General features: G+C 32.0%; 16 protein-coding genes and 1 pseudogene across 27 annotated transcripts; 11 read left to right on the top strand and 6 right to left on the bottom strand.

Annotated features, from left to right (window-relative positions):
- The first annotated feature begins 18,233 nt into the window (after positions 1–18,233).
- On the top strand, positions 18,234–20,593 carry LOC103494552 (uncharacterized). 2 transcript variants are annotated; one of them, XR_538674.3, is made up of 4 exons: positions 18,234–18,804; positions 19,523–19,800; positions 19,978–20,060; positions 20,154–20,593. XR_538674.3 is itself a non-coding variant. In XM_008455776.3 (2 exons), exons 1-2 carry the CDS (start codon positions 18,330–18,332, stop codon positions 19,600–19,602), a joined length of 555 nt encoding a protein of 184 aa, XP_008453998.1. In that variant the 5' UTR covers positions 18,234–18,329; the 3' UTR covers positions 19,603–19,924. The 2 variants fall into 2 exon arrangements, 1 of the variants encoding a protein (XP_008453998.1); XM_008455776.3 differs by lacking the exons at positions 19,978–20,060; positions 20,154–20,593 and having other exon boundaries at positions 19,523–19,924.
- A 2,675-nt stretch (positions 20,594–23,268) lies between these two features.
- LOC103494551 (pentatricopeptide repeat-containing protein At5g65560-like) lies at positions 23,269–27,113 on the top strand. Of its 5 annotated transcripts, none has more exons than XR_007822256.1 (4): positions 23,269–25,134; positions 25,724–25,814; positions 25,918–26,137; positions 26,583–27,113. XR_007822256.1 is itself a non-coding variant. In XM_051087322.1 (2 exons), exon 1 carries the CDS (start codon positions 23,363–23,365, stop codon positions 25,100–25,102), a length of 1,740 nt encoding a protein of 579 aa, XP_050943279.1. In that variant the 5' UTR covers positions 23,269–23,362; the 3' UTR covers positions 25,103–25,134; positions 25,918–26,337. The 5 variants fall into 5 exon arrangements, 2 of the variants coding, with proteins under 2 accessions (XP_050943279.1, XP_050943280.1); XR_007822258.1 differs by having other exon boundaries at positions 23,306–23,569; XR_007822257.1 differs by lacking the exon at positions 25,724–25,814.
- Positions 27,114–28,377: 1,264 nt separating this feature from the next.
- Positions 28,378–31,282, bottom strand: LOC103494550 (probable phospholipid hydroperoxide glutathione peroxidase). Its single transcript, XM_008455771.3, has 6 exons — positions 31,007–31,282; positions 30,506–30,582; positions 29,877–29,938; positions 29,675–29,793; positions 29,024–29,197; positions 28,378–28,593 (listed from the first exon to the last, which is right to left on the bottom strand). Exons 1-6 carry the CDS (start codon positions 31,154–31,156, stop codon positions 28,561–28,563), a joined length of 615 nt encoding a protein of 204 aa, XP_008453993.1. The 5' UTR covers positions 31,157–31,282; the 3' UTR covers positions 28,378–28,560.
- Positions 31,283–34,411: 3,129 nt separating this feature from the next.
- Positions 34,412–51,733, top strand: LOC103494549 (isoleucine--tRNA ligase, cytoplasmic). Of its 3 annotated transcripts, none has more exons than XM_051087321.1 (28): positions 34,412–34,710; positions 34,973–35,519; positions 36,204–36,269; positions 38,083–38,226; positions 39,320–39,540; positions 39,738–39,903; positions 41,191–41,304; positions 41,824–41,921; positions 42,385–42,463; positions 43,094–43,252; positions 43,623–43,712; positions 44,446–44,579; positions 45,117–45,276; positions 45,667–45,750; positions 45,915–46,127; positions 46,398–46,523; positions 46,826–46,963; positions 47,794–47,897; positions 47,981–48,044; positions 48,321–48,409; positions 48,483–48,624; positions 49,216–49,279; positions 49,357–49,424; positions 49,596–49,718; positions 49,799–49,864; positions 50,264–50,375; positions 50,452–50,543; positions 51,381–51,733. In XM_051087321.1, exons 2-28 carry the CDS (start codon positions 34,986–34,988, stop codon positions 51,483–51,485), a joined length of 3,555 nt encoding a protein of 1,184 aa, XP_050943278.1. In that variant the 5' UTR covers positions 34,412–34,710; positions 34,973–34,985; the 3' UTR covers positions 51,486–51,733. The 3 variants fall into 3 exon arrangements, with proteins under 3 accessions (XP_050943278.1, XP_008453992.3, XP_050943277.1); XM_008455770.3 differs by having other exon boundaries at positions 34,890–35,519; XM_051087320.1 differs by having other exon boundaries at positions 34,412–34,801; positions 34,890–35,519.
- A 2,945-nt stretch (positions 51,734–54,678) lies between these two features.
- Positions 54,679–56,448, top strand: LOC103494882 (GDSL esterase/lipase At5g03980-like). The gene is made up of 5 exons (XM_008456263.2): positions 54,679–55,018; positions 55,147–55,359; positions 55,464–55,615; positions 55,703–55,976; positions 56,064–56,448. Exons 1-5 carry the CDS (start codon positions 54,736–54,738, stop codon positions 56,282–56,284), a joined length of 1,143 nt encoding a protein of 380 aa, XP_008454485.1. The 5' UTR covers positions 54,679–54,735; the 3' UTR covers positions 56,285–56,448.
- A 908-nt stretch (positions 56,449–57,356) lies between these two features.
- LOC103494881 (probable aldo-keto reductase 2) lies at positions 57,357–62,076 on the top strand (annotated as a pseudogene).
- A 2,834-nt stretch (positions 62,077–64,910) lies between these two features.
- Positions 64,911–66,813, top strand: LOC127143800 (probable aldo-keto reductase 2). The gene is made up of 4 exons (XM_051087319.1): positions 64,911–65,382; positions 65,504–65,676; positions 66,029–66,131; positions 66,280–66,813. Exons 1-4 carry the CDS (start codon positions 64,969–64,971, stop codon positions 66,613–66,615), a joined length of 1,026 nt encoding a protein of 341 aa, XP_050943276.1. The 5' UTR covers positions 64,911–64,968; the 3' UTR covers positions 66,616–66,813.
- A 509-nt stretch (positions 66,814–67,322) lies between these two features.
- LOC107991266 (uncharacterized) lies at positions 67,323–68,684 on the bottom strand. The gene has a single exon (XM_017045982.2). It carries the CDS (start codon positions 68,410–68,412, stop codon positions 67,624–67,626), a length of 789 nt encoding a protein of 262 aa, XP_016901471.1. The 5' UTR covers positions 68,413–68,684; the 3' UTR covers positions 67,323–67,623.
- Positions 68,685–70,094: 1,410 nt separating this feature from the next.
- Positions 70,095–76,903, top strand: LOC103494545 (uncharacterized). Of its 5 annotated transcripts, none has more exons than XM_008455768.3 (9): positions 70,155–70,353; positions 71,010–71,077; positions 73,378–73,537; positions 73,722–73,784; positions 74,027–74,093; positions 74,200–74,300; positions 74,673–74,717; positions 75,868–76,338; positions 76,427–76,903. In XM_008455768.3, exons 3-9 carry the CDS (start codon positions 73,403–73,405, stop codon positions 76,595–76,597), a joined length of 1,053 nt encoding a protein of 350 aa, XP_008453990.1. In that variant the 5' UTR covers positions 70,155–70,353; positions 71,010–71,077; positions 73,378–73,402; the 3' UTR covers positions 76,598–76,903. The 5 variants fall into 5 exon arrangements, with proteins under 5 accessions (XP_050943274.1, XP_008453987.1, XP_008453990.1 ...); XM_008455767.3 differs by having other exon boundaries at positions 71,010–71,081; XM_008455766.3 differs by having other exon boundaries at positions 70,976–71,081.
- Positions 76,904–77,534: 631 nt separating this feature from the next.
- On the top strand, positions 77,535–83,104 carry LOC103494544 (endonuclease III homolog 1, chloroplastic-like). The gene is made up of 11 exons (XM_008455764.3): positions 77,535–77,869; positions 77,972–78,102; positions 78,451–78,514; positions 78,637–78,720; positions 78,912–79,030; positions 79,624–79,690; positions 80,642–80,733; positions 80,912–81,049; positions 81,142–81,246; positions 81,515–81,598; positions 82,667–83,104. The coding sequence occupies exons 1-11, from the start codon at positions 77,737–77,739 to the stop codon at positions 82,808–82,810; spliced, it is 1,161 nt and encodes a 386-aa protein (XP_008453986.1). The 5' UTR covers positions 77,535–77,736; the 3' UTR covers positions 82,811–83,104.
- Positions 83,105–83,849: 745 nt separating this feature from the next.
- On the bottom strand, positions 83,850–88,471 carry LOC103494543 (protein farnesyltransferase/geranylgeranyltransferase type-1 subunit alpha). Its single transcript, XM_008455763.3, has 5 exons — positions 87,981–88,471; positions 86,609–86,718; positions 85,548–85,668; positions 85,345–85,440; positions 83,850–84,562 (listed from the first exon to the last, which is right to left on the bottom strand). Exons 1-5 carry the CDS (start codon positions 88,203–88,205, stop codon positions 84,137–84,139), a joined length of 978 nt encoding a protein of 325 aa, XP_008453985.1. The 5' UTR covers positions 88,206–88,471; the 3' UTR covers positions 83,850–84,136.
- Positions 88,472–89,231: 760 nt separating this feature from the next.
- LOC103494880 (uncharacterized) lies at positions 89,232–90,225 on the top strand. The gene is made up of 2 exons (XM_008456262.1): positions 89,232–89,884; positions 89,979–90,225. Exons 1-2 carry the CDS (start codon positions 89,232–89,234, stop codon positions 90,223–90,225), a joined length of 900 nt encoding a protein of 299 aa, XP_008454484.1.
- A 1,601-nt stretch (positions 90,226–91,826) lies between these two features.
- LOC103494879 (ervatamin-B-like) lies at positions 91,827–93,299 on the bottom strand. The gene is made up of 4 exons (XM_008456261.2): positions 92,836–93,299; positions 92,518–92,750; positions 92,283–92,423; positions 91,827–92,190 (listed from the first exon to the last, which is right to left on the bottom strand). Exons 1-4 carry the CDS (start codon positions 93,284–93,286, stop codon positions 91,969–91,971), a joined length of 1,047 nt encoding a protein of 348 aa, XP_008454483.1. The 5' UTR covers positions 93,287–93,299; the 3' UTR covers positions 91,827–91,968.
- Positions 93,300–96,823: 3,524 nt separating this feature from the next.
- On the bottom strand, positions 96,824–98,134 carry LOC103494878 (ervatamin-B-like). Its single transcript, XM_051088133.1, has 4 exons — positions 97,687–98,134; positions 97,365–97,601; positions 97,133–97,257; positions 96,824–97,045 (listed from the first exon to the last, which is right to left on the bottom strand). Exons 1-4 carry the CDS (start codon positions 98,132–98,134, stop codon positions 96,824–96,826), a joined length of 1,032 nt encoding a protein of 343 aa, XP_050944090.1.
- Positions 98,135–99,966: 1,832 nt separating this feature from the next.
- Positions 99,967–103,334, top strand: LOC103494542 (ribonuclease H2 subunit A). Its single transcript, XM_008455760.3, has 8 exons — positions 99,967–100,178; positions 100,290–100,361; positions 100,445–100,568; positions 101,098–101,185; positions 101,658–101,795; positions 101,872–101,959; positions 102,059–102,179; positions 102,985–103,334. The coding sequence occupies exons 1-8, from the start codon at positions 100,094–100,096 to the stop codon at positions 103,160–103,162; spliced, it is 894 nt and encodes a 297-aa protein (XP_008453982.1). The 5' UTR covers positions 99,967–100,093; the 3' UTR covers positions 103,163–103,334.
- A 1,074-nt stretch (positions 103,335–104,408) lies between these two features.
- Positions 104,409–110,807, top strand: LOC103494541 (uncharacterized). The gene is made up of 12 exons (XM_008455759.3): positions 104,409–104,633; positions 104,954–105,030; positions 106,496–106,571; positions 106,668–106,740; positions 106,858–106,909; positions 107,264–107,325; positions 107,771–107,834; positions 108,374–108,431; positions 108,521–108,607; positions 108,813–108,906; positions 110,073–110,181; positions 110,398–110,807. Exons 1-11 carry the CDS (start codon positions 104,554–104,556, stop codon positions 110,163–110,165), a joined length of 816 nt encoding a protein of 271 aa, XP_008453981.1. The 5' UTR covers positions 104,409–104,553; the 3' UTR covers positions 110,166–110,181; positions 110,398–110,807.
- A 523-nt stretch (positions 110,808–111,330) lies between these two features.
- On the bottom strand, positions 111,331–115,305 carry LOC103494540 (serine/threonine-protein kinase-like protein ACR4). The gene has a single exon (XM_008455758.3). It carries the CDS (start codon positions 114,381–114,383, stop codon positions 111,618–111,620), a length of 2,766 nt encoding a protein of 921 aa, XP_008453980.3. The 5' UTR covers positions 114,384–115,305; the 3' UTR covers positions 111,331–111,617.
- Positions 115,306–117,070: the final 1,765 nt, after the last annotated feature.

The following is a 117,070-nucleotide window of genomic DNA, read 5'->3' as shown; positions in this document are numbered from 1 at the left end:
TACATAAAGATTTATATTATGTGTGCTTTTCTTTATTCAAATTTTGTCACAAGTAGTTGATACCGTCTATGGAAAAGAAAATGTGTCTGCTCAAACATTGTACATCAAAATTTTCAAGGATGAACATACGAGTTGTGACAAACATTAACATGGGAAATAGATGACTCTAACTAAGCTTATATATATGGTCACTTTGGAGAACACAGGACAACAAAACTCTCTAATCAAGGAACAACAAGAACAAAAAAAAAATATTAATTATTATTGATACAAAGTAAGCAAACACATAATAATTATTATTGGTACAAAGGAAACTTATTGAGGATAAGAGAGAAACAATACCGAACATAAAAGCAAACACATAATAATTAATATTGATACAAAGTAAGCAAAGAGCTTAGAAGGCACTTTTCTTCATATCCACCATGATCACCAATGGCTTGCATAAAGTTTTAATTTGCACATCTCCATGGCCAAAGTAGTCTTTAGGGTAAATGGTTTATGGTTAAAAAATGATCAAAGGTCTCTCAAATAATCAATAATCCTTCTCCTTCAATTGATCTACATAATGAAACCTCATTGGAAACAACATATATATCACATGATCATCACCAATTTGGTCACAAAAAAACCTAATGGAGGCTCTTAACAATAACCTCTCCCTTTTACATTTTCTCCCATGAAACCAAACCACAAAATTACCACTCAATTAAACTCGAATAAAGACATGCACCGACCGATCAACTTTGTAAGTACTTAAAAAAATATTCTTAAATGAAAAAAATATTTTAAGCGCTTGAAAAGTTAATCTTAACAAACCTATAATTATGTGTGTGAAAGTCCTTATTTAATAATTTTTTTAAGGTAAAGAAACTTGGACAAATTACGATAAAAGTCAACCCCATGATGATAGTTGCTATTAAATGCTCAAACTTTCATTTGTAAAGTTTTAGTTTGTAAAATTTAGATCCCAACCAAAGCAAAAAAAATTGACTCCTCAAACTGTAGCTCATGCGTTACATTTATGAAAGTTTGAGTTTACGATTGAAAGTTTGATAGTATAATTGCAACTGTCGGGGTTTCTAAAACTTTGCCAACAAAAAAAAAATCAATAAAAAATATAAGATAAAGTCTTGGGAATTAAAAAAGAAAAAAGAGGGGTTTTTGTTTGTTTGGTGGTTGTGGTTTAGTCATGATCTCCATGAATATAAGAACAAAGCAACATGGTTGCACAGCGGCGGAGGAGGTAAATTCTGCCTCTTTGTTGCTTTATCAAAGCAGCACACTTCGAACTAAGCTTATGCTTATGGCTATGGCTGATCTTCATCATCTTTTTCTCAGCCATGGCTCAAATAATTAGGGCTAACGTACCCCAAACTTTTATTTTTCAAAAAGCTAAGGGTAGGGGAAGGGAAAAGACCAATCCCCTTTTACAGAAAGCCAGCTGCTTTAAGCTCTTTCGGTTTGGGATGAAAATGGTGGTGGTGTTTAGGGTTTGAGAGTGTTTATATTATACCATTAGAAAAAGGGGGGGGGGGGGGGGGGGGGGGAGATAAATGAGTTTGGAAGGGAAGAGAATGAACTTGGTCTAGTTTGATTTTTTTCATTTCTTGGGGAAGTGAAATTAGATTGTTTTCTTTGTTTTCAAGTTATAGATTGAACATGGTCATGTTTTCATTGTTGGAGAAACTTAATTTCTTCAAGGGTTTAACTTGATTGATTTTCAAATGTATGAAGTGAATTGAGAAGGAAATGGGAAAGAAATTAGCGGTGAACAAGTACCAACTTTTAACATTAGTTTGATACAAATCTCAAATCTATATATCAATCACTTTAAATGTAATTTGTTTGTTATTTTATGTAAAATAATTATACTTTTGTTGTGTGAGATTTGAGTTTGGTAGTATTTTGATTAGAGATACAAAACAAAAATCTAAAAAATCAAGTTGAGTTGTTGAGATTGGGAGAATGAGATGTTGGAGATTTTCGATCCATAGGGGAATTAGAGATCCCTTTGGGATCAATACTTTGAAAAATGTGTATGAAGAATATATATATATATATATATATATATGAATGTGATTCTCCAAATCTATCTCAAAAATGGTAATAAATGATGGAGAAGCTTTTTAGGAAAAAAAAAGTCAATATATTGATATACCCACAGCTATATTTGTATTTTGCCAACTATCGAGATAGCTAACAAGAGTTCGGATCAATCAATCGATGTGTTTATGTGTGCTAAAGATCTAGAGATTCGTAGTTCAAATTTTTCACCTTCATTTTTCTTTTTTTAGCACAAGTTGATGTAGAAAATTTGAACGTGAAATCTCTTTATCCGTACGTACAGTTGTAAGTTAAGCTAAGCTTTTGTTGACTCTTCACCTCTACTCTTTACTTGATTTAATATTATTATTTTCTCGAAAAAGTTAGTAAATGGCTAACTTTTGAAAAATTCCTTAAATGCAAAAACATATAATCGAATAATTTTATTAAGATTCCACAATTTTTCCATTTTGTAATTTTCTATTATTTGGAGTGTCCATGACTTTAGGAATTCTCGTATTTTCCAATGCATTTGTTTATTTTTTTTCTATTTCTTTTCTTTTCCATTTTTTTCTTTAAGAAACTTTTCTAATACAAGTTTACATCATCTCCTAATCTTATTTTCATTTATAGCAAATTTTTGGAATATTATTTAAAGCGCAAATTGCAAAAAAATATTTGTAAATACAACAAAATACTATAGTATATCAGCTATAGTTACTAATAGATATTGATTAACGTCTAGTGTCTATCAGCAAAATTTATTATATTTATAAATATTTTTGTCTAGTTTGTGTTATATTTGAAAACAATTTCAATTTTTTTTATAATAGCATGTGCACTTTATTTTATTAAAAAAAATACACATATTAACCCTTTGAAAGTTTAATATGTGTTTGTTTTCACATCAAATTTCATCCTTCCTAAATAAATATGTTATATTTGTAAATATTTTCAGCAGTTTTGTCATTTAAAATAATTTTTTATTTTTTAAAAATACTTTTTTTCTTAATACAACAATTGTGGGGACGTGAGATCCAACCTCTCACCTCTAAGGTAGAAAACGGTCATCTCAATTTACCACTGAGTTAAGTTTGGTAAACCTTTTTTTTTCTCTAGTCAATCCAAACAAATTCTAAATCAATATAGTAATTACTAACCAGCAAAGGATAGAAAATGGACATTGGACTTTAAGGAATGATATATACATATCTAGTGCTAATACAATGTAGCCCAAAATTATACGTATCCCTGGCTATTTTAAAAAATACAACAATTAGAGGTAAAGATTCGAACCACGAACTTCATAATCTACACCTGAATGGTAGTTGAACCGGGTTCTTATTAGCTTTAGTTTTCCCAATTCATGTGTTAGGATCTATGGAATCTTTCAATAAACTGTGACACCAAGTCATCCATAGACGATGTAGTTCCCATTTCCCAATACCAAAGTCTCACAACATTGGGCTCCAAAACCCCAATAGGCCCTTTAGTTTCTCATTCAATTGAGTTTAAAGCTTAAGTTCAATTACTTAATTGGGCTTTCAAAGTCATATTTGACCCACTTTTCAATAATTTTATTAATAAATCTAACTTAGGTTTTAACATACAAATTAAACATTTTAATTATTTTAACTGGGGTCTATTTTATATCTAAATGAAACCTTTTAAAAGACAACATAATAAATTGAAATATAGCAAAATTTCATATTCTTTCAATGATAAATTTTGATAGACATAGATAGATTTCTATCGATATTTATTAGTGCATTGATCTTGCTACTCGTGTTCGAAGATTTCATTATTCTAATGTGTAATTTGAAGAACCTTTATTATTGAACTCTATCGTTACTTTTACTTTTGTTTAATCCTTTGTTTTTTTTTTAAATTTTTTTCCATATGTCGTCTTTAAAAAAATGTAATTAAACCTTGAGTATTTATAGATCAAAACTAATATAAGTCGACGTTTAGTATGTTGAACTCGAAGGACATCTCACATTCCTTTTATCGTTAATTAATTTTGAAACGAGATTGAAAAACTATTAAAATTTCAAAAAAGAAAAGATATTTACAAATTTATAATAAAATCATTAGGTCGGCAGTTTGGAAAAGTGTTTTATATATATGAAAGAAGAGATAATGATAATATAATAAGATGCATTCATATTTATAGAATCAATTAATGAGAAAGTGAAGAAAAGTCAAAAGAAAAACCATATCTCTACTACTGCTCTGCTCAGCTCTCCACTCCAAATACATATCAACAACAGTTGTACACATTTGAAGTTTGAACAAATAATAATGCAATTGTAGTATAATTCATAACTTCCACTAGTACTACACCTCCCTTCTTCTCATTCAATTCAATCTCCTTTTCTTACATTAAATTAACCAAATCATTGTAATTTATCTATTATCACATTTCTATTTTGTAAACTCTAACGACTTTCTAATCAATCAATGCTACTTCGTCTCATTTTAATTAATGTTTATATTTCGTTATCCATTTTCCATCGATATTTTGAGAAAGAAAGAAAAACATAAAACTGTAAACAAAATATTTGTCATATGTGCTTTAACTCTATTTACTAGATTTAAAATCATGAGAGGAGTGGGAAATGCCCGTTTGGACTTGATAGACTCTTGATATTACGAGGTTATATCTCAAAACCAATTAACAATGACAGAAGTGACATGTTTACCTTACTCGGAGTTTGAGTTTTCCTTGGTTTTTTCACTGTGTGATTCTTAACATTTCAACCGACCTAAACTTTTAATTTCACATATGAGTTACGTTATTAATTTTTCAAATTTGTGAAATAGGTAAATGATTTTATTAGAATCACAAACTAGTGTCGTAGTTATATCGATTTTACACATTTGTGTAAGACTTTAACCGTAGAAATTAAATCCCAAAACTTTTGAATCGAAAGTGAATCAATTTAGACATTTTAATAGAATTTCCTTTGAGAATTGTACATGAATTAATCAATGCTAATTTTTCTCTTTTGTAAAACAAAAACTCGAAGAAGTCTACCAACATGCGACATAATTTTCAAATATGCAAAGAGTGGTCTAAATTAATTCACAAACATAAACAAGAATACAAGTCACTATATATCCTTATTAAAAAAAAAAATTAAATTTCAAATCGATACAAATCCTAAAACACAAAAATATAAATATCAATACTAATCTCAATTTCAAAGTTTCAATTTTACCAATATATTAACAAATATTTCAATAAGTCACAAAAATTTCTATAATTAAATTAAATATACAAGAACGATAAATTTCAAATTATATCACCATCTAAATAATATAAACTAACGATAAATCTCAAATACATACAAGTGTCTATCGACGCAAAAAGGTTGATTTTCGTATTATTAAAATAAAAAGAAAAAAAAAAGGTGAAAGGAATGGGCCAGAAAGTGGTAGGTCCCTTATAATATTGTTCACCAAAAAATGTGGCAACTCATAAGTAATGTGTGTGTATATATATATATATATTATATGGTCCGGAAGAGGAAATTTAATGACCGATAACGACAGGGCACGTGGGTTGTTGGGCTCTAATTTGTCGTAATCGATTCCTGCCTCCACCCCCCAATATGATTACGTGGCTGTGTCGTGAGTCACTCATATGGATACATATGGAATGTATGATGATGTGGATCATGATGCACATGACATGGCATAAATGTGTTAAATTCAATTTTGGGGGAAAAGGGGGTTGGAAAAGTAGTATTCGGCTTAGGGACCCATTCTTTTTAAATTAAACCAATGCCCTTTCACAACACATCAATTTCATTTTTCAAACTCATTGTGAGAAAGGAAAGGAAATCCCTCTATTCTTCTTCTCTTCTTCTTCTTCTTCTTCTTCTTCTTCTTTCATATGTATTTATTTATAATGACACCTCATGTAGCTTCTATGTAGCCTTTATTATTGGTCCAATGTATAAATGTGGCAATCATTTTATGGATTTCACAAACAAATTTAAAAAAGAAAAAAAAAACAAATTATAGAAAGGATTTCTAAGTATAAAAAATGAAATTAATTTACTAAATATAACAAAGTATCAAAGATAACTTTTAATAGACTAATGTTTGGGTCTATCATAACATGGATAGTCATCCCTTCCATTTTGATCTGTCATTGGAAGAAAAAGTAAGGTTTTGTTATATGTGTACATACTTTGGTTCATCTTGTTACATTTAAAAGCAACTCTTAAACTTAGATTCAAAGATATTTTTATTGTTACTGTGTGAATATGGACTGTTATACATACTTAACAAATATCTTTGAACTTTGAAAGTTGCATTGATAAGTACTATAAACGTGATAAATTGAATTAACACTAGCTTTACAAATAATTTAATTCTCCATAGAAGGTGGAAAACGATAGTTTGTTGTGTTGTTAGAATTAAGAATGAAATTAAAATTAAGAAGATTAAATTGAATTTAACATGTTCTTCCTTATTTCTCTAATTCCACTTCGTGCTACTAATTCTTGTTCATACCTCAGTTGTATACCTGTCTCCACTAAATTAACAAAACCAGTCAAACTTTGTAACTCATCCAGAGATCTAACGAGAAGATTAGGTAACGTAAAAAAAACACAACCCTCCAAATAGTCTAACAGAGATATTAGTCAAAGAATAAATGATTTCGATACTCAACCTCATTATAACTAATAACACAAACCGTAGAGACACTACATAAACCGACAACTCCGTCCAACGCAACAAATCAAACGTCTAAAAATACTACCACAAACTCAAAAGAGAGCTGAGATTATACTCTTATCAAATTAAACCATATAGAACAAGAGCAACCATTCCTAATGGGGAATTAAACCAATGATTCAAACTATTCCAAACAAGAACATAAAAGACAGTAGTAGTAGTAGTAGTAGGCCTAGAAACTTCGAGTACTCTATGAAATAATATGAATGAATAGTAGTTGATATATAATTAATGATGTAACTTTTTCTTTTTCATACAAAGTTCTGTTATGCCTTATTTCAAATTGAATTCTATGGCCATCAAAATTTGTCAATTTTTCAATTTCTAAGGTCACTATTTTATCACATGGCCTGCAAATCAGATGATATAATATTTATTAATCATGCTAATTAGTTACTATTAATTACTTAATTAATCTAATTGGTTGTGATATAATATTTATTAATATTAATTTCATAATATTTATTAAAGTTAATTTAAGCTTGTTTTGATTTGTACGTAGAGAACACATCGCTACAAACACTAGATTGTTACAAAACTAGAAATATATAAAGCTTACATACCAATACATACAAAATTTAGAGTTCAAAAGCTACGTTAGTTATTTCAAATTGAGGGATTAAAAGTGTTTTTAACGTAATTAACCGTTTCTTTGCCTGTTTAAAAATTTTGACCATACGATTATACTTTAGATATTATTTAAAAAATCAGTTAAATTATAACTTTAGTCTTTGAACTTTGAGGGTTGTGTTTGATAAATTTATAAACTTTTAATTTTTGTATCTAATAGGTTATTTTAATTTTGTGTCTAATAAATCTTTGTTATAAATTGAGGATATCAAATTTAGATTTTATATGTCTAATGAAATCCAAAATTAAGAAGAATGTTTGTGTAATGCCCTCGGTCTAGTATTCAATACTTTGAAATGGTCTCGACATTCTGTTGCAATGCCTTTGACCTAACAGTAACAACATGCTTTTGTTCTCACTCACGTGATTACTAAAATATATATAGATTTGCTCAAAACTAAGCATGTTTTACTTTGAAATAATTCCGACAACAAGAAACTAAAAATACTTTAAAGCACTTCTTCAACAATACTTTCATATCCTAAAAATCACTCTTATTGAAAAATACGAACTGAGTTTATTAGTGAGAGTTACATTTTTTCACATTTCATAGATAAATTTGTAATCTTAAAAATTTAGGACCAAATCGATATTAAATTTGTAATTTAATCATCGTAATATTAGGTCCAAATTACACTACCCTAATAATCTCTTACATATTAAATTAAGCTAAGCAGCTGAATTATGTACGTATGTGAATTACTTTAGGTAAATCTAAACAATCAGGAGGGTTGAACTTTCTACATTTTTTTTATATTAGAAAAGTGTATAAAAGCTATCAAATTGATAGTTTAATTTAAGATTTTTCTATTCAAAAATTGACTAAAGTTTCCAGTCAAATTGCTTCCAAATTAAGTTTGGTTAAAATTATAATATAAAGTGCATGGTGTCATTATTTTTTTATACATTTAATTTAAAATAAATAATTAACTTTACCATAAAGTTCGAGATTTTGTATGAAACTATATTATATATGTGAGTGTGTATATATTAACCAGATTTGGACACAAAGATTTATTTAATCTATTGTTGAATAATATAGTATGCATATAATACGAATTGTAGTTTTCAAGAAATAATAATGAATTAAATATCATTTAATTTTTCTTATTATCAATATCAAAGAATAAAATATAACACCCAATGAGAGTAATACCACTTAATATATATATATATATATATATATATATATATATATATATATATATATATATATATATATTATTAATCAGTATTTGAATTTAATTAAATAAGTTTGAATTAATATTAATTTGTGTATATATAGTTTAGTAGATAAAACACTTGTAAATTATTGGTTCAAATTGATGCGTGTAAACGTAATTATTCATCCATATTTCGAATTTCATATATAATTAGAATAGGAATAATAATTTTGTTTCACTTTTTTGAATTGTAAAGGTAACTATTGAATCTGATCGATAAAAGGAAGAAGAACGTCGTGAAGTGGAGTACTTTTTTGCTGTTTAGAAGGAATTTAGATGTTGTCTTGCTCATTTGATGATATCTCTCCTTTATCGACGCCAATAGATATTTCAATTGTCAAGAAAGCTATAATAAATAACCTGTCTGGATGTGGGTCGACATCTGATTTTCCTTCCCGATTCGATTCCTCCATATGATTGATGAAGCTAGAAACTTCTTTTTATCGAAAACAATTGAGAAAATTATAAACATCTTAAATTAATCTTACTATAGGTCGAAAATCCTCAATAAAGAGTTTATTATATATACTCAACCATACATACATATAAAAAAAAAAAAGAAATATCTTTCCAATGTTTTTGGTAGATCAAGTGATCTCTAGCTATGGCATTCCATGAATTAGTTCAAATTCAAATTCTTCATTTATTATTTATTATGGTGGAAGGGATTAAAGTAATCATTTTATTTTAGAAAGTGGTAATCAAACTCACAAACACAACCAAATCAATAAAAAAACATGAATAATTCTAATATAATCGAGACAAGGATATAGTTTCGACGTAAAAGAATGATATAACGCATTATGTATTAACTATGATTCACTCAACTAGTAATTATAATAAAGTTCGACATACACACAGTTTAGACATCGATAAAATGAAATACATTTTTCAAAAATAATAATTTAACTCATGACAATTTATTATTATGATATTTAAGTAATTACCCGTAAAGATAATTATTATATTATATTAAAAATAAATCAAAATATACCCATCGTTTTTATTACACATAAATCATGATGATAGGTCGATGGACTTTTCATTTTACAAATCAAACCTAAAGATAAAATAAATGTTAATTTATGATTTTATTCAAAGTCAATCAATTGATAACTTTTCATTCATGACTTTTGTGAAAGAAAAAGTTGAATCTCTGCTTTTTATTTTAGATATATTTGCTACCTACTCATTAAAACTTCCAATGTATAAGATACACATTTAAGTCTAATTTGATATATTTAGATATTTGTAGTTCAACTAACCATTCCTTTTGAAAATATCAAAAGTAAAAAATTAAGGTTTCAATTTTATAACTATTTTATCTTTTTTCCAAAAATTGAGAACTAAACTATTTTCTATGTAATAATTGAATTCTCAATCAAATTTTAGAAGACGAAAAAAAAAATTTAAAACCTTTTTTTTTTTCAAGATTGACTTAGTTTTTTAAATTGTTGATAAAAGTAGATTAAAAATAAAGAAAGTGGTGGAAATAATATTTAGAGGATCGTTCAAGAATAATAAAGAATTACAAACTATTTACGCTCTATTCAGAAAATATTTTTCAATAATACTTTTTTTCTTTTAAACACTTTCTTTAAAGAGATTTTAAAATTTAAATACGTACATATTTAGTTAGATCTTTTTATGAGTATTTATATACATAATTGTGTTTAAAAACCCATTTTCTCAAATTTTGATTTTTAGTATTTCTCTCTTTGAAATTAATTATTTTTCAATCTCGTTTTTTAAAAATACACTTTAAAAAATTACCAAACGCTCCAAATTTGAACACGTCCAAAGATAATCCAAACATACTCAAAACTTCGTTACACATAAATAAAAATAATTAGTTTGTATATTTTGTCTTATGATTCTTTTTATATTTATAGACTTAAAAAATAAATAAAAATATTTAATGATTTTGTGTATTTTGAAGAGGGAGGATCTGATCCTACATTTGAGGAATATCCTATGGGAAGAAGATATTTTTATGTTTTTGTTAGAAAAAGACAGAAATCCAAAAAAAAAAATGTAAAATTTTAGTAATATTAATAATATTTTAATTTTATTGTATAAAAGAAAAAAGAAAATAATAATTAGAGTATAAAATAAGAAATGGGATATGAGAAACGTGAAGTGGGCATAAATCAAATTAAGCAGGTAAGGTTAGTGGCAGATTTTATGGGCAAGTGGGACATTTTATTTCTTCACTATTAATATTAGATAATGATTGATTTGGTTATATACAAAAACTATATAAACAAATAAAGATTCTTACAATATTTTGTTTATATTTCTTTCAATACATACATATATATATATATATATAGAGAGAGAGAGAGAGGATATGATTGGAGTATCATAGACACATAGATTGGCTTAGCTAAGAGCCACAACAAAATTATATGGTCTTCATCAACCATATGCTAAACTTACTCTTTCAACCATTTATACCTTATTTTCTAAAATGCCCCCCTCTTCTTATATTAAAAAAATAATTTTGGTTCTAACATTTACTCTTTTTTAACTTTTATATGTTTTTTTTTAATTTATAATTTAGTGTTTATATTTTATAAATAGATTCAAAAGCTTATGGAATCATATGGATTAAATGTTTAGATAGGATCAATATTATAAGAATTTAATTATTATTTATTAGGAGTTAAAAAGACTTAATCGAGAGTATTTTTAAATTTTTTGAATTTATATTTTATTTTTATTCTAAGTTTTAAGTTGCTGTATTTTTTTAAAAAAAACGTTTCATTTTAGTTTCGTCACTGTCAACTCATATCTTGTTCTTGTATTTTTAAAAAACGTAAGCTTATAATTAAAGGTTCTTGTTGTATTTTTTTTACAAGATATTAGAAAGTACAATTTTTTTTTTCATGTAGTTCAAATTTCTTTTGTATTACGAGAGAAAGACGAATGTGCTGACAGTCAAAAGTTTTGAGAGAGAGTGCTATTTTTATAGGGGTCATGGGAGAATTATTTCGTGTGATTGTAATAATTTTTAACGTTGTGAATTTCTTTTTTGTCCGTTTTTTTTTCGAGTGGAAGTTTTATAATTAAATTCTTATGTCATGGTTTGTATACTGTACTCTTTTTAATTTCTTAATTTTTCATGTGGTAGAAGTGTGAGATTTTTTCAATATTTCGATTCATTTTTTTACCATTTTCCGACGATTGGTGCATCGGAGAATTTGTGTTTTTTTGAAGTATTATTACGTATTCGATATACAATAATTTGGTTTTTAGAGTTAATTTGATGTGACATAAGAAATGTGCAACAATTTGTTCCACGTTTGGAGATGAATTTATCATAGAAATTTGTGGAGGATATCAATTTTTATTTCATTATTAGCGTAGGATGATATTAATTAAATCGATTGACATTAATGTCGTTGATAATAACAACAAAAGAGATTAAAAAAAAAAAAAGATAACACTCTATAATTGGACACAGAAATTTTATAGCATCGTTAAGAGGGATTAAAATTGCTTTTGACATTGTTCAAGTATGAATTTTTCTTTATTAAATAAAAGTATTGTTTTTTGAAATAATATATATAATTAATACTACACACTAATTACTATTAACGTTTTTCATATTGACAAATAATATTATATACTTTGAAAAAGAATAAAGATTAAGACGAAACTAAGGTAATTAGTTTCTATCCTTTTTATTTTCATAAAATAAATGTTTCAATAGAAAAAGTTGTATATATATTATTCTTATATTTACGGTATTACTAAACAGTAAATTTGTTTGAAGAATAGCAGAATGTGACTTGTAAAAAGAAAATATGTGTTTCTATGCTTCAACCACACATATTCCAATGTTTAAATCCGAGAAAAAAAATGTGAAAACTGAGAATTTGAGTTCCGTAAAATTCAAGTTAACTCACACGAACTATAATTATTGATGCATTTGTAAAAAAAAGAAATTACATGGAGTTTACCTTTTTCTCTTATAATTAGGATGAGATGATTTTTTGTTTATCCTATTATATTGATGGCAAAATAAAGACGCAGGAAGACATGCATGCTTGATAGTCACATGTTTTCAAAATACTGAATTTATAATTTCTGGGAAAGAAGACAACCTACAGGACTAGAAAAGAAAACATCATTGCCTACCGTATTAACCTCACCCCAATATGGTTAAGTCAATGTTTGGCAAGAGGTGAAAGCAGGCTAGAGGAAAAGTATGTGTCTATGATCCCTTGTTTACGGTGGGGTGGACTTAGGGTTTCCAAACCTAAAATAAATTAGAAGAGGTCAAGCCATCCATGGAGGCTAAGGATCATAACCCACGGAAAGTGGGCCTTCAAAGGTTGAGTAGAGCACCCTCGAGCTTGACTTCCAAGGTTGAGGTGCGTGAGTTGGGCCATTCAGCTCGACCACTTTTATTTACAGTGGTCCTTTCCTCCCTTAGCTCATTAGCACGTTTCTTGCATTTCTCTATTTTATAAGTAGCAATCCTTTTCCTAGCTCTACCTTCGATAGTCCATTCTTATGAACTTATACCTAATGGTCCCAAAACGATCCTCAACACTACATAAGATATTAGCTAGCTAGAATTAGATCGGTGATAAGTTGGGACTTAGACTCATTTAAATCCAGATCCATTTTATATATCTTTGCGCATATATCTTCTCCTTTTCTTTTTTATCAAGTTCAAATTATATCCCAATACATAACATTGAGTATCCACTTATATGTTTGATATGTCTCTCTACCAATCACACAAGACATAAAAGTCATGAGAACATGTATAATGTTTTTTCATTTTTTGTCTTCTTTTGTGGTGTGGGGGGGAGGGAAGAGGACCTTTCTGAAAAAACTAATTTGTCTCTAAGTGTTAAAGTAAAAAAAAAAAAAATGGAAAAGGAAAAACAAGAACCCCTTTTTTCTCATATTCCATTTACAAACCACAAGATTTATCATGATTCTCTTGTGCAATCCTTTTGCTTTTCTTCTCTCCATCTAAACTTGAAAAAGTAATTCCTTTTTGGATTGGATACCTTTGCTCAAAAGCATGCAACTCAATCACAATTGTGTCCACATGTGTCCCTCTCTCTCTCTCATGTTTCTTGTTTTATATATTTTTGTTTAGTTTGAGTTTGTGGGTTTTGCCCACACCATGACCTAAATTCCTTTATCCCCACATTTCCCTCTCTTGATCTCTATCTCTTTCCCTCCATGTTTCTTGTTTCTTTTAGTTTGTGGGTTTTCAGACATTAATACATGAAGAGATGACCCCATTTTTCTTCCTCTACCCCTTTTGTTTTTTTAGTATTTGTTTTCTTATTCTTCTAATAATGTTATGACAAGAAATAAGCAATATATATATATAATGAAAAAACTAGATAACACGTATCGTAAAACTCTAAACCGAGAAAAATCACGACTCATCAGAAAAAAAAAATTTCTACTACGTAAAAAAGTATCGTTAAAATCACAAATCTCCATTTGATTTTAGTTATGTACAAGAGCTGGCTTATGTAGTACTCATACCATTTGATCACTGATCTCATGGTAGAAAATGCATAAAGAGAATTTAATTATATTAGGGTTAACACACTCCGAGCTTTGAAATGTTTAATTTCTAATTGGGATAATTGAAACCAAAGCAAAGAGATTCTTTTTATCGTGTTTGGAGGGATTGCTTTTCAGAAGTTTTTTGGATGTGGTGCAACTGTAGTTTTAATAATTTGCCAAAACCCAACGAATCATTGATCTCACTCTTCCCATGTTTTCTTGTTTTTATATATACATTCATGGTTTGGATCAACAATTGTTTTATAATTAGGATGGCCCTATAATTTCCTCTATATTTTTTCCATATAAATATAAGTTCATGTTTGTTTATAATATTATATAGTTTTTGTAGATCAAATTTCTCTCTTTATTTTTTAGGTGTCTCTAAGTCATATCATTTAGCTCGGAGATTTTGATGGTCACATGGGTCAGGTAGAATAATGTCTTATAGCCTAGGAGGTTAGTCAAAATGACACTAACCAAACTTTTTCTCTAGGCTTCATTTTTCCTTACCTATTCCACTTGTAAAGCAATAAAAAGTGTATATCATAAAGTATCAATATGCCTTTTTCTCATCATTGTGATAATGTCTATGTTTTATATTTTATTGGAAACGTTTTAACCAAACTATTAGTGGTAAGCTGCTCTATGCAATGGGGTCATTTGTATCGAAATAATGATGTTAATAAAAAGTAATCTTTTGAAAGGGAAAAAAAATAATGGTCTCCACCCTGATAGAATTACTTGTAAAATTTTTACACTGATAGACTTCTATCAATTTCTATCACTAAAGAAGTATCAATATTGGAGAAAAATGTAAATGAATCAAGGAGATATCTAAAATGAGAGATCGAGAAGAATTAATATGTCAACTGCAAGTATGAGATAGGGTAGGACGATTATATTATATTTATTCATTCATTTTTGTTTAAAATAACATGTAAGTAATTTGGAAATTAAAATTTTGTATAAGTTAAAATTTAAAGCTAATTAACAATGGTTTGAAAATTTGATGGAATTGGATAACATCAATATCTTTTTCAAGCTTGATTTGGAAAGATTATCTTTTTCTCATTATTTAAAAAAAAAAAAAAAAAAAAAAACTATTACATTGCAATCTCAATTTCATATGTTCAACTCACAATGTTTAAAATAACGTTAATTTGTCAACATCAAAATAAATTCCAATGAACTAAGCATATAATCTGAAATTTTGTATGATAATTATCATCAATGAATGTCTTTTCCCAAGTAAACCAAGCTTACCCTCTCCTAATCAAATTTATTATTAGAGTGTTCTTACACTCAAATCCAAAACAACTACGAGACTTTCATTTTACTAAAAGAATTGTTTAAAACAAATTCAACTTAAAAGAGTTAAAGAGGGTCTAAATTTGTACATAATTTTTATGTATTTTTTCTTATTAGTAGTAGTATTACCCTTGTGTAAGTTGAGAGGGAGAGAAGTAAATTCTCAAGTTGTGTATTAGGTGTGCAAATAAATTGATCTCGATCGAGTGGTATACTTATCGAGTAAATTTAGTTGTGTTAGTGATATTCTTGGATTTCAAGAAAAAAAAAAGCATTTGGATTGACAACAAACAATTAAGTATAGTTCTATCAAATTAGCGAGAGATCTATCAATTTCGGTAGGCTTGTAAGAGTATATACATATTTTTTTTTTCAAAGGAAAAAATTGCAAATATAACAATTAAATTCAAAATATTAGCATATATAACAATATTTTAAAAAAATTGTAAATATAGCAAAATCTGTCAAAGTCTATCACTGATAGATCATAAGAGACTTTGATATGTACGCATTATTTTAAAATGTTCATATACACTTAATTATAATTTCTATAATTGTTACCTATTATAATTGTCCAAAAAATTAAGCACCAAAAACTATATTTCGAGAAAATAATTTGTGGTTGTGCTTTGGGCCTTGAAAAAAACAAGAGATCTTGTAGGTAGTCAAGAGGAGACGGATAAGAGGGAGGTTGAAAGTGTTACTTTGTTTGAAAAAAGATTTTGTTCGAAGTGCAAACAAAATTTCACTTTGATTAGGTATAAACAATTAAGATCTCGATTAGTATAAACCATTTAGATAAAACTGATAAGAAAAACTACAAGCACATCTCATTAATCTATTATCGCAGAGATATGTAGAGGTCGTTCGTTATTTCTAATATCGACGGAGGGAATAACGGACAAAGCATAATCGTTAAATAACAAAAAAAAAAAATATAGGATAAAGACAAAATAAAAATGAAAAGAAAACAAAATTTAATATTAGAAATAATGGATATATATATATATATATATATATATAGAAAAGGATTGAAATCTATTTGGCCTTTTGGCTTTGCATTAAGAGGAATACATGAACCCAACATGTGATTAGATTGATTCCCACGTGTCAGATCGGCACGTGCCAAACATGAATGGTCTAGATTTATCTAATATTCTCATATTTAGCAAAAGTTATATTAGCTTTTGATGGATAAATATTATAAAAAAAAAAATTCCAATTTATTATAAAGTATTTTTTTTTTCCAAATATTTTGAAATGTATGATAATTTTAAGAATGGTGTTCAACTTTAAAATTATTATTTTGATATTTGTGTTAGTTTATATATCTTACTTAAAAACCTTGCTAATGTAATTAATTAGACATCTTATACATCATGAGTCTAGTCTAAGAATAATGAAGTGGTTGTTGTTTAAATTTGCAATAACAATAAATTAATTAATAATGATTTGATATGAGTAGTTTTAAGTTGGCAATACATTAATTATTAATCTACATTTATTTCTTTTAGGCCACTCAAAATATAATTTTTGGAACTAAAAATATTAAATAAAGCCCTAAAATGATGCCTATAAAAAAAAATTCAAGAGAAAGTGTGATATCAGTGAAAACTAATATTTATACAACTTGGTTAAAGACTTGTTAAGTTGGCAAGCTTAGGAATATAATCATGAACTATAGTGTTGAAAAGAAAATATTTAATTCGAATTTATAAGGTCGTGTTCTAGGAAAAGTAGATCGTGATGTGTTGAGTCAAATAGTAATAAAGAATTAGTCGAGTAATTTCTTTTATCAGGTGAGTCGTGATTTCAATTTTTATTATATTTTTTGGGTTGAAATTATCAACCAAAAAATATAAAATTTCATCGATTATGTAAAAGAGTATTATCTTCTTCTTTTTTTTTTTCTTAGTACATTTAGTCTAAGGTTTAAGATAGTTTTGATTATATACAAATGTATTTCTCGATATTGTAATTTTGATGGTCTTCAAATAATGAAATAGTGTATCTTCCTATTATGAATTGGCTACAACGACAATAGATCACATAAATTGATACTTCGACATTTTTGTTCGATTATTTACATGTCAATTGTTTTTGTCATAACAAAAACATGTAGTAAAAGTATAAAGTGTTGAAGGTTTAATTTAAATAATGAGTACCTTCCAAGTATGGTTGAAGTAGCAAAATTTTAAATTTTTATAATCTAATAAATATAGTAAAATATAGATATCTATATATATAAAAAGAAAAAATGGCAACAAATTTTAGAAACAAACAAAATAATTCTAAAAAAAAATTATACCAAGAAAAGATAGAAAAATTGTATTTTGTAATTTGTATAATATAACATAAGATGTAGATGGGGATGGGGATGGGGATGTGGTTATGCAAATACGAAAGAAAGAAAGAAAGAAAGAAAGAAAGGGATGAACACCGAACACCACCTGTCGGAGGTGAGAGGGGTCCCACAGCCCACGTTGTCGTCCTCTTATTGATGGAATCTCCTGACCCCACATGGGAACCACGTGTCCCCACCCCTCCATTCTTGTCATCATCCAAAGCTTCTAGGTACAGCTGTCCATTTTCCACGTCATCATCTCATGAAATGGCATCATAATTTCATCACATTCATACATACATACATACATACATACATACATACATTGAAAAAACAATTAATTTCTTTTCTTTTCTTTTTCTTTTTCTTTTTTTAAATAATTTCACTCTGCTTTATAAACCCAAGCTCCTCTCTCCAACTCTGTTGCGGACACGTTTTAAGGAAAAGAAAGAGAGAAGCGAATTCAAAAGCCAAGAAAAATGGGAAGTGATTTCTTTAGCCAATCTGAAACGTGGGTTTCTTCTGTTAACGGAATTCGAGAAGACCCAGATGATGAAACTTCCCTTGAAGAAGGTGAAGGAATTGGGTCGGATTCGGATTTCGATGAGTCGGTTCAAATGGGGGCGAAGAAGAGGATGATGATGAAGAAGCGGAATCAGGTTTTGCTTGAAGGTTTTGTTGAGGATGAGGATGATTTGATGAGGACCAAGAGCTTGACGGATGAGGATCTTGATGAACTTAAAGGCTGTGTAGATCTAGGCTTTGGTTTTAGCTACGATGAGATTCCGGAGCTCTGTAACACTCTGCCGGCTTTGGAGCTCTGTTATTCCATGAGCCAGAAGTACATGGACGATCACCAGAAGTCGCCGGAGAGTTCGCCGGCTTCGGCAGTTCCCGCGGACTCTTGCTCGTCTGTGTCGAGTCCGATTGCGAATTGGAAGATCTCCAGTCCTGGTGAGTTTTTCTCTGGGATCTTGATTTTGGAACTGGATTTTGTTTGCACATCGTACATTTTTGTTTTATCTTGATTGTGTAGATCGGTTTTTTGCCCTCTTATCTTCGTAAGGAGTTTGAATTGAGAATGAGCTGATCTTGTTTCTTAGTTGACTGAACTTTTTGAAATCAACTGGGCGGTCTCTATATTTATCTTTAAGTTTGTGTTGATTATTGAAATTTAGGGACTAAAGCAGATTTTCCTTTTCGAAAAGAAAGTTTGAAGGTTAAAACAGAGTAGTAAATTTGAAATTTCAGAGATCTAAGACTTAAACTTTCATTTTTCCCCTACTTCTCTTAAGAAAATGTCTTTTTTTTTTTTTTTTTTTTCCTCAATGAGAATGTGGTTTTTTCTACTTCTGGCTGGTTGGGTGTTTGTTCTGTACTGGTGGGATGAAGTCAAAAGGCCTGAATTTGTCTTCACTCTATCTTGTGCTTATCACTATGAATTCTTGCGGTCCCAATTTTACAAGCTGGTTATCTACCCTGTTTTATGTGTAAGCTTATCTAGAATATATATAGAAAATAAATTGTTTTCCTTAAAAAAGCATTGAAAATAAATATTGATTCAACATGATTTAAGATGGGGGATTTTACAATCTAGAAAAAAATAAAAAACTGTAATCTAGAGCTTGGGGCAAGACATTCTTTTGAACTTTTGAAGCTATTTGTCATACAGGTGATCATCCAGAAGATGTTAAAGCAAGGCTCAAATTTTGGGCTCAGGCAGTGGCATGTACTGTTAGACTATGCAACTAAGAAGACCATGGAATGGAAGTTTTGATTTGGCAGAGAAAAATGAATGCATCTTTTTGCACCAGTAACCTTTAGCCTTATGGTTTGACGACGTTGCAAAGGTTCGAAAAAAAGATAGATTGAATGATTGAATGAACGAACAGGTCGTTTGATGAGTCTGACTTATGAAGAAGAAGAAGAAAAAGAAGAAGAATGTGTCAGGTTTGAGATTAACCATACACCAAAATGAGTCTGACTGAGATAGATTTTGTAAAATATGTAGTTCTTTTTTGTAAATTTGAGAATAAATTGATCATAATAATGTTATGAGTTCATCAATTCTATATCTCCATTTTGTTTTGGTTTCAATTTAAACATCAGTTGGTGGTTTTTATGCAGTGGTTTTGACTTTGAGAGCTTAGCTTCCATAACCACACCCAACACCCAAGTCTCTTTCACTGACCTTTTTGCATATGGCTGAGGTAACTAACTGTGCTAACCCCCAAAGTGGTTCTTCTCTTCTCTGTTTTGACCCCATTCTCTAGGTAACTGACCCTGACTTTACTAACTATCAGGTTTTTCCAAAGGAAAGCACAGGGCAGAAAGTTCATTCTTTGTTGTTTCAATGTCTAAGTAGAGAAGTTTTTGGTTTCTTATTTTGGGTTGTTGGTGGTAATGTCTTCTAGTTTCTGCTATTCAACAACTTGAAATTAGAGGCCGGGGAACTTAACGGTCTTGATGTCGTCTCTACTTCTGATTTTCTAATCTACCTAAGGGCCTTGATGCCAAAGGAAAAGAGGATGTTTGGTTTATGTTGTATTTGTAGAAAGGTTGTTGACTTATGATGCCCTTGTAGTTTAGTTCTTGAGCTCAGGCCAAGTTTTGCCAAAGAGAAGAGAAGATGGGAGAATTTAACTTTACTTCTTTGTTTATCTATGGGCTTTGAGCGTTTGGCAACCAAACATGTAACGAGATAGGTGATTAAAAATCAACCACATTCACCTTGTTATTTGTATTTCTTACTCCATTATTCATGTCCACTCCTTTGATCCCTCTTTCCTACAATAATTAACAACTCAATTTTCCAACTTTACAATGAAAATATATCAATTTCATGATTTATTCATTTCTTTCGCCATGAATCAAGCAATTTAATCATTTCTCACTAAGTTTTAAAAAGGCAATTTTACTTACTTTTTTGATATTTAGCTATGAACTTGAATGTGTTCTTCAAAAAGAAAGGAGAAAGAATAGATTTGACATTGAAATATGAAGCATTCTTTCTCAATTAAATATGAGCTTAATTTTAAATCTTTTACCCTAAAACTACTTTACGTGTATATATATATATATATTAGATTTTTGAAAAGATTACAATAAAACAAATAAATCAATAAATGGAAGTAGTCATCAAAACTATCGTATTTAAGTTTTGCAATACAAGTAAAACACTACAATCAAAAAGTTTGATATTCTCTCTTAAAAGGGTAACTTTAAGAATTTAAAATAATGGGGTATTTGAATTGCAAAAGTGATGCTTGCAAGAGTTAAAATTTCAAAAAGGAAACAAACCCAGTTACAAATTTATAAGAATGGTCAACATTGAATTGACACATTGATTATTATATTAAAAACGAGATTCTAACTTTAGATTATTATGATAAAGTAATGATATTACAAAAGAAATTTATATATTCTAAGTTCCCAATTATTGGGCCAACTGCACAAAGCTTTTTGTATGAGAATGGTCAACTTGGTAATTGGGTGGTAATTTCAGATAATGTTAAAAATGGTTTTAGTATTTCATTTTGATACTTCAAAACATATTTGACCTTTTCCAAACTTCTTTTAAGGCTTTGGTCTTTTCAATTGGAAAGCTATGTGATGTGGTTGTGATTTTCTTTTGGTTGGATAAGTTAATCTTGGTATAGTTTAGTGGATAAGATACTAAATATTGATTCGAAGATTGAGAGTTTAACTGTTCATACATGTTTATATAAGAAAATGTGTTTAGAAGGATAGTGGATGAACGTGAAATAACTATAAATAAAGTCGAGGTTTTTGAATTTTAGAAGTAATGAATGATAGTTGAGGTAGAGCTAGGTTGTTTAACATATAATGTTATCAAATGAGACGTCCAAAGTTTGTGATTTTTTTTTTTTTGGTTACCTTTTAGAAATCAATTATGAAACTATAAAAATTTGTCAATTTACAAAGATTGAAATAACATATGGGTAAAATATGAACAAAAAGAAATGGAAGTATTCGTTGTCTAATTTTAACACGTTAGCATTGCTCTTTTGTTCCGAGGAATTGTCAAAAATGTTAAAACTGATAAAATAATTACAAAATATAGTAAAATTTTAAATTCTTAATAAAATCTAAAATTTTCTATATTTTGATTCATTATACTATATTTAAAAATGTCACTTTCGTCCGTTTCTATTTTATTTAGAAAGAAATAGGGAAAAGAAATAAGAAATAATATTTTAAGGTTAGAGTGTAAGAGTGAAACTTTTCAATTAGTTTGTGAAATCAACAAGAAAGTTCATAGATTTTTTTGGTTTAATTTAACCGAAAAATAAAATAGATTATCATTCAACTTTTAGAGACTCAAATGTAATATTTAAAGTATGGATTCAAAAGGGTCGGTAGGAAGTTTAGAAATTCAAATATTATTTAATCAATCTTTTTAATAGTTAGCTCCACTTTTATAACTTTCATAATTTTAAATAATTTATATAAAAAATGAAGTATTTTAAAAAATAATAAAATACGGAAACTATTTACAATATACAGTAAAATTCATCCAACTCATTTTTTTTTGCTATATTTTATAAATAGTTTTATTTTTTTATTCATAACAATTCTCCAAAAGAATACTTCGGTAAAGGGTACTTTTAAAATTATTGAAAAAAACTAAAAACTATTTTGCCAAATAGAAAAACCTAACTTGCCAATGTTTTGCATATCAAATCAATATCGGTGAGAAGAAAATATTTTGGTAGATGTTAAAAAAAATTATTCTTGATTTAGATTCAATCTCTCGGTCTTTCCCTTTCGGGCTTTTGACTTCACTTACCTCTACGACTGGGGCTTAAACAACCAATTTGCTTAAAATATTTATAAAATACAGTAAAATTCTAGAATTTACTAACGATAGGCATTAATAGTCATTTATACACTTCAATCAATTGATCGTTTAAGAAATTTTACTTTATTTTATAAATACTTTGCTTCATTTTATTATTTTTTTAAAACAATTCTTACGTTAATAGATTAAATTAACTTTCACCAACTTTTCATTGTTATTAAAATTTACATATCATAATTATTTTGAATCAACTAACTCGTAGTACCAAAAGTAAACATCCAATAAAAACTTTAGAAGCAAGAGACACATCTATTAAATTTTAGGACAAAAAAAAGAACTAATCAAAATTTAAGAAATAAAACGTAATTATATTCAAATATGATAAAAGGAGCTGAAATATTTATAAATTATAATGAAGTGTCTTATTTTACTCTTTGATAGTTTATCATATTAGATAGATCGTGATATTTTGATATATTAGATCAGTTTATCGTATTAGATAGATCGAGATATTTTGATATACTCATGAATATGTTTTTTAGAAGTTTTGTTATTTTAAATTTTTATCATTTAAAAAAATTGTTGAAATGTGGAAATTCAAAAAGCTTTAGCCTTTTGGGCACAGAACAGCGCAGCGATAATTTTCGAGGTCGAACCTATCGGCACTGCTTCTGCACTACAAAATCGTCGATGTTGGTCACGATTAGGAGTTCTTCGGCGTTGCTCAAACTTCTTTCTCTTCATTTCCATGGCTTCTCCTCACACTTTTTCAGCACTTCAAAGACCACTAAGCACATTGCCATAGCTCCAAGAGCTCTTACAATAAGACCCACTTCGCGGACTGCCCCAACTCCTCGGTCTCCGAACACCCTCGGCTCTTCCGATGTCGTCAACTCAGTATGTTCTTTACTTTCAAACAAAAATCCCCAAACGCCTAATCTCGATATTAATCATTTATTGAAAAGGTTCAAAGACAACTTAAGTTCGGATCTCGTGCTTCAAATTCTGATGAATTATAAGCTGTTGGGTCGGGCTAAAACGCTAGAATTCTTCTCTTGGTCTGGATTGCAAATGGGGTTTCGGTTTGATGCGTCCGTGGTTGAGTATATGGCTGATTTCTTAGGTAGGAGGAAATTGTTTGATGACATGAAGTGTCTTTTAGTGACTGTGTTGTCTCATAAGGGTCGGATTTCTTGCCGAACATTTTCAATTTGTATTAGATTTTTGGGTAGGCAGGGGAGGGTTAGAGAAGCACTTTGCTTGTTTGAAGAAATGGAACCAAAATTTGGGTGTAAACCTGATAATCTGGTCTTTAACAACATGCTTTATGCACTTTGTAAGAAGGAACCAACTGGGGAACTGATTGATACTGCTCTAAAGATTTTCAGAAGAATTGAATTGCCTGATAAATATTCATACAGTAATGTTATAATTGGGTTGTGTAAATTTGGTAGGTATAGTACAGCTATTGAAGCGTTTGGTGAAATGTATAGGGCAGGTTTGGTACCTACTCGATCTGCTGCGAACATTCTCATTGGGAATTTGTGTTCTTTGAGTGCTAAAGAAGGGGCTTTAGAAAAAGTTAGGGTCAGAAGTACTTATAGACCTTTTACCGTTCTAGTTCCAAATGTGAATCCGAAGAGCGGAGCCATTGAACCTGCAGTTGGGATTTTTTGGGCAGCTAATAAGCTGGGTTTAGTTCCCAGTTCTTTTGTAACAGTTCAGCTCATCTCGGAGCTTTGTCGGGTAGGTCAAATGCAAGAAGCAATTAAAGTATTGAAGGTTGTTGAGCGTGACAAGCTTAGATGTGCTGAAGAGTGTTATTCTGTTGTGATGAAAGCATTATGTGAACATCGTCACATAGACGAAGCTAGTGATCTGTTTGGGAGGATGCTTTCTCAGGGCATGAAGCCAAAGTTGGCTATTTACAATTATGTTATTTGCATGTTATGCAAATTAGGAAATTTGGATAGTGCTGAAAGGGTGTTCGGGATTATGAACAAGAAAAGATGTGCACCTGATCATGTTACTTATTCGGCGTTAATCCATGCTTATGGTGAAAATAGGAATTGGTCAGCTGCCTACGGTTTATTGAAAGAAATGTTGAGTTTAGGCATGTCTCCTCATTTTCATGTGTATAGTTTAGTGGATAAACTAATGAGGGAACATGGGCAAGTTGATCTGTGCTTGAAGCTGGAAATGAAATGGGAAGCCCAAATTTTGCAGAAGCTTTGTAAGCAAGGACAACTGGAGGCTGCGTATGAAAAGATGAAGTCAATGCTTGAAAAGGGTTTGTGTCCTCCTATCTATGTTAGAGATGCGTTTGAGAGTGCATTTCAAAAGAAGGGTAAATTTAAGATTGCACGAGAGTTGCTGCAGAAGATGGACGGAGTCCATCAACATGAGTCAGGAACCAGAAATTCATCATGAGAAAATTCTCTCCTTCCACTCTCAAAGAACTTGTGAGTAGTAGATTTCTCATGCTTGATATATTTGATTCGCTGCAATAGTGATACCAACAAAACTCCTACATGCTGCATGCACGTTTTGTATATTTACAGACTCTAATTCTTTCTCAAAACAGATTGATCCTGGATTCGGATTGAGCAATCCAAAATGTGATTATGAAAATAAAAGGCCACAAATATTTTGAGGATATTCCCTAGCCTACTAAGAAAAAGTGTCCGAGGTCACAGATTATGCTGTGTTTGCTAGAGTATCCCATAGGGTTTTTTCCTCTCCTTTCATCAGTCAGAATGTGGAAGCATTCTATTCGATCGGGATACTAGTTCTTTTATCTAATAAATGATGAGTGGTCATTCTTTAGATGGGGATATTAGTTCTTTTATCTAATAAATGATAAATGATCAATCAAACTTCGAAACTTCAGTATATTCTCATAAACTTTCTTTTTGACTGCAGTTTCCTTTTAATGTGACAATTGCACGAGGTTTTATTTGTCCTGATATCCTAAACTAAACATAAGTTCGTTGTTGATGTCAACATATTTCGAGTCCTTTAAAGTCTTTGAAGCTTGAGCTTCTCTTGTAGGCCCTTCCAGTGAGTGTTTCCAGCCAACCAAGATCTGCATTCAAGTCTAGAGAGTTTACCACTTGAACTAGCTTTGATGAGGATCATATCGGTTAGAATCACTTGCTTACAGAACTTCAGTTTTAACTTATAAGATCGTATCTTGTATTCTTTTTCAGCTGAATCCAAATAACGTTTGTTTCTTCTTTCTTCAGAATTCACCCCAGGGCAACACAATGGCAAGTCGCAACAAAGAGGCCAAGAAGGCCAAGAATTCAAACTAGTTCTACATTTTCGTGAAAATGGGGTAGGACAAGAAGACAAGAAAAAGGAAAGGGCAGTGGAGTTCAGGTCTCTTGGAAATACAAAAGTTGACCTTTCACGTGTTAAGCATCAGACCAACACTAATCACATCAAAGCTTGGTCCCCAGCTAGGTATGTGATCAGTTTAAGCACATGTTTGAGTGTGATTTCGAAATTGTTAAAATGACTATGAAACACGTCTTTAATCACTCAAAATCAATTGAATATTTAATTCTATACTTTTAGATGTAATTTTCATATCTCTAAAGTTGGTTTTGATTGATTAAAAACATATTTCATTACTAATTTTTAAAAGTCACAAAATCAATTCTCTTACAATTTCAAATTCACTCACAAACCTACCCTTTATCTTTATTTAAAAACTCTCTTTGACTTGATTGTTTTGACTTGATTGTCATAACTATTCCCAAGCATCCTCGTAGTGTAAATGTTGCCATAGGAAAGATTGCAGAATCCGGAAGCTTGATAGTAGTGAATGCTTTACTATGAAATCTTTCTTCTCTTGTCTAACTCCACTGTCTGCACCGACACGGTGCTTTTACCCCTATCCGTGCAGTCAACTATTGTAGAGGCGAGATTCAGGTCGTCCTAGCTTTCCTTTGTAAATATCTTTTGGAGTCATTATGATCCCAAAGAAGTGCAAAGTCTTCGGTTGGTCTGTATCTCTTGTTGGCCTCGTTATATTAACAGTAAAATTCAAAGAAGAAATCCTGCTTATGCTCTCAATTGGAGTTGGTACTCTTTTTGTTGGAGTAGTTTGGAAAATAGTTTACGCACCTCTTCAGCACTGATGCGTATGCAGTGGCCTTGTTATTTCAAGATTTTAGAGATTTTCAACCCTTAGTACATAAAAGACTTTTTTGGGACGAAGAGAAGAGTGAGGGAAAAACGATCTTACTTGAATGGATTTATTGTATAGGCTGTACAATAATCTTTTTAAGTTCTTAGAAGAGTTGGGAAAAAACTTAGATGTTGTCAAAATAACTCTACGAGCATAACTTATGTACTTGTCAATGAATCTTGAGGTTATAACGTTTGATTCTCGCACCCCATACATTAATACAACATCAAATTTAGATATCGTTGACATCTTCTTGGTGCATTGATTTTGTCCATTTTGCTCTCTTGTTGTTTAGCAAGTTTACTTATACTTTTAGCTGATCAAGAAACTGTTCCTATGATATTTGAATTGGTTTAGAATGACTTGAAAGTAGTGTTTTCAAGTCAACTACTTCAAGGACTGAATCTAGAAAACATGAAAGTACAAATTGAGTCCTTTATCTAGATAGCAAAACACTATAAAAAGAACATATATTTTTAAAATTCTTATGCAAACTACCATCTCCACTAAAATTATTTTAAAAATACCCTTTTGTCAAATTTTCTATTAGAAGAAAATTATAAAATGTGTAAATAAAGGTACACGTGGGCATTGGTATTTCAATTGTGCCTTTGAGTTTAAACTGCCGACAAATCTTTTTTACATTAGCTTTCCTCTACTGTGCCCATCATTTATTTATAAGTTGAATAAAATAAAATTACTATCATCGGATTTATATATCAAGACCATCCCCTGTTTACTGTTTATTTTATACGAAAAAGCTTTTTTGGTTCTTAGATTTTGAGTCTAATTTTTGTTTTTTGTTTTTGAGTTTGATTTCAATTTAGTTTTAAAATTTTGAAATGTTACAATTTTTCAATTTGATTTGTATATTTACATTCTTAACTTCAAATATTTTACAAAATATCTTTTTATTTAATTTTAATAAATTAAAATAATCAAATGAGTTATAATTAATTATATCTCTCTATTTTTCATCACTTTTACAATTTAATTTAAAATCCTACTTCATAATCACTTTAAATTAATTAATAATAAATATTGAGAATTTAATTTAAAATCTTACTTCATAATCACTTTAAATTAATTAATAATAAATATTGACATAAATGTTTAAGAGTATTTAATAAAAATATGTGCTAAAAGCGTAAAATTTTAAAATTTATGAATAAAATTGTTGTGATACTTGAAGTCTAAATTGAAACTAAAATCAAAATTTAGGGATTAAATTTGCAACATTTTGATTAACTAAAAACTAGGTCCAAAACCTAAACACCAAAAATGTATATTTTTTTTTTTCTATTTTATATTAAAAAATAACAACTAATTCCATGGAACAAGATCATCAAATAGCCCTGAAAGCATTTTGACAGACGTTTCAATAGTTAACCCTTGAGAATGAGATATCTTATGTGTATCTAAAACAATGGTTGATGCTGGGCAGAAAAAAAGAGTTCGCTGCAATCTCACAATTCAATTCACTTTTACTTGTGACCAAATGGATAACAAGTGCCAAATGAAGACCTCTTAAATAAAATTCAAATTTCACCACGTAACACTGTATATATATGTGCAAGGTTCAGAGAAAATATAATCATGTTCATACAAACATTTATAAGCGCAATCCCATAACTAACAAGCCATGTAAATAAGCACTTTTGGAGTTCATTGTGTATGGTTCCTGACCTTGTTTTCAAGCAGATTGCAATAGATTCTCGATGTCTTTCTGCAGATTGAGAAACAAAAATATAAAATAAGCATCTTCATACAACCAATCTTTATGAATTTGATCCGAGGAAAATGATAGGATGTCACCTAACAAGGAAACACTCTGTAACACATGCAAAAAAAAAAAAAAAAAAAAAAAAACTAAAAGGACACTCAAATATGAAAATATATGAAAGTATGTTGTAATGTCATAAAAAAAGATAACCTAACCTTTCCATAGAGTTGGTCTCTTCCAAATTCTTCAAAGGAAATTCCACAAAATTCTTCACACCTTACTCACAACCCAACTCCCTCTATTTATAAGTAAATGCCCAAATAAACTTATTACCTATCTACTAATATGTCCCTTCTAATAGCCATATTAATATTTGCTAATAAGTAATAATTCTTTTTATCCCTAACTAGGGGTATCACAAAAATGTACTAACCTCAATCTTGAAAGGCGAGGTGGTAGGAGCATATCTACCAACTACCTTCCCTTCTTTGTTCACTAAGAACTTTGTGAAGTTCCACTTGATGGCATCGCCAAATAGTCCACGGCCAGCCTCTTGTGATTTCAGGAATTTATATATTGGTGCTGCATCCTTCCCGTTAACGTCAACCTAAAAAACCCACCATTGTCAGCAAGTTGGAAGAATTTTCGAGAACAGTTTTTTTAAGTGAAACAAAAACAATGAGAAATTTTTTAATTTGCTAACAAAGCATTTCTCTCGGATTCCGAAGATAAACTAAATCTATCCTAAATGTTCTCATAATTGACCCAACAAATGCTTAGAAACCGATATTTTGTGGGATGCAAGTACTATAGTATTATTATGCAAATATAATTGAGCTAACAAATGCTTAGAAACTGATACGCTTATATGATTATCCCAAATCATATTCTCAGTGTGTATATTCTTATAACAGACATCAGCTGAGATGTAGGTAGAGAAACTTAAGAGAAACGCTTCTCTTTTGCAAAACAAAAACTATTGCCATGCTTGTGTGTTGCTTTTTTTATTAACAACCATGAAGATTAACCCAATCCCTCAAAAGTTATCTTGGTTGGTTTAAAACTGCATCAGATTATGATTTACCTTATCAAAGATGGGGAATTCAGCTTTGAACCTTGTGCATACAGTTTCCTGAATCTGTTCATTGTTTCCTGGCTCTTGTCCTGCAAACTGATTGCAAGGAAATGCCAATATCTCAAAACCTGCCCAAATACGTATCGTTTAAACTAACACCAGTCTTGAACTACAGAACTTCAAGAATTTTGATATCATGATAATGCCTGACCTTGATTTTTGTATTTGTCATACAATACATTCAGCTCCTTGTAGTTTGATTTCGTTAAACCACTGCAAAACAACAAAGATCTTGAGAAAGAATAATAACAATAATAATAATACAGCACTCACAGCCAGGTTTTCTTGGCATTTTTCCCTCTCACTCTTCGACCCATTTGCACTTTTTATTTACTCTAACTTCCATATAATCATGACTCTCTTTAATTCACTTTAATCAATCATTCATTATCTCATGTTCGCCTATTTGAGAGCGTGTCTGAGCAGCAAGTCGAGGTATTCAAGCAATATTCATGACCAAACAAAGGAAATTCATTCCAGAGACAAACTCTCCAAGAACAGAAAGTTCAATATTCAAAATGGACAATAAAAAGCTCTCCATTACAAAACCTAAAGTGGCTATTTTTATAGCCTTAAAAAAATGAAAATAACTAACTAAACATGAATTAATCTAAATTAAGAAGTAATATAAACATTAACTAAAACATACTAATCATCTCCATCAATATCATCGTGGAAGAAGTGGATTTCAAGAGAGTTAAAAGTTGTCAATGATTCTACACAAAGAGATCACCAACCGACAACCCAACATTCAAATAGTTGGAAGAGAAAAAGAATTACCACTCAGAAGCAACATTCACTATCAGAAGAACTTTCCCCTTGTATTGACTAAGGCTCACATCATTCCCACGAATATCCTGCAAACAAATCCATTATACAATTTCACATATTCCCGAAAACCAAAGTCAACGAAATGAAGAACACGTAATTACACTGAACAAAACAGATCCATTGAAGTTCAGACATTTGAGATATCTAGATCTTACATTACTGATATATCCAAAACAAATACAGAACCAAACAAAAATTACCCAAGTGAAAAAAAAAACGAATGAAACAGGAAAAAATCACTTCATTAAAGAAGCCAAAGTGGACGAAATGAAAAACTAAACTAACTAATCTAATTAATCTCAAATATTTGGAAGTGAAAGTCCAAGTAATCCAAGATTCAGGCGAAAGTAATTAAAAAGAAAACCAAAAGCTCAAAAACTTCGATCTAACAAATCAGCTCAACAAATGAAAACACAAGAAGAGAGATTGAAAAGGCGTGGAGTTGAATACCTTGACAGTGAAATCAAAAACGGAGTTGGAGGAATCTTGAGCCATATTGAGAAGGAAATAGGGAGAGATTTGGGCAGTGCGGTAGTAATAAAAGAGAGAGAAACAAAGGAAGAAGAAGGAGATCCAATTTAAGAATTTAAAAATATGCATTTTCTTGAAGAGATTTCAACGTTCAAATTTTCAACGCAACCCTACGCCGTTGTTCGATACACCGTTTCGTCAAAGCATTTCAATTTCCTTCCATCTATAGATTAGATTTAGTAATAATGATTTTATCTAAATGGTATATATATATATTTTTTTTAATAAAATGTGGGGGAAAAATAATGCCTTGGCGGGTAAGTTAGTTGGACTTTGCTACACCTGTTGGTGTACGTGAAAAGCGTCCGTCACAGACAAATCACCAACTGCCACGTCCTTCTCTCATATATATATATATATATATATATATATATATATATATATATATATATATATATATATATATATATATATATATCAATTTTAATGATGTTTTGATCTTTGTAAAGTTGTTTGTAACCTCGAAAAAAATTATGAATAAATATTTCCTTTAATATTCGAATTAATTTCATCCTAAAAATTTGTTATTATTTTAATCCTAGACAAATCTAAAATGAGTTTAAAAGACGAAATTTGATTTAGAAGAGATGGGAATTGTTGTAGAACCTATGTTTTTATGGGAGTCTTACGAGGGACTTGGGTTTGGTTTGCTTAATGCATGTGTATAATTAACATGTTCACGGGAAGGATGGCCTAGAAGTTCGGGATAAAATGTTGAATGACTCTTTTTTTGAAAGAAAAAAAAATATCGAATAACCCTTTGTTAACGTTAAATTTGAGTGGAATTATCGAAATACACTCACGTTGCATGTGGAAGAACAATATTACTCTCAGTCGTTTCGCTTGATCTCTCTCAGTCTTGTATGGTTTGTGTCACTTTGCCCATCTTCTATTGGTGTACTTGGTGTTGGAGAAGAAGGTAGAGATGTGTGCGAAAGAAGAAGAAGGTACCGGATTATTGAGTTTGTTTAGAAATGTGCTTAGAAGAAATGATGTGGGGAGAAAATGATTAGCTAGAGGAAAAAGAAGAAAAAAAACCCTAAACCAATAGAAGAGGGGTAATGCTATAATTTCACATGATCCTGACATTAGCAAATGAGTGTTTGACATTTTTTTCAAAATTTAGGTTTTCTTCTATTTTGAAATTTTAATGCCGTAGTTAATTATTGTCAGTTACAATAGGACACTCAATTCACTACAAGGTTACCATTGTATCAACAAATTTTATAGAATATTTACATACATCATTGACCTTTTAGGAGTACAAACATCTAAAAAACAACGTTTCTTTTGAAATAGAGGACAAAGAAGACACAAAATCTACCTTAATAGACGATAAAAAAAAAAAAAAAGATCCACCTAATATCTTTTCGTCAATAGCAACATGATTCACCACAAAGTTACACTACTAACTAGGGGGAGATAGTTTAGGGTTTTGGATTGATATCCATCATCAATAACCAAACTCAAATTTCCATGTATTGTTTTCAATGACTTTACTTCACTCATCCTTATCCCAAAATGAATCTGATTCACATCACATCTTAGTCAAAGTGGATGTTTGGTAAAGAAGAGTATCTTTTGATTTTAAATTATAATTTTTGTTGTTATTGTTTATTTATATATGTGTGTGAGACAACCAAAATTTCAAAGTTGAACAATGGACCCATATGTTAAAAACAACGAACACCTTTTGATAGCATTGGTGATCGCTATTGTAAGAATAACTAATCACACTACTTGTTCGAATTATTTTTTATAATTATGGATCAATTATGATCACACATTGCATTCATTGAAGTGTGATACTTAATCAAGTCATTTACGATTGCAAGAGATATGATTTAACACGAATTCCAATTTTTTTTAGTGTGCTTAAAGTTGATTAACAAGACCATGAAGTTTACAAAACTAAAAACCTAAATTATTTACACTTCTGATTGGCCATTTTTTTAATAATGGTTATGGTTTGGACTATTTTTGTATAAACAGTGAAAAACACAATAATACACAAAAAAGATACGTTTATATTATGTCTAGCTTTCGTTATTTATTAAATACAACAGTCCAATTATGAAAACTTGTGATCAGTTAGATCTTGTAAAGTTATACAAAATTTAAAAATCTTTTAGTTTTGATAAACTAAGCTCAAAGTCATTGACTCTAAATTCAATTACCAAATTATTTGAAGATTACGTGGTTTTTAAGACATCAAATAATACATTTCTTTTAAAAATTTGTTCATTTTGTAAGTATATATAAATATAAATGACATGAGAAAGTATGAAAAGACGTGGTTATTTAACTAAAACAAAGTACGAAAAGATGTGGTTATTTAACTAAAAGATATTTGTATAAAAAAAAGATATATTGTTTGTGATCACGTGGGATATTCAGGATTGATTTTCATCGCAGAATTTGATGAACATCATCTTCATTCTTCGATAACAATGACGAGGATGCAAATGCACTCTTATACCAATTCATCGAGACTAATTATAGAAGAATGTTTGCTTGGGGGTGTTGAAGAATATGGCCGTTGGTGCTCAAGTCAAGCAACATTAGAGTGGATATAAAAAGAAATTAAGGAAGAGACAAAGGAAAATAAAAATAAATAGATGAGAAATATTGATATTTATTTATTTAAAAAATTTGTATCGATCGATTCAAAAATTGTGTCAAAAATGGCAGATGAGTTGTTTTTTTTGCATGAAAATGTCAATGACTTTCTACTGATATCGCATTCAAACGAAATAACCATAATGAACTTACACACGTGAAAAAGTCCATCTCACATTCTCTCTTCCTTCCCTCACTCACAAATCACTATCCTCTATCACTCTTCTCTTCTTTTCCTCCCTCATAAACAACTCTCCTTTTTCATAGCAGAAACATGTGTGGGAGAAGATTGAGAACAATGAAAGAGGCAAAAAGAGTTCTGCCAAAGAAGAAGAAAAATGAAAGGAGAAAAAGAAAATTAAAGAGTTCCCTTCGGAATTGTTTTGCCAAAAAGAAGAAAAAAAGAGTATCACCGAAGTTGGTTTACAAGAGAAGTGTGATCACATCAAAAAAAGAAGAAATAAAGAAAGAAGTCACAAGGACAAATTTGTAACTTTAATTGAGATGAAAGGTGATTTGAAATATTTTTGCAAAAAAAAAAAAGTGAGTAATTTTATATGGTTGGCCTTCAAAGTAAGTAAATGTAAAATTATTCCTACCTCTTCATGGTCAAAATTAAAATCATAATTTCCTAAGGTAAAAAGGTACATTCTTTTTTTTTTTAATTATCATTTAATTTTTATGGGTGAAAGAAAAGGGCTTTGAGTTTTAGGTTTACATCAATTCTCTCTCAGCTCCTCCCTCCATTCCTCCTTTATTCATATTACTACACCCACTGCCACCCCACTCCGTCGCTCACCTCACCCTGCACTCCAATCTAACCGGTTCAGCCTCCCGACCAAATCGCCGCCGCTGCAATCAGGGTTAACTAAACCGGTTATTTGATTACCTTAAAACTGAGTTGAGCTGACCAGACCAGACCAGACCAACGCAGCTGATTTAGAAACGCTCTTCAGTCCTTCAATTTCACTTCTTCAAATCAGCCGCTGACGATAACTACTAGGGTATTTCTCTACATTTTCTCATTTCAACTCTCCAAGATTGTCATTCAGAACTCCGAGCTCAGTCTCATCTACTTCATTTCCTTTTGGTTTGGTTTGTTTTGTTCTGTTTTTCATTTCTTTCAATTTCTTGCTGCAAAGTGTTTGAATGTTTTCCCTTACAAGTCAATATCTTTATGCAGGTTGAATTGTGGGGACTTCTCGTTATTATCCAGAATCTCCTTTTTACACTCTAATTGAACAAACACCCTTTTCTTCAACTTAGGTGTAGTGCCCCCATGGATGAAGTTTGCGAGGGTAAGGACTTTTCGTTCCCTAAGCATGAGGAGGGGGTGCTTGAGTATTGGTCTGATATCAAGGCATTTGAGACTCAGCTGGAGCGCACACGGGACCTTCCTGAGTATATTTTTTATGATGGGCCTCCATTCGCCACTGGTCTTCCACATTATGGCCACATATTGGCGGGGACAATCAAGGACATTGTCACCCGGTATCAGGTTATGACCGGCCATCATGTGACTCGCCGCTTTGGATGGGATTGCCATGGATTGCCTGTTGAGAACGAGATTGATCAGAAGCTGGGTATTAAAAGGAGAGACGATGTGTTGAAGATGGGGATTGACAAGTACAACGAAGAATGCAGAAGTATAGTTACGCGGTATGTGGGGGAGTGGGAAAAAATCATCACGCGTACTGGACGTTGGATAGATTTTAAGAACGACTATAAAACAATGGACTTGAAGTTCATGGAGAGTGTTTGGTGGGTTTTCTCTCAGCTCTACGAAAAAGGTCTTGTCTATAAAGGTTTTAAGGTTAGTTGGTTTATAACTATCTTTATTTGCACAGTTCGGCTAATATTCATATAGACTCCTTTTATTATACCATCAGTTGCTAGTTCATTCTTTCATGACATTTTCCCCCTTAAAACATGAGAATAGGGGATGGAAAACCATGTGAAATTTAACACCTGTGGGAAATTCAGTTTGTTTGATGAGATATAGAATTTGAAGGTTGCTCTGAATTCTTTTGACTCAGTGTGTTATATTTTTGAGTTTTCATTTTATCAACAAATGATATGTGCACGATGGGGTCATCATCATTTGAGAGAATGAGCTTTTCGAGTTGTAACTGAGTATATTCTTTCATTGGAGATCATCATTGAGTCGTTAGTTGTTTCTCGAAATTAGAAGCAAAATATGCTACAGGTTTTCTTCTTCTTCTTCTTCTTCTTCTTTTTTTTTTTTTTAAATTTAGAGGAAGAAAATACGTGCTTGGTTCATATTGCATTGCACTGCATCAGATTCTGTGATCTGACAATGTTTTTATGCAGTTTATTTGATGATAATGTCATGTTATGGTATCTTTGTGTTTAGAAACTTTGAAAATAAATGTTTTAGGTAGCTCACTTGGGCATAAGTCCTTATATTTGGCCTACAGTTTGTCAACCCAGGAGTACGAGTTCAATTATAAATTTGTTTGCATTGTTGCTTTCTTAGGTCATGCCGTATAGTACTGGTTGCAAGACACCACTTTCAAACTTCGAAGCTGGCCAGAGCTATAAGGTTTGCAACTCTTTCTTCAATTGAAAATTTTCCTTACAATTAATATAGTTGAATCACCTATCTTGTATGTAGAAGCCATGACATGCATGATTTAGTTGCTGCTATTTCCTAAGAAATTTTGAATATTCAATAAATCAAGAATACAATATATTACATATTTGGTTAATTAAGAATACAAAATTTAATACATAATTTGAAGTATAAAAGCTAATTTTTTTTTTTTAACTTTTAAAAAGTAAACCTATTTTCTTTCAATTTCTTACAAGGACTTGCTTATTTCTTAATCAAAAGAGTTGAACTCTTAGGCAAATCCAAAAACAAAAACAAGTTCTTAAAATAGTTTTGTAGTTTTCAAAACTTGGTGTAGCTTACAAAACTTGGCTTAGTTTTTGAAAACATTGGTAAAAATTAGATAACAAAGCAAGAAACTTACAGATGGAAGATGTGTGGTGTTTATAGGCTTTAGTTTTCAAAAAACTAAAATCAAATGTTTGCCAAACGGGGTCTTGGTTTTTTAAATTAAGCCTATTTTTTCATAGTTTCTTACAATTATTTGCACATTTTTATAGTTAAAGAGTTGAATTGTCAGCCAAATTCTAAAAACAAGTTTTAATAACTACTTTTTTTTTTTCAAAACTTGGCTTGGTTTGTGAAAATATTGCCAAAAAGTAAATAATAAAACAAGAAATTTAGAGATGGATGGGGTGTTCATAGGCTTAATTTTGGAGAACTACAAAACAAAAGATCAAATGGTGTTAGTTTTGCTGGCTCTAGGAGTGTTAGAACGACGATCGAGAAGTTTCTCCTCATAAAAGGGTTTTTTTTTATGGTTGGTTGGGGTGTGTGCTATTGTTTGGGACATTTGGGGTGAGAGGAATGACTGGATCTTTAGAGGTAGGGAGAGGGAGCATAGTGAGATTTGGACTTTAATTAGATTTCATGTTTCCCTTTGGGTTTTCATATCGAAGCACTTTTGTAATTACTCTATTGGTAACATTTTACATAGTTGGTCCATTCTCTTAGTTGGGGTGTTTTGGCGGGCTGATGTTTTCATACGCCCTTGCATTCTTTCTCAATGGAAGCAGTTTGATTCATAAAAAAAAAAAAACTTGATCGAGTGTTACAATTTTTACCTGGAAATAGGCTTGCGCTTGAAAAATCATTTAAATTTTTTTTATGAAATTGATGAGACTCCATAGAAAAACGCTATTAGAGCTGCTATGTTGTTGAAATTTAGTAGTTCCGGGGATAATTGTTAAATGACGGACTTTTTTTGCATGAATCAAGGTTAATTTTGTGCTAAGTTTGATTTTTGTTGATTTTTTTACCTAGAAAGTATGAATCTATGATGCTTTTTTTTTTCATTTTCTACAATGTAAGAAAATTATCTCGTGAACTTTTAGTTTTGTCATTATTGTTAGAAAATAATAGTTAAAACGTGCAAAATGATTCTTCTTCTTTTTTGATAGTAAATTGTATTTAAGCGCATTATTTTTTTAGTGGGCAAATAACAACTTAGTAATATAGCATGATAATTTGTACATTAAATAGGATTGGGATGGGTTCAAAGAAAAACCCAAATTTTCGTTCCCTGTGTTCATTTGGTGTATGTAGCATAGATTTCCAAATCACGTCAAGAGAATTTTCAGTCTCACTCTTTACTGGTTTGTCTACATAAAATTTCATGTTCTCCAATTGCATTATCAGTTTGCTAAAATCATTTTTTAGATGCCAGCTAATGTAAGAATTGTCGATTTGCATCAGATTGACTTATAACCTGTCCTCTGATATCCAAGAGTATTGCCTTACACAGGATGTCCCTGATCCTGAAATAATGGTAGCTTTTCCAGTACTTGGGGATCCCCAAAATGCAGCTTTTGTGGCTTGGACAACTACTCCATGGACCCTTCCGAGTAATCTTGCTCTTTGTGTTAATGCCAATTTTGTATACGTGAAGGTCCGATTATGTAAATTTATGTTCAACATGTTACATTTTGGTAGTAATTAGCAAATTTAAGTATACTTTCATGTGGTCTCAAACTCTTTTCACCAAATTTTTATTTACTGTTTGCTGTTTTTTCTGACTTTACAATTTAACCTTGTCAAATCTCTTTGTGAAGTGCATGCAGATGACTTTTATTTTGCTGCATCTTTGGTTAAGAAATGACCTTTGAAATTTGTCTTCCCTGTTTGACCTTGTATATATTACTTGAGTAGCCATCATCCCTACCGTCAGTTAGGCATCACCAACTGCTACGTAAGTGTATGGTTAGGTCGTTAGTGGTTTTTCCTTTTCTTGATCTATACAGAGGTTCAGGAATAAACTCAGCATTGTTACACATCTTTTGGAAATGCCTTCAATCTGGTCAAAAGACTCAAGTTGGAAATATCAGTGTACAAGATCTATACTTGGCATCAATCCCTGTCAAGAAGCTCTGATCAACCGCGCCATAAAGCTCTTCAAGCTGAATAGAGCCCTCCTTTTCTTCTTTCCTACTTTTTTTGCTTAATTTTTGTGTGCTCTTGTATTCCTTCATTATTTTCAATGAAAGTTTAATTTCTTCCCGAAAAAGTTTGTGCAGAAAAGAGACTCCATCCTGTGGCCGTTGCCTTCCTAGGTTCTTTGTTTGTGCCATCTTTCACTCAAGAAACACTATCCAGTGGCATTTGTGTTGCCTTCAAGTCCTCTGTTTCTCTTTAGGCCTTTGTTTCCACTCTTTTATAATTATTTGGCAGGTCTTATTTCTCCTAATAGGAGTCCTTTCTTGTAGTTTGGCTTCTTTCTGTGGGCTTTTTTTTTTCCTGAATGAGAGTCGGGGCTTTTCATTAAAAAAATTCATAATAATATAAGCGTATCAACGTTACACAGGCTCCAGGTTAAATCTTTTATGCTCAATTGTATTTAGTTTTTTATTCATTTATACACAAACTTTATATTTTTCAACATATTGTGTATCTTACAGCATTTAGGTGCTTTTGTTCATTGTGCCTAAGCTCTCAGAAACCTTTTTTATGGTTGATAATCTAATGTAGTTGAAAAAAAATACCAGGTTCGCAACAAGGTGTCTGGAAAAGTATATGTGGTTGCTAAATCCCGATTGTCTGCTTTACCTGTTGAGAAACAAAAAGTGAATGCACCAAATGCTAACGATGGCATTAACAAGTCAAATCCTAAGAAAAAGGGATCCTCGAATTCAAAAACAGAGAACTCAGTCGAGGACTCATTCGAGATATTGGAGGAAGTATTAGGGGCTTCTCTTGTGGGTAAAAAGTAAGCCTTTTCATTGGTTGATATGTCTCTTGATGATTTTAGCGAGGCTGTTATAATACATACATATATGTATGCATGTATGAATGCCTGTATGTATATATATGTGTGTGTGTGTTTTGTTTTTCTGGTTCCTGAATGTTTACTAAATTGTACCTAATGATATTGCTGAAGGATATTTAATATTTTGTATTTTCCAGGTACGTGCCATTGTTTGATTACTTTAAAGAGTTTTCTGATGTGGCATTTAGAGTTGTTGCGGATAGTTATGTCACTGATGATAGTGGTACGGGCATTGTCCATTGTGCTCCTGCATTTGGTGAAGATGATTATCGTGTTTGCATTGAGAACCAAGTGATCAATAAGGTTTGTCATGAAGATTCTTTTATTCTTCACATATTATTAGTAAGTTTTATATGACTTCACACCACATGATTAGTGACAACCAAGAAAAGTGACGTGGAATCACTTGTTAAGTATTGGTGTTTTGAAGGTCAGTCTGAGGTGCATTTGGTTAGTAAAGGTGATCGAGAAACAAAAGTTTATAAACTAAGAATCCGGATGATAACCATTTGGTTTTTAGTCTACTAGTACTGTGTGTTTTCTCACCATTTCTTTCAACTGGTTCTTGTTTACTATGTAACCATTTGAATTCTTAGCCAAATTGTAATAACAAAATCCAGTTTTATAAAACTATCTTTGGAAGTTTTTTCAAAACCTTATTTGAATTTTGAAACATTTGTAAAAGGTAGATAACAAAATTAAAAAACCAATAGGTGGAAGTAGTGTTTATACCTTAATTTTCAAAAACCGAGAAAACAAAAAAAATCAAAATGGCTATCATATCAAATGGGACCTAAGAGATTCAATGAAAAAACAAAGTTGTATTTTTTAAATATACTTTTGATAGGATCTGAATTTTAAAAGTTATTCAAAACGTTTGGTGATATGTTTATAAATAATAAGAATAGTAGTTAACTAATAGTTTAACTAAATCTCAAATATTAATGATTAATTTATTAATATATTTAATGTTATAAATTCTTGTAACTACCAACTAATTTTATTAATTAATTTATTAAAATAGTTACCAACTAATAATTATTGTACGATTATTGTTTTCTAGTATATATTATCTGTTATATTATGTCATACGTGTTTCGATTTTAGCAAGAGTTAAAAGGAGTTTGTCAAATTGAATAATATTTTTTTATTGGATTTTTGGTCTTTTTTTTTTTTTTTTTTTTTTTTTTTTTTTTTTTTAATGTAATGCAAAACACTTCTACACATTCAAACATTGTTTTCAAGAATTTTCAAAGTTTGGAGGGAAAGATTCAACATTCTTATTTTCAAAGCATCTCATTTGTATTCTCTCTCATTTACTTGCTAATTATTCCTTTAAGGATATTTGACTAAAGTTGGAGGCCTTTTTTTCCCTAGCTAGATATTTAAGTTCAAGTTGACTTATGTTGTTTATTTTCATTTTCTGCGTGTCTCCTTTGACCACTTCTGTTTCTTTGCATTATTGTAATGAGATGTGGTATCTTGTTTAAAATTAAAAGATCATTAAAGTGCGCTATAATTGTTTCTGGGGATAAGTTACTCTATATTTCCTATCTTATTTTTGCTCGTGTTTTTTCCATTTGCTTGTAGGGTGAGAATTTGATTGTTGCAGTCGATGACGATGGTTGCTTTACTTCAAAGATTACCGATTTTTCTGGACGTTATGTCAAGGATGCAGACAAGGATATAATTGAGGCGGTGAAAGTATGTCCTTGCCCTTATAGTAGTATGTTCAAGTTGAATTATTTTTTCTGGGAATATCTATCGATTCATTACATGTCGATATAGCATCCCAATGTATTCATATGTGATATGAAAAGCCATTAAATTTGCAACTCTTTAATTCAATCTTAATAAGCTTGGAGAATCCAAAGTGGAGCTTGAATTCACAATTTGGCCTTGGTTCTTGTTTGCAACTTGAAGTAATTTTTGATTGAGAAACAAACTTTGAATAGAATAATGTTTAGATCTTGAACTTGTAACTTCAACTATGGGTGAATGTGAATATTCAATAGCTTTATCCTTGAAGACATATCTACTTGATGATTGTGTTTTCATTCTGTAATTTTATATTTATGCTGATCTTCTTGTTGCTTTTGGACTAGGGAAGTATAAAGGAGAGGAGGAAAACAACCAATTTGAAATAAAAATATGTTGGAATCTAAAATTCTTTACTATTTCATTTATGAACGTGCATTATTGGTCAGAAATTTTCTGTTTCAGGCACAAGGAAGGCTTGTTAAATCTGGAAGCTTTACCCATTCTTACCCTTTCTGCTGGAGATCCGATACTCCCCTTATCTACAGGGCTGTCCCAAGCTGGCAAGTCCATTTATTATCTATTTGAAATCTGTTATTTGCTTTTATGATAAGGTCCTTGTTTTCACTTTGGTGTACATTTTGACACTGCAACTGTTTGCCTCCCGCCCTCTGGATAAATGAAGAGTTCAGTTAGGTTTGGTTCACACTTTGGGCTCAGTTGCGATGAGAGTATTTATAAAATGGCAAAAATTATGAAATATCCATTTTATAGCTTTTCCTTTAGAAAGAAAACCCTCGTAATAGTAGATGCCACTTCTTTTTGCACCAAGGGTTACTATTATTGAATTTTAAATTCACACTTGATTTTAGTGCTTATATTGCTCATTTTCTCTTCCTATTACATTTTCCACCTTCGTCTTATCTGATATTCATTCTTGAATGCGGACAAATGTAAATGAACTTGTTTTTTATTTGTTTGTTTGTCTTCCTCCTATCCTAACCAATTGGACTTCTCTTACTTTAGGTTTGTCCGAGTTGAGAAATTAAAGGAGAATTTACTAGAAAACAATGAGAAGACTTACTGGGTGCCTGACTTTGTGAAGGTTTTATATTTTATGCTGAACTCCTCTCTTAAATACTTACATTTCACTTTATTTGAATTTTGGTCAAGTATGATGGGCAAGGTTGCATGGGGTATAGTATTATGCACGGTGTAAAAAGTAGTGGTGTGATATGAATCAAGATATATAAGATTAATAGAAGTCTATAGAAAAAGATTGATAGAAGTTTTTTGTTGTATCTATGCTTCTGTGGGCTTTTGTGGCAAATCCTTCCTTTAGTTATTTGTTAGAAACTTGGAACTTGTTTTCCTTGGTTGGACAGCTTTTCTGTAGTTTCACTTCTTTTATCTGGGCTCTCTTTTTGTATTCTTTCGTTTCTTTTTTCAATTAAATTCTAGTGCATTGATATAACTATGCTTCTGAGAAAGAGAACTATCATGAAAATCTTCCATGTTTATAAACAACTATAAACTCTCGAGAGTTGAGTTGTTTATATATATATATTTATATATTCTTTTCATTGCTTGAAGATACGAACATTTTAGAACTATGAAATTGAGTCCTGAAATATACTTGGGTTGAAAAAACAAAGTGCTGATGTGAAAATGAACCGTTTCATAGCTTGTGAGATGTATTTTATCTTCATCTTTATTTGTTAATGTCAAATTGTAGGAGAAAAGGTTCCATAATTGGCTAGAGAATGCAAGAGATTGGGCTGTCAGTCGTAGTAGATTTTGGGGAACACCTCTCCCTGTCTGGGTTAGCGAGGATGGGGAGGAAATACTGGTCATGGACTCAATTGAGAAACTTGAAAAGCTTTCTGGTGTTAAGGTATCACTCTTATTTCCCGGTTTTTGTTATCTTCAAATATAATTGCTTTAGGTTGAGGCAACCATTTTTTCTCTTTATCGAATTGTTTGCTATGCATGGAGTTCTTTTTTTAGCTCACCATAGGAACTTAATCAGTTTACCGTTGAGTTTTATTTCTCTTCAAACTGTCTGGTTTCCATCTAGTGGAGTGAGGACATGATTCATACCATAGAGAAGAAAATAAATTGACATATTCTAACGTAAAAAATATTATGAAATGGCTTGGTGACCCTCCTGTATTCTTTAAGCAGTTAATTCTTATGTTCTGGTGGGACTGCTTGTAACCTACTTGTGCGTTATCTGTGGGAATCTTATGTTTTCGAGCTTTCAGGTGTTTGATCTGCATCGTCACAAGATCGATCACATTACTATTCCATCCAGAAGAGGTCCTGAATATGGTGTTCTTCGGAGGGTAGATGATGTAAGACTACTTAATCTCGTTTTCTCTTATATATTATTTTTCTGGATTAGAAATCGATCAATACGACATTTTTTTTCTCTTTTTCAGGAACTATGGAAGTTAGGATAATTATTTTTTTTTTGCCTTTTTCTGCTTCACGCTTTTATTTTATTTTTGGACTCAATGACTTACTTTTGATATTGCTCTTTTTATAATGGATCTTGTAGTTTCAAAATTTTCTCACATAGAAAGATAATTAGAGGTCACCACCGTTTTTATTTAGACTAGAAGGAATAAGAAGAGGAGGGTAAGGGGTATAAAGGCATTATTGAGACTTAGGCCTGTTTATCCTTTTGCCATTATATGGGGGATTTGGCTTCCGAGAGAAATTGTGAAATTTGTGTAGTTGGTTAGAGAGTGAGAGGTCTGTGGGAGGCGGTTAGACCTCATGCCTTGGTTTGAGCATACCTGGCTAAGGATTTCTGTAATCATCCTTTTGGATTGGAGCCATTTTCTTCGTTTGATGGGTTCCATTTGTTAGCCTTTTGGTTTTATGCTCCTGATTCTTTTATTTTTCTTTTCAATGAAAGCAAAATAAGTAAAAAATAGTTCGGGAATATGTGCAATCTATTTGAGTGAGTTGCTGTAGTTTCCCTCTCTTAACCACGTTCTCTACCTGTATATTTTTTAGTGCAAAATTTATTTCCTGCTGTTCATACTTGCGGTATATTTTATTCCCTCATCTTTACTGCAGGTGTTTGATTGCTGGTTTGAGAGTGGGTCTATGCCATATGCTTACATTCATTATCCATTTGAGAACGTTGAGCTTTTTGAGAAGAACTTTCCTGGGCACTTTGTGGCAGAGGGGCTTGATCAAACTCGTGGATGGTAAGTTTCTTGGTGTTTGTGTCTTTTTTTAACCCTTCATGGTTCCAAAATATCAACGTGTCAAGTTGCAAAATTATTTTCCTGTTACTTTTGAGTTGTAAATCATTAGTTTTTTTTTTATAATAATTGTAGGGGTAGATGATCGAACCTCTCACCTGTAAAATGAAAGGTTATGCCAATTACTGTTGAGCTAAGCTTAATTTGGCAGTTGTAAATTAATCATTAATTGGATTGTATTTAGTGGCAAAAAACTCAAATATTTGCACGAGAGTGGAATGTTGATATAATTCTTTTTTTAAATTGATGCTTCTTTTTCTTTTTTGGTTGGAAAATTGATGACTTATTTTTTTGATATGAGGAAGCAGACACAATACGAGCATGGTGTGAAACAATGACCTTTGATGATTAATAATCTATTACATTTTTTTTCATGTTTTGAACACATTGAAAGGAACCAAAACTTTTCATTATATTAATGAAAAGAGACTAATGTTCATTTATAATGAGATATGAATTGTTTGCTCTTTACGTCTGCAGGTTCTACACTCTCATGGTTCTATCCACTGCTTTATTTGGGAAGCCCGCATTTAGGAACCTTATTTGTAATGGCCTTGTGCTTGCAGAGGATGGTAAGAAGATGAGTAAAAGGTTGAAAAATTATCCTTCACCAATGGAAATCATAAATGATTATGGAGCTGTAAGTTCTGTATTATATCTATGTTTCTTACTTATCTTGTATTTCTCAGACTTCACTTTTCATTATTCTGATGACAATGACATTGAAAAACAGGATTGTTGTAATTATATAAACGCCCTTAAAGACTATATAGTCTCAAAAACCTCATTGCTAGGTGTTCTTGTGTTATACCTTGGGTGGTTGGAAGGCTCTTCCTTCCTTCGAGTACAATTTCGTTCAATCAATGAAATTATGTTTATTCTTCTTCCAAAAAAAAGATAATAGTAATAGTAATAAATAATAATAATAATAATAAATAAAAAAGCAAGCATCAAGATATTCATTGAACTTTCCTGTCAATTAATTGTGGTTACTATTTTATGAAGGTTGATGTGTGTTTTTGTGTTGCAGGATGCTCTGAGATTATATCTTATAAATTCTCCAGTTGTACGTGCAGAGACTTTGCGATTCAAGAAGGAGGGTGTCTTTGGTGTTGTAAGTCTTTACTGATATTTTACATTTTACCAAGTATTCTCGGTGCACCACTTGGGCACCAGGTTTTCGTTAACTATAACTTTCTTCATGAACATCTATACTGAGACCTGTTTTTCCTTTATTTCCGCATATTGTTTAACTTTGACTTTATGGACTGTTGACAGGTCAGGGATGTATTCCTGCCATGGTACAATGCATATAGATTCCTTGTTCAGAATGCCAAGAGGCTCGAGATTGAGGGGTTTGCACCATTTTCTCCAGTGGATCAGGCCACCCTTCAAAAATCATTCAATGTTCTTGACCAATGGATAAACTCTGCCACCCAGAGTTTAGTATATTTTGTCAGGAAAGAAATGGATGGCTACCGACTCTATACGGTTAGGCACTTTCAATTGATATATATGGCTACTATCTTCTCTTGGATATGATTGATTTGCTTTCTGATTATATATCTTCATGATTTTTATTAGAAAATTAAGGCCTATGCATACACCTCAATACTGATTTTAGATTCCTGTTAGCAGCTGTGTAAATTTTTTTTCCTTTCTTTTCTATTCTTTTATTTTTTTTCTGGAAACTTAATTGCAATTGTTGTACTCTCTTTTCTTCACCACTTCTCATCATTAACCATGCTTCCAATACGACAGGTTGTTCCATATCTTCTAAAGTTCCTTGACAACCTTACAAATATTTATGTGAGGTTCAACCGCAAGAGACTAAAAGGCCGTACTGGGGAAGAAGACTGCAGGATAGCACTCTCTACTCTGTACCATGTATGGTGCATTTTTTCTCCGCTATTTAGATAAATGATTGACAATTATTGTAACAGTCAACTTTTTGGTAGCGTACAAATCTGCATATGTTGTTTATAAACTTTTCTGTTTCTGTGTTGCTGTAAATTAAGTCGAGATCTGTACCTGACATGTTAGTGTAGAAGAAAAATACCATTTTTATTACTGCTTATGTGCTCCATGTACAAACAATCCATGTTGTTCTTTTTAGCTGTCAATCTGTTATTTCCTTGTTCATTTTAGTTTCTATTTTGCTCTGAGCGCGGAGTCTATTGTGTCTTCAGGTCCTTTTAACATCTTGTAAGGTCATGGCTCCATTTACTCCATTTTTCACTGAAGTTTTATATCAAAACTTGCGGAAAGTTTCTGATGGGTCAGAGGAAAGCATTCATTACTGTTCTTATCCTCAAGAAGGAGGAAAGGTATTTATTATCGGTTTACTTATATGCTATAATATTTCTAGATTCATTTTTTGAAACTATTCCTGTGTGGCAGGGGGGCTGTATTTCGTGTTTTGTTGTCAAAGAATTGAGAAGCACCTTTGTAACCCTTTCATTTTTTTTGAATTTTTATTTATTTATTTTAAATGAGAGCCTTTTCCTACTTCAAGGGGTTGGATTGTTTGTACACAAATTCCCTTCTTCATAATTTGTTTTACTTTTTGATGAAAATGTCTGTTAAGTGACACTATTATATACCTATGAATATCCTACTAGTTTTCTTGAAACCTAAATATTGTCGAGTCAGGTACGTTGTCTCATGAGATCAGTTGAGGTGAGCGTAAGCTGTCCCACACATTCACGGATACAAAAAAAGTGATACAACATCATGAAACCTGTTAAAATATTGATTAACGTTAAGCTCTTCACATACATTTCAGAAATCATAAACTGAAAAGGGTCTTTGAGCCTCTCTTTTTTATCTTTGATAATTATTTGTAAAAAGATCCATGTAAGCAGAAAGCTCACCCCCCAGCTACCTTGAGCTGAATTTGAATTCCTCATGAATGAGTATTTTTACAACTTCATCAAACTTGCTTATGACTACTGCTTGTCAATGATTATTAATGATTGGCAGACTCTTTTGTAGAAGTTTTTTGGGAGGGGTCCCCTCTACCCCGGCCCCTAGGCTGTATTTTTTTCTCTCATTTTGAATATATGCCCGTTGATGTTTCTTATAAAAAGTCCAACTTGATTTCTTACATTTGTTTCCCTTTATGATAATTGATATGCTTTATTGAATGCCAACTTAGAGAGGTGAAAGAATTGAAGAAAGTGTTACGAGGATGATGACAATTATTGATCTTGCTCGCAACATTCGGGAGCGTCATAACAAACCTCTTAAAGCGCCTTTGAGGTTTGTCGATGCATATATTTCTGCTTCTTGCTGCTTTTATTGTAGCTTTTTCCCCCTCATATCTAATTCTGTAATCTCATCAGAGAAATGATAGTGGTTCATCCTGATAAAGATTTTCTTGATGACATAGCCGGGAAGTTAAGAGAGGTATCTATATCCTGAAAGCTAATATTATATTTACTTGAGGCATGTCTTAGGGTTGCAAACTCTTTTTGATTTCCAATCATTATGATAATTATTGTTTTGGAAGTTTCACACGATGCACTTGGAATGTCGATTGTCTCATTCTATCCTAAATATTGGGGCTATTCTATTGAGCTTTTTGTTTTGGGTTTTCTTGTTACTTTTATGCTTAATATTATCTATTTATCTTTCCGTTAGTTTAATTTCTTATTTCTTGATCTTTGCCTAATTGTGCTGCAGTACGTTCTTGAGGAATTAAACATAAGATCTCTTATCCCATGCAATGATACATTGAAGTATGCATCCCTTCGTGCTGAGCCGGATTTTAGGTATGAAAAACTTCCACTTGAAACAATTTTCTTCTTTTTGTCCAGATGTTTTGATATGATTGTTCTCTTTTAGTATGTTGGGAAAGCGTCTTGGAAAAGCTATGGGAGTCGTGGCAAAGGAAGTCAAAGCAATGTCACAGGAAGACATCTTGGCTTTTGAGAAAGTGGGAGAAATTACAATTGCTACCCATTGCTTAAGATTATCCGAAATAAAGGTATATGCTTTCACTTTGAAGGCAGCAATTCTGTTCATTCTTGATAAAATGTACTGTTTGATCCTGAATTGAGTAATATGTCTGTTCATGAGGTTGAATCATTGGTGGATTTGTATGAATGTGCCTGGGAGGGTAGATTTGTATAGTTTTACTATTTTTTAAAAGCTTTTTTGTTTACTCTTTACCCTCTTAAGGGTAAAAGAAGGCCTCCTGTCCTATTCTATATGGGTCATCTATGTTTCTCAAGGAAAACTTTGGTTTCTTGTAACTGAGATTTTTGGAAGTTGTTCACACATCTCATTACCTACATGCTTCTGATCGTATTATTACGGAAGAAAATTTCAAGTTGTGAACCAAATTATGAAAGTTGATGTTTTAGGCCTCTAGGCAATCTTGCTGTTGGTGAACTTTTTCTTTCTCATGCTATCTTGGGGGAATTGAGGCGTCAGGTTTGTGGTGTAGTTGGTTATCATGTTGGTCTGTGATGTGCTGGGAGGGCCATATTTTTCAACCGTTGGTAGTTTTTCTTTTGAAGAACTAATTAAGTCATACTAATTTCTAACTTCCCCCAAAATTGACTGTTGCCTTAAGGTTGTCCGTGATTTCAAACGTCCTGATGGTATGACGGACAAGGAAATTGATGCTGCTGGTGATGGTGAGAAAATTTAACAAATCAATGTTATTTAACTGCCAAGGGTCTTATATCTCACTATTTGCTTGTGCTTCATTTAGGTGATGTACTAGTGATTTTGGATTTACGACCAGATGAATCTCTATTTGAGGCTGGTGTCGCTCGTGAGGTATCTTGCATTTTCCATGCTTGATCTCTATATATAATATGCTATGATCACGCATTTGTAAACTCTGTACCGTGTTAACTTATTGACAGTTGGTTGTAATAGTCGCATTGTATCCATGGTCAAAGTCCCTATGAATTGTCAGTTCCTAGCTTACTAGTTTATCCATTTCAGATTGTTAATAGAATCCAGAAGTTGAGGAAGAAAGCTGCCCTTGAACCTACAGATACAGTAGAGGTGTATTTTCGATCACAGGATGAGGATACATCAGTAGCGCATAGAGTTTTACAAGCACAGGTCAGTAGCAAGCTGCCTATTTTTGGAATTACCATATCGTCCCCATCTCATAAATAACTGAAATTTGATCTATTGGATAGGATCTATACATAAGTGAAGCAATCGGTTCCCCCCTGCTGCCATCTACTGTGTTGCCTTCATATGCAGTAAGTTGCATCCCATAATATATATTATGTTGCCTGTTTTATTGAATTGTAATACAAACACTATTGGCTTTATTCATTTTATTTATTTGAAATTTTCATTAGTTTCAATATTTTATGCTGTTTTATACACTTTCTTGAAAGAAAAACTTCAATTTTTACAACAAAGTTATTCATTTTTCAGTAGCTCGTGGATGCATCGAGCGTCCCACTGAGTTATCTTCTGTTTGAATCTTGTTGTTAGTTCTTTGTTCTCCATCTTAGAGTGCTTAGCTTAAATATGAATGGAGGGGATGGTGCTGTCTGCTTCATTTTTTTTATAGTCATTGATTCTACACATTGCTCTCTGATTTTGCATATCCATCATGTTGATATCAGCTTACGGTGTTATGAAATATGCAGGTCACGCTTGCTGAAGAAAGTTTCCATAACGTAGCTGGGATTTCATTTTCTATTATCTTGGCCAGACCGGCACCTGTGTTCGATTCAGATGCTATAACTGCTTTATATGAAGGTATATGCACTATTTCTTGCACACAGACTCTCTCGTTCTTGCACTCTCTTTCTCATGCTTGTGAGCACTATTTTAGGTAATGAGAAATTTGCCCGAGCACTTGAAGTTTACTTATTATCAAGAGATCTCTCCAACTTGAAGTCTGAGTTCTCCTCTGGAAATGGCAAGGTTTGTATTCTTCTCCATCTTGTGTTATAAAGGGATCTTTACGTCAAATACATTTGCTGTTCAATGAAACTATAAGGGAAATAACAATATAAGAAAACTGCATCTCTTCAATCAACCAAAATTAGAAACTCCTAAAATTAGGTTTAAATACTATTTTGGTTCTTATACTTCTCGTTTTAGTTCACTAATCATCCCTTTATTTTGTAAATATTCATTTTGGTGGTCGTACTGTGACATTCTTTTTTTTTTTTTTGTTTTTACACTTTTGAAAAATGTTTTTTTGTCATTCATTATCATTTATGAGAGACTAAAAATCACCTTTAAACAGTTAGAATCAGATTGAAGTTGCCAAAAGTTTAGGAATCAAAATAATAATTAAACTCCGAAAATATCTAAAAGTTTGAACTAAAAGATCTAATTTTTTGGTGCAAATTTGGAAGTGATTTTGAAATGGTTAGAATCACTTTTGTTGCATTCAAGATCACTCAGAAAACACAAAATAAATTCAATATTCAACTTTATACTTTTAAATGCAATTTTCGTATCATCCAAATTGATTTTGAATGATTCAAAAAGGTTTTGGAGTGATTTCAAAATGATTCAAAAAGTTTTGGGAGTGATTTTATCAATTTTAAAATCACTTTCAAACATGCCCTTAATCTTTCTCAAGATCATGCGTGTTATTTCTTCTAACTCATGCGTTCTTTTCAATATACATAATATTTATTAGTTCTTTTACCAGGAAAAAAATGATATATCTGTGTTCATGAAAATTTGGAAGCTGAAGAAAAGAATAAAAAGAGAGAAAAAAATTGACATTAGTTTTGTGTGAAACAGATTAGGGTCGATTTCATCGATGGGCAGCCGAGCGTGGAGGTGGTGTTGGGCGAGCATGTTTTCTTAGCGGCTGGCGACCAATATTTGAAGGCTAATTCTTCTTAGAACTCATTTTTGTATATCTCTGCATATTATTGTTACCTTTTTTTTTCCTTTCAAACACTTATTTTTGTTTCCCTTCATTTTTCCTTTTTATTTTTCTTCTATATGGGATAGAATCAAATCCCCCAACTTAACAGAGTACATGCCTACCAAAGTTTAGGGCGCACAGTTTTGTATCAAAATCTCAAGGATTTTATACTCATTTTTAAAAATGTGAGTGATTCTTATTTAAATGAAAACAGTTCTTATAATGATTTTCTTACAATATAGTTTTATTGTTATTGTCAATCGTCTAGTTGACATAATGAATTTGGTTAATTAAAATAAACTTATAGTAAGTATTGTTAAATTTATAGTATAATTGAAGATCAAACTAAATTTATCATTTGCGTGATGATGCACTCTCAATATTACTTCAAATGTACTCTTAAAAGGTTAAAGAAAGTGATCAATAAAACATTGTTATTTCTCATCATTGATACTATTGCTTGTTTTGTTGTTTTTCAGAGTTTAGGGTTTAGTAACTTCCCAAGGTATGTGTTATGATGGCTTAGAGTTCCTTTTTGCTGAAGAAGATGCAGTGATTCATCTTATTTGTAACTTTTAGTTTTCTTTTTCCCTAAAGCATTTCAAATTCATTCAACCAGATTTGTGGGGAGATGAGATAAACTAGAATGTCATTTTTTTGCGAAGACAGTTGACTAAAAAAGAAGAATCGGCAAGTGTAATATTTCGGTTGATTTTATAAACAAAAACAGAGTTAGATGTGCAATGTAAATGAGGTTTCTAATTAACATGGTTCCATTTGACGTCTCAAGGATCATTCTACTAAAGTTAAACTTTTGGTTTATTAATAGTGTGTTAGCTACGTCCACGAGATAAGGGAGAAGAAGAATATTCTTTAAATACAAAACGATGCCATTAGCGAAATCTCTATACTAAGTTATTCCTAATATCACGCATAGGCATTTCAACAGATTCAGTACTTGACAAAACCACAATTTGTCATCACACACTTGGATATGTTAATTGAATTCAGCATTGGCAGGACAGTACACTTTGTCTTCACAATTTGTCATCACACACTTGTATCCTTGACAAAACCACAATTTTTCATCACACACTTGTGAATTTAAAATTTAGTCTTTTTGTAATCGAGTTTTGACACTTATAACCTCTACAAATTTCAAGCAAGTCTTTTAAAATAGGAACGAAAATATTTTTGAAAGGGTTAAATCACTTTTGCAGACATTTAAAAAGATCAAATTTATGTAGTTGAAGTAATTTTGAATATGATAAAAGTGATTCTACTCTCAAAACATATTTTACTCTCGTGATATAAACATAGTAGGTATAAGGTAGCTTTATTAAATTTGAAGTGTGCAAACTATATGTTCATAATCCAAGTTTGTTTTTGTTTCTTCCTATATATATATATATATATATATATATAACTTCCTTAAAAGAGTTTATTTAATCATATAGAAAATTTATTTCTTGAGTTGGATCGAATATTCATCTTATACCATATCTGTACATTGCAATTATCTGTCAAAATTGTATCATCACACATACCATATCTTAGCAGATTTGTTTGTCATCTTATAACCATTCTAAAATCATGATATATACAATTTCTACTTTTTTCTTCTTTTTAAATGAAAGGTGTGTAAAAATCGTCAATTATTTTGTTTCAACCTCTTCAATAATCGGTTTATAAAAAATATAATACTCATTTTTATTTAAACTCATTTCCATTTAAAATGCTTCAAAAGTTGTTTTTGAAAGGTCGGCATTCACCACAATTCTTTTTCAAATAACTTAAATTTTAAATTACACTCCCAGATGCACCTTTATCTTCTATACGACACATTACGTGCATCGTGGGGAGTATCGCAGTCTTCAAAGGTCTCACACACTTCAAAGGAAACAACAGTACTTAAATTCTCATCTTTTCAACACACTCTTTAAGAAAAAGCTTTAATGAATGTATAAATCCTCAACACCTCTTTCCAACTCAAAACAAAACTAAGATAAGTTCCAAACCCTGTTAGAAGAGAAGAGCTTTTAATGTTCGAATTTAATACACTACTCATAAAGATGATGATGATAATATCAATCCTTTCTGATACTATCAAAATTCGGTCAAATAGGAATTTTCATCTAAACGACACGTTTTAGGTGCAAGTTTCACCTAAGTCCTACCGATGTTTACGAAGCCTACACATAATTATCTAATTATCACAACCATTTACTTCTAGTAATTTTTTCAAATCTTTTAAGTTTGTTCTCGTGATTGGTGGGTGAAGTTTAGCTAATGTTAAATCAACCATTGATCCAAAAGTTTAGACTGATAGATGAAGGTAAATTTTTCTTTTTCAGGTCGTGAGCTTGAAATTCGGAGAAAATCTAGTAAGTAGAAATTAGATGCCATTGATGCCAGTATTTGGACATAGAAAAAAATCTGACTTTAAATTAATGATAATGATAAACTTATTTCGAAGAGGAAGAACGTGACCTGCCAACACAAAAAGGGAAACTTATCATATATACTGATATAGTGTTTGCTATATATATACATTCTGATATTTAAATCAAATGCGTAAGTCTTAGGATTTGAAAGTGAAAATTGACTCACTATTTTAGGACTAATATATAATGATGTATTTATAGAAATTGATGACATTCGTTATCTTTTACAGAGTTTCGGAGGGTACAATAAGATAACTCTTTACTTCCTTAAACGGGCCGCCTCATTGGCCATTTTGCTATGGCGAAGCTAAGAAGAGCTCGTTGACTTGGTTCCAAGGCCCAAGCCAACCCTGTCTTTTAGGCTTGTTTTGGTCCTACGACGCGACACAAATACTTCTAGACTTGAATTTTGTTATTTTCATAGTCTTTATCGCGTTTGTTCTTGTTTTATGTTAATTATAGCATGGCGATCCAAAATCACTCATTACAATGGTTCTATTCGCAAGTTAAGGATCATGTTGTTAGCTCCCACTTCCATGTTGAGAATCATAATTTAGTTTATCGATGAATTTCTTACTCTTATATAAAATCATTGATCGATCCAAAGACTTAAATTGGTTGATGAAGATAAATTTAATATTATAAGTAGCTATACAAAAATCTAAGGTAGGTGAAAAGAATTCAGGTGGCTATAAATAACCCATGCATGCTTGACAGTTTTAAAATAATCACTGAAACAAATGCATGCAAGAAGCTTTTCTTTAATTAGTGAGTACTTACAATGGTGGTTGGGATGATCAGTAGTACTGTATCAAATTTCTTCTCTTCTTCCTTACTTCTTCTTCTTCTTCTTTTGGTTGTATTTCCATTTGGTTCAAATTCTGAGGATCTAAAAGCTTGCAAGTTGGATTCCATATTTCAGTTTGGTGATTCCTTAGCTGACACTGGAAATCTAATTAGAGAGAACCCTTCAACTCCTTTCGCTCATCTTCCTTATGGCCAAACTTTCTTCAACAAACCCACTGGAAGATGTTCTAATGGTTTACTTATGGTTGATTATTTTGGTATTTTTAGCTTCTTTCCATCTCCTTTCTTTTCAATTTCAAGCTTCATTAATAATTACACAGCTGAATCAAATGTCCGTCTCTTTGGTTTAACTCTTAATTAAACAATTAGTTCTTTTTCATTGTAGCTTTGGCAGCTGGACTTCCTTTGGTGAATCCCTACTTACAAAAGAAGGCATCTTTCGTTCATGGAGTGAATTTTGCAGTGGCTGGTTCTACCGCTTTGCCTTTAGACGTTCTTGCTCAAAACAACGTCACATCTCCTGTTACCAACACATCTCTTACTAAACAACTTGATTGGATGCATTCATATCTCAGGACTATTTGTTCAAACAAAAGAGGTTAATAATTCATTTTACACAATTTTATTTCAATTTCTCAAAACTACTTTTCATTTAATGTATATATCTATATATATATCAATTTCCTTAATTAACTTGTGCAGATGATTGTACTATGAAGTTAAAGCATGCATTATTTTTTATGGGGGAGATTGGAGGAAATGATTATAACTATGCTCTATTTGAAGGAAAGACTGTTTCTGAAGTTAAGAACATGGTACCTCGAGTTGTACAAACAATAATGGGTGCAACTAAAGTATGTGTGAATCTAAACTATTACATTTTGGATGGATTGATGATTTAATATAAACTTTTAATTAGATTATGATTTCTGTATGTGTAGAGGGTCATTGATTATGGAGCTACTCGAGTTATCATTCCTGGACACTTTTCAATGGGATGTCTACCAATCTACCTCACTGGCTTTCAAACCAATGATTCAACTGCATACGACAAGTTTCACTGTTTAAAAGACTTCAACGGTTTAGCAAGTTATCATAACAACAAGTTAAAGCAAGCTATCAAGTTGTTGAGAAAAGAGAATCCAAATGTGATAATTGCATATGGTGATTATTATAATGCATTGTTTTGGGTTTTTCAACATGCTTCTTTGCTCGGTATGCTTCTTCTTTACATGTTATTGTTGTTGTTCTATATTTGTATATTTGTTTGTATATCTAATTTTTGTTGTTTAATTTACATAGGGTTTGATGAAACACGTCTACAAAAGTCTTGTTGTGGAACGGGAGGTGATTATAACTTTAATGTCATGCAAATATGTGGACTTCCGAGAGTTCCTGTTTGTTCTAATCCTGATAAACATATCAGTTGGGATGGAATTCATTTGACACAAAAAACTTATCAAATCATGGCACATCGGCTCATTCGTGATATATTGCCAAAGTTTCGTTGCGGGAGTAATTGAATTAGTTTAGTTTAAAGCTGTCAAATCGTGAAATAGCTCAAAAGTTGAAAGTCCAATTAATCTCTCCATAACTGTTGTAGTTTTTTCTCTATTATATTTCGATCCTACTTTTGTTTAGTTAACGTTAGATACTATATTAAATTTAGCTTTAATTTACCTATCAATTACTTAAACTTTTGAGTTAATTAATGATTTAAACCGGTATCAAAATAACTGCATTGTTGAAGATAAATATTTGGTAGTGTATTCAATCTAATCTCATGTGTAAAGTTTATCATCTACATTATTTAACAGAGGGTTGAGCTTTTAGGTCTGCATGCATTCCTTAGGTGCAATTTTACCCACAATAATAATGAAGACTAACCAAACTCTTGCCATATAAACTAATTTATCTTACGAGAATAATGCTAATTACCATGCATTAATATTGTCCTATTAGTTGTTTTCAAATATAGCAAAAAAAATCAAAATATTTATACATATAACAAAATATTATAATCTATAAGGGATCGATAGAGAATAGTCTAACGTAATCTACCTATGATATTTTATTATATTCATAAATATTTTCAATAATTTTATCATTTTAAAATAATTTCTTATATAACAAAGGGAAGTAGGTGACACCAACCATTGAATTCATAAAATAATTATTTTTTCAGGTATCCCTATAAGCCAAGAGAAAAGAAAAATCATAAAATTTTTTGAATTGATTGCTATATTTCCCCTAATGTTTTGGAATTAGAGTGTTGATTGAAGGAAATAGTGGTTAGTAAGTGGGATTTAATATGCAATAATATGCCCAAAAGAACAAGTGGCAATCATTTCACATCTCATCATCCCTTTATTCATTAAGTAAACTCACATCAATACAAACAAATTCAAGGCGGCTATTAAAATTTTGGACTAATTGAAATCATAATTGTAGTAACAATGAATCCATGTTTTCTCAGGTGGTTAATAACTAGAGGTAGAATCACATTCTCATATCTAGAGCTAACATAAATCAGGATCATTCCGAAATATGTTAACTCTAATTTGAAACACACAATGAAGAGGAAAAGCAATAGAGATGAGCAAAGTGAAGAGAGTGAAGTTGGGAAGTGATCAGGATTGGAAGTATCGGAGCAGGGGCTGGGGTGCATGTGAATGTCGGCTTATTACGACCCACCCAAGCTGGAAGAAGATATGATCGGTTTGATCCAGGGAGCCGTGGGTAAGGGCGTGACGTTGCTGGGACACGGGGGAGAGCTACGGGCCATTTACGAATGAAATGCTGGTGGGAAAAGCTTTGAAGGCCGAGCCTGGGCTCGGGGATAAGGTCCAATTGGTGGACGGAAAGTTTGAGGCCAACGGCGATCCGGCGTATGTGAGGGCGGCTTGTGAAGGGGAGTTTGAAACGGTTGGGTGTGCAATTTTATTGATCTTTATTATCATCAACATCGGATTGATACCAAAATTCGTATTGAAATCACGGTTAGTTCATCAATTATCTTTCACCAAAAGAAACAAAAATCAATTTTAATTATCACGGATTTTTACTTTAAACTATTTGTTGCAATTCAATGCATGAAAAGATGAATTATATGTTCAGTCGATAGAAAAGAAGTATTAAAAGATTAATCAACTTAAATTTATGGAAAAAAGAACTTTGAACATTATTGAAATTAATGAATTTAGAGAGGTTTTTACGATGATATTTTTTTTGTTAACATTGATGGGAATATTTGATAGTGAGTAGAAATTGCAGCATTAAACTTGATTTGATGAAGTTAAAGGTTTAAAGCTATTGGGTTTATAAACTTTTAAGAATGATATAAATTAGGGGAGAGATTAACTATTAACTATTAAATGTTTAAATTCATTTTCCTAACAGTTGATTTTAAATGTGTTTATTCTAAATCAACCTATTTCATAAATTTATTTTGAGTAGTTATCAAATACTAAAGCTAAAGGTATAGATTTTATTATATTCGTGTAGTTTTTGTGAGAGTGAATTTGATTTTAGATGCTTCAACAATTTTACCCTAAAAATATTGAGCACAACAGGATCATATTCGAGAAGGTTAGTGAATTAGCGGCTAGAAAAGGTTGCACCACATCTCAGCTGGGCTTTAGCATGGGTTCACAACCAAGGGAGTGATGTGGAACCAAAGCTTCAAAATCTCCGATCAATCAATGAAGCTGCTTTGTCGTTGAAACTAATACCACAAAACATGGCTGCTGAGAACTTGAAGCTTATGCTTTGAGTGACGCACAGTGAAGGGTGGTAGATATAATAATGAAGGCATCACTACTTGGGAGCAATCTGATACTCCACCACTTTCTTCATGGAAATAGTTGTCTTTTAAATTAATAATAATAACATTATATATGTATAATATATGTTAAATACCCAAAACTAGCTGAAATGAAGTCATGCATGTGTATAGGTGATCTGATTAATTTTGTGTTCGCATCTACTGGTGTTTGTCAGACCAATTGATCCATGGTAATTAGGTCTATCACAATAGAGAGTAGAGATGCAACAAAGTTTTGAGTTTAGAGAATGAGATTGAAAGGCTTCCAAAGTATAATCGAATAACCAATGATCATATTAGCATCTAACCCAACGACTCAGATCCGAGACCATATACGACCAACTTGAAGAAATATCATGACATCTAGCTTACCGTCCCTTGCAAGAGAGAGCATGCAGGATATTCCTTTATAGTAATGATGAAGAGAAGTGTTTTAAAAGTTCTATTATCATCATCATCATCATCATCATCAAGTCAAAATTTTCTTTCTTTCTTCTTTTCTTCTTCCTTTTCTTTTCATTTTCCTGCTTTCTTTTCTATACATTTATCTATAGAAATGAATGATTCTTAATTATGCATGATAGTTGTAATCACAGTTGTGAACAATTAACTCAACTAAAGCATCAGAAAAGAAAACACATAACACATCAAGATTTGTTAATCCAGTTGATGATTTCACATCTAAGTCTAGGAGCTGTTGGCCGAAGATAGAAAATTATATATATTGCACTTGAATACATAATTATAACTAAATGTGCAATACTCTACACATTAATCAACATGTTACTCTTGAAGTAATTTATCATAACTCAATGTAACTCATAGGAAAGAAAAAACATCTCCCCCTAACTATATGGATTGTATTCAACTCAAGTCCAAGCTACTTGTTAGTTCTTCTATCTGTTTTTCTTTTTCTTAAAAATATGAACCACGCAAGAGAAGGATCGTCAATACTTATACGCTTGTTTTTTTCCTTCCTTTGTACAAAACTTCTCACCCTAATTGATTCCTTAAAAATTTCATAACCAATCTATCAAAAATAATTTAATTTACACGTGATAAAATAAAGGAGGTGAACCATTTATTAACGATCTATTAATTTCATTGTGGGATGTTTGTTTCAAGAGTTGGGATTAAATCAATGAGTTATACATCTAAACACAAATATTATGTATTAAAGAATCGTCAACCATATCCACCTTCTTCTCCTCCATAATATCTCATGCCATCTATTCATCACAATCACCATTGATTTAAATCCTCAATTCATCTTTCATATTCCAATCCTCATCATTTAGTATAAAAAAAGTAGATACCGTTTACATATCTTAAGTTTGGATACGTTTCAAGGACAACCAAATTATCAAGCTAGTAATACTTCAAAAACCACTCGCATGAACTATGATCAATGGGTATGGTTCAATCAGTGTGTTCCTCGTACCGGTGGAACGGCACTACAAAGTAGCTAAAATGGAGACGTGAAAATACTATACAAAGAAAAAGAAAAAACAAATCTTCTAAATAATTAAAGTGAGAAAATCGTAAGTTTTAAGTTTTAAGTTTTTAATATAAAAAGAATTAGTAAACAAAAAGTATAAAATTAAAATTATGGAGTTAGTTTTTGGTTAAAGGGTAGGAAGGAGAAACCAAGTTTAAGTTTAGTAGTGAGACACCAAAAATAAATAATGTATAATGCCCACGTTCCAATAATCTAAAGAAAAAGGGGCCAAATTTCAAAATTGGTGTGCTCTTTTGAGACCCTCTACTACAATTTCTCTTTTTTCAAGTGAAAAAAAGAAAAAGAAAAAAAATAAGTATGACAAATTTTATGTTTAGTGATTTTGTTTTATGAATAAATAATTTATAATTTTTCTATATTTAAAAAGGGAATTTAAATATGTATTAGTAAATATTATTTATTCAAAGTAGACACAACTATGTATTAATTATTGTTGAGAGTTCAAATATTTAACGTTTCTTAAATTTGAATAGCGAGGGAAAGTGTGTATAAAAACCCAATTCGAAAGACAAGAATTTGGAGGCAAAGACAATGGAGACGACGACGAGCAAATTAGTGAAGAGAGTGAAGTTGGGAAATGAAGGGTTGGAAGTATCGGCGCAGGGGCCGGGATGTATGGGAATGTCCGCCTATTACGGCGGAGGCCTACGGGCCATTTACCAACGAAATCCTGGTGGGAAAGGCTCTTAAAGGCCCAGCCTGGGCTTAGGGATAAGATCCAATTGGCTACTAAATTTGGGATCCAATTTTTGGACGGAAAGTTTCAGATCAACGGCGAACCGGCGTATGTGAGGGCGGCTTGTGAAGGAAGCTTGAAAAGATTGGGAGTGGATTGTATTGATCTTTATTATCAGCATCGAATTGATACCAAAATTCCCATTGAAGTCACGGTCAGTTCATCAATTAATTATCTTTCTAATACTACACTTTCAAAGTTTAAATCTTAAATTTAGTTTTAATTTTAAAATATGAAAGATTGGAGAGCTCAAGAAGTTGGTTGAAGAAGGGAAGATAAAATACATAGGTTTATCGGAAGCTTCAGCCTCAACCATTAGAAGAGCTCATGCAGTTCATCCAATTACAGCAGTCCAAATTGAATGGTCTTTGTGGTCTACAGATGTCGAACAACATATCATTCCTACTTGCAGGTATTCACCACCTTTACTCATCAACTTAAACTTTTGAAATTTAACAAAATTAAATTTTTTGATGTTGATCCTTTTGTGTTGTGTGTTTTATGTGATTTTTAGGGAGCTGGGCATTGGAATCGTAGCATATAGTCCTCTTAGAAGGGGTTTTTTTATCATCGGGTGCCAAGCTTGTCGAAGATTTTATTGAAGACGAGTGCAGAAAGGTAACGTTTAACATTTAAAAAAAAAAACAATACTATTTTCACTCAAATGAAAACTTACACTTTTTCAAGTTTTATGTTAAGATTTTATTTTTGCAACATTTGTCAGCAAATATTTTGTCGATTAAAGAAAATGGGGCAGTTCTTTAGTAGTAATTACAAATATAGCAATCACGTTCAAAATATTAGCATATATATAAAAATTTGAACTACACTAAAATACTTATATGGTTTTGATCTTTGAAGCGTAATTTGTTTGAGAGAGATTATTTTGTTAAAGTATTTCCACGTTTTTTATCTTGAAAATATGAAACACAACAAAATGATATTCGAGAAGGTTAGTGCATTAGCGGCTAGAAAAGGGTGGACTACATCTCAGTTGGCATTAGCATGGGTTCACAACCAAGGGAATGATGTGGTTCCAATTCCTGGAACCACTAAGCTTCAAAATCTGGAATCAAACATTGAAGCTTTATCATTGAAATTAATACCACAAGACATGGCTGAACTTAAAGCTTATGCTTTGAGTGATACAGTGAAGGGTGGTAGATATGATAATAAAGTCATCACTACTTGGGAGCAATCCGATACTCCACCACTTTCTTCATGGAATTTATCTTAAATTAATACATAATAGTTAATATATCATTTCCATATAATATATATGTTCAAATTTAACTTTGCTTGAAATATATAAAAAGAGAACATATCTTAGCTTGTTCTTGAGATTATAATTAAGTTAAATTAATAGTGGAAATTATGTAGCTCCCTTTTCCCTCTTCCATATATATGATTTGTAAGGCTACAAAGTATATTGTATGTGTTACGTTAATTATATAATAAAGATTTGAGTTATAAAACTTTTGGTCTCTCTAAACTTGTAATAGTGTGTATCGTCTTCTTATATTATATTTGTTATATTTGTTGGTTCTTTGTATTTTTGCATCGGATGATTTTACGTTGTGGGTCTTTTGTCGGTGTTGACGAGTTCCTTTTGGGATGGATCTTCCCTACACCTCCTCCCAGTATCCTATACGATTATCTTGGGTCTGTCTGTCAATTTTGAGTTTTCTTAAATAACCCTCGACAATATCAATTAAAAAGGTCAGATTTAAAAATTAAATTGGAACAAATATATAATACTTTTAAAACCTTTTAAATACCATGCACATAGGAATTAAATTTCAAATAAACACTTTTTTTTTTTACTTAGAAATACCTATTTAATCATTTAGAGAGACTGTTTCTGGAGTTTGATTGTTATTAAAATTACTAAAAATTTAAGAAGTGCGTTCGGGGTTTGTACGTAATTAGGGGTGGAATGAAAACGAAATTGTGAAACGTGAAAACAATGAAAAAAAAAAGAGTTAAGTTGAAAACTGTGAAAATAAATTATAATTAGTTTTGTATTACAAATCAAACCCAAAACACTCAACTAAAATATGAGTTTTGTATATTACATTACACTTGCAAACATATATTCTACTATGATTTTCCAAATGACCTTTTTAAAATGTAAATCCAAACCTGTCCTTTATTTATCTCCCTTGAAAAAAACAATTAAAATCTTAATTATTTTATGGTCTAGGGTTATTAGTATAAGGAAAAAAGTTATTATTTCAGTAGATATAGAATTTGATTTGATATTTAATAATTTAATTACTTTTTAAAATTGATTAGAAAACCAATATAGGTTAAAACAAACTTTGGCCCTCTCAATTTTTACTAAAAATAACAACTTAATCCATAAATTTTAGTCAATAATGATATATTTATCAATCTTTCTATTTACTTTTGTATAATCTATGATAATTAAGTGTCATGACTTATTTATAATTTATAAATAAATTTCATATATTCTTACTAATTGAAATGTGTTAGAAATTTTATAAAATCATACAAAGATTATATTATTATTATGAAATAGTAAGTTAAAGTTTCAGCGTTACTTAGTTTAGAGAGAAAAAGGTATTCTTTTTAACTACAATACTATTTTGGTATTGAAACTTTTATCTTCGGAATATAGTTTATAATATATTCATTTTGGTTTCTTTTAACGTTGGTTAACCTTTTTTTTTTTTAATTTCTAAAAAGAGAGAGAAAGAAATAGTTTGGTTCATTTTGATCTTCATGTCATTACTTTTAAAAGGTTTATATTTTGATGTTTCTGCTATTTCATTTCTTCATTTCACCAAAATTATTATTTGATTAGATCTAATATATAAAAGAATTGGATGGATAATAATAAAACGTAAGAGGTGACGTAGGGGTCCAACGACCAAGAGGCATGGGCACACCACCAACACCAAGATGATTATAATGCCTAAGTTTAATTTTCTCCTTTTGACTCTTTGACTTGGTGGATAGAATACTTTAGTCTAAAGTGGTATGAGATGTTGGATTGATACCAATGAAGCTTTTCTTTAAAAAAAAAAGGACAAAAATTTGTCACATGATAAAATATTTATTAAGCTAAGTGAAAAGATAAAGTATTAATTAATATGTGTTCTCCCTATTACACACATTTCAATTTTCTAATTTCCATCTTCTCTTTTGATCTCTTGACTTAATTCTCTCTTAAAATTCTCTTGTGGCAATGGTTCAGGATTGTTATCAACTTTCTCTTAGTTTCATTTTTCTTTTGTTTGAGTTAAAGTTAGGTTAAATTTTTTTCCTTTCTCTCTTTAGTTTGTGCAATTGTAGTTAGTTTTCTTTCTTGCAAAAAGACTTCAATTACTCCAATAGGATCTACAAAACATATGCCATCAATTAGGTGGATTCTCTATCTCCTCACAACGATTTTCTAATTCTCAAACTTAAAACGTATATATAATTTATACCTTTTTAGGCAATTCAAGATGAATACACATGTTTTAGTTTGATCAAAAAATGAAAGGTAGCTGAAAGATGTTGAAACGTAAAGTAAAAAAAAAAAAAAAAAAGAGTTTCTTTCGAGGAAGGTTTGAATCCGTATTATGTTATTATAGTTGAATTATAATGGTTTTATGTTTAAAATTAAAATACACTTTGATTTGGATTATAACCATATATGTTTTACCGTTGCTAATTGAAGAGTTTTAAATAGTATTTATTGTAAAAAGTTGATTATTATAATAACAAAAATAGTTAAAAGTTGATTATTATAATAACAAAAATAATTGATTTAATTGGGTGATGAAAGGCAGAGAAAAGGTGAAACTTCCAAAAGTTAAATATAAAATAATATAGAGGCATCCAAATCCCAAAAAATTCAAATTGAATAACATGTTACACACAATGTCAGCAAATTTGAATATGCAGTCACATACCTAAATTAAATCTACAGATAGAAGGTTCAACAAATATATATACAATTCAAAGTATATAAAACAAAAAAACGCAAGAGGTGACGCACTAGCAAACCCCAACTGCCTTCACTATAAATAGAACCACACAAAACCATATCATATCATCTTCCCAACTCATAAAATCATATATCATCATATCATATTCCCAACTCTCACATAAAATCAATATGGTCATTCCAACCACCAAACTTGGGTCTCAAGGCCTTGAAGTATCAGCTCAAGGGCTTGGGTGCATGGGCATGTCCTCCTACTATGGCCCTGCTCACCCAGAAGAACACATGATCTCCCTCATCCATCACGCTGTTGCCGCCGGGGTTACATTCTTGGATACCTCAGACATTTACGGGCCCTTCACCAACGAGGTCCTTCTTGGAAAAGCTCTTAAGGGAGATGGGGTTAGGGAGAAGGTTCAGTTGGCTACTAAATTTGGGCTCCATCTTGTCGATGGTAATTTCGAAGTTCATGGCGAACCAGCCTACGTGAGGGCTGCGTGTGAGGCTAGCTTGAAGCGTCTCGGGGTTGATTGTATTGATCTCTATTATCAGCATCGGATCGATACGAAAGTTCCTATTGAAGTCACGGTTAGTGAATATCATATATATATATATATATATATATATATATATATATATATCTCAAGCTTGATTTCAAGTTTTACAATTTCATTGATGAGATTTGAGTTTTGTTTGGATATGACTATAGATTGGAGAGCTAAAGAAGCTAGTTGAAGAAGGGAAGATAAAATATATAGGTTTATCAGAAGCTTCAGCCTCCACCATTAGAAGAGCTCATGCAGTTCATCCCATTTCAGCTGTTCAAATCGAATGGTCTTTGTGGGCTCGAGATGTTGAACAAGATATTATACCTACCTGCAGGTATTAATTTCTTCTTCTTTTTTTTTTTAATAAGAAAAAAAGTTTCTCCTTACATTAATCTCAAACACATTATTAATTATATATTTAATAGGATGGAGTTGGTAGTTATTATGGAGTAGATGTCATGAGCATATATAATTCAATTGATTAATACATTATTCTCTTATAAAGTTAGAATAAAGAAAAGGAAAGGTTTAAAAATATTGCATTATTCTCTTTTGAGTTTAATATACAAAGTATTGCTATTTTTTAAATATATTATAAGGTGATTGAATTTGAATTTTCTAACAAAATTTCAGAGATTTATTTTTATTAAAAAATAAACAAAGTTTAATATTTGGTCTTTTTTTAGGGAATTGGGCATTGGAATTGTGGCATATAGTCCTTTGGGAAGGGGTTTTCTATCCTCAGGGGCCACCTTCATTCAAAACTTAACACAGGATGATTACAGGAAGGTATAAGACAATCTAAATAATTATTCTTCTTATTTTATCAATGAAATTTCATTACGAATACACCAATTTATGTTTTGGATTGTAGTTTATTAATGATCCGATAAACATAGCCACTTTAACCATTTGCATTTTTGGATCTTTTTGACAGAAACTCCCTCGATTTCAACCCGAAAACTTGGAGCATAACAATAGTATATTCGAGAAGGTCAGTGAATTAGCGGCTAGAAAAGGGTGCACCACATCTCAGCTAGCTTTAGCATGGGTTCACAACCAAGGGAGCGATGTGGTTCCAATACCTGGAACCACTAAGCTTCAAAATCTCCAATCAAATATTGAAGCTTTGTCGTTGAAACTTACACCACAAGAAATGGCTGAACTTGAAGCTTATGCATTATCTGATGGAGTTAAAGGAGGAAGATATGGTGATGACATTTCCACTTGGAGCCAATCTGAAACTCCACCACTTTCTTCATGGAAATTTTGATCACCCTACTTCTCCAAGAACAATATCATATGACAAACTTTTACTTCCCATATGAGATTAGTATGTTATGTTTAATTATTAATAGTCTAAAGAGGGATTGTGTCCTTGAATAATTTTTCATATGGTATCTTGTTATAGAGAGAGAGGTTGTTAGTGTGGTGTGTTTTTCAATAATAAAACAAAGTAGTTATTTTATTTTGAATTTTTTTTAACCAGAAATGGTTTTGTAATAGTGATTGGTTATCCATTTTCAAATAATTAATTTGACCATTACTAACTTTCATAAAGTCTATGGAGTCGACTTCTCGCATATTTTAATAATTTTTTTCTTTTTAAAAAACTCAACAAAGTAAAAATGAATATTGATTGGGGGATGAAATAATATTTGCACGAGTTTGAACACATGATCCATTTATCCGTTCTACTTTAAAATCATAAAAACTTTAATCTTTCGATTAAAAATTGTGTTAAGTTGATCATTCTTCCTTCTAATTTGTACTCTCTCAAAGGTTGCTCAAGACAAGATCTAAAAACCTTAAAACCCACGTGGTATCAAGAAAGGCATATGGAAAACATCCAACCCAAAAGAAAAATAACATTCCCTAAAGAGTTTATTTAGGTTGACCATTAGTTAAAGTTGGACAATATATACCAACCAAAAAATAATCAATAAGAGTTTTTGAGCTAACACTTTGCAACCTTGAGCATCAAAAACATCTATAATGCCACCACTTAACTGTAGATTAGTGTAAGTGAACACAAATTTATAAATAACTACCTTGAACGAAAAAGTAAATAATCTTAAAAAGAGAGATCAATCCTACTTATGTGCTAGGTTTGACATCACAATCTCTTACTTACCACCAACTCGAAGAACAATGGAGTCATATCAAACTAAAGAGAAACGAGTCAAAAGTGAAGGCCATCACAAACAAGACACGAACGTCAACACACTCTTTCCTTCTAAAGTTGCAATGAGAGTTCGTAGTATAATATCAAGAAGCTTCACTAATTACGGACTTCATCTTCATCCAGAGATAACACAACCTCATCCAACTCTGAGCCCAATCCCTCCCGTCCATCGAATTCACGAAGCCCTAACAACGTTTCTATCGGAATTTCTTCACGCGCCGCCATATCCTTCTCCTCAAAATCTCTATCCATGGCGATTAATTTCTCATCCACCCAACCTTTCCCCGCGGAATTTCTGTTTCCCGGCCTGTTGAATCTCGAAGGAACAGCACCGATCCTCGGAACACAAGCTTTCGAATCTCGCCTCTCCTTCAACTCCATCATCTCCGACGCCACCGATCTTGAGTTAAACACGAACCTCCTCTTCGGCACTTGATTCAGAGTAATTTTCCGTCCGTGTAATCGCAATCCATTATTGGAGTTTAGAGGCACAGCAGAAGATTTCAGATCTTTCTTCCGCGGTGAAATCGCGAACCAGTTCCAATCCTCCATCGACTTCCATTCTATTTCATGTTCGAGCGGCCAGAACAACGGTCCGTCGCGACTCTCGACATCAGCGTCTTCTATTGCTGCTAATTTCACTTCGAAATTGAAACTGCTACGGAATGACGGACTCGGAAAATTAGACTGAAACCAAACGAAATCAAACTCTCCGTCAGGAATCAGCTTCGAATCTTCTCTCTCAAGATTTAGCAAGAAAGCAGGGAATGAGTTCAGAAGATTCCAGCGGTTGTCGGAATCTAAAGATAGCCGTATCTCTGCAACTTGTTCATCGGAACCATTGTAGCCGTGGATCTTATCGGCGGTAAGGGAAGAGATTTCCATTTAACAGTAATTAATTATAATAATGCTATTGTGTGATCATGGGAAGCTGTGTGGATTTCTGAGATGAGTTTTGCATTTTGGATTTGGATTAGATTAATGGGTTGAATGTTTGAAGGATCGATGAATGAAGAAGTAAATGATAGCGAAATAATTGAATTATAATAGAAGATGATTTTTAACGGGACAGTGATAGAGAAGAGATGACTCTAAATAATAATAATAATGTTGAAAGTTGCATTATTAAGAATTTAAAAACAAAGTAAAGGGATTTTCTAAGTCGATCATACTTTGCTCTAAAAAAAAACAATGAATGGTGTGTTTTTTGGTTGAATTCGACTAGGAACTCAATTACTCAAACAAAAAATGAAAATCAATAGAAGATTGTTCAAATCACTCGACAACTAGAACTAGGATTTTTTTGGGTCGTCAACTTAATCGATCCAAATTTTCGGTTTGCTAAATCAAGGAGGAACCAAGTATGACTTTGAAAATATTTAATAATATATTATGAAAAACTTCAAAAACTATCTGATCTAATGGTATAAGTCTGTGTTTTACGTGTAATTGGATGTTTTACAGGTTAATACACAATCGAAAATAGGAAATAAATAAAGTGTTGAGATAATATTTATCATCAAGGTGAACTTAGTCCGACAGTTATTGATATGAACTTACAAATTGTAAAGTATAAAGATAACATTGTTCTCAAATTGAAATGAGCGTAGAGACAATTGGCTTGATCTTCCATGCTAATTGTTTGAGGTCTGACTCTCCATCCTAAACTACCAAAAGATAAAAACTCATTACACTTAATTTTGCTATTTTTTTTTCCAATTCTTCTATTATAAATCATGAATTAAATTTTTATAGATAGAAGAATCTAAAATCCGTCTTCGATTCAATGGTCTATATACTATAAGGCGATAAAAATGCTACATAAAATATTTTAAAAATTCAAAGATATATTTTATCTAAACTACAAAGTTCAAGAACATTTATAATTTAGGCAATGTTATCCATAGTAAACCACCGGTAATTTAATTAGGTTTCATTTGATTACATTTGTTGTTGTGTTTCATAATCATATAATTTGAATGTGGGTTTCATTTCCAAGTATGTAATTAAAAAACACAACTGAATTGAAGAGTGAAAAACCATAAATCCAATTTTATTTGAACATCATGTAGAGTTTACTAAATGAAACCGTTACTATTTTAGATATTGTTACTTAAGGGAATTTGAACTCATCGTTATTGTTACATCAAATTACTATAATAAATTGATCCATTCACTAATAAAATCTGGATTGATCAGTTTCTTGGAGTGAACTTGAATTTAAGACCATTTATTTTTCTATTAGTACTAAAGTAAAGCTATAAATTGGTTTAGTTTCTACCAAAAGATAGGACTAATAATTGCACACGTGGCAACCAGATAGCAAAGGTCAGAGAATCTCCGTACAACTTCTGGTGAAGATGCCGATGAAACTACCCGACCAAAATCGCCGATTTCTTCCTTTCTCAGCTTTCAATCTTCACAATCACACGTGGGATTTCCAACCGCAATCACTCTTACACCCAAAATACCCTCGCCTTTCCCCTTCAATTACGTCAGTGCCACCATCTCAACTGAGTCAAAAGTGACTCAAATCGTCTGGGTAGATTCGAAAATAGCGAGAACTTGAAGGGGCAATATGGAAAAACTTTGGTGTTTGGAGTGCAGGTCTGAATCGAAGCTTCTCTGTTCAGCTGTGAAAATTTCTTTCTTGACGTTGTATTCTCTTTTGACTTTGATTGTAAACCGAACCCATATCTCTTTTCTTGTGAAATTCCTGAGTTTCCTCATGCCTATTCATATCTCTGACTATAATACTTTTCTGGGTCTTCGATTGTCTCATAATTTTCTTCCATTTTCCCTTCGCCATTCCAAGTAGCTTCCTGGGTGAGTTGCGTTCTTTGCTTTTATGGTTTTTTTTTTTTTTTTTTTTTTTTTTTGCTTTCTTTATGTATTTGATGATTTGGGTTTGATTGCTTTATTGTTCTAATTGTGTTGAAGAGGTGTAATTTTGTTTTCTGGGTCCTGGTCTTTTGGGATTTTGATTGAGTAATCGGACTGTTTAGATCAGCTTCTTGGCTCTTAATTTTTGCCAGCCTTGATTGCTATTCAACAACTAAGGTTTTGGGTTGGATTTTTTAGATACAGAGATTGAATTTCTAGTTTGATTAGTATTTTGGGTAACTTCATTGTTCGGTGTATTTGTTTTCATTGGATATGAAGGGCTGTGTGTGATTTTGTCCTTCCCCTTTCCAGATCTTCAAGCCTATATGTTTACATGAAACTGGAGGTTACTTTGGATTTCAATTTTGATGGATCAATGCATGATTCATTTTCATTCTCCTTGTTTTTTTCTAAAAGAAAACTATTTGGTGGTCTATTAGTGTTTATGGTTATGGTTGGTGATTTTGGCTACCTTTTTGAGGAAGTTATTTTTCAATTATTTCCATCTTAGTTTTGAAGCTGCTTTATTTTCACGTTATCATTTTAATTCGAACTCTTATAATAGAATATTTGAGGTGGTACTTGCTGTGCAATTTCAGAGGATAGTACAATTTCTCAGTATACAAGGACTATGATAACAATGCTTGTTTGGGGAATTGTGCATCGTGTGAGTAAGTGTATTATAGTTTTTATAATACATTTGAGCATCTGAATGAGCTAGATTAATGCATGAAAAGAATATGCATCACTAATAGAAGTTTTGCTTGATTTCTTTACCAACTGATTTTGGTCCTTCCATTTATTTATTTATGTTTATTCAATTTCTTACTTTCCATATTGGGATCATTGGTCTCCTAAAGCGGGATAGTATTTAGCGAGATCTCATCTATAAATGACCACATTTCTTGTATGTATATATAGATATATATAGCTGCAAAATCAAATTGCTAAATTTCTCGTAAAATGCTACTTCATTTCCAGTTTTTGACAGCTAGATGATTTGATGTCGGTTTTTATTTGTTTGGAGAAATATATATGTAGTAGTTTACCGTAACAAACTTTAATTTGGTGCCTCTTTTGTGTCTCCATTTATCTTTCTTCTTTCTAGCAAAGGGTTTCTTTGACTTGAATTGGAAGATTATATATAGAAGAGTTAGATCAGGACTAGGAGAGAGGTGGTTTTTGATATTTTTTTTTATCATGGTTGACAGCCAATTTAGAATGGCTGGTGGTAGGCGATACCTTTTCTAACTCTGGTATAAGTGGCAGAATGATTAGGAAATGGCAAGTGGGAGTGTCCCCTCTGGGTGAAGACAATTATGAACTAAAAAGATTTTTGAAGAAATTATGGAGCTTGAAGAAGATGGAAAGAAACAGAAACAAAACTTAGTTTGATAAAAATGATTGGAGAGAGATTAGAAAACCTGGAGTCAGCTTTGTCTGCTCCTTGTAGCCATTTATCAATCCCTGCTCCTCTGTAAAAGAGAATGTGCCTATTTGGAGGCAGTTGCTCAAGATAAACAGTAGTTGTCTGAGCCTAGAGCACCCATTTTTCTTTGCCTGCTATTAAATTCTTGGTCTTCGAGCCCACTAACTGTCTCTGACAGTGTGCTCAGTTCTTCAACGTCCTTTGGGATTTTACTGTTGTGATCACCATGCTGATTTCAGGATGATTGGTTCATGTTCAAGATCACTTAAAATGTCAAGCTTGTTGGATCCATGGTTTATGTTAAACCGTTTCATCCTAGAAGTGGGAATTTCATTTCCTGGTAACAATCGAGAAAAAATGAACCTCCTCAAGCTCAAGTAAAGGCTAGATACACAGGGCAGCTAACTTCAAAAAGTGAAATTTATTTATCACCTCACCTCTGTCATTTCTCTAGCCTTCTTGTGTTGGTTGTTGGATTTCAATTTTCATTACTGGTTAACATATAGAATGAGGACAATTTGTGCTACTAGTGAGTTGTGTAAACATTTTATTCCATGCTACCGTCAAAACATTATTTTTAGGGATGTTCAGAAGCTTCCATTTTCTGAGGCTTCAACTGGCCTCAAATTCCCAGGAGGGACTTTAGTTTTGGTTTAGGTCTCAATGCCATTCAATCCCAATATCTTTGCCAAAAGGTTATTTGGTTTCCATGGAAGTTTCTTCGCTCAGGTGGTGTAGTCTTGCTGTGGTTGCTAAATATTTTCTCACTGATGTTAGTTGTTCTCTAGTTCGGTATTTCAAGATATTTGAGGAGAGTTAAAATTAGGCAAGGTCTTTCTAGTTTCAACCTCTGTTGGGAGAAGTCGTTCTTTCGAATAATGAATATTTCTTTGTTTTCAAAGTTTACTGAAGTATTTGAGTACTGTTGAATGTTGATGTTGGCATGTTGGAGCCTAACACTGTTGACCTCTCTTCGATCAATACAAGTGACCTTACATAACCTGATAAGTCAAATAGCTTCTTCATAGGTATGATGTGGAGACTATCCTTTGTTCGAAGTGCTCCTTAGGCAAATCCTGCTATGAGCATTTAATGGAAGAAATTGTCTCCTAACTTCAAGCTTGCTGAGATTTCTCCAAGTGGATCTCAAGTGTCTATGGTCCTCTCTCCTATCATGGAAGGAACCATTTTATGGATGAGCTTGAAACTCTTGTGGTAATTTTGATCATCTGGTTATTGAGTTCCCACCATATGCTTAGATTTAATAAGCTGATCTGGTCCAATGGTAGGGATCAACAAGCCTTCTCCCTAATTATCTAGAGATTTCGTAACTAGAATATGCTGATGATTTTTGCCAATTTGCATCTCGCTCCTTTCTAAACCCCTTGATTTGTTGGCGTTGGGGCATTCCTCATCTACCCTATTGTAAATAAAGTTATTTTTTCCTATATAAAAGAATGATCTACATCGTGATGAGGTTTGGTCTGGGTGAGAATAGTAATCACTTTTTGTTTATAGATTTTCTTTACATTGTGTAGGTATCTTTTAATTCCTTGAGGTATAATGAGAGCGCCATCACTACTTTCACAGTGCTTGCCTGGCTTGTTGCCGCAAGATAAAGGAAGCCACAGCTCTCCCTCCATTTCAGAGAGAGATGTCCACCTCCCCTCACCGGCTGTTGAGATTCTCCCTTCAAAGGTAATTCAGTTCATTTATACTTATTTTCCTGTTATTGCAAAGCACCCCTTATAATTGTGAAAAACTATTTTTTTGTTATCAAACCAATATTGTCTAGGACGTTTCAATTAGCCCATCTGTTTTTTTTTTCCATTTTACACCTACTTTTGGAATACCATTAACACTTCCTTATCTTTTTTATCAGACAGCTCATCCATACAAATATGCAGGGGAAAACGTAGATTTGCAAGGTCTCAACGTTTTTAAGGTACCTATTTCATTCTTTTTTACTGGGAGGGTGATGGGATTCTCATACACTAGAGGTTATCTAAGTTATACATTTATACTATATTGTTTGTTCGACGGTTAGTTGCCTTCTATTTTTCACTGTGAAACTTGATTAACATGAAACCAAATTTCCAGTAAGATTTTTGCTTTTCCTGGATTAGATAACTAGAACAAATTTTAATGGAGTTCTTCATTTGTGCTAATTGGCATCCATCTCTCCAGGGTAGAGTCAGTGTAGCTGATATAATTGGCTTTAACGGCTCGGAATCTACATCTTCAAAACCTGAAGGTATTTTTATGCTTTCTACCCTCATAACTACCTGAAATCTAATTTTTCTTTTCAAAATCTGTTTTAAAAGCAAGGATTAAGGCTGAAGTATATCTTTATTATGTAGGTCATCTGAAATCGTGGGACAGTTCCATTGATCTTGTAAATGTCCTTAAGCATGAGATTCGTGACGGACAACTGAGTTTTAGGGGTAAAAGAGTACTTGAGGTAATAATCCATCAAAGTAATTTTAGAATCAGACATACTCGCTTGAACTTTTTTATAGTGTCTTTGAGTTGTAAGTATAATTTTGATGTTGGTTGTAATAACTTTACATCTTCGGGGATGACGTTGCAAAGCATTTTCTTGATATGGTCAATTACTAACATTCTCTTCCATCCCAAGGTTTGTTTATTAATTATTGTGCATGACTAATTATATCTTGAAATATCTTTTGTCTTATGTAAATGATCGTGTGTCTCTTAATTGTGAATTCCTCGTTTCATTGCATTCCAAATGTTTATATGATTCTGTTTCCTATATGCAAAAAGTAGCATACATGTGATTTTTACGCTAACCTCTTTAGTTCGTGTTTTGCAGCTGGGTTGTAGCTATGGACTTCCCGGGGTTTTTGCTTGCCTCAAGGTACCTTTAAATAATTTTTTATTCATTTCTATTCGTACATTGGTTAATAGTATGCACCATGTCTGTTACTAGTTAACGTATGCTGGTTTTACTTTGGTAAGTTTTCTGTTGCGGTTTTGTAGAGTTTGAATTGTTTGACAGTATTTAAATCATTATTTTTATTTATTCACCATCATTTTATTTATTACTACATGGTATAATGTAGACTAGGACGTTGAGTGCAAGTTCGACTGATTGAAGCATCATTTGAATACATTCTTAGATTTTATATATCCATAATATAATTATAGTAAAGATACACTGACATGATTTGTCATTGATTTTTGACTATTCATTTCGTTTACTAGTATTTAGATGTTCAAATAATTTTTACTTGGAGTTTGTAACAAGAACTATTTCTAGATCAAAATTTTTGTTCTCTGTTGAGAAGTCAATTAATACTCACTAGACTCTTACCGAGGAAGCACAGAGACTCTTTTGATAAAGTGTTCGTGTCAAATATATGTTGGAAACCAATTCATTTCGACATGCTCCCAAAGATGTGTCTGGCATGTGAAAAAAAAGAATCATATTTTATTTCTATTTTTCTCAATTTCGAACATGCAAGGGACACATTTGGGACGTGTTGACCTAAAAATATTGATTGAGAATAAGAAGAAAAATATTTAACCAAGATCATCTACACCATTGGCCAACCGAGTAATCTTATTATGATCCACCCTAAAATCTAACCCAACCTTGAAAACTCATCTGAAGTATGCATTTGTTTACTTCATGATCTTCTTGAAATACATAATGCATGGAGGTTTACTTTAGAACTCAAGAACACAATTGTACAATCTATAGAACAAATCCTATTCAAGGTCAAAGGTCGTTCGTGGAGGTTTACTTTGGAGGTTGTAAGTTTGTAACAATGTAGTATTGGGGATTGTCTATAGTGGAGCGCTTAGCTAGTGGCTATTATGCATTGGTTACTGAACCATAAAATACATCAACTGAAAAATGTTGAAATAAGGAACGGAGTTTTGTCGGTTTAGTAGGAAGTAAAAAGTGAAGAATGTTTGTTTTAAAATTATATAGAAGATTAATTATGGCAGTGCATTTCCTTCTTTAAGAAACTGTGCTAATACCTCAGTTTTCAATGTTACAGGGAGCAAGCATAGTGCATTTTCAAGACCTGAGTGCAGAAACTGTTAGATGCACAACCATACCGAACGTCCTTGCCAATCTCGAACAAGCTCGGGACAGGCAGAGTAGACAGCCAGAGAGTCCCTTAACTCCATCTCGACACACTTTGGCCCCATCAGTACATTTCTATGCTGGTGACTGGGAAGAGCTTCCAACAGTTCTATCCGTTGTTAGAGGTGATGGATTCGAAGCACCCACTGGAATGAGCTTGAGTTTCTCCGAAGAAGATTTTATGGATGGTTGCAGCAGTCAAGATGGCAGCATCATCGGCCACGAGTCTTCCTCAAGGAGATCGAGGAAGCTATCAGGAAGTCGAGCATGGGAGAGGGCTAGCGAGGCTGATCAGGGAGAAGGTGGATACGACATCATTTTAATGGCAGAAATCCCATTTTCGCTTAACTCTTTGAAGAAGCTATATGCACTAATAAAAAAGGTAAAGTCTCTAATAACTAACTTTAGTACTTCATGGAATACAAACATCTAATACCTTTGAAAAATGGTTGCTTTTTGTTGAAAATTAGTGTGTGAGACCTCCCTATGGTGTGTTGTACTTGGCCACAAAGAAGAATTACGTCGGTTTCAACAGTGGAGCAAGGCATTTGAGGAGTTTGGTCGATGAGGAAGGCGTTTTTGGAGCTCACTTGGTGAAGGAGATGACTGACCGAGACGTTTGGAAGTTCTTTCTCAAGTGAAAGAATGGAAAAAGAAAACAGGACAAACTCTTGAAGAAACCATGGAGTGAAGTCCATGTGCAGGTGCCTTTTACTACAACAGTCAAGTTTTATGTAATAATTTTTATCACAAAGCATATGTTTTTAAGGGAGTTTGCTTAAGTTAGAATGGGAATTGTTTAGTCAGTGGATCATTTATTATTATACTTCTTTGATTGTATAATCTGTATTTTTCTTTCTTTAATTTCTTATCAATTTTGTGAGGAATCTCCTTGCTAGTGCTGTAAATTAAACACTCAGTAAATCAAAAGTTCAATGTTCTTATTATTTTATTTCATTATTATATATATGTATATGGTTAACGGCATGGTTTAGCTTTGATTTTGTTAGAATTATATTTTTTTAGATTGGTCTTCTCGTTCTAAAATGAATACTTGAAAGTCAAAAATATTGTTTTGGTTTTATTTGGAAACTATTTCTAAACTATTTTTTTGAACTTGAATTTGTATGAGTATTGCCTTTAGAATATAGCAAAATAGTACAATTATTTTGCTATTCATGAAAGCTTCTAGCAATTTTATCATTTAAATTAATCTCTTTTTACTTACAACTCTTAGTTGAATCTTCTCACTTCTTATTAAATATTGAACTATATAATCACTATAGAATTACATAATTTTTAATGAAAAATATTAGAATATGTCATATCAGCCAATCAAGAAAGAAAAAAGAATACTTTGATCCAAATAATAAAGTGAATCTACAAACCCACATTATTAGTTACACATTAGTAATTATTTTTGTCTATTTAAACTTACTTTAATTGATAAGATAGATGGATCAATGGTTGGATTCTCCCCAACTAGTCGAACAATTGAAAAAAAAGATCTTCCTTTCAAACATTCTATTCTCTGGTTGTACTTATTTCCACGTAATTCCTTCCATTAGAACGTCATAACAACTATCACATGATTATGAATTTAAAAAAATTGATGCAATTCAAGTTTCATCTTCATCAAGTAATTGGTGATATCAAAGAAAGAAGACAGAGAGCCAAGTACCCATCTTGATCAACGGTTTCCAAAAAGCAAAATTTTGGAACTTGAGCGTGGAAAAATGGACCCTTTTTAGATTGGATTGTTCTACTTCGACCCATTACCATGTTTTTTGCTTGTCCTATTCGAATACCGGCGCTTTCAATCACATTTGCTCGAAGAATTACATGCAGCGCCATGTCGAAAGGAAGTTCGTCCTCCTTGCCAACAAGTTCGAACGAAGTCCCTCCTAACCCGGGTCCTTAAACTCTTCTACTCGATCATGTTTCATTTTCCGTTTAATTCTTCCGTCGATGTTAATCTTAAGGGTATTTCTTAACTGGGTTTTCACTGATTTTAGGAATTTCGAGTGTTAAGTCCTCCAATGGCGTTTCTGAGCCTGAAACTCGGGTATTTGTGAGGAGAAGAGTGAAAAAGATTGCAGAAAGTCAAGATAGTGGGTTTGAAGTTGAACCTAAAATCGACACTAAAGTAAGACCTTCACCATTTTTCTTTTCATCTTCCAGATATATCTCTATCCTGGAAAGTGGGCCTTTTTAGCTTTAGATGGTCGTTTTTATTGTGGTTACCTTTGTTAAGACTATACACGCATATTGTTTTTCTTGGGTTTTGGGTTTTTACTCTCTGTGTGTCGCTCCCTGTTTCACTCATAACTTAATTGAAGCATTCAGTTAATGCTATATAAGCTCATAAACATTCATAGCCTTGCCAGCATTGTATTCTAGAAACTTGTTTGATTAGATTATAAATCCTCTATAGATAAAAGTCTTACAATGGCGAAAGTTAATTAGTAGAACTTCTTATCTTTTCACTGTGCAGCGCTCCTGTCCTCCTAATATTGAAGATTTTGCATTCAAAAGAACAAAGGATTCCCCTGGATCAAGTAATTCTTACCTTAGTAGCACTTTTGCTTGTATGAATTTAGCATTTCTACTGGATGACCAATGCATCCAAATTATGAGAACCCTTCCATCTGACATCGTTTTTTATGAATTGGCACTGCAGGGGAGTCAAAGCCTCCTCCAGATCTTCTTCTCAACGGAATTGAAGGTTCTACTCCAACTACACATAAAGGCAATGCAGGACGAGGTGAGTGCTAATTTTTTTTTCTCCAGGGGAATTTATGCTGTGTATGCATTTAGAAGAGATTTAATGTGGCATGTCTCTGATTAAGAGAGTACATTCCCCCCAGAATTTTTACTAGTTAATGTCAGGTTAGATAAGTATTTAACGTAATTATTAGATAAGTTTCCTAAGAAAAACAATGAATTATGGTATAGGTAAACCACCTGAGAATTGGGAAAAAGTTCTTAAAGGAATTCGGGAAATGAGGTCCTCTGAAGAAGCTCCAGTAGATACCATGGGATGTGGACGAGCTGGTAGTACTCTTCCTCCCAAGGTAGATTCCATATTTTGAATGGACTCCCCAGTTTTACTTAGCATAGTTGTATACTTCTTTTCAAGATCTATTATCGTCTCAAATTTGAACTTAAAATTTTTAGAGCCACAATGGATGGTTACTTTTTAACCTTTTGTTTCCTATCTTTCTTCGCTTGGTGCCAAAGTAAATCTTTCAAGTTATCCTAAATACCAAAATGAATGTTCTCTGGCACGAACTTTTTTTTTTTTTTTTTTTTTGATGTACCATGAAATCTATGAATATATCAATAATCAGATGTGAAGATGACATGATAACGCTCTTATTACCAATCAGTAGCCTGTTGTTCTTTAGAAGTAAATACCTTTTGAATGATAGAGATTATGGTGGATCTGGCCAGATTTCATCCCAGATTTAACAGGGGCACGAAGGAGTTAGCTAGGTGCTTTAGTATTACAATGCACGTTCTTTTTCTTTCTTTCTTTTTTTTTTTTTATATGGCCTTGCGGTCACTATATACTGATAACAGAAGACTCATTGCTCTTTACATAATTGTATTTGATATCTACAGCATTTTTAAACCAATAACTTTTCATTTACTTTATTTTTATTAGGAAAGAAGATTCGCTGTCTTGGCATCTTCTCTTCTCTCAAGCCAAACCAAAGACCACGTGACTCATGGCAAGTTCTTGTACTATGAAATCATTGGTTGATTGAGTATTTTAATTTAACACACTTTCCTGGACTGTTTCTGAAAATCCATATGATTGTTGATTACTTGGTCTTTCAAGCAACGAGTAAACAAAATTTTTAAGAGGATGAATTTTCCTTCACTCTCTGAATATCTGGTGGTTTTTTACCATTTCACCATTTCGAGAGGTTCACTCCTTGGCCAATACCAACATCACTCCTGTAACTACAACCATGATTTTATCCTCCATTTCAGGTGGTTTCCCCTTTTGTCAGTTACCAAATGCCCACGCTCTTATCTTTTTGAACTTTCCTTCTTATGCTTTCATGATTCTTCCGTTGTGCCCCACAGTTTTTGTGCTTCACTCTCAATTGTTCATCCAGCAATCGGCCTTTCTGGATGTCATTCATGAGATCATAACTCACTGACTGTAAACCTGCCAATTTGTAATTTTCCCTTCCAGAAATTACCAAAGAGTCAAAGACAAAGACTGCCTTTCCTGTTTTCAGAGTAGCTGTTACTATCCTTGATAGTTTGTGATAGGATTTGATGTTTTACTCAGAGACCTGTTTAACCCTTAAATCTTCTGTTAGGGACTATATTTTTTATTTCATATGATGGTGCTTTCTCAGTGCCTAAAAATGTCACCCTGCCATCAAATCCTGCGTGAGTTGTCAAACTACCTTTGCACCACCATCACTGACAGTAAAATTTGAATCCTCAATCTGTCTACTCTTGGCATGTGTAAGTCTGCTTGGGGGCAGGAAAGTCTATCAAGGAGAAACATCAGGCTCCGATATATAAGTTTTATCTTCATGAATCATGATAATAAAATAAGAATGTCAAAATTACTTGTTATTTCCCAAACCCAAAGATATTAAGCTCTCCCATGTATTTTCTAATATTTTCTTCAATTGACAAAAGAACTTTCAGGAGTGCAGGAGCAGCATTGCGTCTCCAAGAAAGTGGTCTTCTTACTGCTGAAGCCATGGACAAAGCTGATGAAGAAACCATTAAAAGTTTGATTTACCCGGTATTTGTTTTTGGAAATTATTGAGCCAGGGCACATAAGTTTTCTCGTTGAATCACGTGAATAGAAATATCTGAAAAATAGCATTTATATTTGTATGGTTGTTCTGTTTTTCACTTTTCTCAACGAATGTTCCACTTTCTGCCAATAATTTAGAGTTTTTTTGTTATCCATCTTGCAGGTTGGATTTTATTCCACAAAGGCTAAGAATTTGAAGAAGATTGCAAAAATATGTCTTATGAAGTATGGTGGGGACATACCTAGATCATTGGAGGAGCTACTTCTGCTACCTGGGATAGGCCCTAAGATTGCACATTTGGTATGATAGATTGTGTTTTCTTAGAAAAGAAGGAATTTTCCGGGTAATGGGTATGCTTCAATGACTCATCATATTTCATATGTGACATTTAGATCATGATTATGGCTTGGAACGATGTTCAGGGGATATGTGTAGACACTCATGTGCATCGCATTTGCAATCGGCTTGGGTGGGTGTCTGGGAAAGGCTCAAAACAGGTAACTGTAGAGTGTGGAATGCGACTCCACTTGTTTACTAACATGAGTAGATTCTGACTTGAGATTTGAATATCATCCTTTTCCTAACTTCAAAATTTTTCTCTGTTGCTAAAATTGTTAGCAAGTCAAGTGGACTCCCTCAAGTGAATCAAACTATTCCTCTTTTTAAGTTTTTTCATTCAATAGATTCAACTCATTGCGGCAATTATCATCGTTTGTTTCCAAAACATGTCATTGCTATAATTTGCTTTCTTTTTTCCCTTCCTAGAAAACATCAACTCCTGAAGAAACTCGAGTAGGATTAGAACTGTGGCTGCCAAAAGAAGAATGGGTTCCAATTAATCCTCTTCTGGTATGTAATGTTCTTTTACAAATAGTTGCTGCCCTGGGTACCATGATACGATGAATTTGATGGCATTGTTTCCTTGTAAACGTACTGTACCATATATTTTACCCATAGGCAGCAATACTCTTACTCATAATTGTGTTCGTATATCTGTATATTCACACGCGGTGTAGGTTGTTTACCCCTTGGGAAAACACCCTACTGCATCTACAAATTGAGTCTATTTTCTTATTGCTATTTGCAATGATTTATGCTGCTTTTAGTCCAAAGAACCCTTAAGAAAATGATTTCCAAGTAAAAATTGCAGATATATATTATTAATTTTATGAGTTATACTAACTTTGGTAAAGTAAGGGTTTGTACTTGCTCTAATCATCTGCCATATAAACTAGTGGTCTGGGAGAAATATGCTCTACCCATGCATTTTTTTTAAAACAACTTTCGTTGGAAAGAATAAAAGAATACACGAGCATAGAAAAAAAGTCACATTCCTCTGCAGGAAAGGACTCTGACTATGCAAAATAGCTACTATAGAATAGTTACAAAAGTCCTTTGAAACCAAAGCCCACAAAAGAACATGAAAGCAAACGAGAGATCAAATCCTCACTGAGGTGTTTAACCACCCCTCTAAAAGACCTACTTTTCCACTCACGCCCAGAAGTTCACGATCACACGAACATCCCATCAAACCATAAAAAGTGACCCTTCTACCCACAAGTCAAATTGAGGAGGAACTCATTGATCATATCATTAGGAGTGCAGTTCAATTTTTTTTGTTAATGTTCTTCAATATCCATCGATCATTCTCAAGTTTTATACTGTAAAAGTATAATTCAAATTGACAAAGTTCAATTGTTTTTTGTTAATGTTCTTCATTTTTGGGCTTCACCTCTACTTTTTTTAAGCAATTAGTGAGTTGGTGACTTCTGCTCTTTTGCTTCGTGTGATCTGAAGTTTGTTGGGTTGTGGATTCTAGGTTTAAGAAACATTCTCCCCTGTAATTTCTTATTACATCTCCATTTATTGATTTTTTCTTCAATTATTTTCTTTAATCATTGTTGGCATGTGAAACAGGTTGGATTTGGACAGACTATTTGCACTCCCCTTAGACCCAAATGTGGAAATTGCAGTGTTAGTGACCTATGCCCATCTGCATTCAAGGAGTCTTCAAGCCCATCTCCCAAGTTAAAGGGTTCAAGTTCTACCAAAAAGTTGTGATCATCTTTCTGTATGAATGAATATATTTACTAGTCATACAATTCCCCCCAAGTTTTTGATCTTCTATCTCTTTTTTTTTTTTCTCTTTTTTGACACCATAATGGTTTACAGATTTAGAGCTTCCATTATGGTTTCTATCGCCAAGTGTTGATAGATAGATAGGTGGATATTGAAGGATTTCAATTGGCCAATGTTGTGTAGAACGAAACTTGTTATTGATGTTATAATGTATTGATGCTCTTGGTACATGTTTTATACATTATACGATAATTCATCATCATTATTATTGACTAATTCTTCTTATGATGCAATGCCACCCCTAATTTATAGACTTTTGTTGTACAGAAAAGAAAAGGAGAATCTTTGTTATCAATTTTGATATGAATACTAAACAAAAAAATCTTTTACCAACACAGGTTACTCGTATATTCTTATGTTCCAAATTTATTCTCACAAAGTGTCATAATATGTTTAAACAAAAGCTTCAATGTTTAAGTTAGTGCTCTAGACTAGAGGGGTGTCCTAGCTAAGCTAGGGTAATATTGCATAGTTTGTTAATGAAGTGTGTTTTCTGTACCTATCTGTAACTAATATAATACTATAGCAAAACACATGCTTAGTTAGGTCCGAGTTCAGTAGGCCGATGCTGCTCCTTCGCTTTCAATCCTCAGGGCACCTGGACAGCCCTCCCCAACAATAGTAGTAATGGAAGAGTCTGAACTACCGTTGGCATTGCTACTAAGCATTTACAACATCTTTTAAGGTTATAACTTTGAACCTCTATGGCCTGTGGCAGGTCATTTTGTTGACTAGATGCTCTAGTTGATAGAGTTGAGCTGAGAAGACCATTCTTGATTGAAATCGTCATGTTTTTTAATTTTCTTACCTATTTTTGCAATGCCACATATAAATAAACCTGTCTGAGAAAAAAAATCATAATTTATCCATACAAAAATAAAATATCAAATATATCATACCTGATAATAATATTAAGTTAATCATTCTCGAGGTATATAGCTGCATATTGTACACAAGTACAAATAGCGAAAGAATTATAAAGATATTGAATGTACAAAACTTGGTTTGATATTACCTGTTTTTCAGTATACAAGCGAAATAGACAGTGCCTTCATCTAGCAAAAGAGTTTTTTCTTTTCTTTTTTAATTCTTTTGTCAATCACGTTGAATTAGAGAGTTATCTTTAGTGGCAAAGTACTATTCTCAAGATTTGGTCACCAAGAACTGTGGATGTTGAATCCAACTCTCAACAGTGAACATTAAAATGAACCTCAAGGATGGCCAAAATAAGCTGATGAATTGAACTTTTTACTGCGGGAGCTTGCTCTTCTGCCAGAGCCAATAGTTAACTCGGATTGGATCAACACGTTCCAAGATTAAACATACAGTTTTGGCTAGGTTGGAATCTGTTTGATTGTCGTCTGGTACCCTCAAAGCATCAACAGCATCTCTGAACTCTTGGGTTGACGGGAAACCATGGGAGAGAAGATCCAACAGGGTGCTCAAAGCAAACAAAAAGTTAATTTTACTCTTCAAAACTTTCAAACAGACCGAAGAAACTTGAGAAGCAATAATCCATGACTGTGTGTCACCGGCGTAAAGTCCACGCAGATATCTCCAAGAACTCTCATTTTCAGGATGAGCAAGAATGGCTTCAACAGTATAATTCACTTCAGATTCTCTCATGGCTTGTAGGCCACCCAGTAAGGGAGATCTGGTTATGACAAAGTATCTCTACCACAAACATAAAAGTGCAAGAAGGATTAAATTAATACTCTGAGAGTGATTAACTTGAGGTATATCGTTATTTAAGATTTCTTATGAAAGAAAATTATGTGTCGGACAGAAATTAGATGTCACTCATGTCAGAAAGAATTCAAGATACTTACCAAAACTAGAGGATGAAAAGAATAAAGTAATTTCATGCTCAACGGAAAGATTTTAGTTATAGCCCTGACTCCTCCATTCAATATCTCACTCATAAAATTTTTAGTAGAAACAAGACAGTGAATCCATTGACACCAGGGTTTCTCTGTTGCTCCAGATAAATTTGTTTCTTGAAATATGTGTCTGTCCCTTTTTTAGAAGGATTGAAAGATACAGTCGCCTCTACAATAATGTGAAGCATGAGTTAACATCTTTTTGTTGACTTTTTTTTTCTCTTAGATCTTGGAGCAAGCTAACGCCTTTTACTTTGCTCAATGAAAGCTCGATTTTTTTTTTAAATAAAAATAATAAATAAAGTGATTTCACCATTCAATGAAAAGGTTGTTGTTTCCTAAATAAATATTAAAAAGAAAAAGAAAAAGAATTCTGCCTAAGTCACTATTTTTGGAAATTTGAACTGCCCAACTTTAACAAATTTATCTGCATCTTATGCCGAAAACACTATATTTTTAACCACCCAACTCTGCACTTATTCCTAATGAACCGCCTCCACATCAAAAAATACTTCCTTTTCCAGCTATTTGGATTAAACTCAAGGATCAAGGAGCAGATATAAAGCATGTGCTAACCTGATTCCATGCAGAATTATTAAAAACATCTTCCTTTAGAAGCTCGTGACAATAGTCAAGTTCACCTTCCCATCCACCCAGAGCCTGAAGAACCCACTGCATTATAATTAAATAAACCATGTCACTAAAGTCTGGATGGGAAAAAAAATTACATTGCATAGATTGAAATACGATAATAAAATGTAGTAGATTGGAGATCAAACCTGTCTATGAGACCAAGCATGATAATTTTTGGAATCAAGGGAGATAATCTTTCTGGTGAATTCAAGCTCTTTGTTTGCCGCATTGGTTCCCAGTTTCTGAGCAACCCATCTCCTATGATGCCTGCAAAGATATTCACAAAGATTCATGCAGGCCTATTCTGACGGAAGAGAGGATGAAAAGAACAAGTAGATCATAAATGTAATCAGATGGACATTTGAAAATCTTGACCACCCGTCAAGAGGGTAAAAACTTTCCAAGCTTTCTCAGCAGTCTACCCTAACTTCTGCTTTTCCACAAAGAACTTATCCATAATGATAGTCCCTCCTCTTGGTTACTGTTCATTGCCACTGCCACTCATACAAAATATGAGAAGCCCACAAAAAGGGAACCAACTACACTAGAAGCTGTTTGGAAAGCTGGAATTTAATTAGATTAGTGGGAAATAAAGGGTGTTGGGATGCTCGAGGAATCGTGAACAGAACAGAGATGGGATCGTGAAGCGTTAAAAAGTAGAAAAGACGATTGGGTTGAAAATTGTTGGAACAAGATGAATTTAGTATTACAAATCGAGTCCAAAGACTCAATCCAAACGTGGATTTTAAATTACATACAATACAGACTCATCCCTCTTCCAAACAGCCCATTAAAGGGGCTTCAATCATGTAAAATGACACCTAGTGTATGGTTACAAAAATGTCTAAACACTGATGCCCAAAGGAAAACTGAGAATCTAACAAGGGACCAAACATCACGGGATGAAAATCTCTCTCCCCTAAAGAGTCTATTCTTTCTTTCACCAAACGTCCACAAACCCCACAGAATAGCACCTCCCCCACCAATCTGCCACAGCTCAAATATTAAATTTGTTTTGATGGTAAACTGATAAGTGATAACTTAACATAAGGAAAAAGCTACAGTTCTTTCATAAACTAAATTTGAATAAACAGTAAAAAGACAGTTTGTTCTTTATTATAGACATGTCTCTAATATCAACCAAAAGATAAAAATTTTGAAAAGAAAAGAAAAACTTCAAACTCATTAATTCAAACATTGGGCTGACCATATCTGATAGTTTTTGGTGTTAGACTCAGCAATGTTGTCAAGGAAATTTAGTTCATCATGTAAATCAACATTAAGAGCCTCGAGTATCAAACGCCTGAAATGCCAGACCTACAAAGAAGAAAGAACAGTTACCCACTTACAAAGGTAAAATTAAATGAACCACCTTATATAAAAAGCTCATTACAACAAGCGTAGGTTTTAAGAATGATCTGTATTTAGATTGAATTAAAAAGTCTACAGGCTTTTAATGAAACAAATTGAAGTTTGAATTTAGTTCATAAGGCTGAATTGACAAGTGCTGCACTACTAATACGTAATAATTATTTCACATCAAAGGATTTTCCATGACAAAGAAAGAAGCCCAGAAGAATTATTGGATACATCCATCTTTATGGCTTCTTATTGGTGTAAGATTTTCACTTTTTTGCAACCATAGTATTAATATTCTCATATCAAACTGGAGAAAACTTTTTGTAACTTCACAGGACGGTTTTCTTTTTCTTTTCTTTCTTTCTTTTTTTTTTTTTTTTTTCTGTAACATTTCATATCATCAATGAAATTATATCCTATCTAAGAAAAATAGATAAAGTAACTAAAAATATTAGTTCAAAAGGTAGAATTAGTACTAGATATCATCCAAAAGCTAAGTCCCTCGGGAACTCAAACTCATCTTATACACTACAAAGTCAACTTCTGATAAATCAAATCCGAGGGGAGAAAAACGTTTCAACGTGATGAGACGGAGTTTCTCTGGTTACAGCTTGTTAGAGCTTTTATACCTCCTATGGACCGAAGAAACAACCAAATATCCAACAACAAATTCCGCTCTTTGGAAAGGATCAATGAGTTGGTTTTATTCAAGCTTTAACTTGGTGCAAACATTTGTTCTCTCCTTTAACAAATTCTAGCTTAACTGGTCTTTTGGCAAATTGGAAGGTTTTCCCGTAAAAATCATTGGCTTTGGGAAATGGCAAAAAAATTGGGATGGTTCGCCTCTTTGAATCTCTCTAAACTAGCCAAACAATAGTAAAAAATCCTTTCAAATAAACAAGTAACGACACATAAAAGACCAAAATACACAATCTTCGATTCTCCTAAGAAAAAAAAACATTCCAACCAAGGCCTCAAGGTTAAAAAGCATGGGAAGAACACACATTAGTCGTAGTAAACATGATCAATATTGCAATAACTAGTTCAACTCAAAACTAGTTCAAGTCAAGGAAACATCAAATTGGAATTTTAGAAGTTGCCCCACCCCAAATGAACCAGATCATCAGTCACTCTCATCCACTCCAGTCCTTGTCCAACTCCAAACATAAATCCAAACAGCCATCAAATAAAAAAATAAAAAAGAGGGTAAAAGAAATTACAGTGTAATTGCCAGGATTCATAGCAATGGCTTCAGCAGTGAGGTGGAGAGAACGAGGAGAACGCTCATCTGCTCGATAAACAGCTCGGAAATAACTCATGAGCTGAGAGAAGTCTTCTTTGTAGGCGATCGCCACAATCGGATTCGGACCATCGTCCTGCGGAAGCGGAGTCACGTCGTACCACTCCGGTCGCTCGCTGATCGGTAAACTATCATCGAAATCCATCGATATTGCTCGGAAAACACGCAATCGAAACCAGAAAAGTTGAGGAAAGATGAAGAATCAGAGTTTGAGTGGAAGGTAATTAGGGATCGTGTACAGTTCCATGAGTAAGAAAGATTCTGCTTCCACTTCCCATTGTAGTTCAACCCTCCGAGACCGTACGGCGTACGATACTACAAAGAAACGACTAATGATTCTTCTACTTCTCTATATACACCAAACAAATACAAAGCTTAGGGATATTCCTTTCCATATACTTTTAATAGACGATTAGGGCTTGTTAGGGTATGATATCACTATTCCTATCCTTAAATAATATACCCGTTTAACATTAATTTCTTATGTTCGAGTTTAACATGTCGAAAAGAAAAGATTAAATTGTTGACTTTTTAGTCTATAAAATACTTATCTTAACTCGTTGAGTTATGTGTAGGTTGATACACCTATTTTAGAATTCAACAAAATAATTAAAAATATCCTTTTAGAATAAAGAAATTAGAGTTGCATGGTAGTCTAATATTTTTCTTTTGATAAAGATGGGGTTGATGTTGACAATAATTGAATTAATGTAGTTTAAGAATTTTCTTTTAAACATGTGAGGTGAAAAAATAGAACTTGAAAATTCACAAATCAACGTATGAAAAAAGAATATGATGTAAAATAATTATACATAAATATTGTTTATATTAAATAATCACATTTTGAAAGTATATATGTTATTAGGAATTGGAAAAGGATGTTATAATATTTCCTCCCACAAGTTAATTTTTGTCGCTTATTCTCCTACTTCTCCAAGGATTCTAAAACTTTTCCCACTGAACATAGGTTTTGTAATTCCTTATAAATTACCTTCCTACCATAGCATTTGGATTCAAAAAATATCTCAAATATATTCAAGAGGGTGTTTCCACGATGCAAGAAAATAAGAACAACTTGCTTTTTCTTCATTCTTCTTCAACTCCAACGTCTTTACATAATTTTGATCAAAATTCAGCACCAACGTTGACGTCGACTATAAATGATCATGAGATGTCGCGACAGTTGTTTTCTTCCATTGAATCAGGTGATTGGACAAATAATGAAGGGAATCATAATCACAAGCGTAACTTGAAAACTACACAATGTTACCCTTCTTCTTCCACCCCATTTATTGATGCCAATGATAACTTTGAAACTCCACGATACTATCATCCTTCCTCTTCTCAATCTGTTGATCCCAACTCTAACTATAGCAACATGGATGATGCTTTTCTTTTTTCTGATTCTTTGACATGTTCTCCTTCCATTCTTTCAACGACGCATAATAAAGACTCATTCAATGATTCTATTGGACATAATGGTTTTCTTTCCGACGTTGTCAATTCCAGCTCCACCAAAACATCATCGAAAAGCTTGGATTCCATGACATTTAACAATCGGCATTCTCCCTATCCTAATCCCCAAACATCACATTTTTACTCTCCTTCCTCTATTTCAACAACTCATAATAACGATCAATTTGCTGACTCCACTGAATATACTGGTTTGCTTTCTGACATCGTTAAAATGAGGCCACGTGTTCCAACAATGTCTTCGTCAACCACAAATTTGTCATCATTACCACCACGACCACCATCGTCGCACAACTCATTGAACATAAAAAATAACAACATCAGAAACTATTGGAGCTTAAAGGAGCACAGGTACGTATATAACACAAATATAATATATGCAACTCATCTTTCATTTGACTATCGATTGTATGAAGTTATTAACTATACATACATATTATTGCAGATTATTTCTGGCAGGGATGCAACTTTTAGGCAAAGCTGAATGGAAAAAAATTGCAGACCACGTGGTGATTACCAAAACACACAAGCAAGTGGCTAGTCATGCCCAGAAGTACTTTCTTCATCTAGATAAGTTATCGAAACATAAGCGTAAGAGATCGAGTATTCATGATATCACCACTGTCGAGCCTGAATTTTTGGCGGAGGTGGAAGCATGTTTACCGCAACACTTGAAGGGTCTCAATCAATGAGTCAAATTAAAACATCTTGATTGTTCCCACTAACTCTTTAGTTTTCAATTCTAAAAATTATATGTAAGAAATAATAATAATTACTTTGTAGTTTAAATCATATTTCGATTCTTAGAAATGGAATATTATTCTATTTTGGTGTTTATATTTTTTTAAAATGTCAATTTTAATCTTTGAACTTTGGTGTTATATTAAAATTCGGTTAATTTTTTAACAAAATGTTAGAATTTGTTAATTATTTTTTTTGATGACTACACTGCAGAGAAATCATCTCTGTTAATAAATTCCACGATGTTCACCATATGTGTTTTACCCCATTTTTATTTTTTTTTTAAATTTGCTTTAAAATAACTCACATGCCCTCTATTATATTCAAATCATTCAAAATATAATTGTAAAAAAAAATCTCAACATTCAATTTAATTTCGTTTCTACCTTATATTAAATTTAACAAATTTGGAGAAAACGAAGGTACACAGATAAATATATTGATTTGCAACAATAACATTCAAATTCACTTGCAATATAATGCAACTGTTATTAAACTAAAACAACTTAGTAAGGAGATCCCATGTTTAATTTATCCTTAAAATGTATTAAATTTAAGATTTTTTAAAGAGAGTAAAAAAAAAATATCTAGTTGTGGGTGGAATTTTAGGCCATAAAAAAAAATTAAAGCTTTTAGTAGCATTGTAAGGGTTCCATTGTTTGTGGAAGTCCAGGATGTTTTATGCACCTCCACCAACAATGGGGGATCATAGAGGCGAACACGTTAGGCGAGAACCAAACAACTAAACAAAACAAACTACAATCTTTAGTGAATAACTTCATAATAGAATTATGTGAAAAAATATTTGATATCTAAGTGCTATCGATTCATTCTTTAGTCTATAATTTGTATGGTATATCTTTAGGATTATTTTCAAAATTCAATATAAAATTAGAAAATTATTTTTGTTACAAATTTTACATTTAAAATGATTATTGAAAATCAAATCACGATTTTCATAACCCTACTTGAAAACATAATTCTTTTTATTAAAATTAAAACCTTATTTAAAAATTGTGTTTATTAAAAATTCTCTCTTAATCTTAGTTTTCACGATCTTTTTCAATAGAAGTATCGAATACTTTGGTCAATTTTCTTTTTCCTTTTATTTTTCATAACTTAGTCTATTATGATGTAAATTATTATTATTATTATTATTATTATTATTATTATATATATATATATATATTAATGATAAAATAGCAAAATTGTTAGTCTATCAATGCACTATATTTTAGTGGGTGGAAAAATTAAATTAAATGTTATTATCGTTAAGATTTAATTACCTTCATTCTTATTCCATTTATTGAAATATTAAGTAACTCACATATTTTAATAATTAATTAAACTTTTTTCAAATTAATAACAAATATATATCAATTTTGTCTTTTTTTTGAAAAAAAATTGATATTATTATATAATTTTATATCAATATTATTATTGACATATTAGCATCACACTCTATTATTTGTGTCTATTTTATTTTATTGTTGTATTAGTGTCTATTGTTTGAGTAAAATGGAATGAATAAAAAGAATGAATAAACCAAAAATAAATGAATAAGATCTTTATTTGAGGTGAAAAAAAGGGACTGAGCATTATTTTCAAAAATAGCAAAGGAATAAAAACCTAGCTAGCTACCTAGTTCTAATAAAAACCTAGCTAGCTAAGAGGCTAAATTAAAAGGAGGAAATCTAATATTTGACGGGATAGGCAGGTTGCATTGCCATTCCACATACACCTTGTGGGTTTCTTGCTCCTCGTTGCATCTTCATATAACCATTCATTCCCCATTGAGTTCCATATTGGTTCCTTATTATCCAATAATCTCCATCTTCTTCATCACTTCCGTACCCAACTACCACTACCGTGTGGTCAATATTATATCCACAAAAGTCTTGTTCCGTAAACATTCCCTGCAAATAATTATCATGTTTTGATTAAGGATAATGTCTTAATGTTGCACCAAATTATAATTAAGTTATAACAAAATTAACTACACACTTACTTGCCCATAAAATCTAAAATCACTCCCACTTGATGCTATAGCCACAGCCACTGGTTGGTGTGCCACTGCCTTCATCAAAGCATGCTCATTGTTTCGAGGTACATTCTCATATCCATCAATTTTCACTCTCTCATTATAACCCTATTAATGAAATATCAAACACAACTATTATGAATAATTCAATTATATAATAAATTTAGATAGTTTAATTAGAATCATATTGGTTTAAACTCACTCCTCGTCTACGACAATATCCATCCCCTTCATAATATGGATAGTTATCCTCAACTGTGATTCCACCGTTTTCCATCATGAACTCAAATGCAGAGTTATAATGTCCCCCACGACAACCACCATCTCTATAATCACAATCCACCACCTCTTGTTCTGACAAAGATACTAACTCATTTGTTTTTATTTGGTGAATAGATTCCACGGCAGCCACAGCTGCAAATGCCCAACAGCTTCCTGCCAAACACAAAATCATTAACATAATTATTAGTTAGAAGACTTAGACTTTAGAAAGAATTATAAATTAAATTAAATTAATTACCACATCCGCCTTGATTTTTTATGGCATTCACAGCTCCTTTTTTCCTCCAGTCAATTGAAGATGGAATTTCCTTTGCATGTTCATACATAAATCCACCAACATGACCAGTCTTGGCATGTAAGTTTTTGTAGTAAGTAATATTGGAGCCATGTATGCTACTAAACTCATCATCGGACATATCAGCAAATTGGTTAAGCTGCAATTTTAATGATCTTCCCATATGGTTCTTTTTGAACACATGTTTTGCATTATCTTTGAACACCTTGAAGCGTTTGTGCATCTCATTTGCATTTCTTGAGATTCTATGGTGGCTACTCCATCTCTTATAGAGTTGCATTAGGCTTTTTTCAGATTCAAAATCCTTTCTTTCCAACTCAAAGCTCTCACATAGGTGAGATGTCAAAGCAATCAAAACAAGGGGAACAATAAGAAATTTCATTACAGTACTCATGGTGTTGGAAGGTTTGAGTAATAGGATAGAATTGATTTTTACACATGCAAGTTTAAGCAACTTATATAGTCGTTTACTCAACAGAATAATCACCTTCTTCCCCTTAAAATGGGTGTGGTTATAGAGTTGTTTTTGGATACTTAGTTAAGATAGAGTTTTTTCTTGATTATAGGATACTTAGTTAAGATCTACTCATTATTCATTTTGAATGGTTGAACGGTTGATCATTTTACTCCTTTATTTTTAAAAAATTAATATTTTTTATCTTAATAAAAATATATCTTTAAAAACAATTGCTTATATATATCTTTAAAAACAATTGCTTATATATATTTTTAAAAACAATTATCCTAGTCAATATATCTTTTAAGTTGAGATTTTCTTGGTAAATGGGGATTTAAATAACTACATGAATTTTAGATTTACAAGAAAAATAAAAATAAAGAAAAGGTTCAAAGTGAAGGAAAAAAAAACTTACTTTTTTTATATATCCTTTAGTTAATAACTCACAGATATTTATCCAACTACAAAGGCATAGAGTGAAGTGATTTTAGGAAAGATTTTAGTAGGTGAATGTTAAATTTGCATTATTATTATTATTATTTGTATAGTTTTATAATTTACATTATCTTAATAACAAGGATGAATTTGTGTCGAATTCTAAAAAATTAATTATATGTAAGCAATAACAATAGTTACGTTCTTAATTTAGTTTATGTTATTAAAATTTTGTTAGTTTTTTTGACAAAATATAAGGGTTTGCTTATTATTTTTGGAAGACTAGGCTGCCAAATAATTTAACTAGACTAGAGTAAATCGTTCAAGTTAATAAATTCCACAATCTTCACCATATTTGTTTCATCCCATTTTTGTTCTTTTAAAATTCGCTTTAAGATAACCCACATGTGCATTTATCTTCATCTTCAGTAGAACTTTATTTTAAAAAACAAAAAAATAATTATTCTTTTAAAAGATAAAAATAACTAATTCTCTCTGATTCAATTTGGAGAAAACAAATGTACACAAAATAAATATATTGATTTGCAACGATAACGTTCAAATTCAATGCAACAGTTATAAAACAACTTATAGTAAGGATATCCATATTTAATTTATCCTTAAAATGTATCATTAAATTTAAGATTTGCTTGTTTGTTTTTGGAAAACGATCGCAAGAGCTCCATTGTCAGTTATGGACCTCCACCGACAATGGGGATTAGTAGTTGATGTTGTGAATACTCGGCTATCATCAATCTTATTAATTCTATAATTTAGAAGTAAATTTTACAAGAATTTAGAAAGACATAAAATAAAATTGTTACAAAAAAAACAGAAAGCTAAAAAGAATAAATTCTTCCATACTTTTAGGACAATGGTAAAAGTTATTATTATTTTTTTTTTAAAATTGTGTGTCTATTTATTACAATTTCTCTCATAATCTTAAAGTCAATTTTCTTTTTTTTTCATAACTTAGTCTATTATGATGTTAATTATTATTTTAGAGACCAGTTCAATCCGATATCAAACTAATGTACTTCCAAATTAAATGTATTATTTTAGGATATTTGTTAAGATTTAATTCTTTAACCTCATTCTTCCAAAATTAGATTTATTGAAATATTAGTATTCACAGATTAATTTTTTTAAAATTATTATTGCTATATATATTCTCGATAATTTGATTTCTTTTTTTAATTTTGATATTAGGATGCTCTAATTTGTATGTTATTATTGCTATATATATTCTCGATCACCCTATTATTATTAAGTGATTCTTTTGCTAAGTTTTTATGTGATTTTATTTGTTCTATTAGTTATAAATAATTGAATATAATATTGCTATAGACCAATTATAAATAAAAATGGAATGAATAAAATACACAAATGGAATTACTAAGAAAATTATATAGGAATTGCTACAAGCAGAATTAAATCTGCATTATTTTCAAATGTAGCAATAGAAACTTAGCCCTAGCTAGCAATAGAAACCTAGCCCTAGCTAGCTATCCAACTCGAATAAGAAGCTAAATTCAAAGGAAAGAAATCTAGTACTTGACAGGATTGGCACGTTGCATTGTCATTCCACATACCCCTCGTGGGTTTTGTACTTCTCGTTGCATCTTCATATAACCATTCATTCCCCATTGAGTTTCATATAGGTTTCTTATTATCCAAAAATGACCATCTAGTTGTCTGATCGGGATTTTAGGCCATAGAGAAAAAAAATTAAAGCAATGTAATTTTGTTTCATATATAGTTTGGGATTGCTCGGAAATAGGAGAGGTTTATGCACTTCCACCAACAACATTGGGGATCTTAATAGTTATTGATATCGTGAATATTCGGTTAGAATGGAAATCATCAATCTTAATAGTTATTGATATCGTGAATACTCGATAATTTGGAAATAGATTTTACAAAATTCACAAGAAATAAAAGATAAAATAACTATAAAATCATAGTAGTTAGTGTAAGTTATTTGTGAGAATTATGTGAAAGAATATTCAATCCACATGTTACTTGATTGTTTTGATTCTATATATGTGCATTCTTGATTTGCATTTTAAATCTATAATTATTCTTGTGATATATTTTTAGAGTTGTTTTCAAAATTTAACGTGAAATAATTAGAAAATTGTTTTTGTTACAAATTTGACATTTAAATCGAAAAGATGAAAACAATAATTATTAAAAGCCAAATCACGATTTCAAACTAAGACCCTATTTGAAAACACAACTTTTTTAAGAAAAGATTTGTGTTTATTTCAATTTCTCTTAATTAATCTTTTTCTATAGTCAATTTTCCTTTTTCTTTTATTTTTTTATAACTTAAATTATTATATATATATATATATATATATATAATAACAAAATAGTTAACAATATTTTAACTTTGTTCTTTTTTCAATTTCTTTTGAAAATAGAAAGATAGTGAAATCTTCCAAATTAAATGTATTATATATTGTTTATCTTTTCCAGGATATTTGTTAAAAAGATTTAAAATTAGATCTATTGAAATATATATAAGTTATTCACACACATGTTTTTAGAATTAATTAATTTTTAAAAATTAATAATATATATATATATATATATATATATATATATATATATATATATATATATATATATATATATATATATATATATATATATATATATATATATATATATCCATATCAATTTTGATTTTTTAAAAAAAAAAATTGATATTAGGATGCTCTAATTTGTATTATTGCTATATTATCGATCACTCTATTATTATTAAATGTGTTTTTGATTGAACTCTCTTTTTATTTTATCCTTTATTTCTGGTATTTTATTTTTAAAATTTTAAAAAATGTTATTCTTTTGCTCAATTTTTATGCGATTTTCTTTGGTGTCACAAATAAATAATTAATTATAAAATGGGAATAAAATCAAAAAGTTAGATGTTTATTGATTAGAAAAAGGGAAAAGCAGTACTTTCTGCATTATTTTAAAAAACCTAGCTAGCTACCCAATTCTAAATAAGAGGCTAAATCAAAAGCAGGAAATCTAGTGCTTGACAGGATAGGCAGGTTGTATTGCCATTCCACATACACCTTGTGGGTTTCTTGCTCCTCGTTGCATCTTCATATAACCATTCATTCCCCATTGAGTTCCATATTGGTTCCTTATTATCCAATAATCTCCATCCTCTTCGTCAGTTCCGTATCCAACTACCACTACCGTGTGGTCAATATTGTATCCACAAAAGTCTTGTTCCGTAAACATTCCCTGCAAATAATTGTCAAAGTTTAATATTCCTTTTAATTAAAGATAATTAATGTCTTACTTGTAGCACCAAAATTAACACATGCTTGCCTGCCCATAAAATCTAAAATCACTTCCACTTGATGCTATAGCCACTGCTACTGGTTGGTGTGCCACGGCTTTCATCAAAGCATGCTCGTTGTTTCGAGGTACATTCTCATATCCATCAATTGTCACTCTTTCATTATAACCCTATTAATGAAATATCAAACACAATTATTATGAATCATTCAATTATATAATAACTTTAGATAGTTTAATTAGAATTATATTGGTTTTGAACTCACTCCTCGTCTACGACAATATCCATCTCCTTCATAATAAGGATAGTTATCCTCAACTGTGATTCCACCATTTTCCATCATGAACTCAAATGCAGAATTATAGAAACCTCCAAGACAACCACTGTCTCTATAATCACAATCCACCACCTCTTGCTCTGATAGAGATACTAACTCATTTGTTTTTATTTGGTGAATAGATTCCACGGCAGCCACAGCTGCAAATGCCCAACAGCTTCCTGCCAAACACAAAATCAACACAAAATTATTAGTTAGAAGGCTTTAGACTTTAGAAAGAATTATAAATTAAATTAAATTAATTACCACATCTGCCTTGATTTTTTATGGCGTTCACGGCTCCTTTTTTCCTCCAATCAATTGAAGATGGAATATCGTTTGCATGTTCATACATAAATCCACCGACACGACCGTTCTTGGCATGTAAGTTTTTGTAGTAAGTAATATTGGAGCCATGTATGCTACTAAACTCATCATCAGACATATCAGCAAATTGGTTAAGCTGCAATTTTAATGATCGTCCCATATGGTTCTTTTTGAACACATATTTTGCATTATCTTTGAACACCTTGAAGCGTTTGTGCATCTCATTTGCATTCCTTGAGATTCTATGGTGGCTACTCCATCTCTTGTAGAGTTGCATTAGGCTTTTCTCAGACTCAAAATCCTTTCTTTCCAACTCAAAGCTCTCACATAGGTGAAATGTGAAAGCAATCAAAACAAGTGGAACAATAAGAAATTTCATGACAGCCATGGGGAAGATTTGAGTAATAGGATGAATTGATTTTTGGATTATTTAAGCCGACTTATATAGGCATTTACTCAACTGAATAATCACCTTCCTCTCCTTAAATTGGGCGTGGTTATAGAGTTTTTTGGATACTCAGTTAAGATAGAGTTTTTTCTTGATTATAGGATGCTTAGTTAAAATCGGTTCGTTAATTATTTTACTTCCTTATTTTAAAAAAATTAATATGAATTTTCTTAAAACAATTATCTTAATAAAAATATATTTTTAAAAACAATTACTTTTTTTTATATATATAAAGTAGAATAATTAATATTTTCTCATTGCTCCTTAGTTAAAAAATATTGTAATTTATTATTGATGGATTTTATTTTTTTAAATTAACATGATTTTCCTTAAAAGGAAAAATAAAGATAAAAGTTCAAAGCAAAAAAAAATCAATTTATTTGTTTGTATTTCATTTAGTTAATAACTCACAAATATTTATCCATAGTAACTAGGAAGGTACACATAAAAGGTATAAGTGAAATAAGTTTGAAAGATTTTAGATTGTGAATTTTAAGTTTACATTATTTGTATATTTTTGCCATTTGTACAATCTTAGTAGTACTTTACTATTATCATTGTTTGTGATACCCATGGAAAGGTATTCTTATCAAATTAAAGCAGACAAATTAAATTTGGAGTTTAGATCGAGACCATTTTAGGAAAGATTTAGTACGAATGTTTCAAAATTTAAAAGTTAGAGATATTTAAACTAGAAGGTAATTTTTCTTTTTTTTTTTCAATTTATTTTTAAAATAACGGTGTTAGATTACGTAATTAAAAAGTTGAAAATAGGATTGTTATGTAAAAGTTGGAATCTCTTAGAGTTTGTGTATCGAAAAACATTTCAAAATTAAATGTCGTTGATAATTAAGTCTATTATTATTCTAAGTTTAGTCAAGTTATCACATTCCGATCCACAAATATCGGAGCCATGAAAAAACCAAGTCTCATAAATTTTTCATTTGAATATTAATGGCATAAAGTTATCAACTAAATGTTAGTATACATACGTAAACATGGGGCCGTTTGGGGGAAGGGTTGGGTTATGGAAGGTTAGGGTTATGATAAACCTAGTGTTAAGATAAACCAAGGATTATAATAAGATGTGTTTGGGAGAAGGGTTATAGAGGAAGTGTTATGATAAGATGTGTTTGGGGGAAGGGTTATGAATGAAGTGTTTTTATAATGTTGTGAAGAAGGATTGAGGAAAAGTTGAAGAAGGATTAAGAAGTGTTGAAGAAGGGTTGAGGAAGGGTCAAGGAGTTAAAATTAGGGTTACATAACCCTTCCCCAAATGGGGGTTGGATTACATAACCCTAACCCCCATAATCCAACCCTTCCCCCAAACGCCCCAATAATGTTTACGTGGATGCAACTTTTAGACAAAGGTGAATAGAAAAAATTTGCAAACCACTTGGTGACACACAAGCAAATGGCTAGTACTGCCGCTACAAAACTACTATAAATACACGGATAACTATCCTAGAATCTAAAATTTTACTATATTTTAGTTAATTAGGTTATATTTTAAGATGTCTTCTATATATATAAAAAAAACATAGTAATTACCAAGAACGTTGTATTATTCTATTTTTATCAATAATTTACCTTCTACCCTATTTTTGACATTGTTTTTAGAAAATATATTATTTTAAAAAAAATCTATAATTTGTATGAAAAGTAAATTATTTTTAGTAGTTAAGGGTGTATTTGAGTTACTTTAAAGTGAGTAATAAAGAAAACAAACAAAGTCTCCGTCGAGTTTAAACTTAATTTTATTTGGGTTATATGTGTATATATGATACAATCAAAACCAAAGAAAAGCTTACATGGCGGGAACGACCTAAAAGAAGAGAACACTCAATAGAAGAAACGCTCGAGTAAATTAGGCAGGAAGAGAATAGCTGATAAACTGCAATGTCTTTGCAAGATTCACTCCCAAAATGGGCTTCCAAGCCTTGTGTAATGGGCATCGATGAGGCTGGTCGTGGCCCTGTTTTAGGTTTTCTATTTTCCTATTCGTTTCATTTCATTTCTGTCTCTTTGACTTCGTTTCGATCATCATATTTTTGGGATACTTTTCTTTCTGAAATATTAGTGCATTTGATCTCAGGTCCAATGGTGTATGGATGTTTGTACTGCGCCAGTTCCTATTTGAAAGAACTTTCGTCTTTGAATTTTGCAGGTTTGCAAAATTTATGCTTCTATCGATTTTCTTTTTGACTGCTAATTATCATTTCCTATTTCATTTACTTTTCCTCCATGCAGACTCAAAAACTTTGAAAGAAGAGAAGAGGGAGGAATTGTTTGAAGATTTGAAGGCCAATGAGTCAATTGGATGGGCCGTTGATGTCATTGATCCTCGAGAACTTTCCTCCAAGATGCTAAATAAGTCGGTCTAAATGGTTTATGAATTCTTTCATTTGCACAAACACTCTACTTTCCACTTGACCTTTTGAATTTGAGGGTAGAACTTAGCTGAATCTCTTTTTTCTTGACAAATGATATAATATAACAGTTGAATGTATGTATATATGTATATATATATATATATATTTATTTATTTGTATTCACCACTAGACTCAAAAACTTAAGTTGACTTATTAAGAAGAAATCATTTCATTTCTAGTAATTCTTTAACCTAAGACAAGGAAACTTATCTTCATTCAGAGTTTGAGTCAGCAGAAGACTGAATGTGGATTATGATGCTCTCCCTCATTCTTCTAGTTTTGTTAATTTATGCACATCAAAGGGCACCTATGGCTTGCACTAAAGTTTTGTTTTTTCTCCTGCTACTTTATCAAGAAATATTACTTATAAAGGCCATGAAGTAAGATGCTATCATAATAATCATATGAGAATTATCACACTTGGTTTTTGTTTTCTGATTTCTTTTTCTTTTTTTTTTTATTGGTCAACAGAGTAAAGATCAACCTAAATGAAATATCACATGGCTCTGCAATGGGTCTGGTCACCAAGGTTCTAAGCATGGGAGTTCTTTTAACCGAGGTAACTCTCTCCCTTGTTTCTTTATTGATTGATGAAAAGAAACTAAACTTGTTAAGAATACAGTCTTCCAATAGAGATAGAAGAGGAAACTAACTACGGAAGTTCAATAAATGGCCTCTAGTAACTTCCAATTATCTTACAATTGATATCATTTGGAGAGGAGATAGCATGTGGAATCTTGAACTTCATTTGTTATCACGCCATAACTTTTTTTGGGAGGGCAAAATATAAAATAAAAATTTCAAACTACAGATTTTTATTGTTTTGTTAATTATAGATCTAGACCAAAGTCAACGAGAAGGTGAAATGAACCAGTTTTATTTCTTGATTACAGTAGCATGGTGTGACACATCCTTTATTAGGAAGATCTGTAAAAATTAAGTTTTGGAAGTTAAGTTCTTGATTTTTTTTCAAGTTCATGATATAGAGGGAAAGAAAATCCCCATTCAGCAAATCTCTTATTTATTTTCAGGTTTATGTGGATACTGTTGGAGATCCTGAAAAGTACAGAATCAAGTTGTCTGAAAAATTTCCCAATATAAAATTTGTAGTTGCAAAGAAAGCTGATAGTTTGTATCCTGTTGTCAGTGGGGCAAGCATAGTCGCAAAGGTAATGCTAATGCTTCCTTTTAAGATATAGCATTCTAACTGTTTCCCACACTTAAATTCATCAATGTGGCTTGTAGGTCACAAGAGATCGTGCATTGCGGGAATGGGCATTGGAGGAAACAGCTGAAAACATGCATAGAAATTTTGGTTCTGGATACCCTGGAGGTCTATTTCATATGCTAAATATTTTTTGCAGCATTATATAATCTGATTTTCGTTGCACAAGGTGATATCAATAATGCTCATATGATTTAATCTATATAGATCCAACAACTAAATGTTGGTTAGAAGATCACAAGCACTCGGTATTTGGGTTCCCTACACTAGTCCGCTTCAGTTGGGGTACCTGCACTTCATATTTCAAGGACGTTGTTGAAGTATCATGGTTAGTTTTTACTCTGCCTTGTAAGAATTATAGCTCTTTGCAGAATTAGTTCATTAAGCCATCTTTTATGTTCTCCGCGGTATAGAAAGGACAGGCTTTCGTGGTGTACGTTCTCCTCTTTAATTTGTGATTATAACCTTACAACTCTGATAGCACATGGGAATTGTTTTTTAAACCATTTGGCATGTTTTGATATTTTGTAATTTTATCTTACCAACGAAATGAAGGATAATCCTTTTAATTAAAAGAAAAAAAAAGATGGATGAATTGCATACTTTTCAAAGATATTTTCCAGTAAGGCAGTGATATAGTTAAAAAAAAATCAGACTGCCGTGTTTCTAAAAATTGCTCAAGTATTCTTGTCCATATAGGAGTAGGTACATTGTGTTAAGTGCTTTAGTTTGTAGCGGTGGTATAGTTTTAATGAAAACAGTCTTAAAATATGATTGAATATCATATGAATTTTGGTAATTAATGGACAATTCTTTATTGGTGTATTGCACTTCGCATTGTTGCTGGAACGCCATCATGCGCTGATGCACTGAGATATTCAGTTCTTTCTCATTCTAAATTTTGATTTGATTTGTTCACTGGAAATGAATGATTGTATCTTTATTCTAGCCTATAGTTGGTTTGGTGCACCCCACTTCTATTGTAGAATAGTTAGACAACAATTTGGGTTGGTTCCTGATGTCAACTTCTTGATACACTTTTATTGTTGAACTTTGTTATTAAGTTCTTTCGATTACACATTCACATTGATGTCATGTTGTTGTATTATTGTATTTATCTGCTTGATTTACAGGGAGTCGGATAAAGTGGATGAAGATGGTGCAACGGGTGGAAGTGGTAAGAAACAATTAAGATTAAGCAATGTTGGTATCACCACATCCAAGAGAAAGAGTGAAGAAATTGAATCAAATGCCAAAGGACGGTGCAAGTTTTTCCAGGCTAGAAAACTTGAACAACTCTCTCGTTTTTGAATCTTTGATTACATTCTTCAATTGTTAAAGATTAACTAAGTAGCTAATAACCAATAGTTTGGCTGTCTACCAGCTGGTTATTGTGCTTAGAAAACTCCTTTTTAATGATATGTAACAGTTACTATGTAATAGCCTAAAAGTACTTTGAAGTGCTGTTAAATATTTCTTTTAACTTTTTTCCCACTTTTTCAAATAGGTCTTAATTTGAACATTTGGATAAGTGTTTTTAGGTCTAAAATCACTTCTCACTCTTTTGAAAGCTTTTTCTAGGTCCATTTTAAAACTTTTATTATCTCACGTTTTGCATTTAACATCAAACTAATGATAAAAGTTTTCGTTACAAAAAAAAATAATAATAAGAATAACTGTACAAAGTCTAGATCTAGAAATCTTTAATTACATATTTCAATTTTTTGGAAAAATATCCATTTCTAATATAAACTTTGAATTTAGTTAATATGTTATCAAAAATGGAATAGAGAAGAAAATGCAATGTTTAGATAAGTATAGAGTTTATTAAATGCTGTTTAACTTTTGTGTGGAAATTAATTGATAATTGAGACTCAATTTAAACAAAAGTAAATCAAATTTGATTCTAATATGATGTGTGACTTGCTATTAAATTGTTAATAAAAGAACGAAGAATAATCAATCAATTATGTTTCAAATTCACGTAGGATGGATTAGGCAATCCCATTACCAATTATGTTTATTGGTATAGTATGAAAATAAGTTTGTCACACTTATGGTTACAATAACTTTGATAAGTGTAACTCATCCATCTCATAGTAGTAAATACATCTTAACATTTTCCTTTTTAATAAAGAATAATAGATATATTGTCGCTCATAATTATTCTTTTTTTAAAAAATACGACTTGAAAAAAAAACATTTAACTTTTTAAAATTTTTGGATAAATTAAAAAAACCACTCTTCAAGTATGGTGATAGTAGCAATCATACCCTTAACTTTCAAAACTAAAAGTTAAACATTCAAATTCATTCAAATTTTAAAATTGAATCCTCAAACTTAACTTGTATAATGGTATAAATTTTACTTAGAATACAAGTTTGAAGATGTAATTTTACCATTTGTAGATCTTATTTTTACAATCATTTTAAATTTTAAATTTCAATTTTAACATTAATAGAAAGATCTAACTATTACTAATGAAAATTGAAGGGATTAATTACAACTAGACTTGCCCTAAAATCTTACTCTGAGACAAATTAATACTTCTATATTAGGGTGGCAATTTGACGTCCCATATAGAACAGAACGAGAAGAAAGCTTACTCTGAGACAAACGGGGAAGCCATCGAATCCAATTAATCGCTGATTTCCTAAAACGATTCTCATTTCTGGGTTTAATTATTCATCATCCTCACAACGATGTGGATACATCGCTTCGATTTAACATTTTTATTCTTCCAATTTTTCTTCCTCTTTCCTTCAACAATTTCAGCCATCAGGTGAAATTTTCCACTTTCACTTTCCAATTCATCCCATTTTCACTCTCCTTGACACTCTACCAGCGTTATTCGTTCTGGGTTTTTGGCCTTTCATACTATTCTGTACCCAAACGGAAGAATCCAGCTCTTCAGATTCTTGAATTTTGGAATCTTGTTTAAAAGATTTTCTTTTCAAACTATATGTTACATATGATGCCTGCCCTCTGTATTCATATCATCTTTGTTGTTTATCATTTTCTTCCTGCCCAATCATAGCTGGGTTATATATCAGTTTGCTTACTAAATTGCCATATATATGTTTTTTTTTTTTTTTGTTGAAGGACTAATATTGGCTTAGCAGTAAATAGCTCGTGTAGGAGCACTGTTCAGGGAAGATATTTATTGTCTGATGATAATGGTAAATATTTCTTTCATTAGTTCTTGGTGTTACTTCATTTCTTCATTTTATTGTACATTGAAGGTTCCTGAATTAGTCTTTCTTTTACTTATTTTTCAAGTTGGTGTTTTTTATTAGGAAAATGGGCAAGTGAAAAAGTTAGCTTTTGTTTAGTTTGATTTGTTTTTGTTATTATTGTTGTTGTTGTCGTTGTTATTTATTTTTTGTGCGAGTTAATTAGGATTTGTTTGAATCACAGTTCTTTGATTGTGTCACACTGTTAAATCTCTGATCTTGGAGCTTTCTGCCACCTAATCTAACTTTTGGAAGGAATATCATTAGAGATATTATATTGAATTGCACATCGCCTAAGGAAATATATATTTTCTATTATTATTTGGTTAAACGAAAAATTTAGCCCTTGAACTTCAATGTGTGATGGTATTTTATGGATAGTATAATTACACAAGATTCTTTGTGGCCATGACCTTAAGGAGAAAGCAAAAATTCTTTGGTTCATACTATCTAAGACAATTCTATGATGGCTTGGAAAGAGCTAAAGCGTACTCAATATAAGGTAAAAAGATTTGAAACAAACATTAGATTTTTGCCTCTTGTTATCTCTTATACAATTGGTTGAATGGTACCCTTTGTGTGGGTGAGGTGAGCTCTCTTCTTTTCTAGTTGAGGGCTTTAACTTTTCGAAAGAGAGACAGGATATTCATGCTTGGAGTCCTAATTCTTTAGAGGGACTCTCTTCTAAGTCTTTCTTTAGGATTTTATTGGATACATCTCCTACTTGTAAGTCAGTCTTTGATGTTTTATGGCGGATTAAGATTCCAAAGAAAGTTAAAGTTCTTTCCTTGGCAAGTGTTGCTTAGTCTTGTGAACACGTTGGATAGGCATTGTAGGAAAGATGCCTTTGTTATTGAGCTCTTTTTGTTGCATCCTTTGTCAGAAGGTAGGGGAAAACCTGGATCACCTTCTCTGCTAGTGTCGGTTTGCAAGGTCTATGTGGAAATTGCTTCTTGGCCTCTTTCACTATTGTATGCTAGCTTTCGACAAAGGGAGTGTTTGTAGTAAAAGGTTAATCTTGGGTAGTCAATCATGTCGCATTGCCTACCTATTTGCTATACTCTTATTGGTCACTCTCCACGGTAAGAAATCATTATTGCAAGACATCAGTGTGCTAAGTTGTTAGGGAGATACGTTCTTCTTGTTATTTATTGATTTCTTGTACTTCAATTTAGATATTCCATCCGTGATTTTGATTTTTAACTATGACCTCTGCTGGCTATGACAATACTTATGTTTTCTACTTATTATTGTATTGTATCTAGACCTTTATAGTATTCTATAAAATATTAAATATTCTGGAAAGTCCTATAACTTTTTACATTCATATTTTGTTCGAAATAGAAATTTTCTCACAAAGCCTAATGTTTACCTTTTCCATTCAGTATAATTATTGTGCTCTCATTTCCAGGCTATGTGTGTGATGCTCTGTCTGTTGATCCACTGTCTCGTTGTTGTCATGGAAAAGGGGAGAAATTTCCTTGTCAGTGAGTTTTTTTTTTCCAAAATAAATCTTCAATGGCTCATGACGTGTGTAAGGGCTCTTTCAAGCTTATTGTTTATTTTCTGTTTACACTTTGCAGTGGTTGCAATCTTGTTTTACAATGTTGCAATTCATATGAATATTGTGTTTCATGCTGCCAGAATCCTTCAAGGGTATGATGGGTTTCTTCTTAATTCTTATAATGCTTCATTCTTTTTTTTAGTTTTCTTTTTCCCTATGAATTTGAGCTGGAATCTAAAAATTGGCGCCTTTCTGGATGCTGCATGCAGACCAAAAGGGAGCAAATACTAAAAATTAAAATTGCCAAGCCAGCCACTGCAGGTAATTACTAATGACTAGTACCTATAGACAAGCTTCCATTATGAGTAAGAATGTTGTTGGTTGTATTTAAGCTTATTCCATTTCTTATTTTTAAAGAAACTTCTGAAAGATGGATTATCCCACCTAAAATGATTTTTTAACTACTTCAATTTCTTTAAGTACTTTTATTTGTTAATATTTTATTTATTTTATGTTTAAAATTTATATTTGAAAACTATATTTTTTTTAAATTATTAATTTTTCCCAAGGCACTTGAAGAAAATTTGAGTCTGTCCAAAAGCATGTTTTCACAAGTTACCCCAAAGACACTGTTAGTATCAGATTAAACATTTAAAACTACGTTAATTCTTGCAGGGACATATGCCAGCATCTTTGATTTCTGTGTTGGGAGGTGTCGTCACAATTCTGAGAGTGTTGTAAGTATCCTGCATTGATATTTTCTTCCTGTTCAAAATGAGTCCAGTACTATTGCATTTTATTTGTGTCATTGGTTGTTTCTTATTGGTGTTTTTATATGATTTTTATGAAAAAGTGTATTTACTTACCTTCATATAAACCCAGCTAAGCATTTGTAATCTTTTTTCTAGAAATGTTTATAAAATGGAAGAAGTTTTTCTATTTGTAGAACATACGTTTAATGGTTTAAGTGTCATTTGTTTCATTATTGATGATGCTCCATCAAGTCAGACAAGGGTGAATATACATTAATGGATACCAAGTGCCACTCCAATTTAAGAATATCCTTTTGAATGCTTTACACAATGTTATCATTTTGATTTATAGTTCTTGTAAACTATGACGAATGTATAACTTATCATATTTTCGCTGTTCAGATATTTGATAGAATTTTGAAATTTTCAGGTACATGAAAATGCTTATCACAGTGCTTTCCATCATTGCTTTTCTCTGCCATCATATTCTTCAGGTTAGTCATGATGTTGAATTAGATCAGAACTCTTCTTGGCAGTTGTAAATTACCGTGGAATAGTTACCAACTTTAATAGCTGAATCCAAATCATATAGCCTATAGGGATTGTGGTTTTTAGAAATATTGCACAGAGGTCAATCCCATGTGTAACATTTCTTTAAACAATTTTCTAGGTATGTTTTTTCCACTTGTTACCATCATTACCACCATTTGTTTGCTAATCTGCCAATTTATTATTGTTAATATAATAGCTGTGTTTCTCACTTTTGCTTTTAGATTTAATTTATTGTAGGCTTGTAGCCAGTGAAATTGCATTCTCTGATGTTTATAAGTAATAAAAACAAACTTATAAGAGATAGGATTATAATGTAAAAAATACACTGTAGCCCATGTGATATAGAAGAAATATAGATTGTGGCTGCAAGATAAAGCAAAAGTGCTTAGCCAGTGTAATTGCATTCTCTTAGCTTTAACTTTTCATTTGGTTATTATTTCTCATCTTAACCAATTTATTATTCTTAAAATGAACCTCATAGGAGACAACAGCACACAACTAGAGTTCAGACTCAGTGGCATTAATGTCATTATTGGAAGGTATCTCTCACTGGGTAGTTATCCCAAGTTTGTTTATTTTATACATTGTTTGACTTCTTTCTTACTCTTCTGAACTGAATCTATGATAGACAAGGAGAGTCATGTGATTCAGTTTGCAAATCAAATGGTCAATCGTGTGTCCCTAACAAGATTTTGGTCCTAAATCACTGTGACATGTGAGTAAGTTTCTGTTGTTTTTTTTTTCCTCCTATTTCTTAATGAAGCCACAGATTATTTTTTCTTGATACAAGTGTTTTTAATAGACAAGCGAATAGATAGTTTTACTCCCAATCATTAGTTACTCTGGTTCTTTTCAGTGTTTTGGTCTGACTTATGGATTATGTACTTTCTTATATTTTATTCATGTTTATTCTGGGATAGTATGCAAAAGTACTTAAGCTGCAAAGGAGGTTGCTTAGCAAGTGTTGGAACCGATCAACCTGCTGAAGTTGCTTATGATGCTCCTAAAGAACTGGTATGCTGTCTTGCTCTTTCTGTATTGACTATCAAAAGTGATTATCACTATTAGTCCAAGATCACCAATAAAGGAAATTTAGAAAAAGGTATATCACTTCGAGGGGATTATTATTGCTAATTGACATTCTATTTCATTTTCAATTTTCCTCTAAATACACTCAGACGCTGATACTTGGCATTGGGTTGGAAGATTATGAGAAGAATAGTCAAGAAGAATGAAAGGAGTAGAAAAGAGAGTGAAAATATCATACTGTGATACTGAAATTTTGGGAGAAAAAAGGAAGAGGAGATAATGTGAGGCCTCACATTCTAATTTGTTCATGAGGCTTTTTCATGCATTCAAGGAAGAAGAATTTCCGCAAGGAGCTCAAAAGTTCAGAACATCAAAGATACTTTGTAGACAATCCCATTTAGAAGGATATAACCTAAGCATCCTCCTTTTTTTTTTCTTTGGATAAATCTAGATATATCTCTTCTGTAAGGGATTCCCTTTGGCATAGTTCTAGTTTAGTCAAAGGAAAAAGAACACCACAAATGTGAACTCTAAGATTTCCACTGCAAAGAAGAAAACCTTTAAAGAAGGTGTAGCTAGACCAAGTTCAAGAGTATATCAATGAAACAACCAGCTCAGCAGCCGTCCAATTAGAAGGAATTTTTCCAGCCTCCTTGACCAATCAAAACAGAACTCTCGGTGTTCACTCCCAAGCCATCTGATTTTGTTCTTCCTTCATTGATATTTTTTCTTTATTGCAAGGAATTGGAACTCTCGGTGTTCACTCTCAAGCCATCTGATTTTGTTCTTCCTTCATTGATATTTTTTTCTTATTGCAAGGAATTGGAACCAAACTTACCCGAGATTTCTTCACATGGTCATCAACTTCTCTACCCCTTCAAGGAGTGGACTTTTGTTCATCCTATTGACCACCTTTGTTTTGTTTACCCCTTCAAGAAGATGATGGAACACACATACTTACTACCTCACTATTATTAAAATAATATCTTCTACCTCTCTCTGTAAGTTAGAAGATATTATTTTAATGATGTTCTATTGCATATGCTTTATTTTCTTGGTGATTGTATGTTTTACTGAGTTTCTTTTGAATGTCCATGTATTATTATAAAGGAAATACATTAGTTCTTATTTTTAGTATGTACAAATATCAGAATCCAGGAGCATGCTTATACAGTAGCGCACAATCAATGGTTTCTTGTGATGGCTCACACCCACATACCAAGAGGCTTTGCCCTTGTGCCTAACTTGTACATTTTCTAGGTATGTTTTTACTTTTACAATTCAAAATCAAAATCATAATCTAAGTTGGCTCTTCTGTTAAGTAGTTACATTTGCAGTGGTTTCCATCATTTTCATTCAGATGGAAGGAACTGTGTTTTGAGCTCAACACCTGAAACTTTATTTGTTTATTCTTTTAGTCTCGAAGAAAATGTTAAAAAATTTCATTCCGAGTGTTTTTTGCACAAATGTTTTCAGGTAATGGTACTTTTTTCCTCCCTTCCGTCTCTTTCTGAAATCTGCTTGTGATTGGGAGAAAAGATTCGTCTGGAGAATAATGGTGACTACAAAGTGTTCTTGTAAGATTAGTGCAACAGGTAGAGCAATATCAAATCACTACAAAAGAAAGATTTTCGATTCGAGAGAATTCATCCATTCTAGCTTAACTAGACTAGTTGAGGAACACATACCATCAACCACAAAATTAGAGGTTTGAATTTTTGTTGTTATGTGTTGAACTCTACAAAAATAATAATAATTATTAGCGTATGATATCATTCTTTTATATTGATTATGTTTGTAATAATAATAGTGAATACTTAGCATATGATGCGATTCTATAATTTTTGTTATAATTTAATCTCGAGAGGTATTAAATTTACTTGTAATTCAAAGTTTAGTGCTACTCTTCTAACCTATGGGAATTGAAATGGATGAATGAGAGTTGAAATTTTCACTCTTTAAAGGATGTTTTACTCTATTTTTGGAATGGAATCCATTGGCTATCCACTCTTGTAAAATTTATTAAAAAAAAAAAAGAGGGGAAGAAAAAAGAAAAGAAGAATAAAAAAAGAGGAATGGGCTTTGCCAAATTCCATTCATGGGTGAAGTGAAGACCATTGATGATGTTTTCCAAAATTTTAATTTCTGCTAGTATTACAGTCTTTCGTGCTTAGAACTTGTATATATATTTTATATTTAGAACAAAAATGAATTTTAAAATCCAAAAATAGTCATAAATTTGGACTATACTTGTACCAAATCTCTTTCACTAATACAATTAATAAGAATGTGGGTATATGTTCAAAGGTTGGAGTTGTCTTCTTTCAATCAAAATCTTATGAAAATATCAATAAAAACCAAAAAAGAATTAATAATAAAATAAAAGAAGCTAAGTATGAGGATATTAAGAGCAATGGAAAAGGAAAAAAAGCTATTCACAAACTGGAACTTACAAGAACAGTAAATGGTAGGTTGTTAGCATCAAATACAAAAGGCAAGAGAAGCAATTAGTAGAAAAATGCAATGGAATGACTTTGAAATCACAGAACGATAAGAGCTTAGAGCTTTAAATGATTCCAAGAATTTTATATTGAAATCTCATTCTTTTTCCTTCATGTCAGAGAGACTTTGTAATAAAAATCAAAGCTTTGGAATTTTTCTTTCTTGGGCTTTGCTTTTCAATGAGTCCTCAAACTTTAAAAATTGTGCTCCAAGAACAACTTTTCTTGAGGGGAAGCAGGTCCAATCTCTTCCTCTAAACTCTTCAATCCATCCCCAACACCTCCACAATTCCCTACATTTCTTCCTTCCAAATTCTTTCCATCAACATCTGCTTCTGACACCGAGGATTTCCTCCTCTGGGACGATGTCACACTTGGGAATGTAATCCACGATGGAGCTCTGAACTCAAACCTTTGATCTTCAGCTTCTGCTATATCTGTTTCAGAGGCTGAACGGTTTGATGATCTTTGAGAAGACTTTTTGTGTAGTCTGCTGCTTCCCAAAACCACCTCGGTTGGTAAGATCGGTTGTTCGTTACACGGGCTTCCCATTAATTGGGCAAGAGCACGCTCCAAAGCAGTTGTCACTTTGTCCATTGATGGCCTCTCCTTCGCTCTCATTCTCACACATTTACAGGCTACATTTGCAATCCTCTTCAAGGCCTCTGTATCGGAAGGCGGTTTTAATATCGGATCTAAAATTGCAGAGATATCTCCAGATCTTATCAAAGGCACTGCCCATTCAACTATGTTCCCTTCTTCATATTGCATATCAATGGCTTTTCTACCGCTGAGAATTTCTAGCAGTAAAACACCAAAGCTATACACATCGGACTTAGTGGTAAGGTAATGAAGTCTATAGTATTCAGGATCAAGATAGCCAAGAGTCCCCGCTGGTAGCTCAGCTAATGGAGAGCTACTATCAGTCGGTCCCAACAACGACAAGCCAAAATCAGCAACTCGAGCATTATGCTCTTCGTCGATGAGAATGTTTGACGACTTAATATCTCGATGAATGACTGGAGGACAAGCATAGCCATGCAAGTATTCAATTCCCCTGGCTGCTTGGACTGCAATTGTGACCCTTCTTATCCAATCCAATTGTTCTTTTAAGGCTGTGTTCTTGCCATGGAGGTGCTGATGTAAGGAACCATGAGCCATAAACTCATAAACAAGAAGCCTCTCTCCACCTTCTTCACAATAACCAAGGAGATTAAGCAAATGGGCATGGTTTAATCTTGATAGTAAGTCAAGTTCAGTGTGGAACTCCTTTGAATTCTTCTGCACGTTGGGAGACATTATAGCTCGTTTTACTGCTACAACTGTCCCGTCCTTTAAAACCCCTCGAAAAACACAAGAGAAACTTCCCTTTCCCACAATAGACTCTTCCTTAAACCCACATGTCGCTCTCTCAAGTTCTTCGTAGGTGAACATCTGAGCCCTCCTTATTTTCAGCTCATCCAAGTCAGGACGTATTTTATAGCTTTCCCTCTGGAAGGAAGAGGCAGCCCCTTTGTTTTTCTTAGACTTCAACTCCTTTCCTGAGCAATGGCAATTCCGTAACTTGTATCGAACGTATAAGATTGCAGTCAAAGACACGATAGCTACCAAAAACACAGCAAAAGCAATCTCAGCTACAAGAACTGGAAGCTGCTGCACAGGCCAGTACTTCCCATTTTTCTTCCCCATCATACCATTTGAAAGCATGGATGAGCAGTTTGAGAGGCATTCACTTGAAAAGCAAGTTGAACAATTATATTCACACTGCCTATCAGATTTTAAGGAGCACTCAACTTTTAGGTACATATCAGGAGGGCAAGCAGTACTGCAGGGCATACACACATGAAAATTCGGCGACTTACACCGAGCTTTGTCTGGGCTAATTTCGTAGAAACCAGGAGGACAAGGAGTTGCTTTACAGATTCCAGGTGAGACAGCTAAAGGCAGAGAAGTAGGATATCCAAGACCCCAGCAAACAGGCAAGAGAGATTTTTCAGCTAGAATTCCACAGGTGAAGTAATCTCCAGCCGCAATGTTGTAAACTTTAATCCCATCTGGTGGTGGAGTACTCGGTTTCACCGTAAAACCCCAACAAATCACACCACGGTCTGACCTCTTTATTCCACAAGCATGGAATTTTCCCCCAACAACAGAGTCTAATGGATCAACTGGAACCAATTCAACATTTCCTTCACCTGAATATGCAACTGAGATCTCTTCTTCAATGTCTAAGCTCCTTCCCCAACAAAACGCTCTTGAATTTACACCCTCTAAAATTCCACAAACATGATATCCACCAGACGCTATCTTTTGAAACCTCATATCTTTAGGTATCAAACTGATTACACGGCTGCTCGTCTCATCACCCCAACAGAAAACAGTTCTATTAAGAGAAAACAGCCCACAGTTGAACTCAGACCCCGCTGAGATCGATTCAATAGGACCATCAAAAGCAAAGGTTCTGGTCATGTTGTAACCCCAACAATCGACAAACGACATATTCCTATGCCGTCCAGTGAGAGGCGTTCGAAGTCCACACAGATGATAATCACCAGCACTAATTTCCAGGTATTGAGCTCCTTTGATCATGGGCTGAGGAACACCCATTTGAACATAGCCACTGCTTCCCCAACAATAAGGTTGGTTGGAATCCAAAAGAAGCCCACAAACAAACCCATCACCAGCAGTGAGACCAATGAATGGGAAATGAGAAGGGGTTCCATAAGTTATGGCTGAATTTGAACCAAAACAGCTCACAAGATGAGACCCATCTGACTTTAAACCACAAAAGACAGGCCCTTTCTCCCCATAAGAAACAGCAAGAGGAGACATTGAACCTAAACCTGACACCAACAAACACATATCTGCAAAAACAACCAATTCTACAAACAATCCACCCCTCCAACCACACATCTTCTTCAAGAAAGAAACAACCAATTCCACCAACAAGAATAACCCCATTGCAGACCAAACCAATCATTCAAAGAATGAACAACAATCTCCTCTTCAAATGTTCCATGAACAAACAGAAAAAACATAACAATTTAACAAAACCAGAAGCAACCAAAGTTCAGCAAGGCATAAGAGAGTAAAGAAATTCCTCCAGCACTAAATTCAAAAACCAACATCCAAGTAGGAACCAGTAAAATTTACTTCATTCTCTTTCAAATCCCAAGACATTCATTCATTCAGAAAGCAATTAGTTCCTGTCCTCTCGAGAAGTACACACCCACACCACATATCCTCAGATTCAAGAAGATATTCAGATAAAAGCAAAAACAAAGCGAACCCAATTCACATTCAGAAGCAACAAAATTACCCATTAAACCTCCATAGCTCATTGCACGAAACCACCATCCGATTTAGAAAAAAGGGAATCATGGGAATTGTTGTAAGAGAAAAGAAAGAACAGAGGAAGAAAAGAAGAAGGAAAAAGGGTAGAAGAAAAAAAAAGAAAGAAAAGAGATTTAAATGCGGAAACTACACTTCTGACATTGGGAAAAGCGTAGGTGAAGGCATTAAATGAGAAGTTAATGCGGTTTTGATCTTTTCATGCCTGGATTACTGCTATTCCACCACCCAAAATCCCCAAATTCACTGCTGTTTTTTTCTTAACAACAATTTCGCTCAAATCTTTGACCTCACATACCAATTACAGGGGGCATTGTCTTCTTCCCCACTGATTCAAATTTCTTTTAAAAAACAGAAAATGCCCTTCTTCGTCTTCTTCTGGTTTTTTGAAACAATTCGCTACTGCAAACAAATCAAGGAATTGGGAAGAAACAAAGCGACGCACTGCTCTGGGTATCTATCTAATGTATTAAATTTATCAACTTTTTGTCCAAATCAAGAAAAATGGCGGTTGGGATTTATCAGAATAAGATCATTTTCCAATTTCCACCATTTTTGTTTATGCTTTTGTTTATTTTGTCTTCAGTGGCTTCACTGCTTCCTCTTGTAATATTTTAATTGTTCCATCATTTTGAGTTTCTTTTATCCGTTGGTTTATTTCCCCTTTTTATTCTTTTTCATTTAAAAAAACACTTTCAATCTTTCTTTCTCTTTTTCTTTTTTTTAAGCATTTGAATTAAATAGGTGACAATGAATCCAACGTCTCATCTTGAGGTTAATAATACAACTAATTATATATTCATCTTCATTTGAATTACAAACATAATAAAATTAGGACAAACTTTAAGAAAGTAATACTTTTTTACTATCATTTTAAAAATCAAACCAAATATATAAAAGTTTTGAAATAAAAATAAAATGAACATAACTTTATAATCCATTCACTTTACATATGGTTTCATATTTCTAAAAGAAACACAAAAATTTTGATTCCAACTTTTGATGAGAATAATTAAGCAATCAAAATAGATTCCTCTCTTTATATGGAAGAAGATTCATGTCTCTACTCTAATAGTTAAGAAACTAAATTTATGATCTTATACATACAATGCAATATAAAAACAAATCTACTATAAAATCAAGAAAGTTTTAGAAAATAAGAGGTTATAATTTATTTTTTTTAATTTATAAATTTTGACGAAAATATTCAACATGATTAATATATAATCTTATTTTTGTGCATAGAAAAAAAAAATCCAATCTAGAGGTAATTTTGATAAAAGAGAGAGAGAGAGAAAGGAAAAGTACTAGATAATGGTGTTAGTCTATATAGCTTTGAACTTTATATTTGTTCTTTCAACAACATTTTCATTTTGTAAATGCAAAAGTGTTACACATTATTATTATTATCGTTTGAACTTAGTAAGGTATAGTAAAGTAATTGGTCAAAAAGTGAGGTTCTTTGTGAGTCAAAAGTTTGAGGATTGGAAGTATTCTTTTTATGTTTCAAGTCCATAACGAACCTATTTGATTTCAATATGTTTTTATCGAGTAAGTTAATTAGACCGTTTTAGTTTGAATTGGGTAATGTTTCTTTCACTCACACAAACAATTTATTGGAGCATTTAGTATAAGTAGATGGTCGAGCAAGATTTATGATCTCTTTTCCTTCTTCTTTATACTAAGTGTATGGTTCGTGTTTTACTAAAAATTGTTTTTAAAAACACTTTGAATGGTCAATTCAAACGTGATTTTACTTTATTTTTTGATTCTTGTTTGCTCTTCTTTTAACAAAAACTTCATTTTTATCGTGCTTTTTCTCATGTTATATGCTTCATCTTATAAAAGATACATACTGTGCTAACATATCATTAGACCAATTTGATCCATAAACTATATAAAAATATAGTTTAATTTTTTTTAGTTTTGTATTTAATAAATGTTTGAAGGTAGAAAGTATTTAATAAATTTTTAATTAAATTTGTTATTGTGTGCTCGATAGATCCTTAATTAAAGTTAAACTGTAGTATGTCTAAGTAAATCCTTGACCACTGAATTATTCGACATTATTTACGTTTCACAAAACCCTACTTGATTCTAAATTCAAAATGTATGGTCTAATTATTCTATTAGTCGTGGACTTCAATTTTATATTTAATTAAATTAATTTTTAATATTTTTCTAAATATGTATCTAAGTTTAGAGAGACTTATTAGATATCTTAAAATGTTAAAACCTATTGAACATAAAATTATAAGTTAAAAAATTATATCGAATACATTTTAAAGTTTAAAGAC

The sequence above is a fragment of the Cucumis melo genome, chromosome 7 (assembly GCF_025177605.1).
Source record: "Cucumis melo cultivar AY chromosome 7, USDA_Cmelo_AY_1.0, whole genome shotgun sequence".
In the NCBI taxonomy this organism is placed as follows: Eukaryota; Viridiplantae; Streptophyta; class Magnoliopsida; order Cucurbitales; family Cucurbitaceae; genus Cucumis; species Cucumis melo.
This window is presented reverse-complemented; position numbering and strand designations above follow the sequence as displayed.

What these genes read in the sequence shown, in the direction of transcription:
- LOC103494882 (XM_008456263.2), top strand. Translation starts at nt 54,736, where the DNA reads ATGGTGGTTGGGATGATCAGTAGTACTGTATCAAATTTCTTCTCTTCT. An exon ending in ACTTATGGTTGATTATTTTG is followed by an intron (nt 55,019 to 55,146) that starts GTATTTTTAGCT and finishes TTTTCATTGTAG; the next exon opens with CTTTGGCAGCTGGACTTCCT. An exon ending in TATTTGTTCAAACAAAAGAG is followed by an intron (nt 55,360 to 55,463) that starts GTTAATAATTCA and finishes TAACTTGTGCAG; the next exon opens with ATGATTGTACTATGAAGTTA.
- LOC103494545 (XM_051087317.1), top strand. Translation starts at nt 73,403, where the DNA reads ATGAGAGCGCCATCACTACTTTCACAGTGCTTGCCTGGCTTGTTGCCG. An exon ending in TACATCTTCAAAACCTGAAG is followed by an intron (nt 74,094 to 74,199) that starts GTATTTTTATGC and finishes TTTATTATGTAG; the next exon opens with GTCATCTGAAATCGTGGGAC. An exon ending in GGGGTAAAAGAGTACTTGAG is followed by an intron (nt 74,301 to 74,672) that starts GTAATAATCCAT and finishes CGTGTTTTGCAG; the next exon opens with CTGGGTTGTAGCTATGGACT.
- LOC103494551 (XM_051087322.1), top strand. Translation starts at nt 23,363, where the DNA reads ATGTTGGTCACGATTAGGAGTTCTTCGGCGTTGCTCAAACTTCTTTCT.
- LOC103494540 (XM_008455758.3), bottom strand. Translation starts at nt 114,383, where the DNA reads ATGGGGTTATTCTTGTTGGTGGAATTGGTTGTTTCTTTCTTGAAGAAG.
- LOC103494541 (XM_008455759.3), top strand. Translation starts at nt 104,554, where the DNA reads ATGTGGATACATCGCTTCGATTTAACATTTTTATTCTTCCAATTTTTC. An exon ending in GGGGAGAAATTTCCTTGTCA is followed by an intron (nt 106,572 to 106,667) that starts GTGAGTTTTTTT and finishes TACACTTTGCAG; the next exon opens with TGGTTGCAATCTTGTTTTAC. An exon ending in GTCACAATTCTGAGAGTGTT is followed by an intron (nt 107,326 to 107,770) that starts GTAAGTATCCTG and finishes TGAAATTTTCAG; the next exon opens with GTACATGAAAATGCTTATCA.
- LOC127143800 (XM_051087319.1), top strand. Translation starts at nt 64,969, where the DNA reads ATGGTCATTCCAACCACCAAACTTGGGTCTCAAGGCCTTGAAGTATCA. An exon ending in AAGTTCCTATTGAAGTCACG is followed by an intron (nt 65,383 to 65,503) that starts GTTAGTGAATAT and finishes ATATGACTATAG; the next exon opens with ATTGGAGAGCTAAAGAAGCT. An exon ending in GATATTATACCTACCTGCAG is followed by an intron (nt 65,677 to 66,028) that starts GTATTAATTTCT and finishes GTCTTTTTTTAG; the next exon opens with GGAATTGGGCATTGGAATTG.
- LOC107991266 (XM_017045982.2), bottom strand. Translation starts at nt 68,412, where the DNA reads ATGGAAATCTCTTCCCTTACCGCCGATAAGATCCACGGCTACAATGGT.
- LOC103494550 (XM_008455771.3), bottom strand. Translation starts at nt 31,156, where the DNA reads ATGCATATTTTTAAATTCTTAAATTGGATCTCCTTCTTCTTCCTTTGT. An exon ending in TTTTTGATTTCACTGTCAAG is followed by an intron (nt 30,583 to 31,006) that starts GTATTCAACTCC and finishes ATTTGTTTGCAG; the next exon opens with GATATTCGTGGGAATGATGT. An exon ending in CCTCGCCTTTCAAGATTGAG is followed by an intron (nt 28,594 to 29,023) that starts GTTAGTACATTT and finishes CTCAATCTGCAG; the next exon opens with AAAGACATCGAGAATCTATT.
- LOC103494549 (XM_051087321.1), top strand. Translation starts at nt 34,986, where the DNA reads ATGGATGAAGTTTGCGAGGGTAAGGACTTTTCGTTCCCTAAGCATGAG. An exon ending in GGGTGCCTGACTTTGTGAAG is followed by an intron (nt 42,464 to 43,093) that starts GTTTTATATTTT and finishes GTCAAATTGTAG; the next exon opens with GAGAAAAGGTTCCATAATTG. An exon ending in TAGCCGGGAAGTTAAGAGAG is followed by an intron (nt 48,045 to 48,320) that starts GTATCTATATCC and finishes ATTGTGCTGCAG; the next exon opens with TACGTTCTTGAGGAATTAAA.
- LOC103494552 (XM_008455776.3), top strand. Translation starts at nt 18,330, where the DNA reads ATGGGAAGTGATTTCTTTAGCCAATCTGAAACGTGGGTTTCTTCTGTT. An exon ending in TTGGAAGATCTCCAGTCCTG is followed by an intron (nt 18,805 to 19,522) that starts GTGAGTTTTTCT and finishes TTTGTCATACAG; the next exon opens with GTGATCATCCAGAAGATGTT.
- LOC103494880 (XM_008456262.1), top strand. Translation starts at nt 89,232, where the DNA reads ATGTCGCGACAGTTGTTTTCTTCCATTGAATCAGGTGATTGGACAAAT. An exon ending in TGGAGCTTAAAGGAGCACAG is followed by an intron (nt 89,885 to 89,978) that starts GTACGTATATAA and finishes ATATTATTGCAG; the next exon opens with ATTATTTCTGGCAGGGATGC.
- LOC103494878 (XM_051088133.1), bottom strand. Translation starts at nt 98,134, where the DNA reads ATGGCTGTCATGAAATTTCTTATTGTTCCACTTGTTTTGATTGCTTTC. An exon ending in TTGTCGTAGACGAGGAGTGA is followed by an intron (nt 97,258 to 97,364) that starts GTTCAAAACCAA and finishes ATAATGAAAGAG; the next exon opens with TGACAATTGATGGATATGAG. An exon ending in ATTTTAGATTTTATGGGCAG is followed by an intron (nt 97,046 to 97,132) that starts GCAAGCATGTGT and finishes AATTATTTGCAG; the next exon opens with GGAATGTTTACGGAACAAGA.
- LOC103494542 (XM_008455760.3), top strand. Translation starts at nt 100,094, where the DNA reads ATGTCTTTGCAAGATTCACTCCCAAAATGGGCTTCCAAGCCTTGTGTA. An exon ending in TCCTCCAAGATGCTAAATAA is followed by an intron (nt 100,569 to 101,097) that starts GTCGGTCTAAAT and finishes ATTGGTCAACAG; the next exon opens with AGTAAAGATCAACCTAAATG. An exon ending in GGGCAAGCATAGTCGCAAAG is followed by an intron (nt 101,796 to 101,871) that starts GTAATGCTAATG and finishes TGTGGCTTGTAG; the next exon opens with GTCACAAGAGATCGTGCATT.
- LOC103494879 (XM_008456261.2), bottom strand. Translation starts at nt 93,286, where the DNA reads ATGAGTACTGTAATGAAATTTCTTATTGTTCCCCTTGTTTTGATTGCT. An exon ending in AAAAAATCAAGGCGGATGTG is followed by an intron (nt 92,751 to 92,835) that starts GTAATTAATTTA and finishes TGTGTTTGGCAG; the next exon opens with GAAGCTGTTGGGCATTTGCA. An exon ending in ATTTTAGATTTTATGGGCAA is followed by an intron (nt 92,191 to 92,282) that starts GTAAGTGTGTAG and finishes AATTATTTGCAG; the next exon opens with GGAATGTTTACGGAACAAGA.
- LOC103494543 (XM_008455763.3), bottom strand. Translation starts at nt 88,205, where the DNA reads ATGGATTTCGATGATAGTTTACCGATCAGCGAGCGACCGGAGTGGTAC. An exon ending in TGAATCCTGGCAATTACACT is followed by an intron (nt 86,719 to 87,980) that starts GTAATTTCTTTT and finishes TCTTCTTTGTAG; the next exon opens with GTCTGGCATTTCAGGCGTTT. An exon ending in ACCAAAAACTATCAGATATG is followed by an intron (nt 85,669 to 86,608) that starts GTCAGCCCAATG and finishes ATATCTTTGCAG; the next exon opens with GCATCATAGGAGATGGGTTG.
- LOC103494544 (XM_008455764.3), top strand. Translation starts at nt 77,737, where the DNA reads ATGTTTTTTGCTTGTCCTATTCGAATACCGGCGCTTTCAATCACATTT. An exon ending in AACCTAAAATCGACACTAAA is followed by an intron (nt 78,103 to 78,450) that starts GTAAGACCTTCA and finishes TTCACTGTGCAG; the next exon opens with CGCTCCTGTCCTCCTAATAT. An exon ending in TAAAGGCAATGCAGGACGAG is followed by an intron (nt 78,721 to 78,911) that starts GTGAGTGCTAAT and finishes ATTATGGTATAG; the next exon opens with GTAAACCACCTGAGAATTGG.